Source organism: Choristoneura fumiferana, chromosome 12 (assembly GCF_025370935.1).
Source record: "Choristoneura fumiferana chromosome 12, NRCan_CFum_1, whole genome shotgun sequence".
Lineage (NCBI taxonomy): Eukaryota > Metazoa > Arthropoda > Insecta > Lepidoptera > Tortricidae > Choristoneura > Choristoneura fumiferana.
Genome location: NC_133483.1, coordinates 19,626,954 through 19,768,640, shown reverse-complemented (window position 1 = coordinate 19,768,640; position 141,687 = coordinate 19,626,954). Strand labels below are relative to the sequence as shown.

General features: G+C 38.7%; 9 protein-coding genes and 1 pseudogene across 13 annotated transcripts in view; 3 read left to right on the top strand and 7 right to left on the bottom strand.

Moving 5' to 3' along the window:
- Nucleotides 1-20,034: 20,034 nt before the first annotated feature.
- LOC141433576 (nucleoporin Nup35-like) lies at nt 20,035-26,861 on the top strand. The gene is made up of 4 exons (XM_074095681.1): nt 20,035-20,325; nt 21,243-21,677; nt 22,166-22,343; nt 23,151-26,861. Exons 1-4 carry the CDS (start codon nt 20,172-20,174, stop codon nt 23,260-23,262), a joined length of 879 nt encoding a protein of 292 aa, XP_073951782.1. The 5' UTR covers nt 20,035-20,171; the 3' UTR covers nt 23,263-26,861.
- Nucleotides 26,862-27,692: 831 nt separating this feature from the next.
- Nucleotides 27,693-35,153, bottom strand: LOC141433575 (glucose-induced degradation protein 8 homolog). The gene is made up of 4 exons (XM_074095680.1): nt 34,900-35,153; nt 33,566-33,762; nt 32,254-32,451; nt 27,693-29,617 (listed from the first exon to the last, which is right to left on the bottom strand). Exons 1-4 carry the CDS (start codon nt 35,036-35,038, stop codon nt 29,438-29,440), a joined length of 714 nt encoding a protein of 237 aa, XP_073951781.1. The 5' UTR covers nt 35,039-35,153; the 3' UTR covers nt 27,693-29,437.
- A 798-nt stretch (nt 35,154-35,951) lies between these two features.
- LOC141433574 (akirin-like) lies at nt 35,952-44,880 on the bottom strand. Of its 3 annotated transcripts, none has more exons than XM_074095676.1 (6): nt 44,776-44,880; nt 44,428-44,635; nt 41,496-41,677; nt 38,861-38,986; nt 38,318-38,402; nt 35,952-37,764 (listed from the first exon to the last, which is right to left on the bottom strand). In XM_074095676.1, the coding sequence occupies exons 2-6, from the start codon at nt 44,606-44,608 to the stop codon at nt 37,754-37,756; spliced, it is 585 nt and encodes a 194-aa protein (XP_073951777.1). In that variant the 5' UTR covers nt 44,609-44,635; nt 44,776-44,880; the 3' UTR covers nt 35,952-37,753. The 3 variants fall into 3 exon arrangements, with proteins under 3 accessions (XP_073951777.1, XP_073951779.1, XP_073951780.1); XM_074095678.1 differs by having other exon boundaries at nt 44,746-44,860; XM_074095679.1 differs by having other exon boundaries at nt 44,824-44,842.
- A 337-nt stretch (nt 44,881-45,217) lies between these two features.
- On the top strand, nt 45,218-50,972 carry Chmp1 (charged multivesicular body protein 1). Its single transcript, XM_074095675.1, has 4 exons — nt 45,218-45,431; nt 45,918-46,162; nt 47,396-47,616; nt 48,199-50,972. Exons 1-4 carry the CDS (start codon nt 45,398-45,400, stop codon nt 48,320-48,322), a joined length of 624 nt encoding a protein of 207 aa, XP_073951776.1. The 5' UTR covers nt 45,218-45,397; the 3' UTR covers nt 48,323-50,972.
- Nucleotides 50,973-50,974: 2 nt separating this feature from the next.
- On the bottom strand, nt 50,975-69,054 carry Sms (spermine synthase). Its single transcript, XM_074095673.1, has 7 exons — nt 68,640-69,054; nt 59,952-60,060; nt 57,364-57,486; nt 54,078-54,164; nt 53,312-53,469; nt 52,046-52,237; nt 50,975-51,365 (listed from the first exon to the last, which is right to left on the bottom strand). The coding sequence occupies exons 1-7, from the start codon at nt 68,919-68,921 to the stop codon at nt 51,201-51,203; spliced, it is 1,116 nt and encodes a 371-aa protein (XP_073951774.1). The 5' UTR covers nt 68,922-69,054; the 3' UTR covers nt 50,975-51,200.
- Nucleotides 69,055-69,314: 260 nt separating this feature from the next.
- LOC141433572 (eukaryotic translation initiation factor 4E-like) lies at nt 69,315-79,689 on the top strand. Its single transcript, XM_074095674.1, has 5 exons — nt 69,315-69,423; nt 69,720-69,898; nt 70,966-71,143; nt 76,952-77,039; nt 77,837-79,689. Exons 1-5 carry the CDS (start codon nt 69,394-69,396, stop codon nt 77,992-77,994), a joined length of 633 nt encoding a protein of 210 aa, XP_073951775.1. The 5' UTR covers nt 69,315-69,393; the 3' UTR covers nt 77,995-79,689.
- Nucleotides 79,690-80,434: 745 nt separating this feature from the next.
- Nucleotides 80,435-96,690, bottom strand: LOC141433569 (uncharacterized). Of its 2 annotated transcripts, XM_074095671.1 has the most exons (8): nt 96,619-96,690; nt 88,312-88,437; nt 87,399-87,554; nt 86,598-86,753; nt 85,600-85,752; nt 84,648-84,971; nt 80,718-81,851; nt 80,435-80,616 (listed from the first exon to the last, which is right to left on the bottom strand). In XM_074095671.1, the coding sequence occupies exons 1-8, from the start codon at nt 96,635-96,637 to the stop codon at nt 80,504-80,506; spliced, it is 2,181 nt and encodes a 726-aa protein (XP_073951772.1). In that variant the 5' UTR covers nt 96,638-96,690; the 3' UTR covers nt 80,435-80,503. The 2 variants fall into 2 exon arrangements, with proteins under 2 accessions (XP_073951772.1, XP_073951773.1); XM_074095672.1 differs by lacking the exons at nt 87,399-87,554; nt 88,312-88,437; nt 96,619-96,690 and adding an exon at nt 87,273-87,355.
- Nucleotides 96,691-103,697: 7,007 nt separating this feature from the next.
- Nucleotides 103,698-106,345, bottom strand: LOC141433844 (podocan-like protein 1). Its single transcript, XM_074095944.1, has 2 exons — nt 106,208-106,345; nt 103,698-105,227 (listed from the first exon to the last, which is right to left on the bottom strand). Exon 2 carries the CDS (start codon nt 105,223-105,225, stop codon nt 104,035-104,037), a length of 1,191 nt encoding a protein of 396 aa, XP_073952045.1. The 5' UTR covers nt 105,226-105,227; nt 106,208-106,345; the 3' UTR covers nt 103,698-104,034.
- Nucleotides 106,346-111,149: 4,804 nt separating this feature from the next.
- LOC141433568 (uncharacterized) overlaps nt 111,150-141,687 on the bottom strand; it is a 162,106-nt gene continuing 131,568 nt past the window's right edge. For both annotated transcript variants that reach the window (XM_074095669.1, XM_074095670.1), the window contains exons 4-7: nt 121,509-121,587; nt 120,652-120,820; nt 117,503-117,847; nt 111,150-115,288 (exon numbers count right to left, since the gene is read on the bottom strand). In XM_074095669.1, the coding sequence (XP_073951770.1) occupies nt 114,952-115,288; nt 117,503-117,847; nt 120,652-120,820; nt 121,509-121,587 (930 nt within the window). In that variant the 3' untranslated portion in view covers nt 111,150-114,951. The remainder of the gene's footprint in view (nt 115,289-117,502; nt 117,848-120,651; nt 120,821-121,508; nt 121,588-141,687) is intronic.
- LOC141433843 (uncharacterized) lies at nt 136,292-137,823 on the bottom strand (annotated as a pseudogene).

Below are 141,687 nucleotides of genomic sequence, written 5' to 3'. Positions count from 1 at the left end.
AGAAATATCAAATCAAATGTCTCTCCAAGGCAAGGTATTTTACCCTGCTGTGTGCAGAACCTTTTTGATACAAGCTTTACCATTTTTTGACTTATGATTTTGTTTATATGTGACTCGAACTTGAACAATAAAAAACTACAGAAGACTATCGAAGGATTTTGATTTATTAGATTGATTTAGATACAAAGTGGTCTTCGAACCGGATTAATTTGGACATGGATGAAGAACAATTCGACTCCGTAGCGGACGAATTGCCGGAGTCGGAACGAACAAAAATAAAACCGAGTTACGAAAATCGAATGCGGCTGTCACTAAAGAGCCATCTATGCGATCAGCACATTCATCCAGCGCGGCACGGTGCGGAGCACCGCCTCTCAGAAACGACTCCTGGAGGCGCGCGCGGCCCGGGAAAAAGCAGAGCTGGAAAAAGAAAAGGTTGGCTATTGAGACTAAATTAGAGCAACAACGATTGGACACAGAGCGCGAGTTGATCGAGGCACGATTATCGAACAACTAGCGCTCCTCGACGAGGACGGCAAGTCGTCGCGTGTTCCGCGGAGTCCAGGTGCAAGAATGGGTTGACGAGCATCGAGGTCAGTGCGCCCACCATGATATGAACCTGAGCGGGTTAAGCTGCGAGATCAGCCTGACAAAGACATCGCCTCGTTGGCTTTGCGATAACCGAGGCTGTCAAACAAGTAAGCCAGCCCGCACCTACCGCGACAAGCTCATCGGACGCCTCTCAGCTAGAGATTTGCCAACCTTCTCAGGTGACCCGCTTGACTGGCTTCGCTTTAAGAGCGCCTTTGAAACGACGACGGTGATCGGTATATACTGACGAAGAGAACGTGGCCCGCCTGCAACGATGCCTGACTGGAGAGGCTTGGGAAGCGGTGGCGGCCGATTAATCACCCGCTTCTTCCACAGCCGATATTTTGAAGACGTTGGAAATGCGATTTGGCCGTCCGACCTGGTGCTGCACAAGCTTATAGGAAGCATGAAAAGGCTGCGAAGCTCACTGGCGCGCGCTCCGACCTACTCGTCTTGGCGACAAGGTCGCAAACTGTGTAGCGGCAATAGAGGCGACAGAGCGGATGGAATACTTACACAGTCCAGACCTGGTTACCGAGGTGGTCGGTAAGCTGACGGAGTCTTTAGTATACGCTGGTTGGATTATTGGGCAGCGTCAGACAAAGTTGCACCCAGACTATCTGCGCTCGCACAGTACCTCATGTCAGAAGCTGAGAAGGTATGTAACGCTGGTGCAGTCGAATTACCCAGAAGCCCACAGCGAGATTTTAACCAATCGACACCAAACGACCTGTACTTACAATCACAGAGGAGGAGGATGAGTCGTCTGTCAACGCGTTCGCTGAAAACAAGGAAGATGCTCACATGTATTTATTGTGGTAAGACAGACCAACTCAATTTGATTGCTCTGATTAATAGAATATCTCTGATGTCAATAAGCGGCGATTATGGCATTGCGAGAAAAAAGCTAATGCTTGTGTGTCTCGAAGTCGATGACTCGAGCCGTGATCCCGCTGCCGTTCGAAAAAGACGACTGCACTGCAGCGCAAGCGTGGCCATCACTCGCTGCTGCATAGGACGACTGGCATAAAGGCGAGGACAAGAAAGAAGGTAAACCCGAATGTTCTTATACGACGGCAAAGTTTGGGACCAAGCGAGCGAAAGGTTTACCTGAAGGTCTTACCAGTCACCGTAGAGGGGCCAGCAGGAAGTATGTCGACTTTTGCTCTCCTAGATGAAGGGTCAACGGTTTCCTTAGTCGAGCGTCGTGTGGCTGAAATAGTTGGTGCCGAGGGTCCGGTAGCGGACCTCAAGCTTCATGGTGCTGTAGGGGACTGTTTGTGCACGCCAAGTCACCGCGTGTCATTGACACTTCGCACGTCAGAGGGCACGCACAAATTAGATAACGTTCGCACAGTTGACAACTTGACACTTCCCACGCAAAGCTTGGACTGCACCGACTTGGCATCGCTGCCACACCTGACGGATATTCCCATACAGACATTTACAGGTAAACCAACCATGATCATCGGCCAAGATTATTGGTATTTAATTGTGAGCAGACAGTTGAGAGAAGGCCGAAAGAACGAGCCCGTTGCCTCGCTTACCCGATTAGGTTGGGTCTTGCATGGATTTGCCGCCGGAAAACCAAACAGTGTTGATTATGGCTATCATTTGCATGATCACCAAGATGATAGACAGCACGATTGGGGCAAATTGACAGCATTGGGGTCAACGCGACGACAGTCACAGGAATTCGTCTGAAGAACGACGTGCACGAGATAACAGAGGGGAGGGGGACTTTTGTGGAGATCTGATGACGTGAACTCCCTGACAACAGACAAGCGCAGAATGCCGACTCAAGACTATTGAGAGAAACATGAACAACGATACCAGCTTTGCCACAGATTATGAAAAACAGGTTGTCAACGTGCTAGAAAAGGGCTATGCAAAGGAAGTTCGGCCAGTATTTGACGCCAAAGCTCAGACGAACAGGATTTCCTTGGATACGGAACTAAGGAGTGGACGGATCTCTTTAACTCACTGCTTGGATGGCAATGGCGTCCAGGGCATTGAACGTGGCTGATGGTGCGACCAGACCAGACCAGACCAAAGGTTACCCTCCTGTGCGCAACCGCCGACGAGCCCGCTGCCGCTACTGAAACTGCCAGCTGCTGCCAACAACAGATGCTGCTCTCGCAGCGAGGAGGAGATTGTTGCAGAACCTTTTTGATACAAGCCTTACCATTTTTGACTATGATTTTGGTTTATATGTGACACTCGAACTTGACAATAAAAAACTACAGAAGACTATCGAAGGATTTTGATTTATTAGATTGATTTAGATACAAAGGCGTGGTCTGAAATCGAGGCACCCGCGTGACCGCTGCCGTTCAAAGAAGAAGTGCGGCGACTGCAAGCGTGGCCATCAACTCGCTGCTGCATAGGGACGACTGGTATAAAGGCGAGGACAAGAAAGAAGGTAAACCCGAATGTTCTTATACGACGGCAAATGTTTGGGACCAAGCGAGCAAGAAGGTTTACCTGAAGGTCTTACCAGTTACCGTAGAGGGGCCAGCAGGAAGTATGTCGACTTTGGCTCTCCTAGATGAAGGGTCAACGGTTTCCTTAGTCGAGCGTCACGTTGCTGAAATAGTTGGTGTCGAGGGTCCGGTAGCGGATCTCAAGCTTCATGGTGCTGTAGGGGACTGTTTGTGCACGCCAAGTCATCGCGTGTCATTGACACTACGCACGTCCGAGGGCACGCACAAACTAGATAACGTCCGCACAGTTGACAACTTGACGCTTCCCACGCAAAGCTTGGACTGCACCGACTTGGCATCGCTGCCACACCTAACGGATATTCCAATACAGACATTCACAGGTAAACCAACCATGATTATCGGCCAAGATTATTGGTCTTTGATTGTGAGCAGGCAGTTGAGAGAAGGCCGAAAGAGTGAGCCCGTTGCCTCGCTTACCCGATTAGGTTGGGTTTTACATGGATTTGCCGCCGGAAAATCAAACAGTGTTGATTATGGCTGTCATTTACATGCTCACCAAAATGATAGTCTGCACGATTGGCGCACGACTGACAGCATTGGGGTCAAGCGCGATGACAGGCACAGGAATTCATCTGAAGAACGACGTGCACAAGATAACAGACGGGAGGCTGGACCTTTGTGGAGATCTGATGACGTGAAACTCCCTGACAACAGACGAAGCGCAGAATGCCGACTCAAGACTATTGAGAGAAGCATGAACAACGATACCAGCTTTGCTGCAGATTACGAAAAGCAGGTTATCAACATGCTAGAGAAAGGCTATGCAGAGGAAGTCACGGGTCCCTTGAACGGTAAGAGATTATGGTTTTTACCTCACTTGGTGTTCGCACCCCAACAAGCCTGGCAAACTTTGGCCAGTATTTGACGCCAAAGCTCAGACGAACAGGATTTCCTTGAATACGGAACTAAGGAGTGGACTGGATATCCTGAACTCACTGCTTGGATGGCAATGGCGTCCAGGGCAATTGAACGTGGCTGATGGTGCGACCAGACCAGACCAGACCAGAGGTTACTCTCCTGCGCGCCACCGCCGACGAGCCCGCTGCCGCTACTGAAACTGCCAGCTGCTGCCACCACAGATGCTGCTCTCGCAGCGAGGAGGAGATTGTTGCAGAACCTTTTTGAAGCTTTACCATTTTTTGACTTATGATTTTTGTTTATATGTGACACTCGAACTTGACAATAAAAAACTACAGAAGACTATCGAAGGATTTTGATTTACTAGATTGATTTAGATACACCTGCATTGGATCAAAGCTCACGCAGGACTGGAGGGCAATGAAAGAGCAGACCATCTAGCCAAGGAGGCCGCTGTGGGCTCCAAGAAGCGACCTGACTATGACCTCTGTCCGGTTTCACACGTCAGGCGAACCATTCGGATGGAGACGCTTGAGGTGTGGAACCATAGATATGCGACTGGTAGCACTGCATCTACCACAAAGATCTTTTTCCCCGACGCGGTGACAGCTTACCGGATGATCCGGAAAATTGTGCCCCGTGGCACAACAACACAGTTTATGACGGGGCATGGTGGGTTCTCCGAATACCTGACTCGATTCAGGTGCAAGGAGGACCCATCGTGCCAATGTGAACCAGGAGTTCCAGAAAACGTTGCGCACCTAATCTTACAATGCCCAATGTACAGCATAGATAGATTAAAATTTGAAAACGAAATAGGAACAGTACTAACATTAGAAAATATTAAAGATATTATGAGAGGGAAAAATAGAGAAAAATTCTTAGATTATTGCAACAAATTAACAAACAGTGTAATAAAAAGGAATAAAAATAGATAATAAAGTATGCTAATATGATATATTGGGTATATTACTAATTAGCATACACCAATACAAGTAAGATAATGTAAAATAGACAATAAGTTAATTATAAGAGATTGTTACTAAATAAAATAACAGAACTAGATTAATTATAATAGTTGTAAGCTCGTAGCCAGTGGCGAGCCGCTCGCCGCTTGCCGGTAGCCAATGGCGAGCCTGTCGCCAGTGACGAGCCACTCGCCCCTCTCCATTGCTCACCTTAGTACTAAGACTTAGTAATAAATTCGAAATAGAAAATGTATATGCTTACAGACAAGGTTAATAAAGCTTACCCAAAATCCCCTCCTGTAAATAGAATAAGACAAGAATAAAAGACGAGGCATGACACAGAGGACAGCTCAAAAGATGGAAGTATGAAAAAGAGACCGGAATGCAAGGAAATAATCATAAGTATGTATAAATAGATTTAAATAAAATAAGATAGAATAGTTTGAAGGGCAATGACCCGAAAGTAAGGAAGATGAAGAACAAAAGAAAGAAAAAGTATGTTGAATAAAAGTACGAGAAGTAGCAAATGATGGAACTGGAATGAAAGAAAACAGATAGAAATAGGCTCCGATCATGTTGGAGGTAGGTGAAAAAAAAAAAAAAAAAAAAAAAAAAAAAAAAAAAAACCTAACCTAACCTAACCTAACCTAACCTAACCTAACCTAACCTAACCTAACCTAACCTAACCTAACCTAACCTAACCTAACCTAACCTAACCTAACCTAACCTAACCTAACCTAACCTAACCTAACCTAACCTAACTAACCTAACCTAACCTAACCTAACTAACCTAACCTAACTAACCTAACCTAACCTAACCTAACCTAACCTAACCTAACCTAACCTAACCTAACCTAACCTAACCTAACCTAACCTAACCTAACCTAACCTAACCTAACCTAACCTAACCTAACTAACCTAACCTAACCTAACCTAACCTAACCTAACCTAACCTAACTAACCTAACCTAACCTAACCTAACCTAACTAACCTAACCTAACCTAACCTAACCTAACTAACCTAACCTAACCTAACCTAACCTAACTAACCTAACCTAACCTAACCTAACCTAACCTAACCTAACTAACTAACCTAACCTAACCTAACCTAACCTAACCTAACCTAACCTAACCTAACCTAACCTAACCTAACCTAACCTAACCTAACCTAACCTAACCTAACCTAACCTAACCTAACCTAACCTAAACTAACCTAACCTAACCTAACTAACTAACCTAACCTAACCTAACCTAACCTAACCTAACCTAACCCCACGAAAAATGTCGACCAAGAGGAACCCGCTACCAACACACCCCAACGACCACTCATCGACCAGGACCATCTGACAAAAGCTCTGGAGGACCACGCCAAATTAATTGCTGAAAACTCTCAAAGATGATAGAGCTGAAAGCGCAAATGGAGCAGCACCAAGAGGCGTTGAAAAATGCGCCTACGCCTACGTATGCCGAGGTCACTGCAAGCCACTCCGAAAAAACGTCTCAGGGGCGAGGAACCCTGCACTCTGTCTGTGTTACCTCGACAGACGAGACGGAGACCGGAGAGCAGGTCCTCAATAAGATTCGAGAGGCAGTGGACGCCAAAGAGGGGTGGATAAAGGTGGAGAGGGTAAGGAAGGCAAGGGACAGAAAGGTCATAATCGGATTGAAAACGAGAGAAGATAGGGACCGGATAAAGGAAAGGCTGAAGAGGGATGGAGTCGATCTTAGCGTTGAGGAGGTCGAAAACAAGGACCCGTTGCTGGTTCTCAGGGGTGTGCTCGCAGTCAACACTGACGAGGACATTATGAAAGCCCTGAGAAACCAGAATCGGAGTGTTTTTGGAGACCTCGACGCTGAGAACGATAGGATTAAGATTCGATACAGGAGGAGAACTCGGAATCCCCACACCAACCATGTAGTGGTAAGCGTCTCACCGATTATCTGGCGTAGGATGCTGGACAAGGGTTTTGCGCACATTGACCTTCAGCGTGTTCGGGTCGAGGACCAGACCCCGCTCATGCAGTGCACTCGCTGCTTGGGTTTTGGCCACGGTAAAAAATACTGCACTGAGCCTGTGGACTTATGCAGTCATTGCGGTGGCCCACACCTAAGAGGCGAGTGTGCTGACCATTTAGCTGATATACCCCCAAGCTGCAAGAACTGCACAAGGGGCGGATTGGTGCACGCGGCGCACAATGCATTTAGCCACGATTGCCCTACGAGGAGAAGGTGGGATGAGATTGCGAGGGCAACCGTGGCTTACTGCTAAGGGCAGCCAGGTGGTAAACAAGGCTTACAAAATGGCGCAAGCGAACCTCCGGCGGTCTAGACTGGCGACCGATGAGCTGATGATCGAGGCAGATAGGCGGAAAATTGCAGTCGCCCTAATCCAGGAGCCGTATGTGGGGTCGATCGGGGAGATGAGGGGTCGCAGGGGCGTGAGGATTTTTCAGAATACCAACGTGGGCGGGGGGACTGTAAAGGCTGCAATAGCGGTTTTTGATCAGGAGCTAGACGTGATACAGTACCCCCACCTTACCACAAATAACATCGTCGTGGTAAGGATCCAGACTGGTGCCTGGAGGATTACTCTAGTCTCGGCTTACTTCGAGTGTCCCCGACATGACCACCCCATAGGCGAGGACCTGGATCGCCTAGCCCACATAGACCAGCAAATCGGTTCATCGGGGTGGATAGTTGGAGGAGACGTAAACGCCAAAAGCATGTGGTGGGGTAGTCCAGTGACTGACTATAGGGGGGAAGAGCTCGCCGGCTGTTTGGATGAGTTGAAGCTGACCATACTTAACCGAGGGAACGTGCCCACCTTCGATACCATCAGAGGGGGAAAAAGGTACCAAAGCTTTGTTGACCTCACGGCCTGCTCCTCGGACATTCTGGGTCTTATAGATGATTGGAGAGTGGAGGAAAATCTCACGAGCTCGGACCATAACGGTATAGTATTCAACATCAACTTACAAAGATCTAAAGGCACATCCATACACAGAACTACACGAAAATACAATACAAAAAAGGCTAATTGGGATGAGTTTCATGAGAAACTCAACCAATTACTCGCCGAAAATAGAATCACACTCACAGACATAGAACAGATACACGACACAACACGATTAGAAACAGTTACACAAAAACTAACAGAGGCCATAACACAAGCATGCACACACTCAATGCCAATCAAAAAATCTAAAGAAACACTTACTGTACCGTGGTGGTCCGAAGAACTCGAGGAGATGAAGCGAGAAGTCACTCGTAGGAGGCGCAGGGTCCGATGGGCGGCCCCAATTCGAAGGTCCAAAGTCATTAATGAGTACCTGGAAATGAAGGCGAAGTACGAGTCAGAGACAGCTAAAGCGCAGATAGACAGCTGGAGGGAGTTCTGCGGGAAGCAGGACGGGGAGAGTGTCTGGGATGGCATTTATCGAGTCATAGGCCGAACGACGCGAAGGTGTGAGGATCTACCTTTAGTTAAGGATGGAGAGACCCTGGACGCTAAGGGATCCGTCAGACTACTGGCTGAGACGTTTTACCCGGAGGATCTTAAAGTCAGCGACAATCAGCAGCATCGTGATACCCGATTGAGAGCCGAAACGGTTAACTCCGGGGGTCAAGTTGGTGCTTGGGACCCGCCGTTCACCATGGAGGAGCTCATGACGGCGATCGAATCTTTCAGCCCGAAAAAGGCCCCGGGTGAGGACGGCTTCACTGCGGACATTTGCCTTCGTGTAGTGAAAGCCCATCCGGAGCTCCTGTTGCTGCTTTTCAACAAGTGCCTAGAATGCGAATATTTCCCTGTAGCTTGGAAAAGAGCGGTAGTTATAGTCCTCCGAAAGCCTGGCAAGAGCGACTACACAGTCCCAAAATCTCACAGACCTATTGGCCTCTTGTCGATTTTGGGCAAAACTTACGAGAAGCTGCTGGTGACTCGCCTCAAGTTTCACTTATTACCTAGGATGAGCCCCCGGCAGTATGGATTCATGCCACAGCGTAGCACTGAAGACTCCCTCTATAACCTTATGCAGTACATCCGCAATAAGTTAGATGAAAAGAAAATAGTTACTTTAATTTCATTGGATATAGAGGGAGCCTTTGATAGTGCATGGTGGCCAGCTATCAGAGTCCGGCTGGCGGAGGAAAATTGTCCACTGAACTTGAGGAGGGTCATCGACAGCTATCTCAGTGACAGGGAGGTCGTGGTTAGGTATGCGGGCGAACAACACACTAGATCCACAGGGAAAGGCTGTGTGCAGGGTTCCATAGGAGGCCCGATCCTATGGAACTTACTGTTGGACCCTCTCCTGAAGGATCTGGAAGACGGGGGTTGTTATTGCCAGGCTTTCGCTGACGACGTGGTTTTGGCGTTCGATGGTAGTACGTCTCAAGAGATTGAAAGGCAGGCAAACCACGCTCTCAAACGTGTCTGGGCGTGGGGAGTCAAAAGCAAGCTTAAGTTTGCTCCCCAAAAAACCAATGCATTGCTTATAACTAACAAACTTAAGTATGACACCCCGCGCCTAGTCATGGGGGGGATAGAGGTTTGTTTTGCAGAAGAAATAAAACTACTAGGGGTGACCATCGACAGGAAACTAACATTCAATAGTCACATTAGTAATGTTTGTCGGAAAGCTACGGGGATATATAAGCAGCTGGCGAGGGCGGCAAGGGTAAGCTGGGGACTTCATCCCGAGGTTGTAAGAACCATTTACGTGGCCACCATCGAGCCAGTGATTTTGTATGCGGCGAGCGTTTGGGCACCGGCTGCAAGTAAACTAATGTCTAGGAGGAAATTTGAGGTGCTGCAGCGCGGCATCGCGCAAAAACAGTGTGGTGCCTACCGCACCGTCTCCTTAAACGCTGCAATGTTGTTGACGGGGATGCTCCCTCTCGACCTCCGAGTTTGTGAGGTGGCCTCATTGTATGAGGCCAAGAAGGGTGTAAACTTGTTGCAACTAGCCGGCAGGGAGGTGGAGCGGAGGGCATCGGCGCTGGGTGCGCCCCATCCTGCAGAGCTCATGAACATCGGGTTCGGTATTCTTGGCGACCAGGAGGATCTGGATAATAACAAGAACTACCACACCCGAATTTATACCGACGGGAGCAGGATTGATGGCAGGGTCGGCGCCGCGTTGTCAGTATGGCAGGGCGATGCTGAGACTAAGGCCGTCAAGCTTGCTCTCGCCAACTACTGCACGGTGTACCAAGCCGAGCTCCTGGCGTTGCGCGAGGCCACGGGTGTCGCTCTGAAAAGTGGGGGGTCTTCTTTTGGGGTCTATAGTGACTCTAGGGCGGCTCTGCAGACTATATCGAACCATCGTTGCTTCCACCCGCTGGCCGTTACAGCAAGGGAGAACATAAAATCTATCTCCCTCCAGGGCAAGGAAATTTCCTTTTTCTGGATTAAGGCCCATGCGGGTTTGGATGGCAACGAGAGGGCCGACCAGCTAGCCAAAGAAGCCGCTGTAGCATCCAAGAAAAGACCAAACTATGATCTTTGTCCGGTATCACACATCAAGAGAATCCTTCGAAAGGATTCCCTTGATGTGTGGAACCGGAGGTATGTGGAAGGTACGACCGCGTCGACCACGAAGCTATTCTTCCCCAATGCGGTGGAAGCGTACGGAGTGGTCCGAAAGATGGTCCCGCGCGGCATTATTACCCAGGTAATGACCGGGCATGGTGGATTCTCCGAGTACTTAAATCGCTTTAAGTGCAAGGAGAATCCATCATGCTCCTGCGAACCAGGGGTGCCCGAGACGATTGCCCACCTGCTTCTTGAATGTCCCCAGTATGGAGTGCAGAGGTTTGACCTGGAAAATAAAATAGACATAAAACTAACTAAAGACAATATAAGAGACATAATGATGGGAAAAAATAGAGAAAGATTTATAAAATATTGTATAGAAGTAGCAAGCAAAACCATTGTTAAAAATAAAAATAGATAAGAAAAAGTATGTTTAAATGATATACTGAGTATATTAGTAATAAGCATGCAAAATATATAGAGTATAAATAAAATAGTACTAAATGTAAGAGAGTAAGAAAATTGTAAGCAAGTAAAATAAGTACCAAACAAAAATGTGTCCGACAAAAGTGTTTACAAATGTTGACACCCTAAAAACTGTAATACATTATAGATATAAGATAGTTAAGTTAAAATTGTAAGAATGTAGAATTGTTGGGAATTATAAATAAAGAACACCCGGGGACCCTCTCCCCTCCTATTGTTGAAAGAGCAAGAAAATAGTAAAGCATGGTAACAGAGGACAGCTAGAGAGATACGATAGTATGTAAAAGAGGAAGGAAAGGAATGTAAGATGAAATATAACAATAAGTTAAGTAAAAATTAGATAGATAGAATAGCTAATAATGATAGTAAGAATGAGGAAGAAAGATAGAAAGAAAAGGAATGCAGCATGAAAGTGCGAGAAGGATAAGTGATAGAACTGGAGTGAAACGGTATTGTAAACATAGGCTCCGATCATGTTGGAGGTAGTCAGAAAAAAAAAAAAAAAAAAAAAAAAAAAAAAAAAAAAAAAAAAAAAAAAAAAACCCAAACCTAACCTAACCTAACCTAACCTAACCTAACCTAACCTAACCTAACCTAACCTAACCTAACCTAACTTTAACCTAACCTTTTTTTTTTTTTTTTTTTTTTTTTTTACCTGGGGAAAATCCTTTACGGACTTCACCGGGGGAGACCGGTGGGCATGTGGGAATCCCGCCCCAGAAGGGGCGGTGTACCCACTAAAAACCCCAGGGTGTTCCTCTTCGCCTTTTGCAGCCGGGCTGTGGGAACTGTTAGCATCCATGGCCCGGAAGCGCGACAGTTGTCCATTCTTGGACCCCTCAGACTTAAAGTCCACCACACCACCGCTGTAGGCGCGCCGGAACACTTGGCGCGCCTACCAGCTCGGGGACCATAACGGCAGGGGACGGGCATCCCCGTGCCCGTCACCCGCAGTCCCCATTAGGGCGGGATTTGGCGGCGGTTATAACTAACCGCCTCCGCCCAACTCGCCTGCGGCGCAGGGCTGGGAGGACGGGTCCTCCTCTCGCTCCCGCTCCGCTCCTCTTTGATCGCCATCACCTCCTCGCAGAAGGAGGCCATGGCGATCCACGACCTCTCGCTGTCGGTCATGGATTTAACGACGGCCGGCAGCGAGAGGTCGTTACCTATAACTGCCTTGAGGATTTCTCGCACACCGTCAAAGGCGGGACACACTTGCAACGTATGCTGCGCGGTGTCTTCCGCCCCGCCGCAGTGGTGGCACATTGGTGTTGTCTCCCTCCTTGCGATCTTGCACAGGTACTTGCCGAAGCAGCCATGCCCCGACAGTACCTGCGCTAGATGAAAGGAGACAACACCCCATGTTCTGTCGACCCATCTGTCTAAGACGGGCCGGACTCCCGATATGGTCCAGTGGCCGGCGCTCGGCCGCTCCAGAGCCTCCAGCCATTTCCGGAAGAGAGTTTGGCGTGAGATGTCTCTCCACCGCCTTATCTCTTCCGGACAGGGCCGTTCTCCTCTGGCGCGCGCCTCGGCTACCCGCTGGTAAACGTCGGCTAGAACTTCGGCATCTAGCTCCCATGGTGGGGTACCCGCCAGTACGCAGGCCGCCTCGAACGAGGTGGTGCGGTACGCCCTCGATACCCTTACCGCCATGACCCTTTGCGGTTGCCGCAAGTGGGTCTTGTTCCGGGCGGAAAGGGCATTTACCCATATGGGTGCCCCGTACAGGGCCATCGACCGCACAACACCTGTGTACAGTCGGCGGCAGCCCGCCTTTGGCCCGCCCACGTTCGGGAGCAGCCGGCTCAGTGCCGATGCCGTGCCCACCAGCTTCGGAGCCAAGCGCCGGAAATGTTCTTCGAAGTCCCACCGGCTGTCGAGGACGAGTCCCAGGTACTTCATCGTCCTCCCGACGCCGATGGTGACTCCGCCCACCACTATGCTTGCATTTGCTGGAGGTGCCCTCCGGGGCCCATGAAAGCAAATAGCCTCAGACTTATGGAGGGCAACCTCCAACCCCAGCTTCCGGATTTTCTCCACAACGTGGGCCACGCCGGCAGTGGCCAGCAGGGCCGCGTCGCGAAAGGTGGCACCGCGGGCCGTAACGAGGGTATCGTCGGCGTAACACGTTACGTCGACCCCCCGTAAATTGGCACCACGGAGCACCCAGTCGTAGCCGATGTTCCACAGGAGCGGTCCTAAGACTGACCCCTGTGGGACACCGCACGACATTTCGCGTTCCACCCACTCTCCCTGCGTGGGGTACCGTATCGTCCTCTCGGAGAGATACGACTCCACTACCTTGCGCAGGTACTCCGGTACATTATGGAACCTGAGCGCCTCCTTGATCGTTTCCCAGGGAAGGGTGTTGAACGCGTTGGCTATGTCCAAAGACACCGCCAGCACCACTTCTCCCCGGGAAACTGCATCATCCGCCAAGGCCCTCACCCGCGCAATTGCGTCGATGGTGGATCTGCCCCGACGGAATCCGAACTGGTACGCACTCAGATCCGGCCCTTGCTCCTCCAGGTGGTTTGTAATGCGCGCCGCGACAACCCGCTCAAACAGTTTTGCTCCCTCGTCAAGAAGTACGATCGGCCTATATCCCGAGGGGGAGTCAGCCGGTCGCCCTTCTTACGAAGGAGCACTAACTTGCCGCATTTCCACATACGTGGTATGGTGCCTGTGAGGCGGGACGTAGGAGGAACAAGTAAACACCGTGATTGCCGACAAAAGACTAACTTTATTTAAAATAAACTTAATAATATATAGGCATTACAAGAAATAGCAAGTTTGCTTTTATACGCTAGTTAACTCCTTACATCTCCCACGGAAAAGAAAAAAAAAATGTTAACTCCTTACATTTTTTTTTATATAGGTAAATGATATAACTTAGTTCTATTCTTATGTACTAACATGGTTTTTCCATTAACATCTATTTCTACGTTAGGTGAAAGATCTTTCAATACTTTATATGGGCCCAAGTATATACTTTCTAACTTTTTACCTACTTCATTCTTAACTAATATTAAATCATTAGGGTTGTACACAATAGGATTCTTAACAATATCGTATTTTTCTTTTCTTTTTATTTTTGACTTTATTAAATTGTCTCTCGCTTCTTTTTGAGACATTTGAATTCTATACTTTAGCTCTTTAGGGTAATTTTCATGGTTGTACAAAGGCTCTACCATTTCACCTTGTAAGTTACTAGGAAGACAACATTTTCTACCATATACAAGTTCAAACGGCGTTAACTTAGTTTCAGTATGGACTGAGGTATTAAATGAAAAATTCCAAAATGGAAGCCAAGTGCTCCATGTCTCTGGGTGTTTTTCTGTTTGTATGCGTAGGAAAGCAGCCAAATGTTTGTGCGTATTTTCCAACGCACCTATACTCTGGTGGTGGTACGCGGTGGAGTTTAACTGGTCTATATTTAGAAGCTTACTTACCTCTTTGAAGGTTGTTGAGAGAAACTCTGTACCTCTGTCTGTAGCGATTCGTCTCGGGATGCCGTATCTGAGTATAAAGTTATTGACGAAGACTCGAGCTACTTCCTCGCTTTTCTTTGAAAACAATGGATAGGCTTCGACATATTTAGTTAATTCGCACTGCGTTGTAAGAATATAAGAATAATTATTGTCATCAATTTCTAAAGGTCCTACTAAATCTAAAAATACTTTCTCAAATGCGTAAGTAGCAGTGGTTGTGACAACCATTGGCTCCTTTATTGGAATTGAATACTTATGTTTTTGACATTTTTCACAACGCTTAACAAAGTTCCGAATTTCTTCCTCCATTCCTGGCCAAAAATAATATTTTTTCACATTATTATACATCCGTCTCATGCCTGCATGTCCACTAGTAGGCAAGAGATGAAAATCGTTTAATATGACCTTTCTTTGATCTTTATCATCTACTCTAATTATATCTTTTAAAATACATAATTTTAATTTCGCGTTACAGTGTGGTTTTTTAAATTCTTGCATTAATTTCTCTACAAATAAGTTGTTATTTTTATTTTTTGCAATGTATATTACATCAACTTTTATTTTTGTACAAAAATCATCTAGTTCTTTCACAAATTCGCCTGGCGATAGTTGCGATGAAGAATCTAAATATTTTACATATAAAGTACCTTTCTTAGGCTCGTAGAGAAATGTTTTATTTTCCACATATAATAAACGTTGCTTATATTTAATCGCTAATTCTCGATTGGTTATAAATTTTAACTCTACTGACTCTTTCGGTTTACTATGTGTTTCCAAGATTTTCGGTTGATCAGGCCGATCCTCTGTGGAACCAATAGTTTGCCTAGAAGTAGTAGTACTACAAGTTTTTTTAAATTGTGATCTTGTCACTACATTTATTTGTTCTGATATTTCTTTTAACTCTTTGCTTGTTACGAAAACTCTTGACAAAGCATCAGCTGGTGCGTTATCCGATCCCTTCACATATTCGACATTAAAATCATATTCTTCTAGCGCTAATCGGAATTTTAATAAACGGCTCGACGGATCGCGCATTCCAAATAAGTAAACTAAAGGTTTATGATCCGTCCGAATAACAAACGTACGTCCGTATAAATAAGGTCTGAAGTGTTTCGTAGCCCAAACGATCGCGAGAAGTTCCTTTTCTATCGTTGGGTAATTTTTCTCTGCTTTATTTAAAGTTCTACTCGCGTAAGCTACTGGTCTGTTATCACCATTACTTAGAACGGCGCCTAACGCGTAGCCTGATGCATCAGTTTGTAGTATAAATGAATTTTGTTCTGTTAAATTTGGATATTGTAAAACAGGGGGAGATGAAATTTTTTCTTTTAATTGTTCGAAAGATTTTTGACACTTGTCATCCCACACAAAAGGTATATTTTTCCGCGATAAATGGTTCAAGGGTACAGCTATTTCTGCAAAATTTCGTATGAACTTCCTGTAGTAATTGGCAAATGCCACAAATCTTTTAACTTCATCGGAATTATTTGGTGTTGGATAACTTGTAATTGCAGCTATCTTATCTGGATCGGGTAACACACCGTCGCTGGATACTACGTGCCCTAAATACAGTATTTCTTTTTTTAAAAATTCGCACTTATTCGGATTTAATTTCAAATTGACTTTGCGTAACCTTTTAAAAACTTCCATTAAATTTTTGTTGTGGTCGTCGAGATTTTTTCCAAAAACTATTAAATCATCTAAATAAATTAAGCACTTTTCATACGTTAATCCTGACATCGCTAAATTCATCATTCTCGAAAATGAATTTGGGCTAGTTTTTAGACCCATCGGCATGCGAGTCATTTGATACTGCCCCGATGCGAAAGCAGTATACTTCCTACTATTTAAGTCTAGGTCACACTGGTAATACCCGTTTGCTAAATCTAAGTGCGTGAAATATATGCAACCTGACAGAGAATCAATAATTTCGGTTATATTTGGGAGGGGAAATTTGTCATCTTGAATGCAGTTATTTAATTTTCGGTAGTCTATAACAACTCGCCATTTTTTTTCACTATTTTTAACCGATTTTTTGGGGACTATCAAAAGTGGACTCGACCATTCACTTGAACATTTTTCAATTATACCTTCTTGTAACATTTTTTCTAGTTCAGTTTTATTAAATTTGTCTGAGCGTGTGGCAATCTATAGGGTTTTATGTAAATTGGGTTGGTGTCATTTTTCAATGTTATTGTATGTTTGTAAATACCTGTGGTAGTTAACTTATCGCCTGGTAGAAAAAAAACATCTGAGAATTTCGCACATAAATTTTCAATTGCTATTTGTTCCTCTTTATTGAGGTTTTCTAAGTTTAAGTTTGAGAACAACGTTTTAATACGATCTGCGTTTACCGAATCACATTTTTCGAAAGCACAAATGTGGTAGTCACTCGCTTTATGAATAACCAGCCTTAAGTCATCCAGTTTTGCTTCTTTTTCGGTTGTATTTAATATTCTTATCGGCAGTTTACCATTAATTGGAGTAACAAGAGAGCTAGCTAAAAATATACCATCTTGTAATTCTGACGAACATACAACACAATCTTCTTGTAAGTTTGTTGTTATGAAGTGCAAGGATTCCGTTCTCGGCGGAAGCACAAAGTATCTTTTATTATCTTGTAAAGGTAAACGAATTGTCTCGTTGATACTAGACACTAATGTTAACTCCTTACTCTGTAAATTAATCAAAGCTTGATACTTTAATAGAAAATCTTGGCCTATCCCATCACATTGGCACGGTAAGTTATTAAAAATATAAAATTTATGTTTAAATATGTGATCGCGTTCTGTTAATTCTACGTAAGCATATCCAATTGCTTGTGTTTGTCCGCCTATACCGTTAATTGTTAATTCCTGCTTATAAATCGGTATATCTAATTTCAAAGCATTCGCCAACTTCAAAGCGCATATCGATGCACCGGTATCAAGTAACCATAATTGTTTTTTTCCATGTATATTAAAATAGATAGAGCATGTATTGTTGCTTGCGAATATGAATTCGTTATTCACGAAAAAACTGATTTGGTGAATTTGGTTCCTCTGCTTCATTCATAAAAATGCGTTCTCTGGCATATCCATTGTTTCCGCGAAAAGAATTGGACTTACCTCGGTTGGCTCGTCCTCGGCCGCTTGGCTGTCGGTAGGCTCCTCTGCTAGGGCCCCTAGCTGTATTGTTGTATGGGCGCTGCTGGTACTGGAACTGGTACCGAGGCGCTCTTGCAGCTTGAGAGTACTGTGGTAACCCTCTGTAAGAATTATGTCCTCTCGCGTAACTTCTGCTGAAACCGTAGTTTTTTCGGTCATGAAAAGAAAATATATCGTTAGATGTACCTGCAGAGACCGTCTCCTCGTCCTTTGCCCCTTGTATTGCGTCTTTCAAGGACTCATAATCGCGTGCTGCGATAATGGTGCTGATTCGACGATTGCGCAACCCATCAGCGAACCTCTTGATGGCCTGTTTTTCGTTAAGATTTTTCAAGATATTAAATGTGTCCGAATTGCCGTCTGATTGTGCGATCGTCAAATCTACAAACATACTTGATAACTGTTGACCAAAATTGTCTATTGAAGACTCGCCCTGCTTGAGAGCTTGCATTCTATTTTGGATAGCAGTGGCTGACTTCCTAGGCAACAACAGTTTTTTCATGTCCTGTACTAATTTTTGAGTAGTATCGTAGGACGCGCATAATTTTAATTTTCCTACTTCCGTGAGTCGATTCTTTAAAACAAAATTTATGAGGCTTTTCTTTGAGTCATCCTTTAACATAGTATCGTAATATTCTACGGAGTCGATTAATTGTTTTATTACGACTTCATCGTCTGTCATAGAAGGAATCAAGGAAAGAGCGATTTTTAAATCGAAGTCTGCCATTTTGGATTTTTTCGTCTCAATGTCGTCACCGATCTTTGAACCTGTATACGTTTTTTTACAAAACTCTTCTATTTGTCCATACAACACCTTTATGTGTTCACAATATGTTTTAAGATCTAATAAACTTTGACCTTTTATTTCCTTATTCTCTATTTCCTCTTTCAATAATGAACTAAACTGAAGATACTCTGTATACACTAAAGAAGCTTCCTCTAATTTTGCGTCAAGTATTTCTTTCTTTCTTCTTTCATAATTGAGTTTTATTAAATATTCCTTAATCGCTTTTAACTTTGAAAATATTTCTGGTACTTTACTGGACATTCCCAAGGAACTTATTATTTATTTTACTCATCGCAAAATTAGTACTTAGTTAGTAACGTCATACAGACATACATGTTAAACGTTATGCAATTATTATGTACTTATTTCTTTAAAATTATTAAAATATTAAATGTTATACTAAACGCCTGTCCTGTCCGTCTTAATCATATTACTCACTGTTCATTTTAACACTTTCCACGCGCGCGCCTATGTTAATCGCACTTAAACACTTTACACTTCGCACTTTTGTTCAATAACAGTTTACTCGCTTACTTGGGTGGCGAAGATCCCGATGTGCCGGCAGATCCACAGGCTCCACGGCTGTGGTTGTGGCTATAAGTCTCACGAAGGTCACGGTTGAAGGAGCGACGAAGGTTGTATCGCACGATCAAATTGGTTGTCCATTTGTTGTGGCACTTTTTATACAATTTATAGCAGGCATATATCAATGCGATCGCCAAAAGTGCACAAATTACCGTCATGACGATATTTATGGTCGAAAGGTGAAATTTCATCTCGTGCAGCATTGCATCGTTGCTTCCAACTGCATTTTGTGTAATGAAAACATCTTCTTTTTCCACTTTGGATTGGCACATATTGGTGATTTGACTACTAGAAAAACTCAGATAGCAACGAGTGGCGGTAAAAGTTGTGTCGGAACGATTGTCGGTAAAGTTCAAAGTTATTTGATACACACGTGCCGCGTGAGTGTCCGAACCCGACACTCGGCCTGGCGGGTCGCCATGTGAGGCGGGACGTAGGAGGAACAAGTAAACACCGTGATTGCCGACAAAAGACTAACTTTATTTAAAATAAACTTAATAATATATAGGCATTACAAGAAATAGCAAGTTTGCTTTTATACGCTAGTTAACTCCTTACAAAAGTATTTGTCTTGTCATAGAAAAAGCCTGAGGGATTATAACATATTCCTTTAATAACATCACCGACACCGTTGTCAATATGAGTGGTAGGTACTTTATAGTGAGTGTAAATAATGTTGCAATATAAAACGTAGAACTGCTGCCCTCGCGTCAGGTTTTTTATATTCCTGATCAGCCTTTATATTTTGACGGTTTCGTGAAAATAATGTAAAAACATAGTAAAAATTATGATGCAATAAAAATTATCTAATTTAAAGCACTATTTAAAACACTTTTGGCACATTAAGCACATGCTTTAAAAATCTGCAAACTGAAATAAAGCCTATGTTTGTGTTGATATACGATTCACGTTGGTGTTTTCGTCATAATGTTTGCTTAAAAAAATATCCCAACTGTTGACTACCACAAATAAAAGATGGTCCTACTAGGGTTACTGATAAGCGATTTTAAGAGTGCCAATAGTTACTGCAGAGGTGCTCTGTTTCTCATTATATTATTTTACTCTATCTATGGTTTTCGATCTGTCAAAATCGTATTGAACGATTATATTGTCACAGACCTCATTTTCTAGCAAAAAGCAAAAAGTGAATAAAAACTTATTAATTTTAATATTTTTTAGTGCTAATCAAAGTTTTGTGTTTTAGTAAATAATATAAAATGGAGCCCATGACACTTGGGAGTCCAACACATTCGCCTTCAGGGAGCCCGAATGTCGGGTACCTGCCGCCTTTTCTTTTAGGAGAAATAAATCCTCCTGCAACACCAAGGACCAATAGTTTGTCGCCTACGAAGGGCCGTAATCTGGCTTTCGGTAAGGAATGCAACATAGACTTAAGATCTTAGTGAGTTAGTTTGAAAAAAAAAATACCTGTCTATTAGAAAAACTTAGGCAATCTTGTGGAAATCAAGTTATTACAGCACCAGACCGATGCTACTAATTGTACTCTATTTCAACTAGTTAGGCTCCTTAGCTGCAAGAGCACCAGCAATATGTGGAGCTTTGCTATTATGCTGAGTTTTATTTTAAACCTGCACCTGATATAGCTCTCTTAAATGAACTCCTTTTTTAGTAACAAGTCTCACATGTGGTGTTCAGCTCTGCTTTGTCTCTATCCATTAACAATATAGTGACTTAACTATTATTGTCTATAAGTAGTATTAATGGATGTAATGACCAAGAAAAAAGTCCCAACATGATCTTATATATAATCTTACGTACAGAAATATAACCAGTGTTATAATAATCAACCTCAATATTTCTGTACGTTTGAACAGTTTACTGTATACCACAGGGATGGGGAAATAGATTTACAGATGGGCCATATACAATAATTACAAAATTTCCGCGGGCCAGGGAGCAGTTATTGAATAAATTTAGTTCTAATCAAATAACAACAAAAATAAGTCATGTAGGTATTTATAATAAATTTATTGTTTTGCTGTGTTGGGTCGTTGTGAAAGATAATGTTTTGACTGTTCATTAATTAAAGCATTGAAATTAGGCTCCAAGATACTTGAAGTAACCCGTAAAATACACTCGAGATGATGGTCAGACATCCTGTAAAATACTTGCTCACAGATATATGAAATATTTGAATAGGTATTGTTTTTGTTTATCGCGGGCCGATTTAACTTAGACTATTTCCCCATCCCTGGTATATCAGATGAGCTTTGTCCTATCTAATATTACTAACGTGTACTGAGATAGCATTGTTCATAAATTTACAGGATCACCCACACACCCTACAAGTCCAACACAAACATCCACCCCGGACCAGAAGCAGTACCGCCAGAACCTCTCGATGCACCAGCAAGCAATCTACAACCAGCAAAACATGTTTGCTAATATCCCAGCGTCACCAAACCTCTCGTACACCAGTAAGGCCACCGGGCCTCCCATTGAGGACTTGTTTGATACCATAAAAAGCAACGAACCATCCGTAAATAAATCTTTATTCCAAGAGTCGAGTTACTACAATAACTCTATGATGCAGAACTCTTATGTGAATAATGTAAATGGATCAGTAAATATGAACCAGTCGGTGGCAACGGCATGGGACGGGTGCCAGGAGCAGGAGGAGTACTGGGTCACTGTGTTTGGGTTTCCACCAAATGCTGCCAATACAGTGTTGGCACGCTTTAGCAACTGTGGAGCAATTTTAGGTAAGTTATGTGAATTCTATTGTAAAATTGTATCCTATATATCTATTGTCACAACCTTAACGCGGGACATAAAAGAAAAGAAAGTCCTAATTTTAGAGCCTTATCACACTGGTGACTTGCGAACTATTTGAAAGCGAGGCGAGGGCGCAAGAAATTTGTGCTGCTGACTGTACTGTACAGCATGGCGCCTTAGCCCTAGGCGCGACGAACTCGTTGCGCGCTTTCCTCGTTTTTAACTCGTCTGCAAATCGCCAGTGTGATAAGACTTTTAGGGACTGTTTCAGCACCCATTGATTAATTTTGTTTGACGTGATTCACGTGATGCCGTATCCGTCTATTTAAACAGAACAAAACTAACAAATTAATGGTGGGTCTCATTTGACTCAAATGATACCACACTTATAAATTAAAAAATATAGATATTTGAACACAAAAATACCGAAACTAGGTTTGTGGACTATCATTCTTAGTATGTACCATTGTTTCAGACAAGCAATACCCGACGCAAGGCAACTGGGCGCACGTGCGGTACGCGACACGCGCGGAGCGCGAGCGCGCACTGGCGCTGTCGGGGCGCCAGGTGCTGCCCGGGGTCATGGTGGGGGTGGGGGCGTGCCGCGAGCCGCCGCGCGCGGCCTGCGCCAGCCCCGGGCGGGCGGGGGCCAGGTGAGGGACACAGCGCGAGCGCTGCCGGGGTCATGGTGGGGGTGGGGGCGTGCCGCGAGCCGCCGCGCGCGGCCTGCGCCAGCCCCGGGGGGCGGGGGCCAGGTGAGGGACACAGCGCGAGCGCTGCCCGGGGTCATGGTGGGGTGGGGGCGTGCCGCGAGCCGCCGCGCGCGGCCTGCGCCAGCCCCGGCGCGGCGGGGGCCAGGTGAGGGACACAGCGCGAGCGCTGCCCGGGGTCATGGTGGGGTGGGGGCGTGCCGCGAGCCGCCGCGCGCGGCCTGCGCCAGCCCCGGGCGGGCGGGGGCCAGGTGAGGGACACAGCGCGAGCGCTGCCCGGGGTCATGGTGGGGGTGGGGGCGTGCCGCGAGCCGCCGCGCGCGGCCTGCGCCAGCCCGGGCGGGCGGGGGCCAGGTGAGGGACACAGCGCGAGCGCTGCCCGGGTCATGGTGGGGGTGGGGGCGTGCCGCGAGCCGCCGCGCGCGGCCTGCGCCAGCCCCGGGCGGGCGGGGGCCAGGTGAGGGACACAGCGCGAGCGCTGCCCGGGGTCATGGTGGGCGTGGGGGCGTGCCGTGATTGCAGTTACCGCGGGATAGCAATAAACGAATTATTGACTGACTTATCAAAATTTGGAATGAATGAAATTTAGAGTGTGCCTTGCTGGCATATATAAAGATTGAGTAACCCGGGCCTGATAATTTGAACACCCCATTAAGTGATGATAAAGAATCCAATTTAAGAAAACCTGCAATAGGTGACTCTGTGAGCTCTGTAAACTCTGTGATTAAGCTATAACTTTCTGATCGGCAGGCAAACGCAGGGTGCGCGTTCGCTGTGCCCGACGCCGGTGCCGTCGGCGCCGGTGCCGCAGCGCTCCACGGGGCTGATCTCCAAAGCCCTGGACTACGTGCTGGGCTGGTGACACGCGATACACCTCGCCGTCGCCCACCAGCTGTCGCTCATGGTGGAATATGAGGTGTGGACGCAGAACTAGCGATGAGAGATACAGATCTGTCAATTCAAGTCTCATCACCATCCTATACTATTTAAGGTGTCTTAAGCATGATTTCCACCAAACGGCTCGCATCTGAACAAATCGGAGAGAATTTTACAATCTTTAAACAATACTAAATCATGTCTACAGTATTTAAACTGTATATTACCAAGGCACACGCAGCAGGTTTACCGCGAGCGTCTGCCGCGACACGCGATCGTAGCCGAAAGTATGCTGTGACGCGCGATCGACTCCGTTCGCCTGTCGTCGTATTTGATCGGATTCTTTCGGCTGTCGTCGTGTGGGTTCGAAGCCGTAGCCGGGTGGCACTAAGCATTAGCGACGGGACGGGACGGAGCTGATCGTATGCGTCGACATCCTCTGACACTTATACTATTTAATACGAGAGCGAGAGGGACGGTACGACACGGACTTCGAGTTTCGTAGTAGCCCTGCAGACGCGTTCGGCTGTCGCCCCATCCGTTTGCATTCTTTCCGATCCGATCCGATTCGAGCCGTTTGGTGGAAATCATGCTTTAAACTTAATTCGGAATATTGCAGCAGATTTGACTGAATATCCTTGTTGTTTTACATAATATTTAAGGTTCCGCACATCAGAAGCAAAAAAAAGGAACCCAGTTTTTGAACATTTGGAAGTTTGAACGTCCTATGGGATTGCCGAGGGAGGTTCAAGAAAGTAGAGGCACTATAAGAGTAATCCGTTTGTTTACACGAATTGAGTGAATGTTAGTAATAAATAGTTAATTAAGCTATGTAAATAATGTAACAGTTGAACCAACTAGTGATGTAACCAATATTCGCATATTCGCAATATCTTATGTGAATATTTTACAAAAATTAATAAATCACAAAAAAAAATTGAAAATAATCTGAATTTTAATTATTAACTTCAGCTCGACAAAGTAAACGAAAACACGTTATTTTCTGTAGTTTCGTAAAAGAACTATCAAAATATAAGATAGTACTTTTGGCAATGACTAAAAAAGCGCATATTCATATACGCAGATGTAAAGCCGAGTTTAGACGTGCAAGAAAAATCGTGCAAGTTGCACTACATTGCGGCACTCGATTGACCACTACAAACTCGTTGGATTTAAGCCTTCACAGCCTCGCAATGTTGCATTCAACTTGCACGATTTTTCTTGCAAGTCTAAACTCTGCTTTAAAAATAGAACGTTTGTTACATCACCAGTAAGGAAGCAATCCGTCTTGAGAGGACCTTTTAAAAGTAAAGATATTAGAACTATTAAATCGTATACGTAGTTGAATTGACGACCTAACATTTGGCATATCATTAAACTTGTGTATATAGTTAAATTTCAATATCTTTAAAACCAGAGATGGTCACTCGTTATGTACACAGTCAAGTTCTTTCATACTTGGAACGAAAATTTTATCAAAAATATAGCGGAAATAACACTTTGTCGAACGACCGCAAAAGTGTGAAGGACACTGTAGTCGGCCGCATTCGGCGATCGAAAGCTGCCACCGCCTTAATATGGCTGCCGCAGTAGACGGACAGAATAATGTAAAGGCGACGGTCGTTCGGCGAAGTAGTTTGAAACAAGTTCGGCTACCGCATTATAGGCGAACAACAAAGTGTAATTTCCGTGTAAACACGACTATTGCTAACGGTATAGAAGCGTGTTCAGATATTTTTGCTTGAATTTTTGCTCAGAAGTATATCAACTCGACTGTACACATCAAAGTACAGAATAATATTTTTTTTAACAGAATAATTTTCGTTCCCTACTTTTAAAAAGGCTTGTACCATCAACCAAATAAGTGGTCTATCAATTTTTAAACAACTTCCTATCAAATGAATATGTCGTTAAAGTCGAACTTTCAAGTTGACAGACACGTCTATTGGCATTATTGTTTTATGACATGCAAACGATTATCATCTTTAGGGTGATAGACCACATATTTGGCTGATGGTACCTCAAAATCGATAATTTTTCTGGTGACCTTTTGAAAAATTTTTCAGAGGTAAATTTTTTTGACGTATTGATTTGAGGTACGCGCTTTTTCCCATGTATCTAGTGACGATTTGTGCTGGTCTCTTGGTTGTATAGTCAGCGGCAGATGAGTGCTTGTGGAACTCAAATTGATCAAAATTAGTGATTGATTTAGGCATTACTTTGTAGAGTGCTAATCAATGAAATGTAGCAGGAAAGGAAGAGGAAGTTATGAAAGCCAAAATAAAACTATAGTTTCATAATTGCTACTGAACTGATGTTGTAACAAAACTGAGAAAACTGTAGCCAAACTGAATCCTAGTGTTTCCAGTTTTGTTAAACCTTTATGTATTTTATGCACCATCAGCCAAATTATACGGTCTACCACCATGTCATAAAACAAATAAAGTCGATAACACGTGTCTGTCAGGTTGAAAGTTGACTGTAGCGACGTAGGTATTCATTTGATTAGATATTGTTTAAAGATTGATTGGCTGACCATACCATAAAGAAAGAGTTATATTTTATGACATCATTTTGAGATTCACAACTGCCCAATTGCCCATCCACTTTTACTGATAGATTGTGCTAAAAATAAATAGCCTTATTTTTTTTAATGACCAGATGACCGTGGTCTAAGATGATAGACTGCAAATTTGACACTGAACGAAAAACCATCTAAATTATACTGAAACTGGTTTATTGAAAAACAAAAGTGCAGTGGCGGACTAAGCCCGTCAGAGGCCCGGGGTGGCAAAGCTGAATGAGGCCCCCTAGCTTTAAAAAAATGTAGGTACTAATAACATAGGTACTAAGCACATTTTTAAAGTCTTGTTTAGGATTTGATCAGGGGAACGCGGAGGCATTAGGGGGCCCCCCAAGAACGGAAGCCCGGGGCGGGCCGCCCCTTCCGCCCCCCTGTTAGTCCGCCACTGCAAAAGTGTACTTTACGCTGGGAATAATTAAAATCTAGCATTTGCCTATGCAAACTACAATACTATTATTGTCTTATTAGATCATGCATGATACATAGTACACTAAGAAAATCGGGATAAAAAGTAGCCTTCGTATTATTCCAGATGTCCAGCTATCTATATATCAAATTTCATCCAAATCTGTCCAGCCGTTTTAGCGTGAAGGAGTAACAAACATGCATTCAAACTTTCGCATTTTTAATAGTAATAGGAAAAAAACATTTGTAACTATGTGTGTATATCTGAATTAGCACGCTTCAGTTTCAAAGGTCATAAAAATCATGTCAACGACCTTACTATTAAAAACAAGATAATGTGAATTGAATTATGGAAAATATAAGCACCAAGATTGGAATAAAACTTGTTACCATTATAAATTGAATATGTAAATTTCGTACTTCGTTGAGTTTTAGAAGTGGTTATTAAAACAAAACTATTTTCAATATTTCTGGTAATTTTTGTAAATAGTTTCAACTCTGTACTTAATGCTAGTTCAAATAGTTTTTTAACTGTAATTAAGAAAAGTAATCAATTGTTTAAAGTACATAAAATAAAACATGCATTTCTCAAAGTATTTATACTTTATTTCTAAATATTAAATACAAAACCTTATCAATAAATACATTTTAACCGGCGATTAATTATTAACAGATTTTCTTAATTTCTAATTAAATAGATTATTTTTTATTGCATTTTAAGAAGCATTTCATTTTAATCTTTATTTATTTTTTACAATAAAAACAGAAAATTTATAAGATAGCAAGAAAAACCGTTATAGTTTCTCTACATGCATTAAGTGAATTAAAATAAAATTTATTTTAATACAAAAAAGATCGAAACAAATAGTATATTACCTAGCAATGTTTAGTTTTGTAGTTTCTGACCTCTGGGAGTCTTCAAATGTTATATTTTTTACATCAATGATTTCGTAAGTTTGCTTCTTAAAATATTTGTTTGAAAAATACTTTATATTAATAGTTGGAACGAGTAATAACTAGATTAGCAATAAAAATTGTTTATTTTCTAATTAATCACATTTATTAATTCAAGATAACTTCTATCAAATATAATTTAAACTAATTACATTTTTATAAAGTATGACATATATTTTGCAAATGACATAAAATGTAAGGCGACAATATTTCTTATTACACGAGAAGATGGTGGAAGTGTCCCCCTTGCCATAAAAACTCAAAGAAGATTTTGAGTATGTCATAATATCTATTTTACTAAAATATGTTGTTACCATCAAATATATTATTAGTTGTATAGCCACTACGATGTATCTAAAGCCAGCTGTATATTCAAATTCAAAATCTTTATTGCTTTCACATAGTAATAACAGTAGAATGTCTCACAAGCTGTTAACTATTACATGGTGTTACAAAAATACCCCAAAAGCAAAGAGGGGGTTAAAGGGCCCCTTACAAAGAGTTCATTGATACTAGAAGACCATTAAAGTACTATTTTTATATAAAATACCCCGGCCAGAGTGACCAATGAAATAATCATAGCCCTTTCGAACCCAGCGGTTATGATTGTGCGGGCGACATTTGAATTTGAATTTGACATGGATTGTACATAAGGACTACTGTCATAACTCTTGCATTTGAATTTTGAACTTGACATGAATTTTACATAAAGTCCATTGTCGTAATTCTTTTCATACTTGGCTGGGTTCGAAAGGGATAGATACAACTAAATACCCTTCTGTTAAAATAGTCCATGCCAACAGATTTATTGACAAGACAGTCTCCTTAGGTTGACCATACTTTTTTTATGTTATTTATTTGGGTAGTTGTAACACTATACAGACCTACACTTGTACAGTCAAAGGCAGTGTCCCGTTTCACAGATAAAATCTGTATGTCTAAAATTGAGGTGTGGAGAGCATGCGATAAAATCGTGACGCTTACGGCACGTCACTTATTCCGTACCGTCTTCGTATTTTGAGCAGCGGTGTGGCCGCTCCTATAAGGAAGTTGCAGCTGTCGCTCGCCGAAGTACGACTGTTTTTGCACTGTTGCAGCTATCAACTAAATGTAATTACCACGTAACATTTGTAGCTCTCAAAATCAGAGTTTGGATCAAGGGTTATCCGCTATCATGTTTCCTCAAGGCATAGCGGCAATACTGGCTGACCCATTCAACAAACAAATTTACTGTCATTCATCATTACAACTAGTAGAATTATGACAATGTACAGTCAGCGTCATATAGTACGTAGCAGTCAAGATCACCAAATATTTGGAAACATACAAAATAGTCATTACCAGTGACTCAGTCAAAGCGGTCAAATTGTTCGAGACATCCATCGTGTACAAATATACCGGAGCACGCCCGTCGTCAAATACTTTATAACATTCAAGCCGACATTAGTACCGTAGCAGCCAAAGTATCCAAAAGTATGGGACACCACAGAAAATTTGACTTTATTACATACCGTATAAGGTCCAATGATCTAGTTAGCTAGTCATCTTTAATACAACGTGAACGATGTTCTATTTTCAGTCTCTTGGTGCAAAATGCACATGTCATTACCTTTTTAATTAAATAAAAACTCTTTTATATTGTAATTATACTGGCCAATTCAAGCCATATTTAAAAGGAAATCCGTTAATCCTAAATTCTGACAATGTAAATTAAAATGTGAAAAAAGGCGTCAGGCTTCAAATGAAAGAGACGGAACGATCACTGACAAGTTGGTACTCTTTTCGGTGATTGTCAAAAACGAAAAGTCGAATCTTATTACGTGTTACCTAATGTTTTTTCGCACTCAACTCGAGATTAAACCTTAAACCTTTTAAATAAAGCTCAGTTTTCTAGTGTGTCCCATACTTTTGGACATTATGGCTGCTACGCTACCAGTGGTGATGTGCGTGCTCCGATTTATTTGTACACGATGGATGTCCTGAGCAATTTGATCGCTTTGATTGGGTCAATGTTAATGACTATTTGGATGTTTCCAAGTATTTGGTGATCTTAACTGCTACGCACTATATGACGCTGACTGTAGTAGTTGTAACTGAAAACTGTTTCAATATAAGTAGATTAGTAGATTAAAATGCTCTTCATGTAGCTTCTATTTACAAAAATCCTCAATACTACTGTCATAGAATTGTTTTATTAATAAATTAACATACCGTCCAGTTACAACTTTGGCTGTTCTATAGTGGCATTAGCTAGGTCCGTCATCTTTGGGTATTTGATGTTGTGTTTGTCTAACTCATTTTGGGACCACAGGATCATTCGCAGGAGGCTGCAGAGTTTCGGGTTGGTGTACTCTTGGTTTTCCATTTTGAGTATGGCTGCGTTGAGTTCACTGGCGATCTGTAAGGAAAAACATGCATGTTGAATATTTGGGTCGGAGGTGGTTTACCTCTAGAGTTTGTCAGATTTTATAACCTTAACCCTTTAGAAGGCCCCATTTATTGGATTGGAGCATACTACCAAAGAATCAAAAGCAGCTATTGAATACATACCTGACAAAGAATATTTTAAAGCTAGTCGTATTTTCAATAATTACAATGGAAATTGTGACGTATTATGAAAGCAATAAAGTTCAGTTTCTAACTCAATGCAAGTGGTCGCTAAATCGCCTCTGCCTTATTAAGAGTTAAATACATAATTATGGTATTTGACAACTTCTGAATTATGAAAAAATAGATATATAGACATTGTTTAGCAAAGAGAAAACTTAAATCAGTTGATAGTTGGATTTATGACGATTTATTGAAAAATCTATATACCTGTTTCCAAAACGCTTCTCTCTATGCAGCAAGTGTGGCACTATTTGCGTGTGACGTCACATGCAAATGTCTTCCTCTGTCTAATCTTTTTTTTTTTTTAATCTTATATTTTAACGAGGCTTCAGTACACTAAAAGTGACTATGCCAGCCTCATGGGGGGCCTCAGATACATGTTACACTCTCTTGTGCAGAAACCTAGTCTCTGGATGCAGAGGCCCGTCTGATGAACTTGTAAATCCGCATCGCTTCTTCTGAAAGTGGATGACTCAGAATCACATTTACACTTCCATTCCACAGATCCATACCATCCAGATACCGGTTTCTGGTATCCTTATTCTGATCACATTCCAGAAGAAAATGAAGGAGGTCTTCAGTCTTATTACAACCTAAACACAAGGGTGATTGTACAACTCTCATCAAATTTAGGAAATAATTTAGTGGAATGTGACCAGATCGCACACGAAATGCAAGCACAAGTAATTCCCTGGGAAGGCTGGCACAATCAAACCAGGGTACCTTGTACACTTTGTTTTGAATAGTACTATACCAAATGCCCTTTGTTTCAGATACTTTGTTAAACACTATTTGCCATTGTTCATTACACTTTGCCTTGGCTAAATACATCAATTCTGTACCATAAGGTTTACATCCAATCTCAACCCCTCTTGAAACTGCTATGTTAGCTAAACTATCAGCTTGCTCATTACCAGCTAAACCCACATGAGATGGGATCCATTGCAACACGATTTGGACACAGTTGGAGTGCAACCTGTGTATGATTTTTAGGATATTGTAGGCTATCGGCATACCTCGGAAGCCCGAGACACACCGAGCCAGGTGTTGAAGTGCACTCCTGGAGTCAGTTAGGATAATTATTTTATTTCTTTCCAAATCTACAGCATAAGAAAGGGCTTCATGCAGGGCTACCAGTTCAGCTCTCATAATACAAATCTCGTTGTGCAATTTAATTAGTTTTGAATTATTTGACTGAGGATCAAAAAATGCAGCACCAACACCCTTGCCTTTGGACCCATCCGTATACAATTTATAAAATCCTTCATATTTTTCCTCCAACATTTTAATAACACTCTGCTTAAGCAAGTCACATGGTACATTTCTTTTTTGGTAAATTAATCTCATATACATCACACTTAATACAAGAATGAATGTCAATATACGATGTCCAAATGTCCACAGAAAACATGTCCAATATCGGGCTCTGGTGCAAATCCACATCCTTAAACAAATTGTGGACTGTGACTAATACTGGCTTAACTTTATTATTCCAATAACTCTGATCACATTGTACGGATAGCTGTTCCAGAAGGTCAGATACCTTATCATGTGATCTCGAACAAACTCCCAACCAGTACCTGGATGCCAGCCATTGCCTACGTATGGAGAGAGGCGGTAGGCAGAGTTCATTCTCCATCACATGAATGGGTGTACTACGGATAAAACTTCCACATATTCGGAGAGCTCGATTTTGTAAGAGGTTTAATTTTCTTAAATGAGTATTTGCACAAGAGCCAAATAAAAAACTACCATAATCTATTCTGCTTCTTATTAGTGAAATATAAAGACGCCTGAGGTGTATTGGATGGACACCCCAAGAGCCTCCTGATAGAATTTTTAATATATTTAATATTTATAAGCTTTCCCACAAATCTCCTTAATATGTAAGCCCCATCGAAGAGAGATATCCAAAAAAATTATTAAAAATTGATTCTCTATTCGATAACAGGCATTGTGAAGTTTTAATTTATAATACATAAAAAAAAAATCAAATACCGTATCGTATTGCTAGGTCTATAGGTATATTTTTAAAATTTTATATGAGGTGCTGAGGTGAGGAGATGAACGACTGAGAAGGGAGGGCGCCAACAGTGCCACTCTCACGGTTAAAAAACCTGGCTGCACATCCCCAACTTCCTGGAGCTTACTACGGGGAGGAGAGAGTAGGGGTTTCATATCTACCTGCAGTCTCGCTTCAGCCATTTGTTGGAAAACCAGACGACGAGCATGCATTCTCCTGTTACGCTCTGTGGGGAGCTTGAGTCAGTCTTGATCCACATTGGTTTCTTCCTAGACCGACCTAGCCCTTAAAACTAGCTGCATTTCAACGTGGGTGTGACTACTTTTGTGCCTGCTTTAGGCACGTGGTGCAAGGCATTTAGGTATCACCTTTTGACACGTGATGCAAGGAGTGAAGGTTACCTTTTGGCTGTGGCTGGGCAGCAGCAGGTCGGCGAAGGGCGAGGCGTGCGGGTCGGGGAAGGCGAGCAGCGCCAGCGAGCGCTCGAGCTCCGTGAGCGCCGTGCGGTCGGCTGCGCCCGCCTCCGCCAGCGCCGCGGACGCGAATGACAGCGCCTCCTCGGCGCGCCCGCCGCGGATCAGCTCTAGCAGTTGCAGTTGCTGCACGAACATGTAACTGCTATCAGCAGCAGCAGTGCCATGGCATTCACTCAATGGGGAATGGATCAAAACTTTAGAAACGCTTGAAACTTTTTTTTGATGGGATTTCTAATGAACAGAAAAAAATATCAGATTTTTTAAGTAGCATGAATTAATGTAAAAAAGTTATAGAGTTATCTTTACCGCCAAATTACGATAGTCTGGTCGGTTACGGGTTATTTGTTTTGTTCCATAGCCCAGAACAAAAAAACTTTTAAAAGAATTTATGTGTCTTTGACTCATTCGTTTTAATAGGTGGCACTCTTTACCAGCCCGGATAAAACTTCTGAGCATAAATTTGGTCAAAATTATGTGCACACGAACACAACTCTATTGTTAACGGCGTAGGAGCGTGTTCAGATATTTTTGATAAAATTTTTGGTCAGAACTTTACAAACTCGACTGTACACACCCATAGAAACTCATGTTCTTTTCTATGGGCGTGTAAATAAAAACAGGGTCGGTATTTCCATGTCGATATTATTATCCGGGCCAGTAAAGTGTCACCTGTCAAAAGGAATGAGTTGAAGACACATACTATTTTTTTTGTTCTGGGCTCTGTAACAACCCGTAATCGACCGGACTAACGTAATTTGGGGGTAAAGAACTCTTTAATGTTTTTTTCAATTAATTGATACTACTTAAAAATCTGATATTTTTTTGTTAATTAGAAAGGTTATTCCTATCGATAAAAAAAGTTTCAAGCAGTCGTAAATTTTTCATCCATTCCCCATTTTTCAGGGTAGGAAGCGCTGCTAGGTCGCGACGCGTTCTCTTGAGAGTTTAAAAAAATTGCGGAAATTTGCAGCAGAAACGGCTCCATCTTTTGATTGCATTGCGTTGGCTTAGAAGTTTGATTTTTTCACAGCTCCAAGGGACAGTAGACATCAGTATTTGATATAAATTTCAGCTTGATACCTCCACGCATTCCTGAGAAAAAGGGTCTTGACAGACAGACAGACAGATGGACAAAAAGTGATCCTATAAGGGTTCCGTTTTTTCCTTTTGCGGTGAAAAAAAAAAACAAAGTGTGGCAAAGTAACACTGACAACAAGCAATTTTAGCAAAAACAGACCTGCAAATGGAAGTACAAGTATCTATCATTGTCCAACAACTCGGGATGCAGTGCGTTGACCATGGCAATGGCGTCAGGTATGCGTCCGTTCTGCACAGCTTCGCGGATCATGATGCGCTCGTCCAGTGAGCTGCAGAGAGCTGGCTCCTGTAGCCCTGCCTCTTGTTGGAACTTCAGTGCGGCTTCTTTGAAGCCCTCTGTAAAAATTTATGTCAGTCAAAGGTCGGTAAAATATCTTTATTTGATTAAGACTATAAAAAAGCTTATTCCATTTTTCAACAGAGGAGGAAACCAACAATAAATATGAGGTATTTTTTAATTAAAAAAAAAATCCACAAAATTTTTCTTTGAACATTAAGTTGAGCCAGTGTTGTAACTAATAAGGCTAAACATTTAAATTTCGTCTTTTGTTTGTTTGTGAAGAATATGAAGAATAAAGATTTCATCTATCTATCTATGAAGTAAGATAACTATAACTTTAGCTAAAATTTGACCTGAGTTCAGGTCAGAAACATTAAGAGTTAGACAATACAATATGCTAACGTTTCTGACACTCGCAAGCACGATCAAACTACAGTTTTTGTATATGGAAACTACAGAAACATAGGTAATACATACAGCCACTGGTCTGAGATTCCATATCACTTGTCATTGAAAATATTGTAGTTATAATTTTGACTATTACATACTTCCTGTTTTCTTGAGTTTGACGTTATAGCAATTACAGTCAATGAACAGATGTTCTTGCAATATTTTCATACAAAGCCCAATACAAATTTTTATAACAAAGAAATTTGTATCACACACAAAACCACTACATGTTTTCAGCTACAAAAGAGTTAGCATATTTGTTCTCAATGCATGCTGCTTGCTAAATATGCTAAATTCTCTCCCATTGACACATTCTAACTGCATCTAATGTGTGTAAGTGTATTCATATTTTGTATGTCAGAAATAAAAAAAAACTGCATTCAAGTCTTGTTTGTTTCAAAGAATACAAATTCTGCAGATTAAAATAAAAATAGAAAAAGATAGCCTTATATATGGCACATTGTAACCAGCATTTTTCTTTGTTTCTCTACTCTTGTTAAAAAAAACTTTAACATCATTTTTAGTTATGATAGAACCTGTATGTTCTACAACACTAGAATAGGGCAAATACAAAAGCAATTGGAAATATGAGACATTAGTGAGGTCAATGCAAAAAATATTTTAAAGATTTTAGATTGACCTGCGGTTTTTTTTTACATTATGTTTTTTATTGGTATTCTACCCTCAAAATATTTTCGCAAATGTAACGAGAATATAAGTTACAGAAAATAGCTTACGCTTACCTGTAACTAAATAATTCATAATTAGCATGTTCATATCTGTCCTCGAAATCTGCAAGTCGTCGCCTTTGCTGCGATCTGGCAGCTTTCGATCAGACTTGTCGCTCGAGCTGTTACTGTTCGTGGAAGGTTCAAAACTCATCTTTGATTTATTATTTACACGATCGAAACAATGGATAAAGATAATTTACTGACTGAGAAAATATTTACTGTATTGACGAGTGAATGCAAAATTTACCTCGCATGACAGTGACAGTTATAAACCACAGAGTACAAATTTGCATACTTGGAAGAAAGCGTTTTATTTGAAGGCTAGAATAGCGTAGTTGCAGTGCTCAAACTTCTCGAATTCTCGATCGATATTAAAATTAAAAATGTTAATCGTGTAAGGTCAACGTACGAGTGCTCGACACTGTCCCAATAGTTGCCATCTTTAAGCTTATGTCATTAGCAATAGAGATGACAGCAGGGTGTCGTCTATTAGGCATTAGCGTGTTGAGCACTCGGACGTTTACCTTATATCTATTTATATAGAGGGGCTATTCGTATCTTGACTGTCCCGCTGACGCTTATATATATTATTTAATACGAGAAGTTGGGTCAGATATTGGTGCCGATCACTGTACAGGTCTCGACTTCACTGTTTTAGTTGGCTTGTGAAAGGCTTAATTTCGCACAACTCACTCTTGCTTGAGAGGCCATAGGTCAAACCAACTGTGATTGCGTTTAAAAAAAATGGCCTTGCGTGTCCTAGTAGGTGCCTGCCGTGCATCTGACATGTATCACGCGCGCAAATCAATCCCCGCTTTGTTTCTGAATTTCATTTTATCATTCTGCAATCTCGAAAATGATTCGTATTTGAATCCTAAGTAGTTTGGTTTACAGTATGGCCACTTTTTGTGAGGAATTTGTTCCGAGTTACGCTTCCTGGCTTATTTATTATATTAAATTCGTTGGTAGCGGTCTACCATTTTTTTAAATTGGAGTAATTTACTACTCTGATATTTGACATCGATCGAAAGAGGTACGGCATGGTTGAGACAAATAACAGACAATTACGGGTAATTAGCTAATTTATTTTCAGTTCTTAAACGCCGACTTACTAATAATGAGCTGATAATACAATTTAAAAAAAGACCTATCCTAGATTTTTATTGAATAATGCTTGGTAACAAATTATATCCTTTTTGTATTCAATAAAAAGTTACTAACTAAATAATAATATAAAACAAATTCCCAATAATGCTTACCTGCGTTCGTACTTCCGCACACGGAGGCCGGAGCTGCATTGGAGAACCGAGACATTCGCTACATTATTGAGAAATAACTTAAATGAATTTAAATAAAGCTAATTTATCATTTTAATGATAAGCCGTGTATGTATCAGCGAAGAGTTAATTTTGAGGAATAGTACTAGTACTATAGTTACACTTGACTAAATATCGTCACCATAAATACAAGTTTAGATCGCTAAATTAAATATATGCCAAAGTCTGGTACACGAGGCCTTCGCACTAATCAACCGGCGCGGGACGCCTTACCAAGTACAAAATTATAATTTAAACTACAACTATAATTCGACAAAAGTACAATAAAAAATACCAATCAAAATTATGGCTAACAAAACTGAGGACATAGATTTCTTAACAGGCACTCTGCGTGAATTTATTACTTGTGTTAGTACTAAGTTCCTATAGCCCGGAGCCCGCTCGGTATTGACACACTTCACTGCAGCCCATTTATTTATCCGCTGGATACCAACACCTTAAGCTTGCATGCCGTGCAAGCATATTGCTCACGCAAGTCTAGAATTACGAAATTGCTTAAACTTAAGTTTCAGTGTCAACGTCAAGCTATAATTCAGCTATGTTACAAGCTTTTATTTACTTGCTCTGTTGTTGGTGGGTCAAATCTTGTTAGTTCATAACCCACTCTCAGTGGTCGGATTGACTCGGAATTTGGTATAATGTAAATGTAAGTTGGACGACAACGTTACCTACCTGCACGAGTAAACAAAACGTGCAATCAGCAAAAAAAGCTTGTATTATTTTTTTTTTTTTCTATAGAAACTTTTGTTTGCTATAGCACGCCTAAAAAGTGTCTATTTCACATTTGTCAAAGTTACTAGGAGTTTGATAGTAGTATAAAGAGAAAAAAAAGAATAGATGTAGTTTCGATGACCACGCAATAATCAAGTATCGCCAACAAAAAGCAACATATTTCGTCAAAATCTTATTAATAAACAAGTCAATATTGACAAATCAGCCTTTGAGAAATGAGAACTGTGGTCAAACGGGCACAGAGGCTTGCTAGCAAGCAAAAGGAGTGTGCGCCCCAAGCTTTAGGCTAAAAACGTGTCTAACACGCCTGGGGCTGCAGTGAGTAACGTACAGGCCCGGAGAGTTGTTACACAATTAGAAAATATACAAAACACCGTCGGCTGTCGCCGAGCGCGAGCGGGCGGCCGCCCGCCCGGCTCCATCCTCAGTCTATGAACACAATTATCCAGCGAACCTTACCTAAAGCATTACAAGCTAATGTGTATGTGGCATGAACAAAGCCGTGGAATCAAACCCTGTCAATATTGTGAAACATATATATATTACAATTACGATCATTTCAAACGGAGGTGGGGCAGCGACTTTGTATTATATAATTCCTTAATACTGTATACCTATAGTTGGCCAGCAAAATGCATTTCACAATATCAATGGCAGTAAAATTCCACCAGCGATCACAATGTCTTGTTTAAATTAGGATATACTCCTTATTCTTGCATATAATTTTCACATATACCAAAATATGTTTGTCTTGATATATCTTGCAGCTTAACACCGCTCGGCCGACACCATCGTTATTAGGACAGATCTGAAAACAAAAAGGCATTTCAAAATAAGCAGGGTTATCTTATCTTACAATAAAGTTTTAATCTGGGGGCACGGTAGTGCCCCCGCCAAGTCGAGCGCGAAGCAAACACTGCCGTACCATCCTTTACTGGAACCATTTCGCCGCATTTTCAGGCCCCTATTTGAGAACCTCTGGATAAGACCAGAACGCAGAAATTTTCGTCATATCGTTCAAAACCAAAGTATTAGACATCGACATACAGACTTTACAAAAAATATTCAACTTGGTGGGCCGCTTTTTTATATTCAAATTAACTTTGATTTTTTTTTAAAGTATGGGATATCAATCAATATGACATTAGTAGCACAAAGGTGTCACCTGCATTAATATCTGCCACAGTGGAGTGTGCAAAAATATCTGACATGTCTTACCAGTCTGGAAATGCAGTAATAACAGATATTCTATAGAAGTTTAGTTGTGTCAGTTATTGGTGCTGGTGATTGTATGAGGTTTAGTTTCCACAACTGTATGTTATTGATGTTCTGGGCGTTATATGGTGTGTACTCATACTCACAGCTAGGCACTAAATCCTGATGCATGTGATGCTCAGCGTCCATTCCGTGAGGCATGCAAGTGGTCGGCGGGGGCCGGCGCTGGACCTGCGATCACATCATAAATAGAATCTTAAGAATATCATGGCACTTACTGTGAAATTTATTACTAAATCGTTGGTGAGTGGCGAAGCTAACTAAAAAAAAAACAACAAAAGATAAGAATGTATTGCTTCTGTTAACTGCTTGTAATAAAATGAATGCCTACATATAATATCTCAATCCCTCATTGTATGAGGACTTTTAGAGCATCTTTTGATTCTTATGGGTCAGTGTTAGCTGCAGTGAGGCTAGGCAACACAGTCAGTGACAGTGAGAGATGTGCGAGCTGGTCTATGTAAGTAAATCTATGAATATCCAGTGTGCAAATTATACGCAGTGTGGCGTGGGGTCATAAAAAAATCAAGATTTTCAGTTTTCAATTTCAGCTTGATACCTACCTCCACGCGCTCCTGAGAATAAAGGTAAGTGGGAATCGAGTTCTTATGGAGCTCTAAGGTACTGACCTGGTCCAAGTTGAAGCGCACGAACGCTTCATACTGCTCGGCCAGTTTGCTGCTCAGCGCTGTCTCGTACTCGGCGCGGAGAGCCGCCTCTTGTTCGCGCAGCATGCGCTCGCAGATCATGCGCACCTGCATAACGAAGCCTGATAAGTCAACGTAATTATGACTACTTTCCACTGCAAGCAGAGAAGACTGACTCAGTTTTCCTTATTTGGTGGAAGTACCATGCAGCCAATATGTAACGCCTCTAAACGTATGTTGATATAACGTCTCGTTCTAAACCTTGTCACGCATAATATAGTACAGTGGTAATCGCAATTATTTTGTGTCGCAATTTGCTAGATCTCCCCTCACCTCACCCCTAAATATGTGACGTAAATTGACGTAATTATTGGATTTTACCGCGAAATAAAGAATCATCACTCGATTATATGCTATCTAAAGCTGATAGATTCCGATGTTTACCAATGTTTTTATTGTTTCTGTTGTCGTTCGTCTCTCTTGCGGGAGCCCCACAAACACTTAGCGGTTATATAATCACTAATTCAGAATCATATTAGGGCCGAACGGCCCCAACGGCCATTAACGCTGTAGGTACGTATATCGCCACAACTACTAAATACTGATTGTGGTCAGTAAGATAGCACTATCAAGTTGGCAAAAGTCCCTTTTACATTCTTTTATTTGTTCATTAGCATGAATGTAGGATAACCATAGAAACTGTTAACGCTAACATGATTGTAGGCGTAAAATATTTCACTAACTAGATACCTGTCATCGAAAAATGTCAGATCCATACCTTGTAACAGGGACTTTTAAATAGACCTACATTTTTCCACTATTATGCTTTTTAAATCGCTAATATCTGCTTAAATATGACATCATGATTTAGCATCTTTGATGTACATTGTATAGAAAATCGCTGACAAGGTAATAAAGAAAACCTACTTAAATTTGCAACAAGTCACAATAATTAGGTATTGTATTGTGCAATCTGACAAGAATAGTAAATTGATAACCAAGGGTGGAAAGTGACCCATTTCATAGTTCGAGGGGAAATGGGTAATTTCACCAGAGTTAGACACTACTTTTCATTTAGACTGTGAGGAAAGTTAAATACTACAAAAAAATGAGAATAATAATAAATTGAATTTACTTATATCCAACCTCTAACAGTACCTTTTCGACTGGCCACTTACCACGGATGACTATAAAAAAAAAAACGAGTTGGTCACACACAACCAAGGAACTTATATACAAAACTGGAGGTTGAATGCCGAACAATGAAGTTTGTTACCTTTATTACTTATTTATATATTCCATCTCTTTCTTTCACATTTCAGGAATGACTTCCAGCTCGTTCTTAACCTAACTAAAGAAAGAGATGGAATATGTTTGTGACGTAATAAAGATCAAATTTGTTGTTTCAAACGGATGTTCGGCGTTCAACCTTCAGTGTTATTTAAAAGCTCCTTGGTCACCACGTGCATCTAACTGGCCATGCCGAAACGTGAAAAAAATTTGTCATTGACGTAACTCAATTATCTTCGACTCCGTGGCTAATCGAAAAAAAAAAATACTTTCTACCCTAGAGATGAAAACGCAATTTTCCACCTGGCTATCTACACATAAAAATTAAACTTTGATGAAAATGTCATTACATGTATATTTGTTTTCTTTTCTCAAGCAACTTGATGTATTTGAAACCCCATGTTTTCCCATCAAGTTCAGCAATAATGTAACAAGCATTGAACACCCAAAGAGGACCTATAGCTACCTCCAGGTACAATTCCCATCTACGAGGCTGGCATTGTTACAGTGAATTTAAGGCTCTCCATACACAAGGCTACACAACTCTTTGATATACGATACACTAAAGAAGAAAAGCTTTAGTTTCAGAAAAACAAAAGAACTAAAAAAATAACTTCTACAAGACTCAGGACAGACATTGGCATCAAACTTTGTGTGGGGGTTAAAATAGTGTTGTGAAAAACGCTCATTTCGAGGCTTAAAGACTCGAACCCTAAAGACTCGAGGCTTCACGACTCGAAAGGCCGCAAAGACGGTTTCTTGCGTCCATACGCATAAAATAAGCCAATTTAATTGTCAAATATAGTCGAGTCTTTAAGACTTTGGAGTCTTAAGGGTTCGAGTCTTTAAGCCTCGAAAATGAGCGTTATCCACAACTCTAGGTTAAAAGCAATGGTAGCTTACGGTTTGACGTATGACCTCTCAAGAAGCTCCGCTAATGAACTTTTCGAAGTTAGTGAAAATTTACATAATAATATTATGAGACACGACTATATTTCACTTCACGAGTACTTGCAATGACTCGAATCTAAACGATTACAGTATAGAAGAATATTTATTTGTATATCGTGTGAAATTCCCAATCGGCACTAGGGCCGCGTATGACCACACTACCACGGTCCAAGCAGGGATGGCTGGCTTAGGCCATTTAGAAATTAAAGAAAGTGAATATGTATTAAAATATTCCGTTTTTTTTGTATATCAGCCTTTCAGGGGCCTCATGGGCTGGGGGGCCCTGTGTGCTCTTATGGTAAAGACAGCATTGAGTCCAAGCCCTTTGCTAAAGTGTTGCTCAGCAAAGCGACATGAACAAGCTGATACGACTTACCTGTTTGAAGGTGAACAGCGCACGGTTATGCACTTTCTGTTGGTGTGTGTGCGAGGCTCGCGGCGGGGAGGCGTCGCCCTCCGAGCCGCTGGACGAGGACGCAGCCGCGCCGGTCGCCACGCGCAGCTGCCGGCGCCGCTGGAGGCGCTTGATCTCGTCGCAGATCTCCTGCGCCATGCGCTCTGGGTCAACAGACAGACAAATAAATGGTAATTCTACAAGTGTTTCAACCGCTATCAGTTTCCTGTCTCATACACTGAACAAATGAGTCCGGTAGAACGGAAGGATTTTATAAAACAATATGGTGTGCATGCGGTACAATTACAATTCATTAAAATTTCTTGCTTATGATCTCTCATTTCTTCAATATAATGGGACCGGAATTAAGATTGTCTTGCTTTGCGGCAAACTGAGATGGAGGTGGCGAGACTGGATGCATACAGAAGCAACTGGCAAAACATTTACTTTCGAAAAATTACTTTTGCCAAGTGTCTTGTGGTGCATTACTCTTTGTAATTCTTTTAAAAGAATTATACTTGTAAGGGCACTTCGTCACAAAACAGATAGGTATAGATTTTTATATTTCCATTCTTCCCGTTTCATTCTCAACAATAAATCAGATAACTAGATAGAGTGCCACTACCATGAAAGCTTTTTGTGCATAAGCTCCCTATCAGTCCCCTATTGCATTATTAAGACATATGCCACACATAATGGAAGGTTTTGTAAAGCGATACAGTGTGCTTGCATACAATTTCGACTTTTCTTGATTGATGATGATGGTTAAAACACTTCTATAACTACCCATATAACTATGGAATAACCTCTATTAAACAGTAAACAAAACCCTTAAAATCAAAGTCAAAATATCTTCATTCAATTTAGGCTGTAACAAGCACTTATGAATGTCAAAAAAATCTACCACCGATTAACGGTTAAACAGTTAATGTGTCGATGTAAGGTGTAAAGATGCAGTGCAAGCTTCCATTTTCAACAAAGCATTTAAAAAGTACCATTATCTACTTAACCCCTCATATGCAGGAGCCGTTTCAGAATTTGACACCTCGGTGCGGCAACTTTACGCCAGTAGAGGTTGCCCGCTTTGTATTATAGTATTTTGAATTTTTCTTTCTAAAGTTGTAATTTCAGCATAGTCGATTTGGAATGTATCCGTGCTTATGCAGTTCATGAACTGGCACAGATACGCGTCTAAGCATATGAGGGGTTAAAGTTTAAGTAGATGCTAGTTATTGATTAAATAGAAACAATACTATTTATCAAGCATGCCTATTAAATGCCACAATCTTAATTATGATTATTTTTATGATGATAGGCAGTATTTAACATATTAGCATTTCCTTTATCCTCCTGCGACCCACCATACAACAAAATATGACATTGAAATTTAAAACTTAATGATTCATAGATAAAGTTGAGTTTGTTTTTTTGTAAATTTGAATGATGCGGAGAAAATGACACTATTCCTTTTTCAAAAGATACAAGTTCTATTGCTAACAATATGTACTAGTATTATCACGTTGAACCCCAGGAGGTTATTGATCAACTCAACGTCATTGATTATCATTATATCCTTCAAAAATCACGAATTAAATATGGCAACAGGTACAAATTTCTTTTTGCAAAGAGTAGATAAGAGCTTGTGACAGTTTCTGTATGTATTATACTTGGTTTGGATAGGTATTTAAATAAATGTAAACCAACTTCAGTTGCCAGATTTGGTACATTACATCATACATTTTACTTATCTATCATTGTAATAAAAACTAGGGACACTACTACTTTTAAGCAATAAGACCGCCTATTGTCTACCCTGAATCTAAGTGTTTATATTATAAGTTTTTTGTACTGATTTGTGCAATAAAGAATATTTGTATTTGTAGACTAGTGTATTTCAACACAGCAATGTAAATGTTTAGATAGTTTAATGGGGGAATTTCAATATGTAAGACACCGATTTGAGTTGTTTTGTTTACATTTACTTAAACTTAAATACCTATCCAAACAAAGTATAGGTATTTCTTTCATATTGTGTGGTAGCTTGTTTGTCTTTTTTTGAGACAAAAACAATGCTATTCCTGGAATAATATTAGTGAAAAATTTACAGACTATGCACTTTTACTGGAGGCCACAATAAATAAAAAAAATCCTAGTCGCAATGACGATGTAATGTAAGGTTACAATGATGAGTTTAACAAACTTAATTGTACTAATTAGCATATTAGACATACCAATTGCAACCTTTGTTGAAACAAACGATAATTGCTTTAATGATAATAACAATAGAGGCATAGACAGGCCTTGTGATATTATCGACATTATTATCTCAAATTTCGATTTATGACACCCTAATCGCAATAACAAAATTTTGTTCGGAGCATTAGACGATCAATAAAAACTAACAAAAACTTAGATGTAAGAAAAAAACCCACGCGAAAGGCTCGGTTTACAAATCAAGCAGGTATGGGCAACAAAGACATTTTTTGTAATGCTATTTTTCGAGAGAGAGCGTGCAATTTGACTCCAAGATAACCAACCAGCCATTGCTACAAAACAAAAACTAAAGTAAAACGGCTTTTATAAATAGCTATACATTCACTGTTGAAATAAGGCTTACACGTAAAAATAAGTCATCATGTGGAATATTAGCCAGATTCATTTTGGCCACGAAAAAACAAAAGGATGTAATCCGCCCAACGGTTTTAACGCGTCCTCTGTCTCGCTCTAACACTATAAAAATATTCATGATAGCGCAAAAACAATGGCGATAAAAAATACAGCTGATTATATATTGTGCTTTGCAAGTATACATAACACACTATGTATGGTAAATGACACAATGTTTTACACCCGAAATTGTTGATTCATTACAAGAATGGAGACGAGAAAGGCCTTTTTATGATGCGGAACAAACCTGGGGTCAATTTTGCAGGTGCACTGACAGATTCTCCAAACGCGGAGAGTTTGTTTTCAGAAACTCTAATCCCAGGACTTGTGCTGGAACTTGTGGCAAATGGAGCACATCTTCTTCTCTTTGCTGGCAGTTGAGCCATGGACTCCCAATCCAAATTTCTTTTCAGTGTAGCACACGCCATTTTCTTTTTACGCCCAACGAATGTCCTCTACACAATACAACTGATTTAGGATTACAACCAATATCACAAAGCGATCAGAAAAACGAAATATAATATAAACTCAACGTAAATTAACACTATAATTTAAATTTAGTTACTTCTAATAAATAATCTTAAAGGATTTTTACGAATATTTAGGATTATGCGAAGCGTTCAGCTCAGTCGGTTCGTCTCACTTGCAATTCCGAAAATCTGGCAGCGGTACTTGATTCAATTTTGTTATTAAAATTTCCAGGAGTACCAACTGTTCGGAACAAACAACCATAGACTATACTATCTATAGCATAGACAAAGGTTCTTTATAGTCGAACTACTACCGTGCTAAGCATATCTTTCCCTATATATACTGTAGTCTTTGCATATCTTTGTTGATAGTGAAGCACGAAAGCAATGGTGAAAACACAAAGGTAAAAAATAAAAAGAATACAACTTCTTCTTTGGAAATAACAACTATGACCGAATACAAAAATAATAAAAAAATGATTAAAAAATTCTTGTTTGTTATGGTGAGTATTCGATCGCATAAAAGTGTCTAGTCTGTGGTGTTCAGTGACGTCAGACATCTTTGACATTATTGTGACACTTGACAGCTCTCTCTAAATTGTTGTGACTTCTTGTGAGTCATCCGTAAATCCTTTTTATAAGGAAATCATCTAAAAACTTAGTCATTTAGCTAATATTTCTAATTTAGTAAAATCATAAGGCACAGATCGCCTTTGCTATAAAGTTTTTTGGGATAGAAGTTTTATAATGGGTAACGAAATGTCTTCATCAGCAATGGAAAGTATCCTTTTTTAAAAAATGTTTTCGTCTAAGGTTGTATATATTTTTGATTTTTTATCATAAGACATCATAAGATATCATAAGATATTGATCTTTTTAACTTTAAGCTCTTTCCGTATTTATAACTGTTGTAAAGTATACATAAGTGTAGGTACTTAGGAAACAAAAGTGAAGCAATTTGGTGTTTAATTTGGCAATAGTTTCCTTTTACCATTTTGATGATCCAATTTACTACTTTGTCCAGCTACTTCATAACCTTTACTTTTATATTTTAAACAAAATAGCTTCTTTAAAGAAAATTATTATTAGGTTCTTATTAATGATGGTTATGATGTTATGAATGCCTTATTCAATCACACTCGTTTAGTAGTCTTACTACATAACTAGTTCTATTCAATTTTATTTATGAAATCCTTAGCTGTAAGAAAACCTCGAAATGAAATAACTGTGATTGAATTCAATTTGAATCCTTAATCCATTCCGTCAGAACACCTATTTAATCTTAAATTTGCTGTAAAAGAATTAGAAAGAAATTCAAAGAAATGCGAGAAGGAAGAGAAGTTGGAAAAAGAAAAGGCAAAGAAAGCAATCCAGAAGGGAAATATGGAGGGGGCCCGGATACATGCAGAGAATGCGATACGACAGAAAAACCAAGCATTGAACTATCTCAGGATGTCAGCACGAGTTGATGCAGTGTCTAGTAGAGTGCAGACTGCACTTACCACAAGAAAGGTGTGTTTAACTTGTTAAGAGTTCTTTCTTAGTCAAAATACCACAAACAGACAGACACATGCTAAAACACACAAGTAGTATTTACCTTGATGTTTTGACCAAATTAAACACATATACACATATTACATTATTATTTGTGATAAGTCTTGTTTGTGGTGTGGTCTTGACTATGAGTAAAAATCACGAAAGTTTAAATTGTTAAGAGTTATATTGTACTAGCTTTACCCTGCAATTTTACTCCCTTGAAATTGGCTAGCTTGCTGTCAGATGGTAATTTGAATAATCCCTTTTATGATTCTTATATTTCAACCCTCTAACTCCAGCGGTACAGGTTTTGTGTGCATTGTCTATGCATTGTCATTGTCACAGTATGTCAAATTACACGTTTATAGGTGTACATGAAAATGCAATAATATTTTCTATAAAAGTTTTTGCATATTCACTAAGCCAGCCGGTGAAATTACTGGCACTTGAGGTATCCCATCTTAGGCCTCTAGGTTAGCAACGCATCTGCAATACCTCTGGTGTTGCAGATGTTTATGGGCGGTGGTGATATCTTACCATCAGGAGACCCACTTGCTCGTTTGCCATCCAGACGAATAAAAAAAAAAATGTTTTAAAATTTTTCTCTTGGGTGGCAACATTTATATTTTTCCAACTAGTTTAGCTAATTTTGGTCCCGGGTGACTATTTACCGGCACGGATAATACCGACGTCATATTTCGTGTACACGCCCATACTAACTGGTGTCAAACTGACAAGAGTCTCAATGTCTGTGTATGGCCATTTTAGGTACACAACAAGCACTTCTCAGCACCCAATGTTTAGGAACTCAAAAAGTTCTAAAAACTGGTCAAACACAACATACACTTTTGCTGCTGTCAGGAGTCATTGGCAGTAGTAGTTGCTAACCTAAAGCGACCAGTTGCCAAAAACAAAAAAGTTGAAGTTGAGTTTCTATGGGCGTGTCACAAAATATCATGTTGGTATTGTACGTCCGGTTAATAGATTAAACCTTGCTTTGCTTGCTTTGAGGGCAACTGTTCTGGAACTCCCTATTTCATGGAGATTTTTGAAATTTTCTTGCTTATTCTTATTCTACACACAGATTCTGCGTCATGTCAGGAAAGAAATCTTTGGAATAATGCAGCCAAGATTTACTACTACACTCTAGGGTTTAGAACAAGCATTGAATAATACTTTCATAGTTATACCAACTTGTATTTGTTTCAGGTCACAAATTCCATGGCAGGAGTGGTAAAAGCCATGGATGCTGCCATGAAATCCATGAATCTGGAGAAGATATCCACTCTCATGGACAAGTTTGAGAGTCAATTCGAGGACTTGGATGTTCAGTCGTCATACATGGAGAATGCGATGTCACAAACCACTACCACTACAGTGCCGCAGGGTGATGTTGACAATCTGCTGCAACAGGTCGCTGATGAAGCAGGGTATGTTGTGCAACATAAGTTTTTGTTAAAAACAATTATAATTTCCACTTTTCATCAGGGCCGTCTTTTACCTATTAGAGGCCCTGGGCACAACATGCTGCATGCATTCGTAAGACTGATTTTCAGGCGAGAGTTGAGTAGCTATTGGTTATCGTTTGGTAAATGAGTAGGGACTAGGGGTAGGGGGCCCCAATCCATCGCGGGCCCTGGGCACGTGCCCAGTGTACCCAGTGGGGAAGAGGCTGCTTCTCATGCTCATATATAAAGTTAGTAATTACGCTGCGTGTGGCTGCATAAAATCGCACCTCTAATCCAACATTAACGTATATGAAAATGTATACCTTTTCAATTAGAGATAAATGCGAAAATCTTTTTTGATTGTCATTTTGTTGTATTAAAAGTGCTAAATCTCTTTTTATTTTATTTTCTAGTGCATAAAGTATAATATTCTTATCAGATCAAGGTGGACAGGTGGCAATTAAGCCACCAGCTGCTAGGTGGTGGTAGCCACAAACAATGGCACTATAAAGAAGAAAGTTTATTATTTTGTGTACATACATCAACATACACATTTCTTTACAGTTTGGAACTAAACATGGAGCTACCTTCTGGAGTCCCCAGCACGTCAGTTGGGACCGCGACGGTGGTATCCCAGGAACAAGACGAGCTCACGCAGAGATTGGCCAGACTTCGGCAAGCAGAGTAACAGAGTTGAGGTAGATGGCCCTTTAGCTAGCTAGTTTTATCGCTGATGTAACTTTTTTTTTTTTTTTTATAAAACGAGGGGGCGAACGAGCAGACGGGTCACCTGATGGAGAGCGATCACCGTCGCCCATGGACACCCGCAACACGAGGGGAATCACAGGTGCGTTGCCGACCCTTTAAGGAATTGGTACCCTCTAAGTTTAGGTCACAAATTAGCTGGACAGTGTTTTATAATATAACAGTGACAATAATATGAATACTTGACAAATTAACCAAATCATCATCATCCCAGCCTATATACGTCCCACTAAAGGGCACAGGCCTCCCCTCAGAATGAGAGGGCTTGGGCAATGAACCAAATATTTATGTCTAATCAATGAATCAACAACAAGTGTTCATGCTGTGGCAAGATAGGTACTATTTCTTTTACCCCCTCCCATGTAAAGTGCCGTAACGTTTTTCTGTACCCCCCTTCTCCCTATCTGAACTAAATGACCATTTTTGTTTCAAGTCTTTTAGCTTTTCTTTAGCCGTTTTCCAAATCAAGCAAGTCAGCATGAGAGCATTTATTTATAAGTACAGGCCAAGAACAACAACCTATGATGCGAATCTCCCACTTTTGAGGACATTATAATATGAACTTTTTATAAAAAAAACTGTGACGTAACGCGTTGTTCGAACCCCCCTCACGCCCCCGTAACGCATCGTAACATTTTACAAGCAACCCCTACCCCTTGAAAGGCCACAGGTTAAAAGCCCCAACTAAAGGGTTACAGCGTTATCACTAACTATCAATGAACATATGGTCAACATGTGCCTGTGGCAAAGCCGCAGCACATGTGCAAGTTGAAAGCTGTCATTTTGGGCATGTATAAGATTCGCACCTTTAAAATTAAACTGAAATAATTCGAAATTTTCTTATTTTAAAATTCAACCACGATCCAACGATGGGAGTCGTGGTGGCCGAGTGGTTTGACATATGGCCTCTCAAGCAGAGGGTCGTGGGTTCAAACCCCGGCTCGCACCTCTGAGTTTTTCGAAATTCATGTGCGGAATTACATTTTAAATTTACCACGAGCTTTACGGTGAAGGAAAACATCGTGAGGAAACCTGCACAAACCTGCGAAGCAATTCAATGGTAAAGTTCCCAATCCGCACTGGGCTCGCGTGGGAACTACTGCCCAAGCCCTCTCGTTCTGAGGGGAGGCCTGTGCCCTGCAGTGGGACGTATTTAGACTGGGATGATGATGATGAAAATTCAACCATATTGTGCTTTATTTAAAGTTTATTTTGGAAATGTGAATATTTCGAATTGTTTCAGTTTAATTTTAAAGGTGCATGTGTTTAAGCTTTCTGTAGCAAGGCCACCAAATACATTATATCTGTTATAAAACTAACTTGCTAAGGGTAGACTGTTTCCCGATACATAATATCAGGGAAGCTTTCCATGCTGTGAGTGTGTAGTTAAGCAATTTACTGTAAGTCCTGTATAAAGCTTATTGTACATGAAATGTATCTGTTAATTAAACAAAATATTTTGTTCTGAAAATTGGCTGATATAGCTTCGTTATTTTATACCAAATGATAAAATGTTCACTTCGTTTCGTTCGGCCAATGCAGTTCCTAAATGTAGTACCTAAACAAGTGTTGTGCGCCTCGACTCTCGCGTAATGTTCTGCAAATATGAAGCGAAGCACGAGTGGTAAGGTTCTCGAGTGGCGACCACGAACTGGAAGACGAAGCATTGGCCGGCCTCCCACTAGATGGACAGACATCGTGAAAGTTGCGGGCAACCGGTGGATACAAGTGGCGAAAATCATTTACATACACACTTCTTAAAACTTCCACTATGTCGTCCTATGGGGGAGGGCGAGGCATATTGCATACAAACTTAAAACAAATTGCTTCTTAGAATTGCATGTATTATTATTTCCTAAGTAATTTCTGTGATTGAAAATTGTTTTTTTTTTTACAAAAATAGTGAAATGTTTCCTTTATAAATATAAACATACGAACATAATATTATCTGTTGTAAATCTGTGTTATAATTAACCGACTTCAAAAAAGGAGGAGGTTATCAATTCGGTTGTCTTTTTTGTTCAATGCCGTTCTTTGCAGTGGTGCCAGTGGTAACAAATGTGTTGCCAGCAGAAAAATATTAGTTATCCACTTTTTTATAAACATTTTTTTCTACATTTGTGTGAATTCCGACAATACTATTATTATAAATTGTACTTTTTAGTTTGTAACAGTTATCTGATTTTAATATAATGTAAAGGTAAGATTAATAATGATTGTTTCTTTATTTTTTGTAATATAGCTTTTATAATATTATACTGTGATGAGGTAATAATTTGTTTTATTTTTACTTCATAAATCAAATTCAGAAGTAATACTTCCTAACGCATTCACTGCCAACTGACTTGATTAGACTGACCACAGGTGCCACCGACGCACATGTGCGTTGAAAATGTATGAATAGTTATGACATTAATTATCTCTGTGGGGAAGTTCCAAAAACGCATATATGCGTCGGTGGTAATGAATGCGCTAATAGTTGGTACTATGTAACTTGAGCCTGTGTTGCTACCTCGCCGACATGCGCATACGATTTTGGTGTCAAAATATAGGAATAAAAAATAAAAAAAGAATAGTGTTAAAATACTTTTATTTATCACAAAACAATCAAAACAAGCACTAATCAATACCAACAATGAATTCTCGCATCGCGACCGTTTACTCTTAAAAACTAAACAATTGAAAATGCAAAAACCGTCTAATACTGCACCAAATACTTTGATCCATTTATAATTAAGTGTACTACCTACAGTAACTAAATATATGGCATTAATGTGACTTAGGGAGGTGTCTTTGGTTTGTTAGGCGTCCCCATTCTTGGAGTTGAAGGCTATTTGGTAGAATATCCAGTCTTCGAGGAAGGAGGGCACGAAAGCCCGGCTCTTGGTGAAAGTGACCGCAGGTTTTAGCTTCGCTAGCTCCTGCTCGTACAGCTCGAGAGATTCTTGGCTTGTGGCACCGTTGCCCTGGAAGTTTCATCAAAGATTACTTGCTAGCACATCCTTATTCTGTATAAATACGACAATTTGTGAGTGTGTGCATGTGTGTCCGATACGTGTACGTTTTCACATTAAAATGTCTGGTCGAAATTTGGCATGTAGATAGACTTGATCTTGACAATAACGCAGGGTCGGTACGATATGGATTCAACCGTGTTATTTTGATTTTCCACGGTGAGTTAAAGTGAATATACAACTAAATATTCTAAGGGGCTGTTTCACCATCCATTGATTAGCGTTAACCGACGGTCAAATGTGATGCCGTCTCCGTCTATTCGAACAAAACAAATAGAGACGGCATCACACCTAACCGCCAGTTAACACTAATCAATGGATGGTGAAACAGCCCCTTAGAATATTTCAAGCGTCTACCTGTTGCCGTTATTAATATCGAGCAAAGAACGACAAAAAAAAAACACGTTTGTTGTATGGGAGCCCCCCTTAAATATCTATTTTACTGTTTTTAGTATTTGTTGTTATAGCGGGAACAGAAATACATAATCTGTGAAAATTTCAACTGTTTAGCTATCACGGTTCATGAGATACAGCCTGGTGACAGATGGACAGACAGCGGAGTCTTAGTAATAGGGTCCCATTTTTAAACCTCTCGGTACGGAACCCTAAAAAAGGTTGACGTGGTATCTTACATGTGTCATAAACTGGCCGTCAGGCTTGAGGATCTTGAACGAGGAGTTGAGGATCGTGATCATGAACTCCCAGAGCTCGCCGCAGGCCGACTCCGAGATGGGAATGTCGGTCAGGTCGCCGAATATGAAGTCCACTTTCTTGCCCTCCTTGATAAATTTGTTCACGGTCAGCATACAGTCTTCTACAATTATCTGAAAATACAAACAAAACGTAGGTTATAAATTGATAAACTTTTTTTAAAATATAAAACGGTTTGTTAGATTAATTTCACAGAATCGTTATTTCCTAGTAGCAAAATTTTCGTGCGCATTTTTTCTCGAATGCTTTTTTCGTACTATGCGGTTTATTACTAAAGCTTATTTTCACAGTAGCGTTTTATTTCCCAATCAAAATCGACACAGACAGTGTCGACGGAGCTCCGCCCAGGCGGAGCTCCTACTTTTGTATAGTTTTGGCCCTTCGGGCCGATGCAAACTTGACATAACCTAAACATACCTGTTTCTGTGTCGATTAAAACTGAAAAAAAAAACGCGCCTGTGAAAAAAAGATTCAGTAAAAAAGCATTTGGGAAAAAATGCGAATGGAATTTTGCTATTAGGAAATAACGATTCTGGGACATTGTTCTAACACTGTTAAAAAGGTTGCCCAATTGGTTTCTGCACCTGTTTTCTATATCGCTTACTATTGTGGTCTACAATAATAATTCTAGTTTGGCTAATGAAAGCTGAACCCAGCTATTATTTGAGTGGCAACATTATTCAAATGTCATGGGCAAACAGAAGGCCTACTCCGAAACTCGAAACTCGAAGTTCGTATCGTACCGTCCCTCTCGCTCTCGTATTAAATAGTATAAGTGTCAGAGGGACCGCACGACACGAAATTCGGGTTTCGTAGTAGCCCTGCGGACCAGAGTTTTTTTTTATTCGACTGGATGGCAAACGAGCAAGTGGATCTCCTGATGGTAAGAGATCACCACCGCCCATAAACATCTGCAACACCAGGGTTATTGCAGAGTAAAGTATAAGAAAAATACACTTGAGCTTGTACTATTATCTATTCTGTGACTTGTTGAGTTCAATTTACTGCTGAAACAGGGCGAAACAATCAAGTGGTGTGCCACAGATTATTTTAACCATGATAAGCAAATTCAAACAAAAACAAGCAGAGGGAAGCCTAGTTCAAACAGAAAAAAATAATGTTCTAGTATTGTATTGTATCTGGCGTATTTCACAGAAACTGCAACTTTTTTTTAATACTACACCCACTTCATAATTAGGCCCCTTTCTCCTCTCGAGCACGTCCCCGCAGATGGGCCGCAGATGCTTGTCGCAGGCTGTCATCACCACTTCGTCTATTTCCAGCATCCAAACGAACTTGGGCTTCTCTTTGAGAAGTTCGTAGAGGAGCGCCCCGTCACCGCCCCCTGTTGTATTATTTACGTAATTGTATTATTATGCGTACAGTTTAGTTTAGGAGATGGGCTCTGCTAACACTGGAGATGCATAGATACCTACCTACGAATTATTACGGAACTCTTAGTGTGCCGACTAGATTTTTTTTAAGTTTCTAAATTACAGTATGTATTCTAGTTATTTTTTATATATATAAATAGGCCAGCGTTTGACCACAATTACGCCTGATGGTATAAGCGATGGTATAAGTATATAGATAGTAGTATAGTATAAGTATATAAGTTTGTAGATGGTATAAGCGAAGATGTGGAGCAAGCTTGCTTGTTTTGCTTGATGGCAGCTTTTTAGAAAACTACTTCGCGCTTTTAACTCGCGTTATATTTCCATCTTATACTTAGGTTCTGTGCGTTTATCGCACATATTCTTCACTGACATACATATAAAATGTATATAGCATTGGTATTAAATTAAAACCTTGAAACGAATGCGTGATAGATGAGATTAATGGAGCATAGCACTCTCAATACTACACCTCAACGCACTTAATAAAATATCATAAGCACACTTTCACACTTTGGCACCCATTGGGTACGGAACCCTAAAAACGGCAAACTCTTACCTAAAATAACAATTTCTTTCCCTTCGTAATTGACTTTGCCTCGCTGCATTAAAGTTTCTGTGTATACAAGATCAGCCTCTGAAATATCTGTAACAAGCAAGAAAATATATAGGTGAGTATTTCTCGAAAAGTTGTCCCGTCATGAAATTGACAAGAAACCAGTTTTGTCAAGAAATTATTAACACTAAGAACGAGATCATAACGTACACATAAACTGCATAAAACATCCAAAAATTCTTGACGTCAGGAAAACGTCACGAAATCTTGTGAGGAAAAAATCGTATTTTTTATAACTACATCGAAATTGTCTATTGGATACAAAAACAAAGATTATCTCACTTTTTATCACCTTTACCACAAGGTTTTGTATATATTTAAGCACAAAATTACTTATTTTTTGTGTTGAAATAGCTTCAGGAAATATATATTTTTTTAAATAAGTAAGTGGATAACTGAAAATGGACAACTTTTTGAGAAATAGTCAGGTACCATCAGCCAAATATGTGGTCTACCACCTTAAAGTTGATAATCGTTTGCGTCATATAGGAACTTGTTTAAAAATTGATAGACCACTTATTTGGCTGATGGTACGTATTATATTCTCAATTTATGACGCTTTTTAAAGTCTAAAGTGTACCTACTAAAAGTGTTTTTGATTCACGTATATTCAGCAAAGATTAAAAAACCGGCCAAGAGCGTGTCGGACACGCCCGAAATAGGGTTCCGTAGCCATTACGAAAAGGCTACGGAACGAATTAAGGATTTCGTTTGAATGCACTTTACAGTTGAATATTTTGCAAACAAATCACGGAATCGAAAAATTGTTTTAGCAACCCCCTAATAGTTTTAAAAGACCTATCCAACGATACCCCACACTACAAGGTTGGATGAGAAAAAAAAATCACCCCCACTTTACGTCTATGGGTGGTACTTACTCTAAAAAAAAAATATTGTACCATTTTGTCGGCATAGTTTACATATATATTCGTGCACCAGACGTTCCCGACCACTACTAGTGTCCGCAACGCAACGACCAGCTGGGCTACTAAATCATGTCGAACGATATAAGTAATGGATATGACTATATTGTAGTCAAAATACACGCACAGGACTTATCACGCTAACACACACGAGTAATATTTACCTCGACATTTCGGCAACATTACAGGGGCCGTGGTCACGAGTAGACTCAATAAGTCCTGTGCGTAGTATTTTGACAATGAAAGAAAATCACGGAAGTTTAAGACATTATATGACTATATTGGTTTAAAAAGAAAACACAATTGAAAAATAGTTTATTGTGTATTGTAAATATGTAATAGTTTTTTTTATCTAAGTATATAACATATTTTCAGTGCATTCCCTTTATAGTTTACTATCTTCTTATCTAGGGAAAATGACCTCTCTACATCTACAGATGTAAGAGGTGCGTATTCGCAGTGATCATTCACCATTATTAGGAACATTATCAACAGCACTCAAATTTCTATACATTTTTATACAAAAAATATGAATCGAAGTTTGATAAAAGTCTTATCCATCTTATGCTTTCGTCACCATATTGCATCCATCATCCGCCCTTTACTTATAAGGCAACTTCTTGTTTTGCCCGATCTATTTCCACTACGGCTCATGCACACTTTGCCAGTGTAGTTATATTATAGCGCTTATATATAAATATTTCTGCCCTATTACTCTACCAGTATCCTATGGTTCACTACATATACCCGCGGTTATTTAGGACAGACAGCAGGCTTATAATAAGATTGACCCAGGTCACGAGGTCAAAAACCCTGCATCCACTTGACCGGTAAACAGAGGCTTTAGGGGGTGGCAAGCAGCAGCCCGCAAGCAGGGGCCCCGGGCAACAGCTAGGGTTGCCAGATGGTCGAGATTTGGAGGGATTTTTCAGATTTATTGTAAATCCTTCCGACTACAACAAAGTAAACATTGTCCCAAAAAACAACTTGATTTTATACTCGTAAAACAATAATTTTAAGTTACGAATTTACTTCGAGCGAAAAACGCTCCGACCGGCGGAGCGGCAGCGTCTTCGACTCATCTATGAGGAAAATTGTTTGAATTTTAAAGTTTTCTTTAAATAGTGAAAAAGGACAAAAATGGTTAAATCTAGGAAAAGTAGCTTGTGACAAGTTACAAAATAAATTACTTAATTAAATTTTATTGATTCGTCTTAAATAATAATATATGTAGGTAAAGAGAATACAATTTTCTGTTTTTCTGTTGTTAATATGTATGTTTACTATCGGCAGCAGACGATGTAACAATATTGGTAAATGTTTTTTTTTCGTAATAGGTACATTTAATTTAATTTGATTTTATTTTTGTTTCTCTTGACCGAAGTCCCAAAATACAGAAATTTTTATTTTTTTCCCGATGATAAAGTCAGTCGACCTGGCAACCCTAGCAACAGCCCAAATAGGTATATTTATAACTTTTTAATGCTTCGTTAACAGCAGAAAAATAACTGCATTGGATTCACATACTTTGCACAGAAACATGCACTACAATTATTACTTACAAATAATAATTCTTCGTAGAACCTAACCTAACCTAACCTGTGCTGCTTGGAAAAGAACGTTCTCTGCAAAGATCGGCTACGTCAGCCACTGTAGCCGAAAACAGTTAGGTATTATTATTATATTACTAGCTTTTGCCCGCGGCTGCGCCCGCGTGGAATTCGGTAATCGCGCTGTTCTTTCAGGAACTGCATTTTTCCAGGATAAAAAGTAGCCTATGTCACTCTCTGGCCCATAAACTATCTCTATGCCAAATGTAACCTAACCAAAAAAAAAACATTTTTACAAGTTTTTTTTGCTAACTGTACTTTTTGTTGACTGTACTTGCATTGTCACCCAAACTACATTTGCATGCCAAATTTAAGGTCGACGCTATTAACCGTTGAAGATTTCCGTCCTGCGGAGACGATCCTGGCTGGACCATCAGGATGTCACTACTAGATTATTGTATTGTCACGTGATTTACATAAGTATGCCAAATTTCAAGTCAATCCGACTACTGGAAGTTGGTCGAATTTAACTTGCAAGATTTGACAACGGGACAGGTGAAAGTAAATAAAAGCTTGTAAAAATCACGTCGATCCATCGCTCCGTTTCATATTTCGCGTACGTATTGATGATCGAAGCATTTCGCATTACATATTAGTATGGATTTTGCACACAGTACTAGGGCCTCGCAAAGATTATGCCGCGCGACTCCTAAGGCCGCTACTGCCGGCACAGCCTGCAACAGCCAAACCACTTACTCTGCAAGTCGTCTAGCACCAACATGTTCCCTAGGGACTTGGAGTGCACTATCTGCACCCGCTGGAATGGCGACTGTTCGTCGAACACCACATTGTCAATGTCATACTCTAGGAGACGTTCATCTGTGAATGGAAAAAGATAATATATATAACTCTATACTAGTAGTATTACACAATTGTTACATTCACGTAACTTGGCTAGGTTATCTGAAACTGTAACCAGCTAATTTTGGTACAATTCATACATTCAAATCTTTTTCTTTTGATTCGGGTAATTTAAAATAAAAATACAAAGTGGCTTGAAATTAATCCGAGAACGGTTTTTATCGGATTTTTGATTCCAGATGAGTTATTCCCTTGACCTACACTCGTACCAACTGAATCGTGACCCACTGTGGAAGCTTTTCGTAGAAAAAGTCATAGGGCATCGCATTTTATGATTTAAATTCGGGTTTTGTTCCGCGCACCTTGATTTAAGAGAAGCTCGATATTTCGGCACAGTTGCATGCCATGATCACGAGACGATCACGAAATGTTTCGTCATCAATTCATCCATGGCACATGCAAGTGTGCCGAGATATCGAGTTTCCCTAGAATCAAGGTGCGCGGAACAAAACCCGAATTTATCAAAAATTAGTAATGATAATGGCCGCGATAGTCTAAAACATTGTGTTGAGATCGCATAGCTTGACTGGGGAATTTATGATCTTACTGTGAGAACGTTCTACGGTGGGTCAGGAATCAAATGGTTCGACTGTACGCTTTGAATATCAACAAATGCATGGACCAGCTGTTATGTAATTCTTCTGGAAGCGCCAAAGTTCGCATAATCATTGCTAGTCATACCGTAATTTTTGTCCGAATTATCGTTTGTCATATTTTTACCCACTGAAACCTTACAGTTTTCTGTAATTTTTAAATGTTCATCATATAGAAAACTATAGGTTAGGTTAGGCTTGTTTTATAACAATTTCTGAAGAATTATTGGATTTAGAGAAAAAAGAGTTATGACAAACGATCGTTCTGACAAACATTACATTCGGACTTCCAATAAGTATGCGAGCCGATATGGACCCGGTTCCTCATAAAGATAAAGCATACATAAACTTTGAACTTACTGTACCTATCTCCGCTAATATCGGGCCAGAAAATCTATAGCTTGTCAACTAACCCAACAGTCCGATGGGTGCCCCTTATTTCACCTAACTGATTTGGCATAGCATAATTTTGTGCATAACATTGAACTGGCATAATAATTAAAAAACATAACACTTATTTAGCATAGTTATGAATCCTTATAATTGAAATATGCGTAGCATTTCTCCTTATGACTTTAATTGTCATAAGATGAATTCGCATAATTTTACCAAGTGAGCGAATTAGATGGGTCAAGGCAAAACCGACTCAGTTACGTTAGGTTGTTTCGATAAATATTTTTTGTAACACCGCGACAAAAGTCATTTCAGATACTAGTTCACTTTTCACTACTACTTGATCTAATTAAACTTTTTAATGCTTATGTAAAGTAACATGTTGTTTAAAATTATGCCAACTCATCGTTATGCCAATTTACATTGCACATGGGTTTAGTTAGGCGAAATAACGTTGTGCCAATTTTAATTAGGAATATTACGTAGATCCCAAACCGATATTTGGTCTCATTCGAACTGAAAACATGAATATGTGCAGTTTGGCGGTTGGCGCTTTCATCTGACAGTCTTTCATTGTAGCTTTGTACTGTACAGCGGGTTTAATAGTCTATGAGAACCTCCGTGGCAGCAGCGATAAATCGCCACAGTGGTATTGGTATTAGGCGCGCACGAGTGTGTTTTATCATGGTGATAGTCAGATCCGTCAGATATCTCTGTATTTCTCATTGTAAAGACAGAGAGATCCTACGATCACCGTGACAAAATGTCAGCCGTGAGCGCCTGGCTGTATACTCCGTTTATTTTAAGGTTTGAATTAACGGTTAAATTTGTTACACGTCAAGTGTTACACGTTTCTCGATATTTCGAAAATGGACTAAAAATACCTACATGTACTCGTACATTTATTATACAGCGTTATTTATTATGATTTTATTATAGATGTTCACACAGTTTCATTTAAAAAAGTGTGCAAATTTTACCGTTAAGTTTCAAATGGTAAAATAAATGGAGTATAGGTGAACAATATTGCGAAAAATTGCCTATTGAACAGAATTACAAAGTAAAATAGTCTCAAGCATATTTAGGGGCTGTTTCACCATCCATAGATTAATTTTAACTCACAGATAAATGTTATGCCGTCTCTGTTTGTTTTGTTCAAATAGACGGAGACGGCGTCACATTTATCCATCAGTTAAAATTAATCAAAGGGTGGTGCTAGTGAAACAGCCCTTTGTAGTAGCAATTTTTGCTGCGGCGGCATTGCTGTGATATGACTTCTGAGATTCACCTTTCTAAAGTTGTGATCAAAAATGTAGGTCAAAAAAAATTTACGTGATTTGGACCGATAAATGGTGCATAATACACATGAGTTAAGCCACTAAGCTTTCGAAAGGTGATACTCAAAAACCAATCTCTTTTTGAAGCCACCCCACTCACCTGAAGTCGGGTAATACCTGCTAAACAGGCCGCGCTTAATCGGCGCGTACGCTTGGGACTTTGTCACACTGATGTATTTCTTCACTTGGCTCTCCAGCACTCTTGCGGACTATTGAAAACAATAATAAGAAAAAGGAAACAAACAAAATATGAATGCGGGTTAACTAGCATGCAGTTTTGCATTATAAAATAATAAGGTTGAGCGTCCCTTTACTGGAAATTTGATCTGTTAATATCATTGGATCGTAAAATAGCGGGCAGGGATCAGAGGGGCTACTACGAAATTCAAAATCGAAGTTCGTATCGTACCGTCCCTCTCACTCTCGTATTAAATAATATAAGCGGCAGCGGGACGGCAAGATACGAAGTTCGAATTTTGCACTTCGTAGTATAAGGCCAGGGTTGCACGCGATAATCAATGATAATAATTTTTATAGCAGCGTGTGATAACTGTTATGGGTAAAGTCTATAATGTAGGTATGAACCTGAGCGCGGGTAATATACTGAGCGGCAAAAAATCTGCAGGGCTACTACGAAACTCGAAGTTCGGGTCGTGCGATCCCTCTCGCTCTCGTATTAAATAGTATAAGTGTCAGAGGGACCGCACGACACGAACTTCGAGTTTCGTAGTAACCCTGCTGGACCTCAAATGTATGCAGTAATAAGTAATTTTGTATGTAGTGGGCCAAATTTTGTGCCGGTGAGTATATTTTGCGTGACTTTTTTATAATTTCCAACCCTGATAAGGGTACGCTTTCATAAAAGCGGGGCGGTTATCAGGGAGTCTCCGACCAATGAGGGCTATCGCGTATGAATTCGCCGCTAGAGGCGCTAGTGTAGCGTGAGGTCTCCTGTATTTGTTGGGTGCCAACTGGTGAGCGTGAAAACGGTAGCCCTCCATTAGGTACGTTGTGCTAATCCTACTGGGGGGATGGCTACAATAGAGAGATCTCATTCCAGGCGGATGTTCTGTCTGGGGACCGAAATCCGAAGGAGCGTCGGACGTTGTGTTAAATTCGTCCGAGTTGAGAAACTTCGATGTCTTCGATGGCGCGATGTAGGATTTGGAGTTTCTATATGCTACTCACTAGATGGCGCTCATCATAATCAGAATAATCATTTATAGTGTGTGGAATTCAGGTTACAGTTAATTACAGATAGTAGTTGTTGCTAGGAGGGACTACACGACTAACATTATTATATGAAATATTGTGGGTGCGCACGTGTTTGTGTTTTTGTATTTTACGCTAATACGGCTGAATTGGATTTGGTAGGAGATTCGGTATACCGTCGCCAAGTCTAGACTAAAATTTGGCATGGATTCTTCATGCAATTTTATGAAGTATAGTATTTTTAGAAATTGTTATGGAAATTTTGCAAATCTCGGAATAAAAACAATAATATAATTATAAATTTGTTTGCTTCAAAAAGAAGCAAGATAAAACAAAAGAAATGTCTGGCGGACTCCGAGAGGCCTCATTGTCTAGCGCACTAGGATTAATTTCATTAATCGTTTTCAGTATTTCTTTCTGTCACACAGTGAAGGGTGAGGGCAGAAAGAGAAGGTGAATACGGCCTCCGGACTAAGCCTGTATCTTGAGGTCTTCCAATTCAAATGCCAGAAAGGATGTCATCCATAAAGTCACACATTTAGGGGAGGGTGGGCCATGCGTTTTGTAGCACAGGGACAAAATAATTGCAAATTTCATTGTAAAGGGAGGGGGGTGCTCAAAATTGGTGTGCTGGATGGCCCCTAATGGCTTACACAAATGAAGCCGCGGTTAGTCTAGTCTAGTGAGACATAAAGTGGATTTGAATTGAACCAACGTGATTGGTCGACGATTCTACACGTTGCTGCTCCGCTCCGCTTCTATTGAAACGCTTCCCAAAGGTAAATGCTAGCTCGAGCTTGTTTTAGGATGTAGCGATTTCGTACCAAAACCACGGCTTGAAATCGGTACCAAAAATACCGGTACTAAAGCAGTATACGCCGATATTTTACCGGGTTTTAAACTGGTACTAATAATAATTTAATCAGAATAATCGTATTTTTGGTACCAGTTTGAGGCACTTGACCCACCGCAGATGATATCCGATATGCGGTCCGAGGGTCACCAACGGTGCTGGCTGAAAATCAGCGCTGGTGTGTTTATTATTAACGCTTCAGCATTATGCTGAGCCAGTGTCCGATGCACAATCGCAATGACACATAGCTACGTGTACTTTCCTACGTGTTGTCTATTTGTACTTAATACTATTGTTGTGTCTTGTGTTGTGAATAAATGTATTTTCTTTCTTTCTTTCTATATACGAGCAGCGAGTAGAGCAACAGAATAAGTAATACTACTTACAAGTAGTAGAGCTACAAACTAGATGCGAGTTGGCGAGCAGCAAGGAATAAGAATAAGAATATTTTTTATTTATTTTAAAATGACCAGTATTATAATATACCAGATATTAAGGAGCGAGTGCGTTGTTCCGTTAGTTTTGTCGTTGGGCTATAAACGAGTATATGAGTGTGACTGGCTATTTCGCACTGTAGAGAAAAGGAGCGGCCACACCGCTGCTTAAAAAACGGTGACGGTGACAGTACGGAATCGCAGTGACGCACCGTTTTTATGGCATCCTCTCCACACTGCTGCTTAAAATACGGAATCGCAGTGACGCACCGTTTTTATCGCATCATCTTCAAACAGCTGCCTTAAATACGGAATCGCAGTGACGCTCCGTTTTTATCGCATCCTCTCCACACCGCTGCTTAAAATACGGAATCGCAGTGACGTGCCGTAAACGTCAGGACTTTACCGAACAAAACTCGTGACGTTTATGGCACGTCACTGCGATTCCGCATTGTTTGCGTATTTTAAGCATGCAAAAAAAAACGGTACGCCTACGATGCGTCACTGCGATTCCGTACCGTCACCGTTTTTAAAGCAGCGGTATGGCCGCTCCTTTAAACGACCGCTGTTTGTTCTCTCGGCGTATTTTGTTTGACTGCTGATGCTGACTGCTAAACGAGTATCGCTGAGCGAGTTTTGTTTTTGACAACTCTTGTCTTGTCGCTGCGACAAACTAGTGTAGTGTAGAGTTCTCGCCGGCAGTGTGACCAGCGATCAATTACGTAGCGTGGGTATTAAATAATGATTTCAGAAAACCATCGCGATTAATACATGAAATAACTACCTACCGAATAATAAGTTTAAGTTTGTAGTTGTATATCTATTGTAGTTGAAAATAATAATACTTAAATACACATACAGACACATTTCAAGTAGGTTTAAATAAATAAATAATATAAACGATTACATTTATTTAAGCGATTATATCTAAGCCATACCTACATATAAGTATCTTTAAATGTCATTGGTAGTACTTATAGCACTAGGGTTTTGCCATAGTCAGCCCTGTGTATCTTACGCACACATTGACGCGTGTACATACGTCTTCGTGCTTATGTAGATTGAAGAACGCGAATTTTGTTTGTACGCCGTGGCCGCCTTGTCCACCCACTAAGCTACGCCACTCTACTATGTGTAACTCTTTTACTGACACAGGATCTTATATCTGTTGTTCGTTTCATGAGCGGGAAAATATATAGCTAACTAATAGCTAATCGCTTTCTTGCCAGCAGTAGGACAAGTGCCTGAAGCTCTGGCCAAAACCGATAAAGACAGTTTCTGGTGCCTTGAAAACAATTAATACATACGTCTACTATATAAATAAATATAAAAAAATAATACTGTGACTAAGCACCTTCGATTCACTCCACCCTAGGGCTGCTTAATAAAGATATTATACATGCTGGTTCAAGATTACATGCTAGGTTTATATATGTGCAGTTCTAATCTAAAAACATTGTTAGACATAATAATATAGAATGCCTACAAAAAAAAACTATTTTATAAAAAAGGTAAAACAATGAAAAACTCATTGATTCACTGTCAGCCTGAAAAAATAATAAAATATAGTAATAAATTTAAATGGTAGAGATAAAAAAGCAGGCAGAAAAAAAAATAAGCCAGTTCAAAAATAGAATAAAAGTGTTAGAAAGATATTGGTGATAGCATTCTGAGGTAAAAGAAAATGGGGTAAATATCAAACTGGGTAGCCATCTAACCTGAGCTAGTAAGGTATACATCAAACTTATAGCCCCTTTTTATTGTTGGCAACAATTTAACTCTTTGGCTCTCCAATGACATTCTGACAGAACCTTCCAGTAGCTTAGTGTGCTAGAAACAAAACACGCTCAACCTTATCTTTACGGAGTTAATAAAATTACTTTGAAATCACATGACACAGTTCTCTTAGCAATCAGTTATGCATGCACTGGTTGTAAAACCGTAGTCTTAAGTGTTGGCATGTCGTAAAATATAAATGAGCTAGCCACCCTATTAAGGTTTACTTATCTTAATATGCAAACAAACAGGACCTGGTAACAAGATGTTTTAATCACACCAGGAAAACCTATTTAAGTAAATATACTGTTCTACAAAAGAAACTCACAGAGAGAAAATATTGAAATAGACCAGAGATGAGTTAATTACAAACAAATGAGATAGGCTAGGAAAACTAAATTCAAATCTTTCCGGTGGCGAATGCACTAGTCCCAAAACGCACTATTAGTCAATACACTCTAATTAATTTCGAAAGCCCCTCTTCTCATAAGAAACTAGGCCCAAAACACCATATTTCCAAAAAGGCTCATTCTCGATTTACACGAGAACCATTGAGAACTAGTCCCAAAATACACCTTTCCCAAAATACCCCAAATTGTGTTCACCTGTAGGTGGCGTAATACTTCATTCTCATAATGCATAGTTCTCAAAACACTCTAGTTCCAAAATACCCTAATTTTTTTTCTTTTATTTTCGAATGACTTTGAAATTGCTTTCAGCCGTAACCGTTACCCGTTTGACGCCAAGAGTATTTTTGCAAAAACAGTTTTTATTGAAATATTATTTTGAGCTATATACAGGTTGTAATCGTTAAGTGTAGCCAGGCGATAGTTCCGTAAATATATTAGGGTATTTTGAAAACTAGTGTTTTGAAAACTATGCAGTATGAGAATGAAGTATTACGCCACCTACAGGTGAGCACAATTTGGGGTATTTTGGGAAAGGTGTATTTTGGGACTAGTTCTCAATGGTTCTCGTGTAAATCGAGAATGAGCCTTTTTGGAAATATGGTGTTTTGGGCCTAGTTTCTTATGAGAAGAGGGGCTTTCGAAATTAATTAGAGTGTATTGACTAATAGTGCGTTTTGGGACTAGTGCATTCGCCACCGGAAAGATTTAAATGTATGGAAAATTTGGCAAAATTAATGCAAGACTTTTATCTATCAGGATATGTAGGTTATAGAGCAAAGTTAACTTTTATCCACTCCCCCCCCCCTCCGGAGCGAGCTTCACCCCCCGCGCCCACGAATATGTCCCGGACCGTGGTATTTTCTATTTTAAAAGAAAACCGTACTCGATACATATAAAGTGTGTAGGAACGAAATAATCCTAGATAAACTTACTATAAACCTTTCATACATACAAAAGCGATACCACTTACAGTTTCAGCCCAATCTGGCACCAAATACGAACATTTTTAATAATTTATCCAGCTTTTTTTGTTAATGGTTTAGTTTTTTTTTTCCAATTATTTCATACTTTACCGCCAAGATATGTATGACTAAAGTAAAGAATAGGATTTGCTCTTTATAAAAAGGTATAATTCATTTCTACACTCATTAATTTGACGCTGCTATGCAATTTTGAAAATTCACCATCATCAGCTGCTCTCGTCGATTAATTTGAACTTTGAAAGAGCCGGGCGATGGCCGCCGCCGCGCGGACAGTGCCCTAGTTCCCCACTGCCCCACCCCTACCCCGCCCGCTCTGCACAGCCATAGTAAAAGAGACCAAGTAGATTAACTACGAACAAAAGTACATCGCGCTGCTTAAATGTGTGCGCTTCGCGAGATGATACTTATGTATTTTTCGGGTTCCGTACCCAAAGAGTGCCAACAGAACCCTATTATTAACAGAAAATAGGTCCACACCTATAGATTACAGGAAAACACATGAGAATCTAATGGTATTTAAAGTAACACCGTTTAACCAGTATGAATATTTATATTTTGCTGAATGGCCAAATAAATTAAATTTAAGAAATAGCATAGCAACGGTAAATGAAAGAGTTTAGAAAGAAATTATACCTTTTTATAAAGAAAATGTTCTATTCTTTACTTCTGTCATACATATCTTGGCGGTAAAGGATGAAGTTTTTGATAAAACTAACCTTTTAGCAGAAAAAAACGATTAATTATAAAAAAAGTTAGTATTTGGTATCATATTGCGCTGAAACTATAAGTGATATCGCTTTTAAATGTATGAAAGGTTTATAGTAAATTTATCAAGGATTATTTCGTCCCTACACACTTTTTAACGGTGTACGGTTTGTGTACGGTTTTCTTTTATAATGGAAAATACCGCGTTCATAAAATTTAACTTTGCTCTATAACCTACATATCCTGATAGATAAAAGTCTTGCATTAATTTTGCCAAATTTTCAGCTAATTGTACTGAACTAAGACCCCTCTACTTTGTTATGTTTGTTTACATGATAAGACAAAATAAAATGAACCTTGAATAGGGGTTTTAAAAGTTAAAATTCCACTTACAGGGTAATAGTAACAGTAATTAAATTCCTGCTCCAAGCAGGAATATAACGCAAACCAGTATTAAGTGTATAATATTTGAAACTACCGTGAGACTCACTCATATTAAATGATATTATAACGGATAACTCACGTCTTAAACCGAGTTTAGCTCGACATTTTTCGGGCTATTTCATAGCCCTTCCTCTCAACAGCCGAGTCGCGTGCTCCTGTGAGTTATTATTATTATTATTGCAATAATACACTAGCAGCTCTTAGAGCTGATGCGTGTACGTCACTGCACTCGTGTTTTTAGTCTCTCTTCTTTAAGTATTTGGTCTAGTCTATTTTTAAAACTGTTCACTGAAGGTGCACTTATCACAAGTTCTGGGAGAGCATGCCACGAGTTAACAACACGATAGGGTAAGAAATGTTTCCTAGGGTTGCTTGCACTTGGCTGGCTTATCCGTCATAATATCATTTAATATTTGAAGGGTCCATGGAAAGAGCATTATGTCTAGTCACCTTTTTTAAAAATTGAGATTTTAATTATCTCAAAATATAGAACTCTCAAAGTAGACTTAGCATAGAATTAAATAATCTGAAAACAATATAAAATATATTTTTTTACTTTTAAAGAAATGGCAACCATAGTAATTGTTTGTGATGACTAACTTTCAAACTCCTTTAACTCAAAAAGTCCTTAGGTGACTATACATGTTCTTTCTGCAAATCCTTCATTTTATGTTAATTCTTACAGCCCGTGGCATATAAGTCTAGCACTGAATATTCATTTTTCTTGTCATGTGACAGTTGCACATCCTGCCCCATACATCATACAGTACTTTATTTTTTTTGCATATGTTCACTACTACATTAATGCATCCCAGTCACAGGCTGTAGCAAGAGTAAATATCTTTGGCAATTTTTTTTTTGGGTTTTGTGGCCTGCTTTCAGACCTTTAGGCGATGCTGCATGAATCTCAGGCTGAATGTTGCCCATACAAATAAAAAGATTCATGAGAGTAAGCCATTTCAACTTCACAAAAAAACCGGTCAAGAGCTTGTTGGACACGCCCAAAATGAAGTAATATTTTTCTAAGGATTTCGTATTTTATACGGAATCTTCCAAGCTTAGGTATATTTTATACCTTAGGCTGCAATTTACTCTTAAACTACTAATAATTCTCAAGCAAACTTAGCCGTTATAGTTTTCCTTGTAAGTTTGATATACTTACTACCATTCTGAATTTTTTCAAATTTTTCCACCCACCGGTTTAGATTTTAGAGGGGGGGGACACTCGATTTTAATGAAAATTTGCTCTTAAAGTTGAATATTTCGCAAAAAAATCACTGAATCGAAAAATTTACTTAGCAAACCCCCAATGGTTTTAAAATACCTATCCAAAAATACCCCACACTATAGGGCTGGATGAGAAAAAAAAACACTCCACTTTACATCTATGGAATGTACCCTAAAAAACTACTACTTCTGTGAAAGCCTCAACACTAAGAATCCAATCATTTCCTAAGTTTTCTGTTATTTTTTTTAATTTACCAATAGAAATTGCTCTGAAACCAAAGAAGACTGAATTATGAAAACAGGGTGTTCATTATATAAGATTTTGGCTGGATAAAAGTTCATTTTGGCTTTTTGAAAATATTAGTTCATATGTATTTTTTACAAACTATCATAAGTTGGCTTTATCAGATCATATTATTAATACAAATACATTTTTGGTTGTTTGTATGTAAACTTTTGGCAAGTATTTGAAGTTCTGTAATTGGCCTAAAGCCAAATTATATTAAATTATGACATAAGTAATAACTACAAATAAACAAAAATTTTGTACGGCTGCTACTGCTAATTGGAATGTCTTGACTATGTTCCTAGTAGTAGGAATTTTTAACTTGTTATGTTTTGTCAAATTAAATTTATAATTAAATTAACAATTCCAAATAGGCAAATATATTAATGAAATTGTCAGTTCATATGAAAGTGCTCCGCTGTAGGCTATAGAAGATATATATTTGCAATTTATCTTACCTTGAAACTTATTAAAGGCTCCTCAGATTCCTCCTTGTAGTATTCGATGTTCACGGTCACCAAACCGCGATCGAAAAGCCTGACCGACACGGTCGTGCCCTTCTTACCCGTTAATAGCTTCAAGGACCCACCATCCACCGCTACTTCAGCGGCTAAAATAAGATTCGGCACATAATCTTTCAAAACTGTCTCCAGCTGACTGAAGACCGCCTTTTGACCGCTCTCGTCTCCTAAACGGGCGGGGTCGATCGAGAAATCTAGCAGCAACGTTTGCACTGACATTATAGCGGTCCAACAGGAGTTCTACTAATAATAAATGGCGCGATACTTGGACGGGACCGGGATTAACGAGGAAGATGATTAAAGTGATACTGCTTGAATTTTTGATTGAAAAGGAAATTGACTTGACGTTTGATTGAAAGTGTTGCTACAGGTAATAAATATGTTGCTGTTCCGTCCAAAAATATTTATTATGAGAAAGTAACGAAAAAAACTGTGCTATTGGATACTGTTTAATTGTTCATTATTTGTATTATCATATACTATTTTAAACATAATTTGTAACTGGCTGTGTATTAGTTAGGTGATGTCAATCTATATAGTTATTACTTAGTTATTGTTTGGCAAAGGTTGGTGATACTGGCTTTGGTTTCAGGCAGAGTTATCTTGCAACTCCAACACGAGCTTGCACAAACAAATCTTTTTGTATCTGTGGGTCTTTTGGTAAAAATTGGGATCGAAAGATTCTTGTGATATGGCCGGAAATAATATTGAAGAAGTAGAGGTGGGTAGGATACGATCAATCCAATCGATATTTTTTATCCTTGTACCCGTAATTAGCGACAAAATAAATGCACTTCCCTCCTTTCTAGCGAGCTCTGGTGATGTGGCTGAAGTAACTTTCACTACGGCATTTGTTTCATGTTCATAAATTTGTAATAGCAGCCGGTCTTTCTGGAAGTTTTGAGCTGCTTTGAATAGTCAAGAACGCCTTAAACTTTAAATTTTGAATATTATTATAAGTGTTTTGAGGATACATTAGAGGTTAGGTTTATCGGGAGAATGACTTGTGTGTTCAAGGGGTCTGCGACGGCAGATGCGAAGACCAACAGTGCATCAGAAGTCCCGCCAGAGTTCCTCATCAAGCATCCTCTCCAGAACACTTGGAGTCTCTGGTTCTATGACAATGACAGGAACAAGACATGGGAGGAAAACCTGATCGAACTCACGACATTTGATACGGTCGAGGACTTTTGGAGGTAAGGGAAAGATAATAACGAACCGGTTTGCGCCGGTTTTATGTAATTGATACTAGCAAAGAAACTTGAGGAGTGAATCAGTTTTCAGGAATTTCAATTCTAACATATGTGTAAGAAATTGATTCTTATTCAATAAGGAAATAGGATAGTTCCTTATCCTGTGAGGTACCTACTAAGTACTAAAAATAATTAGTTCTTAACACTAGATATAACTACTCCTATCTCCTTTGCTCTTAATACATATAGAACATAATCTTCAGTGATCAATTGAACAAAATTCCTCCAAAGTCCAAACTGTTTCAACTAGCTCGGACTTACTAACTCGCAAGCTCAAACTGAATGAAATGGACTGGTGAATGATTTTTAAGTTCTCTTCCTCCATAGTTTATGCTCAGCGTTATCTATCACTCAGTCAATCATGTTATTCTTTTAGGTACACATTTTTCAAGTTGAATGAAAAAGAAAACAAAATAATATTACTAAATAGGATGCTGTTTTGCAATAGTGCGTGTTAACACTGATTAATTCTGCAATACAATGTTAACTCTTATGCTGCACTTATTGTTTCCCTTTTTTTTAATATACATTTTTTATTTATATAAAACTAAAAATCAATCAAAATAAATCACTAAAACTAAAAAAAATATAATTATATAGTAATGCATGAAAAATAAAATTTACATAGTGAGTGAAAAATTGTTTTCACTGTTGCTATTTAATTTCCTCGCCATTGAAGTGAAAAGCAGAGTGTAAAACTTGAGCATTAAATCCATTTTCCCCTCTATGTGTCTATACACCCTCGCCGTACCGGCTCGGGTGGCTATATAGATGTCTTGGGTAAAATGGCTCCTTTTATGCTCTTGTTGTACAATCTACTATTAACAGTTGACATTTTATTGCAAAATGACAGTGAGTTGACTCAGTATTGCAAAACAGCATCCTAATTTGTACTAAGTTTTATACATGGAACTATGATTATACTTTGTTGCAGAAAATTGGATACAAGGTTCCAATATGACTTTTTTTTTATAACTATGTTGTTAGTTATCTAAAGTACCTCTTTTTAGACTGTACCACCACATAAAGCTACCGTCTGAGCTGCGCCAAGGCCATGACTATGCAGTGTTCAAGCAGGGCATCCGTCCTATGTGGGAAGACGATGCAAACAAGATGGGAGGCCGGTGGCTCATTAGTCTTGAGAAGAAACAACGCAACTCTGATTTGGATCGGTTTTGGTTAGATGTGGTAAGTTTTTCAAATAATGCATGTATTCTTGGCATTTGTAGATTGTTATAATTTATGATTAAACATAATGGATATGACAATATATGGCAGTCATATTCAAATATTTTTTTTTGTATGTCCCAAAATGTATTGTAGTAATGGCGCAGCAGTCCAACATCTTCAAAAGTATTAGTCAATAAAGGCAATCGATAAAATATTTCTACGCAGGCCACAAAGCTTGTATTACCAATATTCAGATATCTGATGTAAACATCAAATAAGTCATAGTACAGTTTCATGGTGGAAACATTTGGAGGATGCATTATTGACACAAATTTGCCATAGGAATTTGTCCTGTCATGAAATTGACAAGAAATCAGTTTTGTCAAGAAATTATTAACCCTAAGGACGAGATCATAAAACATAAACTACATAAATCATCCAAAATTTCTTGACGTCAGGAAAACTTCACAAAATCTTGTGAGATAAAAAAAATCGTAATTTTGTAACTACATAAAAACTTTATTGGATCCAACAATAAAGATTATCTGACTTTTTATAACTTTTACCACAAGTTTTTGTATATATTTAAAAACAATATTACTTATTTTTTGTGGTGAAATAGCATCAGGATTTCTTTTTTTTTTTGAATAAGTGGACAACTGAAAAATTTAAAAATGGACAACTTTTTGAGAAATAGTCATTATTATTATTACAGCCTCTTTATTTCCATTTTGAATCAATCATCATCATTTATAATCATCCGTTGTATAGACCGGTCGTGTACTAACTGAATTACGAGTTTTTAAAATTTGCCTATAATCATTATCAACTTTATAAGTTTGAGTTAAAGTTTATTTTTGTCTGTAACTCATTTAAAATTTGTGAGCCGTGATTATTGCAACCGGGCGCTGCTGTTCGCTCCCCCCGCAAGTAAAAGGTACGCGAGTGTGTGTGTCGTAGCCGGCCGCTGCATCGTTAACAACCTAAGGAATTTATTTTGTTTTGCTGTCACCCGCAAACAGTTATTAATAATGAGTCTAAAATATCAATCACCTGTTAAAAGTGACTCCCAGCCGGACCTTGCTACCTATGTAGACCATGAAGCCCATCAAGTTGCCATGAGAAAGAGGAGGCAGCCCGAACAAGACAGTGATATTAGACACGAGCTTAAAGAATTTAGAAAGGATATAATGTCTCTTCTTACTGATTTCACTATAGCTCAAAATGAAAAGTTACTTGCTATGCGCGAGGATATTAGGTCTGAAATTCGGGATCAGCTACGTATAGTGACATCATTATCAGAGAGCGTCATGGAGGTACAGACACAGGTGAAGGCCAGTTTGTTAGAATTTGAGAGTAGGATTACCTCAGCTGAAAAAAAAATTACGTCTGTGACTACCATATCGAAAAGTCATGATGATGCCCAAGAAACTATAAAGCGGTTGGCTATGGAAAATAACTCTAACAAACAATTCTCCATGCTTAATAATTTGGAGATTTCTGGCATAACATATAATAAGGGAGAAAATCTAATGAACATCCTGCGCGACATATCTATCAAGGTCGGATTTTGTCTGGGTGATGGTGACGTCGATGTTATTCACCGGGTTCGCCGTTTCCCAAAGTGTCCAACAGAACATTAGACCGCCAGCGATTGTGGTCAGATTTACTCAGCGACGGCGAAAAAACGAACTACTAGCAGCAGTGCGTGCGCGCCGCGGCCTAACTACGTCCGACATCGGCCTGCCGGGGCCCGCTGCCGCCGTGTACGTCGGCGACCACCTGACCCCAGTCAACAAGCTGTTGCTCAAGCAGGCCAGACAGCTGAAGCTTGAGCATAACTATTCTTACCTATGGGTTCGCGATTGTAAAATCTTTATTCGAAAAACGAGCAAAGTAAAGTAATAACTATAAATAACGAATCAGATCTAAATAAGATTAAATGACTGCTTTGTTTTTTGTTAAAAAATTCAATTATAAATGGTTTTTTCATTATAATAAGTTCGATAATTGCTCACTTATCCTGTAAAACCTTTCAAATGGTATTTACACCAGCGCAATTTTACCATTTTTATCATTACCATGTTTATAGTTGCATAGCATCGGGCCATATACTTGTGATAGTTGTAGCTACCAATGCTACTATTACCATTGCATTTTACATTTGTTTATGTGAGTACTTTGCGGGCGCGCCTTTTGAAAGTATAATATACCAAATTAAGTGGAACACAGACTCGTTATTTTTTGCTGATGCTAACATTTTAAATTCGAAGGCAATATTTTCTACTTGTAAATTTATGACTAAAAATGTCTAATACTGTTTTTAATGGATATTACCAAAACGTGAGGGGTTTGCGAACAAAAGCTAGTGAGTTTTTTTTCTAACGTTGCACAGTCTGACTATGATTTTGTCTGCCTGACGGAAACTTGGCTGACTCCGGATTTTTATGACGGAGAATTTTTCGATCCGAGTTTAATTTATTCCGATGTGATCGGTCGCCGACGGCGAGCGGCGCGGGGCGCGGTGGTGGCGCTGCCGTCGCCGTGCGTGCGCGTTGCCAACCCTCGCGCCGCGACTGGCCGGTGCCACCGCGTGCTTATTGCGAATGTGTTTGGGTTTCTGTTCCACTACAGTCATTTGACCGAAACAGATCTCAGTACGATCACTTCCAAACACTATCGCAGCAATCCTTCTTAAATATTGCTTGCATTTATATTCCACAGGGTACCGGACATAAAGAATCTTTAATATCCTTCTTTGAAATAGCTAGTCAATTAGTTATTGAAAGGCCGAATGACTCATTTTTGCTTACGGGTGATTTTAACATACCCGAGGCAGAATGGGTGACTCGCTCTTCCCCAGGAATGCATTTAATGCCTAGTAACAATTATAAAACACAACTTATTCAAGATTTTTTATCATTTACTGAATTGAAACAATTTAATTGTGTTAATAACATTAACATGCGAATACTTGACTTAATACTATGCAGCAATGAATGTACAGTCGCTGCCTGTGACCAGCCACTCACGTCCGAAGACTCTCACCATAAAGCGCTTAATATAGATATTAACTTGAATTACGAGCCCAGTCTTAAACCGGTCTCAAACCTAATTTTTAATTTTCACTCTGGTGACTACAATAAAATTAATTTAGAATTATCTAAAATCGATTGGTATACGTTTTTCAATGATTGCAGTTTCACTGACAGTGTTTCAAAATTTTATAACCTACTAAATAAGTTAATCTGTAATCACATCCCTCGTCGCAAGGTAAATGTATCAGCGTCTGTACCAGTATGGTACACTAAACCATTGAAAAAGTTGCTTAATGAGAAGCGTAAATTTCATACGCTTTGGAAGAAATATAGTAACCCTTTAGACTACGAAACTTTTAAAATATTACGTAAGCGCGCGGTGAAAATGGAATCACAGTGTTATAATAACTATATATCTTACACGGTACAAAAAATAAAATCATGCCCAAATTATTTTTGGACTTATGTTAAGTCGAAATCATCTAAAAATAAATTGATGCAAACAATGAATTATAAAGGTCGTACTACTTCTGATGGTGTAGAAATATGTAATTGGTTTAATGATCACTTTCACTCAGTTTTTGAAAAATCGAGTGATAATCAGCACTTTGATTATAACAGTTTAACACCCCCCTGCGACCCTTTAATTGATATAAGTAGTATTGAGGTTAATCGTACCACCGTGCTTAAGTTATTAAATGCAATTAATGTTAATAAAGGTGCAGGTCCAGACGGTATTCATCCCATTTTCATTAAAAGGTGTTCCTCTAATTTAGCGTCCCCTCTTACAATTCTTTTTGGTAAATCCATCAAAAATGGCTGTGTCCCGGACATTTGGAAAAAGAGCCTTTGTCACCCCGATTCCTAAAGGCTTAGTTAGTCGGGATATTGAAAAGTACAGACCTATCTCGAAGTTATGTCAATTTAATAAAATCTTGGAAAAGATAGTCACAGACCAGGTTTCTCAAGTATTTAAAAATCACATTAGTCCAAATCAACATGGCTTCTTCAGAGGTCGATCGGTGGATAGTAACTTGTTGACTTTTAGTGACGAGATCCGAGTCGCGATGGATAAAGGTGCCTGTGTTGATGCCGTGTACACAGATTTTGCCAAGGCATTTGACAAAATCTGCCATATCACACTGCTACTTAAGCTTTGGCGCCTCGGCATACATGGCGATCTGTTCCGGTGGATCAAATCATATATCGAGAATCGAAGCCAGTGCGTAGTTCTATATGGTTATGCCTCAGAATATAAGCCGATCAGCTCCGGGGTACCCCAGGGGTCTCACCTAGGACCCTTATTATTTACACTTTTTATAAATGATATTGATAAATATATAAAAAATTCAAATGTGTTGTTATATGCAGATGATACGAAAATTTATAAAACCATCAACTCCTTAGAAGACTGTTGCATGCTGCAAGATGATTTAGTAAATTTTGAGTTGTTTTGTACACATAATAAATTATTTTTAAACTTAAATAAATGTTTCGTCATTACGTTTTCGAGGAAAAAAAATAACAACCTAACTTTTGGATACACATTATGCAATAGTCATCTGAGTAGAGTAACACAAATTCGTGACCTTGGTGTCATAATGGACTCCAAGCTTTCTTTTGAACCCCATTTAGATTCCATTATTAAAAAGGCATATAAGCAACTAGGTTTCATATTACGTGTAGGCAAACCATTTAAAAATAGTCTAACTTACATAATTCTTTATAATAGTTTCGTTCGCAGCAATCTCGAATTTGCCAGCGCCGTCTGGAAACCCTACTATAATGTACATATTGAAAGAATAGAGAAGCTGCAAAAGAAGTTTGTAAAAGCCCTTGACTTCAGAACTGGCTATACGAATACTAGCTATAAGGATTCACTTGCTCACCATAAACTCCAAACACTTAGTGACCGCCGAGACTGTGCAGACTCAGTTTTGCTGTATAAAATTTTAAATAATATTTTAAATTCCCCCTCACTTCTTCATCAAATCCATTTTAGAGTCCCCAATAGACGTCAGCGCCAATGTCGGAAAAAATGTTTGTTTTCGATTCCGCAATACAGAACACGTTATGCACAAAATACATTCTTGAGGCGTGCGTGTAAGCTATTTAATGACAATGAAAAACTTAAAAACATTGACCTTTCAATTGCAGTATTTCCGCTATAAAAAAAGTTTTCTGGTAGCCACTTTCACTTTTTCTACATTCATGTATAGTTTTTCCTCTTTTTGAAATATTGAAATATTAAATATTGTAATTTAATTTTATTTTGTTAGTATACTTACATACCGTATTATTGTACCTTAAGGAAACTCCAGGTCTAGTTTATAAGAAATATACATTAAGCCAATTTTTTGTAAATGACTGTTTGTTTCTTAAATAAATAAATAAAATAAATAAATTACATATTCAAATCAATCATTTCATTGTACCAATTATTACATATACATTAAAAAAATTACATAACATTTCATTTCATAATAAATAGCAATTAGTTAAAATAACAATTCAATATGGACCCCTCAACGGGTCAACGGAAATAGTCTTATACTATGTGTATATTTAGCTTCAATGATAAATTGAAAATAAATTTCAATGCAAAATGAAGCTTGACTAGTGTGTGTTCTACTTTGATTTAATTAGACAATGTTCCGGTCAGTTTCTTTTGACTGGTGACCTTCATGTCATTGTAGCATTCCTTCTCAAACAGTCTTTTTAAGTAATTTACCACTTGAAAAAAAAGAGACGCTTATTTTCACATATTATATTTATTTTCTATTTTCAGGTTCTCCTACTTATTGGTGAAAATTTCGAAAATCCTGATGAAATTTGCGGCGCTGTTGTCAATGTTAGGCCTAAACTTGATAAAATAGGTAAGCAAATTTCTATAGTCAACAATTCTACTGTATTATTGAGAGAGCAGACCAAGATGTTAGAGTAGGATACTTTCGATTCGACCTGGGACTTTTTGGCCAACCTCATGATGATAAGCAAGTTGTTTGGGCTATTTAATGAATGACCAATTTGTTCAAAGGTTTCTTCTAGGATCGGTGGATCTGTCCCTGTGGGATGGTACCCCATGTACAGTCGCCATCAGATATTTCGGAGAGGCCAAGGTAGTCAAAAATATCGGCATGCACTCTATTCTCAAGGCATTCATATTTCAATGTTTTTGACCACTTCGGCTGCTCCGAAATGTGGCCTATTGACAAGCCAAAAAAATTAACATTGTAAATAGACAAAAAATAAGCTACCATTGAAGGGGACATACACAACTGGATGGCCAAGTGGTTAGAAAAACTGACTACGAAGCTTTAGGCCCCAGGTTTGATTCCCGGCCGGGGCAGATATTTGTATGAATAATACAAATGTTTCTTCTCGGGTCTTGGGTGTTTAATATGTATTTAAGTATGAATTTATCTATATAAGTATGTTTATCCATAGTACAAGCTTTGCTTAGTTTGGGACTAGGTCAATTGGTGTCAAGTGTCCTGTAATATTTATTATTATTATTTATTTATTATACATAATGCCATACAAAAGACAACCGTCTGACAATTTCAGATAAATAAATATTAGTCATGGCATTAAATCAAATTATCATGTATTTGTTGGATTATTTCTAAAGTGACTGGTTTAATACTTCACAAAATCCTTTTTTTTATTGCAGGTATTTGGACAGCAGATGCCTCCAGGCAGCAAGCCACTGTAGAAATCGGCAGAAAACTGAAGGATCAGCTTGGTATCCACGGCAAGATTGGCTTTCAGGTCCACAGAGACACCATGGTCAAACATAGCTCCGCTACCAAGAATCTGTACACAGTTTAGTCTAAATTATTTGTACAACAGTGAGATAACTCGTTGACATGAGAACAATAATGTGTAGAAGCATCAAGGTCCGTTATAACAAGGGTTGTCGCGCACATCATAATAGCAGCTTTATGTCTCTACGTTATCGTTATCGTGTCTCCAGCCAAATGCGATGTCGCTTCACACTGTGTGTGAAGTGTTATATTTTTATGGAATTATCGGTCCAGTTGTGAAACTTATTGATTAAGCTACGATATTTGATATATCATTGTGACGATTGGACTGATTTTGTGTCTTTGATTTGTTAATATTGTAAATTGTTTGCATTTGGTGCATTTCTGTAATGGAGTGTTAGAGTTTTCTCATGTTATGTCCAAATAGTTTAACGTTTTATTTAACAGAAGTCGCGTTTTAGGTTGATGTTTGATCGTTTGTTTTGTATTCAGAGCTTTATAACCAACCATCTAGCAATATTACAAACCACCGCAATGGCCATTGATATTTTCACTATAAAAGGAACAGCCACACCAACATGAACAGTAAAAACCTTGATCCATTTGAAATTATATTATGATTTGTTTTAATGGAGAGGTTTTTTATACCTATTAGTGACACATCTGGGGGCAGCAGTAAAACATTCTACCTATTTATACCTGCCTCACTCAGAGTTGATTAAATGGCTGTGTGAGATGGTTTCAGCTCTCGGCTACCTACCTACTTGTGTGAAGTAAGCTGAAGGTATCAATCGATGTGATTGATTAGCAGCCTATATCCATCCCTGTACCACAAAAATAACAAGTGCTACAAAACGGCATAATTATTATAGTTGACTTTGTGATACAAAAAAGTGTCAATTGTGTAAAATTGTAGCACTTGTAACTTTTTGGTACAGGGGTCGGTTGTAACTGTACCGCACTTCATATATGGTTTGGGTTTAATTAATGTACCACCTGGAATGTATGGCCCGGGTGATCCATTTGCTTATTATATTAGGGTCCGATTTTTGAAACATGTTTGAAAATACAAATTTGAAGTGGTTAAGTTCAATTTGTACTACAAATAAAGAATTTGAAGATTGCAGCTCTAAATCTGTCTTTTTTTCGGAATAGATGACAGTTGCAATACATTAGACTGGCAAATTTGCGTCAACTCCTCTAGACGACGAGTTTTTGCCAACTATTGTAGGTATTAAGTTGTAGTTTAGCACTACTAATTTTAACCTCTTTCAAACGGTTTTCAACTGATCTTATTTAAAGTCCCTCGTACAATGTTCGGGCCGCATCGCACATTCCGAGTTGTAGATCAACTACACCCCTTGTTTTAACCTTTTAATTGTGAATTCGGCAAAGACCCACACCATCGTATAAAAGCTACCTACTTGCGTATGTAGAGGCTCTAGATTTGGGTTTACTTTGATGATTTTAGCGGTTGAAAGGTTAATGAGTCGACACTTTGCTGCTGAGATGCAAGTCTGATTTTTTATGAAATGCTCTAGTATGTTTGTTGATACGATCACTTAGCGTAATTTTGTATTTACTGGGTACTGAGACCGAACTTTAAAACTTTTATTTAAACAATTAACAAGCTTAGATCTTTAGTTAACTGGCACTGAGTTGATGTATTTCAAAATGGCTCTTATAATCTGCGCTGTTTAAATTTCATATTTGTAAGTAATATTTTGGCATACATATTTTAAATAAAGTATAAAGTAACTTTTTTTGGTTTTGTATTGGGGTTCCTTTTGAGGTCTCTACATACTACACCGTATCATGGCATGACCGTAATAGGAGCGTGTCAGGAACGGAATGTCAACGCGACGCGACGGCGACGGTTGGTTAGGAAACGTGCTAGTGGGCATAGTCTCATACTTTTCAATACAAAGACTATATTTTTGCCTGACGCTTTGCTATTACGGTCATGGTATGTACGGTGTAATGAGTCTACCTTAAAAAGAGTTTTTAGGGTTCAATCGCCGTGTTGTCTAACGATTGGGCGCTCGCAATCGCGTTCACTGTCTCTTTCCACCTTCATCCTATGACATGTGACAGAAACAAGCGGTGAAAACGATTGTGAGTCCAAGTGGGTCAAACAATAAGACCTCAGATGTTGGAAGTCGTAATGGAATGACTGCTCCGAAGCTCAATATACATCTAAATTGGTAATTATTCGGGCGTACATTAACCGCACCCATAGACCCACCCTACTCGTAAAACTTCTTGGTATATATATTTTTTTTATTATAGATATCCCCCTGCTTTTATTTTATGTTTTATTCGCATATGTAGACCCCTGAGGGTCGATATTATTATAGACAACTTTGGGTATCACTGGCTTAGCTATCTCGCACAGTTCTGGTGGAAATGGAGCCTAACAGTCACCGTAGTGTCCTTTTTTTGCTCAGTGTGGTCAAACCTTTAAACGTTTTTTTTAAGCTAGCCACACACCCAGCCGCAAAATCCCCTTTGAATAAATAGTAATAATAAAAACTTTATTAATAACAGCTAAACAATTAGAGACAAAAACGTGTTTATAATATAGTGCATGTTCTAGAGTTTGTCTGGTTTCTGATTTCCGTTTCGACGGTTTCTTCAACTTTGTGCACGCTCTCTTCTGCAGTGTCGAGGCCTTTGTGAATGTTTTCTGTAAGAAAAAAAACTAAATGTATATATGTGCAAATAGAAAGGTACTGCTTTTGCAGTTATTTTAGCTTATGATCTAATACTGTAATTTTTACTACGTACCTACAACATGTTCTTCAATAACTTTTCCTTTCCCCATGCAAGAGTTTTCTTTGTCTCGTATGTTCTGGAATATACGTGCAAATCTTCCTTTGTCATCCATTTTATTGACCACGACATCACTTTCCTCATTGTGTTCTTCATTGTCTATGTGATCCTCACTTCTAACGATCGGTAGGACTGCTTGTGTTTTAGCCACTTTTCCAGCTTGAGGACTAGATTTATCTGAACCACATGGTATTGTCTCGTTCTCAGATTGTCCATTCTCGCTTTTTTGCCCATCGTCGCTATGTTTACTCAAGTTAGGACTCATTTGTGTCAAGTCTGGAATGTGTAGCAACTCTTGTAGAATGGGAGACTTGGGTGGCGGCGAATTTGCCACTTCTGCAATCTTGTCGGGTATTTGTAGTACCTTTTTGACCTCGTCTATTCCTGGAGCTATTTTAGCTTCGGTTTTCTTAATGACATCTTCAACAACCTCGATTTTCTGGTGAGCTGTATCAGTAGCAGCTTCAAAAGCAGCGTTAGCAGCTTTTGTGATGTCAGCTGTTGTTTCTTTAACATGGCCCTCAATCTTCTCAGTTGCGTGGTCGACCATGGTGTCCATAGTTTCGATGACTTCCATTACTTCAGTTTTGAGGACAGGCGCGGTTGAATCTAGTTCGTCTTTTAAGTCTTCGACGCCGTGTGTGCTTCCATTGTCGTTCTCAAGGTCGTTTATGTTTACAATGTGCGAGCCGCTCACGTTGGCCTCTAGCGAATCGATCGATCCGGTTTCGTCAGCGTTGCCATTGATGTTGTCAACGTTAGCGTGTACATTAGAGTTGGTGATATCCTCCATAGTGTGTTCGTCTACTTTGACGGGTATTTTGAGCGGCGGAAGTTCAGTTAGCGAGATCTGTCTAGTTTCTTCGGTGACTAGATTAAAGTCGTTGTTGGTGAAGTCGGCGTTGGAGCCCTTAGTGGCTGTCAGTAGAGTGTGGCAGCCCCCGCAGGCCACATTGTCGACGATGAAGCCATTCATGGCTGTGACCCGCTTCGGCGAGTATTGATTGGTCTCGTTTGAATTGTCATCATTGTCTTCCAAACACAACTTGTTGTGCCGCGACTCGCCGCAAGTGTAGAGGAGGCCGTTGTCTGAAATGAAAGAGAGTGTAAACATTCGAATTTGATTCGAATTGCACTTGTTTTTTTAGGAAAAGTAGAAAATTTGCACTTTAAAGTTAAATATTTCGCAAACAGATCACTGAATCGAGAAACTGCGAGTCTTGGCAATCCGCCCCTGGTTTTAAAAGACCTATCCAACGATACCCCATACAATAGGGTTGGATGAGAAAAAAAATCATCCCCACTTTAGGTCTATAGGAGGAACCCTAAAAAAAACTTGAATTTTTTATTGTACCATTTTGTCGGCATAGTTTACATATATATCCGTGCAAAATTACAGCTTTCTAGCATTGATACTTGGGGGCATTATAACCAGAGGGGTTTGCTAAGACGATTTTTCGATTCAGTGATTTGTTTGCGATACATTCAACTTGAAAGTGCAAATTTTCATGAAAATCGAGTGTCCCCCCCTCTAAAATCTAAACTGGTGGGGGGGAAAATTTGAAAAAAATCGGGATGCTAGTAAGTATATCAAACTTTCAAGGAAAACTATAACGGCTAAGTTTCCTTGAGAACTATTAGTAGTTTAAGAGTAAATAGCAGCCTAAGGTATAAAATATACCTAAACTTTGAAGATTCCGAATAAAATACGAAATTCTTAGAAAAATATTACTTAATTTTTTCGTAATGGCTACGGAACCCTATTTTGGGCGTGTCCGACACGCTCTTTGCCGGTTTTTTAGGACACCTAGGGGCAGTGGCGGATTTATGTTTTTTAGGAGTGTAGGCCACTTTATATCCGCCGCCCTATGTAACTTTCTAAAATAATTTTCTCGTTGAAATCTGCCGCCCTAGGCTGCTGCGCTAGCACCGGCTATAGGCCTATTGACAAATTTAGGACACCTAGGGCTTTTCCCCACCCATTGATTAATTTTATTTGACGGATAAATGTGATGCCGTCTCCGTCTATTCGAACAAAACAAACAGAGACGGTCATCACATTTATCCGTCAAATAAAATAAATCAATGGGTGGGGAAACAGCCCAGCCTATCGTTAAATATCTACTTACAAAACCATCTTGTCCTACACGAAACCTTGGCGCATTACTCCCTAAAAAGTACCTACGCAATATTTCTTAGAGGGTTGTGAAAATGATGGAACCAAACTAGTGATAACAAAGTAAAAAAATAGTGTAGCCCTCGGCTAACAGGGAAACGTGTCATGACACGACCTACATTGAAACTAAACGCGTTAACCCCTTTAATACACAAACTAACGTGCCTTCGCTCGCACAAAAGCTTTACATTTAGGCCAAAATCATTAAACTACGTCATTCATTACCCACACAGACTCGAGATTAGATGTACGGCTTGCGGCTTAATACTTATACTAAACAACTAGCACTATATACCTAGCAATCGCTTTTTAAGTATCTAAAATTAGTAAATTGACTGAAATTCCCAGGTCAATTTGCTTTGAAAAACTTGCCACAAAAATATGTCCACTGTTCACAACGAAGCCGTCACTACTGCCAATCAATTTGTTATCCTTGACGCGTGTAATGGCCAGGGTATCATTTGATGGAATCGAACGCACGGAAATAGACGGAGGTGGGCCGATTTGAATGTAGCACTTTGATGGTGTGGAGTGCTTTGGTTTTCGATTGGAATGGACTTTGTGTAATAGCGGCGTGGCGATAACATTTTGCGTTAGGCAATTCGAAGAGAGAAGCGTGAGATCTTTGGCTACAGACTAAGACTTCGGGTACACGCTCATTTTGGCATCTGTTCAGCCCATCGTTCTGGGCAAAGTGAAGACAGAATTACCATGTAACTTAACGTTTTAAACTTTCGTGATTTTCACTCACGGAAGAATAAAAACAAGTGGAAGTGCTATGTAGGTGCAGCGTGCGTGCCACAAGTAAGCGGAGGTACGTTTACTCGATGCCAGTCGTGTTCAACATTGCGTAGAGTATGATCACTTTTAGTAGTGTCGCGACATTCCTTGTTTTACAGTAATTATGCCATATTGCTCAATTCTGTAGTTAGAAAAATTAGTCCTAACTTAATAAGTATTAATAATGCGAAATATTTCGCTCATCCAGTTGAATAATGACATATTTACAAGCAAACAAGTTTTAGATTTTAAATTTACGTTTTGATACAAAGCCGAACCAGAACTTCGCACAGCAAAACTCTGGAATGAACTAATATGACCTTGAAGCTTTCAAGAAAATAGCGTACTCCTGCCTAATAGCCCGACAACGCACTTGTGACTCTTCTGGTGTTGCAGGTGTCCATAGGCGACGGTAATCGCTTACCACCAGGCGATCCGTTTGCTCGTTTTCCCCCTATACCATAAAAAAACAATTGTGTCGATGTTCTGTTGGATGAGCGATTTGTCTGTGTGTGTGTTTTTTCCCTTTACGTTAAAACGGTTGGACGGTATGGGATAAAATGTTTGGAAACATAATTAGGCTATTTTAGCCCATTATTCCGATGTGTGTTCCATGTAAAATTCCAAAATTTTTAAGTTAATGAATCGCTGAAGCTAAGTTAAGAGATACATAATATGTATTAGGTATGAACTTTTGCACGGCAGTTCATTATACTCCTACAACGTACCTAAATAAAGACTGAAAGAACAAATTCTGAGAATTCTCATGGTAATTTAGTAAAATTCCGAAATTTCCATTCAGCTGCTAGATGCGCGTCTAAAATCTAGTACTGGAACACAATATAGGTAGCTTAACAAAGTCAAAGTATAACTTAGTAAAGATAACTTTTGCCTTAATCAACGTTATTCAACAAACTTGTCTAACTTACCTGTTACAAAGGCCGTGTGCATAGCGCCACAAGCGACCAACTTCAGCTGGTATCCATCAAACATCTTCTCCATATCGATTTCCATCGGTTGGGTCATATTCTCCACATCCTGGGGCAACCCCAACTGCCCCCGCTCGTTGGACCCAAACGCCAAGATCTTCGTCTCATCCATGGACAGCAGGAAAGTGTGGGCGGCGCCGCAGCACGCGCTCTTTATGGGTATGTCGAGAGGCAATACTTCGGGGACGTATATTGTGGTGGCGGTGCTGGGGATACCCAGTTTCTGGTTTTCGTTGTCGCCTGTTACGAAGACTGCGCCTTGAGCTAAAATGTAGAGGCATTAGTGAGTTAGCTAGTCTACCTCCAGACCTAAACTGCTTTATGTTATTTTTACAAACTTTTATTTAACTTGCCCTGTTCGTTTATTTATTTGGGTCAAACCTTGCAAGTTAAATTTGACCCACTTACAGTAGTCCAATCGACTTGAAATTTGGTAAACTTATGTAAATCTGGTGACAATACAATAATCTGATAGTGACATCCTGGTAGTCCGGGCAGGATCGTCTCCACTGGACAGAACTCTTCAACGGTTAATGGCATCGACTTGAAATTTGGTAGTCAAATGTAATTTGGATGACAATACAAGTACAGTCAACAAAAACTACAGTCAGCAAAGAAAGCTTGCATTAAAAATGAAATTTTTACCAAAAACTTATTATACTTTGAATTAAATAACTACGCTGTTCAAAACAAAGCTTATATACGGTCTCCCCATAACCTAGCTTTATGTCCACGCAGTAAGAGCGAAAAAGACGTTGATCGGCTCGGCCGACGCGAAACAACGTCTATCGACGGAAAAATGTCTCTTTCGCTTTTCTTGCGTGGACGTAAAGCGTTTTTTGATCGGCTGAAGCCTGTTCCGTTCGATAGGTGTGGGGAGACCCTTACTCACCGGTGATGAAAACGGTGTGGTAGTACCCACACTCTACGAAGGCGATTTTCTCCATGAACTTGAGTTCGGTGAAACTCGTGGACGCCCGGGTGTCCTCTCCGAGCCCCAGCTGGCCCTCGGTGTTGGAGCCGCACACGAACACCCGCCCTTCGTCTGTTCACATACATATAGCTCAATTTCAAGACATACTTGGTACACATAATATATACCTACTCGTATATGCGTTTTGTCACCTTTATCTATGCTCGATAACAAACGAAGGCTTCAGGGATTCCCGAATGGAATGGATGCTTACTCCCTTAAGAGCGAGTGAAAGAACCGAGTAGGTGAATTAACGCGCGCTATTCACTTGCTTAACAATACAATACAATACAATAACTCTTTATTGCACACCAATACAGCAAACAGTACAGAGAACACAAGGACATATACATAGAGATTACCTAACTAACTATAACTATTGATTAACTATGTTACGCCACTTATTATTTCTTTTAGGGGCTGTTGCACCATCCATTGATTAGTGTTAACTGACGGTTAAATGTGATGCCGTCTCCGTCTATTTAGAGACGGCATCACATTCAACCGTCACTTATCACTAATCAATGGATTGTGAAACAGCCCCTTAGTCTTGTAGTCTTACCCCCTGTTTCACCATCCATTGATTAAATTTATTTGATGGATAAACCTCCGTCTCTGTTTGTTTTGTTCGAATAAACGGAGACGGCATCACATTTAACCGTCAAATAAAATTAATCAATGGGTGGTGAAACAACCCCTTTGTGTTGTAAGTTAATGTTTGTTTACCATTGACCATTGATTGAATAAAGGAACCAAAACAGATAAAACAATGCTTATGCTTATTACTTGAAGGCCCCATAATAAGAATAGCGGCATAGTTTTAAATGTCAACTTTATAACTATGCCATCCTCTTTAGCTTCACCACTCAATGCCTCAGGCCGCTACAAGAGAGATAAAGACTCAACTATTGCCGTACCAGTAAGTAAAGCAGTGTGGTTGCTCCCAGCAGATACTTGTCGGATGTTAGGGTGCTCCTCCACTTCGACGTACTGCGGCACGGTGTGGTGCTCCATGTCTCCCGTGCCCAGTTGCCCCTCGTCGTTGCAGCCCACAGAGTATACCGAGTTGGAGTCTGTGGACGGAACGGTTTTTGAGTTTCCTGTCACAGTCAGGTAATGTGGAAATGTCTCAGTCACTATCGTGATATTTTTCTCCATGCAGTGTGACCCTTCGTGGCTTGATCACTTGACGCAGCTGGGCTGCATGACTTCATCTTACTGCCTAAGACTGAGATTGATTCAGTGGGGATTCTCACCCATGACACACACAGTGGGCGCACGGCCACAGACCACGAACACGGCCCGCGACTTGTAACAACTGGGCTGCGTTGCGTGACATCGTCCTAATGCTTGAGACTACCCATGACGAACACAGAGTGCGCGCGGCCACAGGCCACAAACATGGTGTGGCTTGAGCCACTTGACGCAGTAGGGCCGCATGACTTCATCCTGCTGCCTGAGACGGAGCCAGTGTGATACGCTTCCATGACGAATACCGTGCGCATGGCCACAGACCACGAACACGACCCGAGAATTGAAACAGTTGCGCCGCGTGACTTTATCCTAATTGTTGAGGTTGAGCCAGTACTCACCCGTGACGAACACAGTGTGCGCACGGCCACAGGCCACGAACATGGCCCGGTGCGGCTTGAGCCACTTCTATGCAGCTGAGCCACGCACGAGACTAATGCCTGAAACTGAGGCGGTGGCACACTCACCCGTGACGAACACAGTGTGTGCGCGACCACAGGCCACGAACATAGCCCGGTGCGGCTTGAGCCACTTGACGCAGCTGGGCCGAGTGACTTCATCTTTGTGCCCCAGCCCGAGTTGGCCCCACGCGTTTCCGCCGAAAACGAAGACTCGCCCATTTTCTGGTGATACAATTCGATATTCAAACCAATTTTACGTAGATTTATTAAGGGTTTAGTAAGGGTTAGTTTTCACCCTACGTTGAGTTGAGAAACAATAAGGTTTAATTAGAGCTCCACAAGTAACACTGGGATTAATGGGATCATTCTATATCACTGGGATCATCATCATTATCATCAGCCGCAATACTTTACGCTTAAATCATTATCATCAGCCTACAGCAGTCTACTGCTGGACATAGGCCTCCCCCAATGAGCGCCATTGCGCCCTGTCCTTGGCTAGACGCATCCAGCTTCTACCAGCATCGTTTCGCACATGGCTGGGGGGCGTTCAAGTAAAATGTAACGCAATTTTTGAGATTTTTGACCCACCTCTCACCATGTAACGCGCCGTAACATTTTTCTGTACCCCCCTCCCCCTTCCTAAACGTTACGTAACTCCCAAATGACCATTTTTATTTGATTTTTTTAGTTTTTCTTTAGCCGTTTTCCAAATTAAGATGTCATTTTTTGGCACAGTCACACTGGCAACTCAGCATGGGAGCATTTATAGGCCAATTTTAAGGCCAACAACTGATGATGCAAATTTCCCACTTTTCAGGACATATAGTATGTACTTACAAAAAAACTGTGACAAACACGTTGTTTGAACAACCCCTCCCGCCCCTGTAACGCATCGTAACATTTTACAAGACCCCCCTCCCCCAAATTGCGTTACGTAATACTTGAACGCACCCGGCCGGACACCGTAAAAACTTACGGCATATAACAGCGCTGTGCTCGTCCCCACAAGAGATGGCGACTATAGGGTCACTCTTGATAAAGAAGTGGCTCGGCTCGTTGTCGGCGAAGTGGGACTTGCCGAATGTGAACACGGCACCCGTTTCTGAAACAAAGTTTTTATAATGTCATTATATACGTAGACTAAACTTTTTATTTTTTTGATTTCCTTTACAAAGTTAGCTACAAAGCACTAGGTACAATAACAATAGCAATAGGCCCCACCTAATGAACTATACACAGGCCTAATTACTAGCCCTCACCTACAAGTCAAAAGCAAACATTCCTTCACCGTTTGATATACGATGTACATTAGTAATAGAAGAACTAACCAATAGAGGCGTAACCTTACAGGCCTCTCAAGTAGAGAACCATGGGATCGAACTTCGTCCGGCTAGCACTCTTGTTTTCATTTGCGAAATTAAACTTTTTTGTTTTATTCAATTACATATTTACTATGAACTTTTTACACATGCGAAACCAATGGTGTGCGTGAAGTTTCCAATCCACATTGGGATTTGTTGGGAACTATAGGCGAAGTCCTCTCAATCGGAGACCTCCAGACCTCCCCTCTAAATTTATGTCAAAATTTATGTATAGCCTATAATATGCTCTTGTTGTACCAGTCTTTTAATAATCTTATAATATATAAAATTCTCGGGTCAAAAATGTTTGTGACCGCAAACTCCTTCGAAACGGCTTGACCGATTTTTATATATTTTTCTGTGTATATTCGGTAGGTCTGAGAATAGGATGTACCTAAACTATTTTTCATACTTCTCCGCGGACGGAGTCGCGGACAACAGCTAGTAATAATTATAAGTTTATTTTTACATAAGCATGTTGCAGTTCATTATACACTTATTACAGTAATTAGTTTTGTACAAGAGAGTCATTAATTAAGTGATCGGATATTCTGTCCCCTAAACTGTATGAATACCTGTATCTTTTGGTTTGTTTCTCCATGGTTACATATCCGTAACAATTAAGACGGACGGGCGCTATTTCAGTCCGTGACCTAACCCTTCTGCTTTCCACTTTTCCTCGCCATTCTTTCAAGGTGGCCTTGTGTAAACATTGCAAGATGGTGTTTCGATGCTAAGCCTTTTTTAATTTTTGAAGCTTCCATTGCACTTTTTAAAAGTCGCTGAACTAATGTTGCTCAGTTTGAAGAGTACGAGTGTACGAGTGTTTTAATTATATGCTCGTATTACAGGCCACACCCGGTATATTCAAAATCCAAGAAATTTATTAACTGTAGCTACTGTAAACAGTATTAATCAGAGGCGTAGCTAGGTAACCAAAGGCCCTGGGGCAAAAAATAAAATAGGGCCCCAACAACTATTTAAAATCGTATGTTCCTTATTCGTCGTGTTCCGAATTCGACGTACCTACTCCAGATTTCTTTTATGGTTTGTAGGTGCGAGTCCGAGGGGCCCCCTGAGCTTGGGGGCCCCGGGGCACTGCCCCGTCTAGCCCTCCGGTAGCTCTCACTACCCGGATTGCCTCTTGATTTCGCCAGTTTTTAACCCCCGAAGCAAAAAGAGGGGTGCTATGTTTGAAGCCAATGTCTGCTGTCTGTGATGCCACAGATTTCAGCTCGCGCGAGCAGAGCGGTGGCGCGTAGTGTGCGTGTTGCGGCAGCCGCCGAGTCGCGTGATCCTAGAAGGGCTACGAAATAGCCCGAAACATGTCGAGCTAAACTCGGTTTAAGACGTGAGTTATCCGTTACAATATCGTTTAATATGATAGTATCACGTATATTCATGTTCGAAGCCAGTAGTTGTATGCCAGAATCGTAGCAAGTGGAAGGATGTATATAGTCTGCCTACCCCGTTGGGAAAGAGGCGTGATTTTATGTATGCAGGTATGTGTGTTTTAACGTGAAAGCGAGTTCCTTGCGGTGATTCCTTAGCTAGGAACCTAACAGTTTTTTTTCAAAGCAGTCAGTTTTTTTAACGGCTAACTTTTTAAAGTGACAAATGCCCTTAAAAAGGGGCTACCGATAATTCAGGATGATATGGATCTCATCAGATTAGCGCAAGGTCGCCGGAAATTATAGCTCACGAACAAAGCCTTAGTTTTCTTGGTAAAAGAATCCACTCACCCTTGACTTCATTTTGGGGGTGATGAATATGTTAAACAGGCAGTGCTGGAGTAATTTTAGAACGGCGTCGTATATAGCTAGGCTGTCTAAGTGGAATTTCGTAGCCGCTTGAAATAACATTGGGAAAAATGTGGTTATTTTTGTTGACAGAGGTACTAGTGTCATAAAAATTCTAATTAATTCATTAGATGATTAAGCCTTAGTTTTAGTATATTACAGTTGTTTTTTGTCATAATGGTTATTTTATTATTCTAATTGTCAATAAAAAAAATATTTTATATCAGAATATGTCGTGTTAAATTTGATGGATTGCAAATAAAATTAATCGATCAGTTAGATTGTCAAAAACTATTGGGTGCGAATTTTCTCTTTTTAACCCCTGATGCAAAAAGAGGGGTGTTATATAAGTTTGACCGCTATGTGTGTCTGTCTGTGTGTGTGTGTGTCTGTCTGTGTCTCCGTAGCTCTTAAACGGCTATATCGATTTGAATGCGTTTTTTATTGAAATCAGGTTTTCTAGCGATGGTTCTTTCTTCGACATGTTTCATCAAAATCGGTTCAGCCATTTTTGAGATATTGAACTTTAAAGTGAAAAAGTCGGGGGTTTTCTAACTTTTTGTTGCTTAGGTTAGGTTAGAAAATACAAACTGAGACATGGATGCACAGAAAAACCAGAAAAAGAGACCAGCGCTGGAAATCGAACCCAGGTCCTCAGCATTCTGTGGTGCGTGCCATAACCCTACCACTATAAGCAACCTGAGATATGTGTGCATGGGAGAAATTCGTGTCTGTACTCCTGTCCAGTGATAGTGTAGGGGTATGGCACGCAGCACGGAATGCTGAGGATCTGGGTTCGATTCCCAGCGCTGGTCTCTTTTCTGTTTTTTTTTGTGCATCCATGTCTCAGTTTGTATTTTTGATATGGTTTTACGGGATGACCGTAAAAGTAACAAATTTGGAGTTGAAATAAAAAATACAAAAATACTCCAAATAACCAATCATAGGTTAGGGTTAGGTTAGGTTAACATAACATAAGTTAGTAAACAAAAAATGATGAACTTTAGCCAGTTCAAGTTCCGTCACAGAATAGATAATAGTGCAAAAACAATATAACCTAACCAACAAATAGTTGGAAAACGCCACATTGTCACCCAAAGTCACTTCAAAGTTCAATATCTCAAAAACGGCTGAACCGATTTTGAAAAAAATGCCTAAGAACAATCGCTAGAAAACCTGCTTTCAATAAAAAAAACCGCATTCAAATCGGTACACCCGTTTAAGAGCTACGATGCCACAGACAGACACAGAGACACACATAGCGGTCAAGCTTATAACACCCCTCTTTTTGCGTCGGGGGTTAAAAATACGTGTACAATATTTTCTTATAGGTAGTTTATCTGATGGACTAAATAGAATATATTACACAAACGGAAACATACCTTTCAGATAAATATATAATATGTACTACCATCAACTCAATCATATCACTAGAAGTTGTTAAAAATTGCCGTGCAAGATTTGACCCACACAAACAAATATTGCAAAATGAAGCGCTTGTAAAATTGGATGGCAATCGGTTCACAAATTTGGAAACGGCGGTACCTACCATAGACAAACAGCAACAAGTGTCAGACATAAATAATACTTCTCTTTTTGCACAGAGGGTTAAAAATAAGCCAAAAGGCCTACCTGACTACCACATCAACTCGATCAATGGTGGACAATACCTTAAGCTTTACTTACCTAATTCGTTTGTTGACATTGGTCTGTCAAAATTTTGGATATTCATACTTTGTTGAAATTAAATTACGACCTCTAATATCCGGAAATGATTAGACTAATTTTAACAAATGATTTAAACGTTGACTAAGTTTGAAACACTAATTTTGTACTTATTACGTTCAAAATTTCATCGTATAACTCTTAGTGCCCTTAGAAAAGAGTTTACTGAGTCAATCCTATTCTGAAACCGGGCACGACAAGGCATTGTTCTTATTTAAAAAAAAAACTACAGCTGCATAATTTTACTATTGCAATTAACAATCCGTAACGAAAGTAATGTATAACGACACGAATGAAATTGCTGTTTTATGTCTAATTAAAATGCCATAAAACCTGCATTGGCAGCGAAACATACATTTGGAAGTGAGCCAAGTACGATTATTAAATGAAAAACCTTGTGGGGGGTTTGCCACAATAGAGAGATCGCTCTCCAGGGCCCAGTTTCTCGAAGCATAATAATAATATTAGTGTTTTGTCTAATTTTTTTATACAATCTATAAGACAAAACAATAATATTATTAGACTTATTAGTCTAATGTGCTTTTAGTCTAAAGTGCTTTGAGAAACAGGGTCCGGGCAGACGTTATGCCTGTGGACCGATCATGTCCGAGTTGAGAAACTTCAACGGCGCGATTCAGGATGTTGGAGTTTCTATATTTGCTTACTAGATGGCGCTAGGAGTCGCTACAATAAAATCATTTAAATTAAAATGCATGCAAATTTGGAGTCTGTCCCATAATGTACTTAGGCCCGCTTTCATAGCATGGTTAAATTAAAAAAATTAAATCATTAACATACATTTACTACTACCCTCCGAGTGTTACGGTTCCCTTCCAACAGAGACTTTGGCCTCATAGGAGGGGGGTGGGGGAGTGAGAGTAACTCTTGGGCCGGGGCATCCCGGGCAACAACGGTAAACTAATTTACTTTGAAGCTTTGAGAATAGAAGAGTTGTGGGGCGATTTTGAATGGGTCCCGACTGTTGAACTTTAAATCGCTTGATAGAGCTCTGGAGTACCTACTAGAGTTATTTGCTCCATTTTACTTTTTATCAAAAGTTTTTTAAGACTGTTGGGATTTTTAATTATTTTACCCATAGGTATGCATGTATGCATGGTTACTTTAGTTGAGTAATAAGGTAATAAGTATACACTGAAAATTTAATGTGTCTTACAATTTAAGATATATACAGCCCTGTGAAAGCTGGACGGAAGGACAGGATATAACAGGGTTCACTCGGTTCTTTTTGGATACGGAACCCTAAAAAGGAATCGATGTCTTCCTAACGACTGTACAAAGTCAAAGTGGCATTGCCAGGGGCGGGGCGGCGGCATGCGAATCAGACATTAGCATACGAGCGGTGTGAACTATTATATGCTAATAGAACAAGAATTCTAGTAATTTTTGTACTACATACCTACTGAAATGGAATAAAGCTAGCTGAATAAAGAATAAAATATAGTAAAAAACAGCCGTGGTGACCGAGTAGTTTGACCTATGGCCTCTCAAAGAGAGAATCGAGGTTCAAATACGATAACAGTTTTTTTTTGTATTAAAATGGTGGTTTAGAAGAGGATCGCTTTTAAATAATTTAATGAATCAGGCGTAACTTTGCGGAGGTCCATATCAATGAAATGAAACAATTACTTATGATTGCTACGTTTATGCAAAAAAATGTGTGTTCATGCAGTTGCACACTGTAAGAACACACACAAATCACACAAACCCATCTATCACCACCACCACAGAGCAATACAACCGTTCATCATGCTACCAGATGTGACATCTGTTCTCATAGATGGGTTTGTGTTATTTTGTGCGTGTTCTTACAGAGGTGGAGGAACTGCATGAACACACATTTCTTGCATAAACGTAGCTATCATAAGGTCGCGGGTGAGCAAAGAAATTGTGTCAGTTCAGTATCTATTAGTAGTGTCATCATCCCAGCCTATATACCTACGTCCCACTGCAGGGCACAGGCCTCCCCTCAGAATGAGAGAGGGCTTGGGCAGTAGTTCCCACGCGGGCCCAGTGCGGATTGAGAACTTCACACACACCATTGAATTGCTTCGCAGGTTTGTGCAGGTTTCCTCACGATGTTTTCCTTCACCGTAAAGCTCGTGGTAAATTTCAAATGTAATTCCGCACATGAATTTCGAAAAACTCAGAGGTGCGAGCCGGGGTTTGAACCCTTCCTCTGCTTGAGAGGCCATAGGTCAAACCACTCTGCCACCACGGCTTCAGTAGTGTCATGTGATGTCGTTTTAACGCGACACGTAACCCAGTAATTGTCACACCATTTTATGTCACATTCCATTAACTTGCTCATTTAAGTTAGAATTATTGATTAACCGTCTGTGTCTGTACATACTCTGCCATAGTGCACGGTGATTAAGATCTATAATATCTTCATCATCATCCCAGCCTATATACGTCCCACTGCAGGGCACAGGCCTCCCCTCAGAATGAGAGGGCTTGGGCCATAGTTCCCACGCGGGCCCAGTGCGGATTGGGAACTTCACACACACCATTGAATTGCTTCGCAGGTTCCTTCACCGCAAAGCTATAATATCTTATCTAAATTAATAAAATACTACGTTTTTATAAAAAAAAAACTCATTTTGAATACAAGCTTTATTGCTGATTGTGCTTTTTGTTGCTTTGTCATTCAAACTACATTTTCGTGTAAATTTTCGAGTCGAGCCATTAACCATTGAGGAGTTCCGTCCCGCGGAGACGATCCTGGCCGGCCCACCAGAATTACACTACCATATTAATTAGTATGTCAAATTTCAAGTCGATCAAACCACAACAAACAACATAAAAAGGTTAAAAACACAAACAAATAGGGTAAACTAAATAAAAGCTTGTAAACTTGTAAAAAAGACACACGTTGTGCTGTGTACTGTGTTTTTTTTTTAATTAAGTGAGCAGACGAGCTTGCGCTCCTTGCGGGCTACTCCGAAACTCGAAACTCGAAGTTCGTGTCGTGCGATCCCTCTCGCTCTCGTATCAAATAGTGTCAGAGGGACCGCACGACACGAACTTCGAGTTTCGGAGTAGCCCAGCTTGATGGTAAGTGGAAACTAAGGCCTATGGACATGAGCATGACATAAGACAACCAAACAAATGGCTGCGCTATCCGGCGGACTGAGATGGAATGCCTCTATGCCAATAATTTCCCTGGTTTACCCCTTAACCGGAACACAACAGTGCGAATAGTGTTATTTGCTTCTACTTATATATTTTGTGGACCAAGTGATAAATCGGTCATTTTTCATAATGCTTTTTTTATTTTTTTATTCGACTGGATGGCAAACGAGCATGTGGGCACGAGCTAAAACAGGTACTATGGAAGCGGTCCGCTCTTAAGGATAAATGTACTTAGTTTATAATGCGTTCTCTTTTCCACTGCGAGCATATTTAATTAATTCTATCCTACTATTACAATTATGACGCGAAATTTTTTATTCAATAGGATGGCAAACGAGCAAGTGGGCCTCCTGATGGTAAGAGATCACCACCGCCCATAAACATCTGCAACACCAGGGGTATTACAGACGCGTTGCCAACCTAGAGGCCTAAGATGGGATACCTCACGTGCCAGTAATTTCACCGGCTGTCTTACTCTCCACGCCGAAACACAACAGTGCAAGCACTGCTGCTTCATGGCAGGATTAGCGAGCAAGATGGTGGAAGCAAACCGGGCGGACCTTGCTTGCCTTGATGCCCGGGCATTATGAAAAGTTACAAATATGAGATAGTTATTTGATAAAAACTATTCAATTAATTACATTGCCCGGGTATTATGCATAATTTCTACCCCATACGGTCCGGAGTAGTCGTAGAACTATAAACATACTTAGTAGTTTACGTGCTACATCCGATTGTCGTCTTTTGAATTGTTTTATTTCAATTTTCGTCATACTCGGTGTGAAAAGTTGTATGAGTCACTCAGGAGCAAAATTATTTACATAATTATTTTCTTGGGCGGTAAACACTTGAATCCCTCATTACGCTCAGGATTGTATTGTAGAATCCTTCGCTACTTTTTCGATTCAATGTACCGCCCTAGCCGCAAACACATTATTTTGCTTCCTTGTGACACAAATAACTATATCTTGCTGTCTCAATCAGCTTCAGTAAACTTCGATAAGCTAGCTGAGAAAGCTAGAAAATTACGAACTTTTCCGGCAAAATACGATGACAAAACATTATTCACATCACAACATCTGTACACTTTATTAGCAAGGTAATATAAACTCATTGATATTGAACCTCCGAAAAGAAACGCCTTCAACAAAAAAAAAACAAATGACACTTTAATTTTTTAAATCCACTTCGAAGCATAGACTAATGAACGCGCGTTTTGTTTTTCGATTAAATAAAATGATTCACCTGGTATGTCATCCGTCATGGCGGCGTGTTTTTCAGCGTGTGTCCATGGCGGATCGACCGGCCGGCCGCGGGGTGGAGACTGACCGCTGGCCGGCACGCGCTACCCTTGGTTTAAAACACCGGTGTTGGCCACGGAGATATGTTTGCTAGATGGGCTGTACTGTAACCCACAGCCCTAGCCATCCTTACTGACTTACTTTGTTATAGTTGTGAGAGATAAAAAGATAGTTAAAAAAAATACGCGTAAAAGAGCCCTCTGCGGCCAAGGTACTTGCAGAATAAATGATTTGAATTTGAATACTTAATTGAATTTGGGAAACTTGAACTTGAGAAACATTTGTTTACACAATACAACGACTGTAACGACTGTTTAGACTGTATCTAAGTGAATTGTTCAGGGGCCATCAAGGTACCTACTACAATCGCATCGATGGCAAAATTAGGCGAATTACTTAGTTTCACAGATCAGTCCAAAGTACCAGACAGGCAGACAGAGTTGCTTTCGCATTATAGGCAATATTAATAAGGACAAGAATAGTAGTATGGATGAGGATTTGGTGTCCAATAAAAAAATATTAAAACGCCCAATTAAGTATTTCTGTTATGTAATTAATACCATTTCATAAACTCTATTTCTTTGGCAAATTGTTATTGTCGTGAAAACCATAGCCAAGTGAGCTCTACTCCCCTCATTTTCATCAATAAACTGGACTAAGAAGAGCCTTTACATACTTACCTGGGGTTCTTCTTAAAATGGCCGGTTGTAAGAAAATGATGTCGTGGGTGGAAATTAATAATTGTTTCACGTGGCTACAATGAAAATAATTGAAATTGCTGTTTGACTCTTGTTCGTAGACGATATCTTACTTAGGTTTGTTATTATTACTCTACTTACTTATAATAAAACAAATAAACACTCTAATTTTTAAATTGGAGTAAAAAAATTTTTGCTTTGTGTAGGTACACTTTTTGGAAAACACACAACCAAGTTCTGGCGTTATTTGACAACAAACAAATGAGTGTGCATCACATGATTATCCTGTTATAAGAAATGCTCGTGTTATATGTGCTCGTTTACAATATATTTGGAGGCCCCTGTATAAGAATAGCACTCACACAGTGACAAGTGACAGTACTTTCGTTCAATTCGTTCGTGCTGCCGTGCTGCTCTTGTAAATTGACATATAACTACTTACATGCACACACAAAAATAAGCAAATTTCTGCAAGACAAAACTTACTTAAACGGAAATATAACGGCAGGTTAGGCATTATATTAGATTATCGACAGTTTTTTTGTATGTCTTTTTATGTATTTAAATTTTACAGCACATTGGTTTTATTACTGTAATGCTGTAGTTTTTATTGATAAATAAATAAATAAGTAACTTGGTGAAACGCGCATCGGCATTCAAAAACAAAAGAACATAGAAGATACTCGTATCTTTTCAGTGGAAAATGGGCGGAAAAATGCCAATAATACTATTGACGTCCCCAACTCGACCTTGGTAAGGAAAATAGTTTCTACAACTTTTTGCAAACTGGGTCGTGATTATCAGCATGTTTATTTTCCCACTGTCAACTTTGTTATTATTGGAATATACCACGCGCCATATAAATCTGCCTAAAAGTTCAGTACTTAATACTCAGTTTTGACGCATTTTTGAGATCTATTTTTTATGCGACGTCTTTACGTTACTCCCGGATTGTGTTCGAATCGCTTAACGGTAAAGTGCCTATTCAATTATTGGAATTATACCTTTATAGTTTTTGTGGTACTAGCGTAGCAATGAACTTTTAGGCAAAGTTAGGCGGCGGAAGGTATAATTGTGTACAACCTGGCTTTGTAAATTAACTTTGATTAGCTTTCCGCACAAATAATGTAGAGCCAAGTGGGTCAATTTCGTGTATCTGTATTTCTATTTTTTTTTTAATTTTATGTGCGATGAAGAGTTTACATACATGCAATGCAGTTAAAAGAACGAAACATGCGTTGGTTTATTTTGTAAAACGGAATAGTTATTGAAATAAACACAATACTAAAATTGAGATAGTACAAACCACAATGCGTCGGCTTAGTAAACCTGGTAGGTAATCCATTCCAAGAATCGTTTCATTTGACATTTAATAAGTAACTTGTGTCCGTAAGTTTAAAATTGGATATCGGTAAAAAATATTTCAGCAGATTTACTCCCGACGAAGGTTTAAGCCATCTAATGTATGTTTAGTTAACGCTACAAGAATGAACTCAGCGAAAGACCTCCTTAATAAATAGATACAAGTTAAAATCTACAATTGTAAGTTTTTTTTATTAGTTTTATTTTAATGTAAATTATTTAAACCGTAAGGTTGGCTTACAAATTTTTATTTTGCAAAGAAGCTTAGCTAAATAATTAATTAACGTAATTTGGCTATTTTTTTGTGGAAATAGAAGACCTTCAATCATTTTCCAACCAGAAACAATAGCAGTACAGGTTCGTAAACCTTATCCCCAGTTCATTAGCATAGGTAAACGACACGAGTGGGTGTTTTCTTAATAAATTCGAGGCAAACGTCTCGGCACTAACCGCCACCATTTAATATTTAAGCACTGAATTGCGTGGAGAGCTCAAATGCCAACGAACTGGTATCGGAAAAGATTTTGTATAACACTATGAGCATTTTGAAACAGTAGTTCAACGAATAGTTGATAATGGAACATTTTTTAAGATTGGTTTTTTGGAATCTTTTTGTATTTTTTATTTCAATTCCAAATTTTTTTGTTACTTTTACGGTCATCCCGTAAAACCTACATCGAAAATACAAACTGAAATATAGATGCACAGAAAAACCAGAAAAATAAGACCAGCGCTGGGAATCGAACCCAGGTCCTCGGCATTCCGTGCCGTGTGCTATACCGCTACACCACCGCTGGACAACGATACAGACACGAATTTCTCCTATGCACCTCATATCTCAGCTTGTGTTGTTTCTTATTTAGCCACTTAACAATAATTGAACATTTTTTATTAATTTTCATTTGAACAGTATGACAGACCTACGAGTGGTAGCCGCAGCAGACGAAATGAAACCATCTATTGATTAAATTTATTTTACGGATAAATGTGATGCCGTCTTTGTTTGTTTTGTTTGAGTAGACGGAGATGTCATCACATTTATCCATCAAATAAAATTAATCAATGTGTGGTGAAACAGCCCCTAAGTATTTGAAAGTGGTGAAATATTGTGATGAATTCGAAATATGTAGGAGCAGAATAGTAGGTCAATACTCAGACACACACTGTTGTCAAACACTGCAGGGCTACTACGAAATTCGAAACTCGAAGTTCGTATCGTACCGTCCCTCTCGCTCTCGTATTTATAGTATAAGTCAGTAGGTCGGTAGTAGTTTTAGTAGTGTGAGTCAGAGGGGAGGGTGCTGGCTGGTAAAATTTCATTTGTGAATCGTATGATCATATAAAAATTATATAAGTAAATAATAATAATGTATATTTAGCCCATTTCTAATTCGATTAGGCTCCCTTACGTCCGTGATTCAAAATTCAAATTCAAAATTCAAATCATTTATTCAGTAAATAGGCCGCAATGGGCACTTCTACACGTCATTCTTTTAAGCTACCAGCGCTTTCGGATAGACCATCATTGCCAAGAAGAATGCGCCGCAAGAAACTTGGCAGAAAGTCATTGTGCAAAGTTGAAAGTGATAGTTCGTTAACATACTGTTCTTATCTTTACCCTGTGCGTAACTTGACATCGAATCATTTCATTTATGGATAGTGTTTCACGCCAGAAAGCTACAAGTTATAAATTAGTGGATGCTTATGTACAGAATCTTATTTCATAGAATATAATGTTTATTTACATAGAATAAGTAGGTCGGTATTCTTAGGTGGTATTTGACACTAACTATTTGTACTAAATAATACTAGCATGCAAGTATTTAGGTATTATTAAAACATATCTTGAGAGAAGAATAAGTACTTAAAATGCGAAAGCTTGTGAATATGAGCGTGTGTGTATGTTTTTTACTCTTTTGCGCTAAAATAGCTGAACGGATTTGGATGAAAGTTGGTATCGTTCATCATAACGATGTAATTTTTGGTGATTCCCGTAAGAATACAATAAACCCCGGAATTTAATTCCAACTGCTAGATGGTTTACGCGTGTAGTCGTGGATAAAGTCTAGTACATAAATAAAGCAAAAGCAGTTTCGCTCCTTCCTTTTATCACTCTAGGGTGCCTTTCCGGCAGATATGTGCTATGCAGCTACGCTAGGAAACTATGTGACCGTTTCCACTAATGCTAAGCTAGTAGCCGGTCGAGGAAGATGCGCAGACGCAAGGCAGCTGTGCGGGGAAGAGGCGCAGCTCCAGTCGACGCACGCATCTTTCCATATAAAAACATAGCTTAGTTGAACCCTTTTCCACCAGTGCTATGCTATGTATGAATGAATGAAAGATTTATTTGAAACACACACTGCAACTACATTTTTACAAAAAGTACTTAATCTAATAGTAAGTAGGTAATCAGCCAAATAAGTGGTCTATCAATTTTTAAACAAGTTCCTATCAAATTAATATGTCGCTAAAGTCGAACTTTCAAGTTGACAGACACGTCTATTGGCATTATTATTTTATAACATGCAAACGATTATCAACTTTAGGGTGGTAGACCATATATTTGGCTGATGGTACATATATGGGTTGGTATCAAAACGACTGAATCTACAAAATGACTTGTTCTGCATAATAGATCGCAAAACGACGAACAGATACAGATAGTCTATATATCAAAATGACAAGTTAGCAACACGACCACTGAGTAGAAGGAGAAGGCCTTAATCTCAGAACCGCTTAGTATTTAAAGGACTAGTTCACAAAACGATAACATATGTAAAAAGCCTACTTATATCTCGAAATAACTCCGTCGTAAACGTATGTTTATAGGTATTTTATAATTTTTATATTTGTCATGATATAATATGTATATTTATTTTTTCTTTTCCCGCAAGAATTACGCGTTCGGTTACGTGGGTGCACACCCACCGGGGTTCAGCTGACAACCAGCGCTGCAGCTCTGGTTACAGGGCTACGGCATATGCTGAGCTGAGTCCTTTTGGCATCACACTACAGCACAATGTCTCTTATTTTTCTCTCTTCTCCTATTTATGTTTATATTGTTTATTTGTTATTGTTTTGACGACCAGATGGCCTAGTGGTTAGAGAACCTGACTACGAAGCTTGAGGTCCCGGGTTCGATTCCCGTGTCGGGGCAGTTATTTGTATGAAAAATACGAATGTTTGTTCTCGGGTATTGGGTGTTTACTATGTATTTAAGTATGTATCTATCTATATAATTATATTTATCCGTTGCTTAGTACCCATAACACAAGCTTTGCTAAGCTTACTTTGGGACTAGGTCAATTGGTGTGAATTGTCCCGTGATATTTATTTTATTTATTTATTTATTGTGTTTTTGTTGTGATGTAATGTGTTTTTGTTGTCAATAAATGTTGTGAGTTTGTAAAATAATTATCGAGCAGATAATGCCTATTACAGTGTTGAGTGTGGTCTCAAAAAGGAGTCCACTCAGCATGTGTCACCGCAGATAGAACAACGACGCTAATTTTCAGTGAATCCATGACCAATGAATATGATTGGTGGATATCAAACACATCTATAGCAACGTAGCGTAGCATATCTCTGGTGGACAGGCACCCACTCATCTATATTAATATTATAAATGCGATAGTGTGTGTGTTTGTATATGTTTGTCCGTCTTTCACGTCGAAACCGAGAGACGGGTTGACGTGATTTTTGGCATAGATATAGTTTTTGGGCCAGAGAGTGACTGCTACTTTTTATCCCGGAAAATGCACAGTTCCCGAGGGAATAGCGCGCGATAACCGAATACCACGCGGACGAAGCCGCAGGCAAAAGCTAGTGAAGATATAATTTATACTTAATTAACTATACAAACGTAGCAAATAAATCCGTATCAATATTCAATTTTTCATAGGTTACCCATAAAGCATTAAAATGATTGGTAGAGTGATACCATCATATTTGCGTGACGTTGCCTGACGTTGCCTAGTCAGGATATTATTGTATCTTCGTACTAAGAGAACTAAAGTCAAATTCTATGTCACCCTGAAAATATTTCTGAAATCATTGTGGCAAAGCTCATTTTCTGTTGGCAGACGATATTGTCATTAGTCCTGTTGGTATTAAGTCACATTTGTAGCCGTCAAAAACACCAACGTAAGTATTCTGGTGGCCAAACTGAGAACTAGGTGTGTTTTTATTGAAATCAACTGATATTTCAAAGAAAGTGGCGCCCTCACAAAGCGCATGAGTTTGTGGTATTTTAAGGTGTGGTAGTTGTAATTTATCCGATACTACGTACCAGTGTGATTCATTGTTCTAAGGATTATATAGTTTATGACTAAATAAGTAATAGTGAAGTTTAAACATACTAAGTACTACGACCGTTGTAAATTGTAATACAGCCAGCACCAAAAGTAGCTATACACTTTCGTACTTTGCCGTTTTACAGCCACGTACCTACTAAACGCCATGCAAGATTGTCAATGTGTCAATGCGACAGAGTAAAAAGTGATCCGCTACTTTTGAAGCTGACTGTACGGCCGAGACGAAAAGTCGAGGTAATTTAATCAATTTTATTTTACACGCTTAAACTTAGTCTCCATCCATAATAAAACTATAAATGTGAAAGAAACTAACTACTTACAGTCAAAACCGTTTAAAGCGACACCAGTTATAACGACATATCGGATGTAACGACCAAGAAAAAAGTCACAACACGATCATGCATATTACACCAAAATAAAACTGATTATAACGACCAACCGTGTTTAACCACCAAACATTGTCCCTTCGATGTCATTATAAACTGTTTTGACTGTACCTATGTATTTGTGTCAGTCCATCAGTCTGTTGAAGTTTGTTAGTTTGGGAAGGATATCATCATCATCACATAGCAGACCTCCACTCTTCAACAAAGGCCGTGAACGACAACGGATTAACTACGAGTAGATTTAGGATATAGGAAAAACTTAGAAAAAAATGATTAATTTATTTCATATAAGAATTTACATTACATGCCAAATTACAATTCAAATAAAGAAAACAATACAAAATCAAATTAAATGAAATTAAATTAAACACACGAAAAAAAAACAAAAAATAAATAAAATAAAATCAACTTAAACCTATAACACAAAGTACAAACATAAAATAGTTTTTAATCTTGATAAATCGCATAGTTCCCGCTGGATAGCAATCTTTGAGTATTCAACCTCAACTACATTGCAATCATAATAGGTACAGCTAGCTTTTAGTAGATTTTCAAGCAATTCATAGTGATGGGGGGTTGGTGGGTATGATGACCAACGATTTTACTTTTTAACTAAGTTATTATACATTTCTAAATACTCATCGTTGATGTTCATCTGTCTTTTACATTGAAACTCTTTAGAAGTCACACAAACCGGCTCCTTCCCTTTAAACTTAATGCTGTTGTATTCAATACCAATATTCTTTACTTCCTTCAAAACCTCATTCAAGCAAGCACATTGCCACGGATTCTGGTTGAAAAAGAACTTCTGCAATCTCGCCCCAGAGTTCCGCAGTTCCAGACAAAAGTTATCTTGCAGATACGTAAATCTGTTACCCGCTAGATTCAAGTTTTTTACGCTGGTACGTCTAAAGGCGTTCACTGGCACATATTCTATCAAGTTGTTCGACAGATTTATATTTATTAGTTTATTTAAATCGGTGAACAAGTTCTCTGGGAGACGCGATATTTTGTTATGATGCAGTGATATTGCTCTAATGCTTTTCATGGGTTTAAAAATGTCCTCGTGTACGAAGTCGATGAGATTACCACCAAGTTCCAAATATTCTAACTTAACAAGTTCAGCAAACGTTTTCGGGTCATGAAGTCTGGTGATTTGGTTGAAAGACAACGCCAACTGAGTCATAGTGTTCAAATTTGATCGTGTAGCAAACCCAGGTACTGCTTGCAAGGAACATCGCCGCAGAATCAAGGTTTTTATCGTCTCCAATGCATGTAGTAAATGATCCGACGTGCCTGTCATGACATTGCCACCCAAATCCAAATATTCAATGCTTCGGCAATGGTCGAAAGTATGGGAGTCAAGATTCTTTCCCATAATTAAATTGTTTGATAAATCTAGGGAATTCAATTTGGTCAATCGATCGAACGCGTTCAGTTTGATTTGCTCTATAAAACTACCGCTCAAATTGAGTTTTTTTAAATTTGGACTTTGTCTAAAAACCCTGCTGAATTCTTTGATGTTGTTCTGGGATAAGTCTAGTTCTTCTAAAGAAGGTAGCGCATTGAAAGCATCTTTTTCAATTCTTGTGATACCGCAGTTTCTCAGTACGATGCCTGCTGTCTGATTGTTGTCGGACACTAGGCCTCTTCTTAGGACATAGTTAGGGCTTTCAGCTTCACATATGATGTTTAGACCGATAGTGATCATCTTCCGAGTGCACGTCGGGTCCGCGTAGAGCACATTAATAATCGCGAGGAGGATAAAGCCCTTCGCAGCAATTCCAGCCATGTCTGAAATAAGGCAATACGATATTTGACAACACCTGCGATACGCGAAGATATGCGCATACTATTTGCGATATCCTAAATTGTTATTATTAAGAAAATATAGCCAATGTTTAGCGAAGAAAAAAAAACGGTTAAGAATTGAATGTATACAGTGATTTTGTTTTAAATCTACAATCTAGACAGATATATCTAGAAAGAGACCTTTCTAAAACGCTTTTCTCTGCAGTAGGTACGGCGCTAGTTGCGTGTGACGTCACACGCTGGTATTTCCTTCCCTGTCTAAACTTGTATTGCAAACCTTTATCATTTTATACGTAAAGGTAGCTTAAAAATTGTTTTCCCCTTCGATAACACGCATCGTCTAGTTTAGATTTATAAAAATAAATAAAAAATTGGAACAGAAAAAAATAGAAACGCTATTAACAGAACCCTCGGTGAGCGAGCTCGACTCGATCTTGACCGGTTTTTTTAGAGTCGCTTGCGCCAAAAAATTAAATCTGGTTGAAGTCGTTCAATCTGGTTTTAGTTTGCCAGTTTTATACCGGGTGTGGCCTGTAATATGAGCAAATAATTAAAACATAGATCTAACTCCTCAAACTGAACAACATTAGTTCAGCGACTTTCAAAAATAATTCGTTTTTTAATTTTTATTACACTTTTAAGTTTATTCGAAGAAGCAATGTAAAGCAAAATGCTTGATGTTTGTAGCGTGACAGGCGACGTCATTGGACTCTAGGACGGCGTACATTGATAACACTATTTAATTTGCATGAAAAAGGAAATTCGAATGATGAACTAATATCGACCAGTCTGACGAGTACGATGTATGTTTTAATTATTTGCTCCTAATACCACTAATAAAACTACATATCTTTTGAGACAAGATGGTGTTAGAACTAGAGTTACTCCTGGTCTATATAATATTTACTTAAGTATGTTATTAAAATAAAAATACCTACCACATGTTACAAGTATTTACTTACCGATAAAAATGCACAGAAACCAAACTTATGTGAAAACTTCGAAGTTCTTGGCGTTGCTTAAAGCTTTACCTAGTAAAACTAACTATATAGTAGGTACTAAATAAGAATATCCGAGATACTCGTCTGGGTAATACGAGCTAAAACAGGTTACTATGGAAGCTACGCCGCTCCGTCCGCTCTTAAGGATAAATGTACTTAGTTTATAATGCGTTCTCTTTTCCACTGCGAGCATATTTAATTAATTCTATCCTACTATTATAACTATGACGCGAAATTGTTTTTTTTTTTATTCAACTGGATGGCAAACGAGCAAGTGGGTCTCCTGATGGTAAGAGATCACAACCGCCCATAGACACCTGCAACACCAGGGTGATTGCAGATGCGTTGCCAACCTAGAGGCCTAAGATGGGATACCTCAAGTGCCAGTAATTTCACCGGCTGTCTTACTCTCCACGCCAAAACGCAACAGTGCAAACACTGCTGCTTCACGGCAGGATTAGCGAGCACGATGGTGGTAGCAATCCGGGCGGACCTTGCACAAGGTCCTACCACCTGCTGCTTTTGTGTGTTTGTATTACACCTTCACGCTTAAACGGCTGGACGGATTTGGATGAAATTTGGTATGTAGATAGCTGGGCATCTAGAATAACACATAGGCTACTTTTTATCCAGATATTCCCACTGTATAAATAAAATCTTGAAATAACAACCGCTCGGCTTAGAGTCATGAAATTTGAGTTGATTGTTTTGAATGTAACGTCAATGAAAACCACCATTTAATTTTAGGGTATTCCCACGGGAATTTAATAACGCTCAAAATGAAATAGCTACTAATTGTTGTTTTAGGTAAGTAAACAAGTTTTAAGTGCACCGACACATTTTTGACCTGGAGACTGATTCTAGAAAATAATCTGCAAATACTATTGGAAAATAGTAAAATTTCATGAATTAATTTCGGGATACCCGTAAAAGTAACAAATTTGGAGTTGAAATAAAAAATACAAAAAGACTCCAAAAAAAACAATCATAATTTGATTGCTTAGTAGCGACATCTCTTGTCTGGGTGAGCGGTTGGTTCCGAAAGAGTGTGACGTCTCTCGATGAGAGCGGAACATAGATGTCGCTAGTGCTGCTGCATAAGTAGCGTAGTAGAAATAGGCAACCTGAGATATGTATGCATAGGAAAAATTCGTGTCTAAATTCCTGTCCAGCGGTGGTGTAGGGGTTATAGCACGCAGCACGGATTGCTGAGGACCTGGGTTCGATTCTCAGCGCTGGTCTCTTTTTCTGGTTTTTCTGTGCATCCATGTCTCAGTTTGTATTTTCGATATGGTTTCACGGGATACCCGTAAAAGTAACAAATTTGGAGTTGAATTAAAAAATACAAAAAGACTCCAAAAAAAACCAATCAAAATTCGTGAATTAAATTAGATTCTGTTAGTAAAATTATTATGAGCTATAATTCTCTCTACTTCACTGTTATTTTACTTTCAACACAATTTTTTACCACTTTATAACTAATTATAACCGACTTCAAACTTCAAAAAAAGGAGGAGGTAAGTAATCAAAGTCGTATTTTTTATGGGTATTCATTTCAAAAATCAGTCCTCAGTATCAGGCTGAAAAAGTCTTTAGTTTCAGACATTATTTGGAGATATCTTGATTCGTCTTTAGATAATTATATTAAGTAGGTATAGCAAACTCCATAGCCAATTTTCATTTGTTTTAGACGCTGTACTTGGAATGAGGAAGGAGGATAGAGAAATATTACCTATTAATTTAAATACGTATAAGTTGTACGGGATCAATGACCTCCGTTAAAAATATTGCCAACATGCGAGGTGAGATGTGGCGATAGCGTTGCTATGGTTATCATGGACAAACAACGCCATAGCAAAATTATTGTGCTTAGGAAAGTAGGTATCTAAAACCATAAAGAAATGTGATCTTAAAAACAGTCATTAGTCGTTTTAAAATTATTTAACGTTATTCAATCAGAGTTTTCTTCAGTTCATTTTGACAAAAGAGTCCCTATTTCGACGATATTTTTGTCCTGATTTTTGATAACAATACCAAGTTTAGAGCATCTCTATCTTCTTCAAATGCTTATCTTAGGCGAGTATTTTAATGAATGGTTGCCTCATATCAGAAAAGTCTGTATCAGTTTTCGATTCTATTACATGAATAACTGCCAGCTTTTAGAATTTTACGTTTTTTCCTCTTTTGCGGAATTCATAATTAACAATTCGTGTTTGACAAAAATTACAAAAACACTTTAATAAGTATCAATATTTTAAACAAAGTTGATTTGAAATTTCGGGAATATACAAAATTCCCGTGGGAATTACAGCGTGGTTTTTATTGACTTTGCATTAGTAACAACCATGCCAGATTTCATGACTCTAAGCCCAGCGGTTGTTATTTCGAGATTTTATCCCTATCTCGTGGGAATATCGGGATAAAAAGTAGCCTATGTGTTATTCCAGATGTTTAGCTATCTATATACCAGATTTCATTCAAATCTGTCCAGCTGTTTTAGCGTGAACGAGTACACAGACACACACACATACAAACTTTCGCATTTTTTAGCGGAATAATAATAAATATAATAAAACACAAATAATTTGTGCATGTGTGTTGTGTGTGTGTGTGTGGTGTGTGTGTAATATTGACGTGAAAAACGTGTGTGTGCGCGTGTTATTATTACCGAAAGACAAGTCACAAGAATTTTAATCACGCTAAATTCAGCATCGGCATTGTCTTACATTTTCATAAAAAAACAACCCTAAGCATTAGCTCTTTTAATAACACCTGTAAAGACACTAATGAAGAAAAAAAAAAACGCTGCAAAAACGCTGAATATTCGCCCGGCGACGTCTAATCCTGCTTTGTATGGCAAAAAGCTTCATAGTAGAAAAGAAAAAAAATAGTAATTTGTCGTTATTTAATGTGAAAATAATCGTACTGTACGTGTAGTTTTAGAGGTGATGGTTTTATTTTATTTAACTTTACGTAAGTATATTTTTTTATTTCAACGAATTTGGAGTAAATATTGGATATTGGCTAAATTTATTAGATACACAGAATTATACGATGTTAGTTGTACGCGGCTTTGTACAGTCAAGTGTGAAATATGTACTTATTCAAAGTTTCAAAAATATGTACCACAGACGGGTACGTATTATAATGTATAAATTTAAAATACATATCGGTTGAAATACATACAGTTAAAATACCGAAAATTATAAAATATAACGGTTAAAATAAATAGTAATAAAAAATCATAAAGTTCGTTTTTCATATTGGTCGAAATACTTACAATTAAAATGACTAAGTGCACAATGTACATGTTCAGATTGTATACAATCAGAATATATAATAGTTGAAAGAAATAATAATTAAAATTCTTATAGTAGGTACGTATTTCATAATGGTCAAAATACATACGATAAAATGCCCATGTTCATAATCATCTCTACTCTATTTACGTTGTATTTGCATGTTAATTTCTAAAAAATTAAGGACTATATAACAATGTCGACGGAGCTCCGCCTCGCGGAGCTCCTATTCAGCGTAGTTAAGGCGCGAAGCGCCTGGACAAAGCTCTAACTTAACCTAACCTATAGGATACCGACTGATCGAAGGTCGTATTGTCTAACAAGCGGGCGCTTGCCATCGCTTTCGCCATTTTATACCACAGAAAGAAATACCTAGTCAATGTAATAGCAAGCGACCGCACGTTGGACAATACGGCCTCTTGCCCTGATTTTTTGTTTAAATAAAATAAAAATCACTTGGTAGTTAGTACCTTGCATTTTAAACTAAAGTCTGATCATTAATTGAATAGAACCTTTAGGCAGCGGCCGGCAGAATTGTATTCTATGCATTTTCCTTTGTGTAATTTCAGTGTCGATTATGTATTTCAACCGTTATAGAAAACATACTGTATTGATTTATTTTTTGTAATTTTATGTATTTTGAACGTATATATTATCAACATATGCATTTTGTGCCATATGACTAGGAAACATTATGCATTGTAACTATTATATATTTTGACCACTATGCATTTCAAGCTTATGCGTTTAGAACTTATGTCAAATAACATTATATATTTTGATGCATTATATTTAAAAAAATCGGTATTTCAACTGTATGTATTTGAACTGATATGTATTTTAAATTCATAAATTATAATACGTACCCACCACAGACTCTTATTCCGACGCAATAAGGCGTAGTAACATGTTTTTGAGTGGTTCGAATACATACTTATTTTTGCACTTGACTGTACTATCCCAACGGTAAAATTTATTTTTAGCCAGTGCATACCATGTCACTTACGTCGCAATTGACGACTCCTAGTAAAATTAAATGTCTGGAGGTAGAAATTCACGTTATCACAATGGAGACTTGTTTCGAGATAGAAATTCGTGGTTCAATATTTTATCTAAAGTATATGTATAAATGTAGCTGACGTAATTTAGAATATTTATTACACTAGTTTTTTTATTTGTAACTAGATGGAGCTAGGAGTAACTAGAGCATCATAATTATTTTATTTTTATTAAGTTTAAAACTATTATCTTTAGGTGTACAGTCTGTTGCATGATTAAATACCTGCACTTTCTTGTGCTTGTGCCGTCAACGTTAGTTTCATCAGAGTGTTGAAGGTGATAAGATATTAAACCCTTGGTACGCTTAAGACGCGGATCCGTGTCAATTTTAAGGCTATCTTTTTTTAACTCAACAGAATATGTGAGAGGTATTTCCGCATTATAACGTGTAATCGTAAGAATATCGTAATCGTACCTAATAATAAAAGTTACAAAGAATCTGAAGTGTCAAAGGAAATAAAACAATTCAAATTTGCGCATAAAACCCTCGAGATATGATGAGGATATGAGATAATATTTGTTTGATGTCTAAATGAAACATAAAGTTTTACTCAGATTCCTTTATTACCTAAAACATACGATAAAGATAGGTACTCACTTAAACTTAATGTGCTAGCTCACAGGATTGTTAAATATAAAATGTTTTTATAATAAATATATTTCAAAATGTCCCTAATTATTTAAGTAGGTACTTTACAAAAGTGTGGACTGAGAATTAAAAAAAATCGATATCATCATATCTAAGGATAGTAGTAATTTGAGTTTAGAGTTAATTAAATAATATTTTAAGGTCTTCAATGCAGTTAGAACCTTTAATTCTTGTCTTGCGTCGCGAAATACCTAACCTTATCAAAAATACAAATAGATGCTTAATATGTTATTTACAGAAAAAAAATTGTGGGACGTTATTTACATAAAAGCTGTTTAGCAAAAGTTAAATAATTATATATATTATAATAAAATTTGTGGTAACATGAAGTAGCTATATGAAATTGGTTGAAACTGAGTACCTACAGGGTTATATACTTACAAAATTCTTAAACTAATATTCAAATTACTTAAATAGAAAAATGTAATGACGTAATGCTGCGTTTAATGTTATATTTTTTATTATGTAGGTATATTTTCTATAAAAAGATAAATATCGGTTTGTGTATCAGAAATAACTATGTGCAAACATCGCTTAAAAACTTACGCAATTTAATAATACAGGTATGACTGTTACACAATCTAAATACAATCTTACAAACTACTAATTCAGATATTTAGTACATAAATAAAGCAACCTAAAACAAAAATGTATATTAGTTCAAATACAAAAAGACTGAACAAGTAATAATAGATATGGCTTTTTGTAAAACTACTTTAAGAAATAAAGGAATTTTAGATGATAATTATAGTCGCTTAATATTTACTCACACTGTTTGTTTCAAAGCACTTTCTGAATTTACCGAAGTAGTTACTTCAGTAAAATTTTAATGTTTTTAAATGCGATGACTTAAGCTATTGGCAGTAGTACTAATACAGAGACCTGCTTGTAACGTAACGACTTTGTCCCCAGTTTATTCACTGGTGTGGTCAAACCTTAATGGGTGTTGCCATAAGAATTCAAGTTTAGTAAATATTAAAGCATGATGTAGTTCTTAGTTAGGAAAAAATATACGAAGTTTAATTATTGTATACTTTATTCTTATGACAATACCCGATTGTGATACGCTATAAAGATTGTTAGAAAACTTATATAAATTACTGTTTTTTTTTATTATCCTTATTTCGATATATCGTAATTACTGTGAAAAATGTAGATGAAAATATCTATCATTTATTAATTTTACATAATCTAAAAGAACTTAAAAATGCCAATATGTAGTACGACAATCAAATTGTTAAATTAATACAAAAAGGTAATGTTTTAATACTTTTACATGTTATATTTTTAGAAATAAACTTACTGACTAGTTTTTTTATGGATATAAAAATATATTTCACTACAATTATAGTTCTTATAAAAATAAAAAGCACATCGTTTATTCTCTGATTCAGGTTTGCTTTTATTATTTCATAAAATGCTTGAGAATAATATTTACTCTGATGATTAAAGCTTGTGATTTTCTTTAATTATTTCGATGATCTTAAATTTCATATTACTGCGATATATGCGATGATGTAAATAAAATGCCAGTCCCACTTAAGAATGTTGAGTGTAGTGTCATAAGAATGACACTACACTCCACAGTTTAGGATGCAGGGGATTTGCAAACATGAACTTGCATATTTATCTAATATTAACATAACGACTTCCATTTCTAGAATGTACTCACGTTATGAAAAATACTGTTCAAATAACCTCGACGTTTTTGACACATCACAGTGGCAGTGGTCGAGGCCAGATTCCACTGTAACAACGCTGCGATTTGATCCCTAACAGCCCCTAGTGTCATCTAGTCCAGTGTTTCTCAAACTTTTTGTGTTCAAGGTACACCATAAATGAAAAATGCGTGATTTACATCTGTGTAGTATTTTTCTTCAGTCCGTCTATAGCTTTAAGAGATAACCTTATTTTTCCGAGGCACACCAACTATGACCACGGTACACCAGTGGCCGCGGCACTCACTTTGCGGAACACTGATCTAGTTTTCACGTAAAACAACTGCATCGTCCTGCATCACGCCATCAAAGTTTCTCAACTACATCTTCCGATGCTCTTCGGACCTTGCTCCCCGGGCATAATCACTTTAATCACTAATCAGGTATCTGAGAGTATCTCTTTTTGCAGACTCTCCTCTCAAGAGTATTTTTCATTACACGTCATCGAGTCTCTGGGGTGAAAGTAGTTATGTTAAGTTTAAAATAATATTCACATTATATGAGGCGATTGGTGAATTTCCATAAACGTATTTAAAAAATATCTTAAAACTAAATTGAAATAACATGAAAGTTAGCGTTACTAATTAATACTCGAAATGAGATAGACTTACAGAAAATTGGAAAACTACTTAGGTACTTAATATTTGACGGAAGATCGGCTGGTATGAAACCGCCAGCGATAGAGCATGGGTTATTTAACCACCATTCTGTTAAATCCTGATATTGTTATGTGATAGATATGCATGATACTGTTTCTGTTTATCTTGTTTGATTAAACAAAGACAGCGTCATAGATATTTTTCACATTACGAAACAGGAGTTTAAAAGTTTAGAACAGAATGTTGAAACTACTAAAATGTTCGGAGAAAAAACAAGTGGGTACCTGGTCGCTTTGATTTCGAATATTAATCGTCACGTTCTGGCCACTCTAAAAGGAAAGAGAAGAAGAACACTAGAGTAAAACTAAGCTTGTCTATGACTGCGCGATCAGAAAGCAAACCGCAAATAAATAAGCTAACAATCTCTGCTTATTACGAACTTACTGAGTAGGTACTTACATAGCAGATCCGATCACGGACTCCAAAGCGAAGGTAAGGAGAGACTTAGAAGGAACTAAAATTACTAGATTAAGGGGCTGTTTCACGATTCTCTGATGAGTTACCAGTACCTATTCATGACAGATACTTGCGAAGCCATCTCTATCATATTCTGTAAAAATGAATGTTCGGATGAAGAATTTAGTCACAGATACCATAAACTTTTTCGGGACAAATCATTGTACCCTGTTTTTATCTCTTTTGAGTACAGTCAAATAATTTCTGTTGTAATTTTTTTTTTACCTAAGTATATACCAACTTTATTATTTTAATTTTTACTGCAGGTACCTTGTACTCCGCTGTTTTTGTATTTATTTTTAAGACATGCTTCACGTTTTGTGAATTTCCATTATTAAATTATCATTGTGTATTTTTGCTGTTGAATATTATTTTTATTATTTAAATTTGACATTGTAACGTTAATTTAATTTTTTAGCTGACATTTAGTGATGACTTGATATTTTTCTGTCATGTGTTTATAATGTATTTTTACAAAGGTTAATAAATATAACAAGCATGTTTGAACAAATTAAACAGAGACAGCATTAAAGTTATTAGGAACTTATCAGATATTGGTGAAACAAGCCCCGAAAAAATAGTTTTGAATTAGCTTACAAATGGTCTATTCACTTGCAACATACAGAGGGACTTCTCAAGTATCAAAACCCGTTCAAGCTTAGAACTAGATCCAACGAAATGAGTCTTACTTACTAAGTACTGGTTAGGTATTTACGATTCGTGTGAGATGAGATGCAATATATCCATGTTTGAAATCTGGTGGGACAATAAAATTCAGCGTGCAAGGACAGACCAAATCACACTATTCCAAAACAAAAACAAAACTATTTGAAAAAAAAAACTATTCAAATGGTTTAAAATGGAATTATCCCGCCCCTCGTACTGGCCGCACAACAGCGATCGGTGGAGGAGGTGGCATCATGTCAAACTCCTCTACGATTGTCTTTGGATGAAGCGCGCTTATGTTGTTATCAACGGTGTACGTCCTCGCGTGTGTTTGTACCATGGTCTTCGGTTTGTTGACGAGCCACTCGCTTCTGTTGCGGATCCGCTTGTTTCTGGCTATCTGCCTGTCTCGAACGTGTTGGAGTCTGGCGAGCAGGCCTTTGACCTTCTGCGGGCTTAAACCAGTGCGGCCTGATTGGAGCAAGTTGGCGTTGAGGCGGAACGAGCCTTCGGGGTCACGGCGGTTCCATTGGTAACTGGAAGGAAACATAGGAGTTTAATAATATTAAGGTGAATTTTGCATACTTATTGCATGGACTTGCTGTTGCCTACGACTTCTTTGAAGACAATGCAATTATCTGGGATAAGATATGTTTACTTGTATAAATTTGTTAGAGGGCATAAAGGTGCCTAGATATCTTTGACCAAATAAGAATACTGTAAATAAAAGTAAGAGTAAAAGTAAAAGTAAAAGTAAGTAAGTAAGAGTAAAAATAAGTACTGTAAATAAACTGATTGTACGTAGATGTAGGTATCTAAATGTCAATTGTATAATAACTACGCCCCAACAGGCATTATTTATTGTAAAAGTTGTTGCAAATAAATAAATATAACATACCGAAGAACCACTAAACCACTTTCAAATTTCCTTGCAAGTTCAAAACTACCTAATTCTTAGCAAACATCTAAGTACTAACCTTTTATTGGACATTAAAGACCAAGTTTCCCGAAACCGTACCACATTACACGCAGTTAACGGGTTATTCGGTTTATCCACTTGGTAACTGAGCTCATTACATTTTTATTACTCTGTCTAGCTGAATTTTATGGGCATTATGTCTGTGGGATTGGATTGTTTTTCGATTTACGGAATTTCGTTACACTTCACTTTTTTATTGTCTGCGCAAAATGTAAACACGAATGTGGCATTTGTGTAGGAATGGAATAGGTACTATTCCAAACTAATTATGATGCATGACTTTGTTCATGATCCTGAGCGATGATTAGTTTAGAAATAGCCGTAGCAGAGTATGCAGAGCAGGCCTCTCTTTCCTACTGGGCTCTATATATGCGAGTCCAAGACCTCGCGAATAATGGACCTTGAGACTATAAAAAATGACAATTGAATACCTAAGTATAGTCTTTAGAGCCCCATCATTCTAAAGTCCCTACAGCCTCCAATAGGTAGTTTAACTTGTATGGCGCGATGTGATCAACCTGTCATAAACATACATCGGGTTTTTCGGAGAAAGAGTAGAAATAAACAGATAGACTAGTCTACTATGCTTAATGAATAACTACGTCTGTGCGAATTGTATTTTAATTCATGTACCTTAGCTTTACTACCAAGCCTAATGAGATAATAAAAAATATAACTTTAATTAATTAGATGCAGTAAATTTAGTAGTTGACACGATTTTCAAGATAAATTATTAATATTTTTTTTATATTTCTAACAGTTAATCTACGGCGTCTTGCTGTAAATTTCAACGAACTGAACGGTCTTTCCACGTCGGCAGTTGTAATAGTGCATATTAAATTTTTTTGAAGGAATCAATTGTCGCACGAAAGTAAAAAAAATACGTCAGAAATACATTTCAGTTGATTTATGTTGTGCCTATTGCTTACCTTAGAAAATCTATATGTATATACTTGTGTTCTCTGTACTGTTTACTGTATTGGTGTGCAATAAAGAGTTATTGTATTGTATTGTATTGTATAAATAAATAAATATCACGGGATAATTCACACCAATTGACCTAGTCCCAAAGTAAGCTTAGCAAAGCTTGTGTTATGGGTACTAAGCAACGGATAAATATAATTATATGGATAGATACATACTTAAATACATATTAAACACCCAAGACCCAAGAACAAACATTCTTATTTTTCATACAAATATCTGCCCCGACGCGGGAATCGAACCCGGGACCTCAAGCTTCGTAGTCAGGTTCTCTAACCACTAGGCCATCTGGTCGTCTAAATCCGGTCGTGTAATATATTAAATATTTATTATTTTGGCAAAAAAAGTTATCTTACTTGCAAAAATTTTTAAAAATGCAATTGCATAAGTATTAGTATTTTATCTATTATTAGGTTATCACACGGTATGACAATAAGTGAGTAATCTAATGTCAATCTTGACGTCCGATATCTATGAACTATTTGCTTATAAATGAGTAGGGACTTAACTGAAGAGGTCGATAGTGACTGACCATTATTCATATGTATTTATGTATGATTTTTCAAGTTTTAGTTAAATAGAAACCTGCAAGAGCAAAATCTGTTTTTGTCAATACCTACTCTTTGGCTAATGCTAATCATTCCCGTACCGAAAATCCCGATGTATGGTCCTAAAGAGAGCATCTTTTGCTGACCACAAAGATCAAGAGTAAAGAGCTGAAATGCTATTCCAGCGAGCGTACAAGGAAAATTGATGTCAAAAGTACATAGAGATATGAGAAAATTACCCTGGGAATAGCCTAGTAAGCCTCCTCGCCGGTCGCGGCCAGGATCTCTTGCGCAGCTCGTTCGGCCTCTGTGCGTGAGGGTTCGGCTTCCCTCGGGCCGCGGGGCGCAGTCGGAGCGGGCTCGGGCGCACATCGTAAGACTTCGGATTAAGCACAGGATTGGCAGTCACATCGTTTATTCGCGGATCGTTTTCTTCACGACTAACACTGGGAGCAGTGATTTCGTTAGGCTTGCCCATCCTCATCCAACGCTTGTGTAGGTCTTTCGTCTTCGACTTGGGTACCTTTCGCAGTTTGGTCTGGCACACGTATCGGTGAGGCTCGTAGCAGCTGCGAGGTGACCATCTGGAAATTAAGAAGGAGCTTGATTTACTCACTATATTTATCTAAAATGAGATGGCTGGAACTCGATCTATATTAACGAGAAATGAGGAAAAGTGCCTTGTTTCTCCAGAAATTTAGCAACAAGTCATTTGACTTGTCTGATAGATTACATTAACAGATAATTAAAGAGGAGACAATACAAATAGAGACAGTTGACGCAGAAGTTCTACGAGTAGTCATTTTAATTTTTAAAATCCTGATTGATAAATTAGCTTGTATAGACAAAAATGTGAAACTAAGGCATATGTATAAATAAACGCCATAAATTGGACCGATTCTAATAACCGTTGAGTCATTGATAGCTTTGTAATAATCATTAAAGCTTTGTGTGCCACAGAGCGGCATCTGCGAATATGAGGGGCATTATACAGCACAAAGGGTGTCGCAACATGCTCGTAAACCTTTTATAGCTTTTCGCGGTATCGATCGATTCGACCGGAGTCGCAGACGCAGCGATATCGAAGTCAGCTTTGATTTATTTCTAGTATTATTAATTACTAGATGATGTATCCAACTTAATCTGCGAAGAATTAATTTATCGCTATCACGAGAGAACTTTGAAAAATTCTGGGATAAAAACTATCCTAAGTCCTTTCCAGGGTTTCACTGTACTGAATTTCATCTAATTCAGTGCAGAGGTAACAAACAGATTTACTTTTACGTTTATATTAATATGATAGAGGACGGGTGGACAACCTAGAGAAAATAATAGAAACATGATTGGAATTTATTCTGCAACACAGATTTAACGAAAACTAAACAAAAGATGAACTGCTCGGACGGAATGTATTATGATCTCTGGTGTATTCTCTATAACAGGTCATTTAAACCAAATAGTGGTGAAAATGGCCTGAAAGTAATGGCTTTAAAGTACTTTCAATAATGCAATAACCATTTGAGACCTTCTGCAAGATAGACCTTGAAGAAGCTATAAATAAACTTAACATTAATAACGTGGAATAGCCTGCAAAAACATTGGTACAGACGAAGAAAGCGGGTTTTGTGAATCTCATTAATAATGTGTGTGTTTACGGCTTAAATCGAAAGCTGTAAAAGCTCTATGTGAATAGACTGGGCGTAGTAAAGACTCGGGCTCCTTTAAATATTTTATTACCGGGTTTCTAGGCAATTCATCTCACTATAGATTTTATGTGCTTGAACTTATTTAGCTTTCAATTCTGTAAATGGGTGACTATTTTGACCCATCTATTGTTAGTAATATACGACAAGTGAAGTTGGTGTGCCACAAGGGAATGTTTTGGGTCCTCTACTCTTTACTCTAAGCTTAATCTGAATCTGATTAGAAAACAATACAATGATGGTCTTTCCGAAAGCGCTGGTAAATTGCAAAAATAGGCACGAGAACCCTCTATGGCGTATTTGCAAAACAAACATTTGATTTTGATTTTTAGACATCCTTACGAGACGACCAACTGTTTCTCACAATTGTTTAGTCTGCATGTCGTTCATACAACCAATAAGTTACACTCTTTATGACGCTGTTTCGCAAAAGACGGGGCAAGAGAAAATAGTTTGTTTTCGCCAGGCGAGGGTTGAGAGAGTATGTTATTTTATTGCATGGCGGTTGAAATATTTCTAATCAGTGTTAATGCTTACTAAGTGATGGGTCTGTGGGTGGGGTTTGATGTAGCAAATTCACTCTAGCACTGTTTTAGGAATTTTACTGTTTTATCTGTTGTTTAGGCATTTGAATTTTTAAATAAAGAAGAAAGAAATAATAATAGCCCTTACAGCATTATCAGGACCTATCGGTAGATCCATATCATATCAAGTTCAAATTAATAATAATAACTAAAACCTGTCTTGAAGCAATAACAAATTAAGCGTCTAAATTCAGGCCTGAAGCTCGCTAACTCGTTGAAGTGGCAATGGTAGGCCACATAGAACGGAGAATAGATTGCCGTTGGGATCGAAAAGATCTCGAATGGAAACTGCGGATGGGCAAGCGCAGCGTAGGACGTCCACCAATGCGATGGATGAATGACCGGATTAAAGCTGCGGGTTCACTGTGAATGCAGGCCACTTCTGGAAGCAACTGGAGGTCTATGAGGGAGGTCTTTGTCCAACAGTGGAAGTCCTACGACTGATAAGATGACTGTTGACATAGATTTATGACATTTGGTAAGTAAGGCCTCATAGAACAGGTTCAGAGGAAAGAGTAGTAATATTAGCAAGATTGTATCATCATTATCATCAGCCGGAAGACGTCCACTGCTGAACAAAGGTCTCCCCCTTAGAACACCACAATGAACGATAACTCGCCTATTGCATCCACCGGTTCTCTATCGTTTGCCCGAATTTCATATATAATGTCTTAAGCTTTCGTGATTTTCACTCATAGTCAAAATACCACGTACAGGCAGGACTTATCACGCTAACACACACGAGTAATATTTACCTCGACGTTTCGGCAACATTACAGTCTGAATTTCATATGCCCGAATGTATCATTTAGGATTTTCATTTGCCATAAAGTAATTTATTTCTGAAATAGTAATTTCTTCAGAGTTGATATTAAACTAACCTAACCAAACCTACTGCATTCTATATGATGACATATAAAACATCCTATATATGTATATTTTATGGCAAACTTGGTATGGCAAGTGAAATTCGGGCAAGTAAAGGTAAACGGCATCCACCGGTTGCCCGCAATTCTCAAGATGTCGTCAGTCCACCTAGTGGGAGGCCTGCCAACTCTTCATCTTCGTCGCTTCGCGATTGTATATTTGATTCGTAATCACCTAAACAGCAGATCAGGCATCATGGCGATGCAGTGGAACTGCAGCTCCTTGGGCGTCATACGCTTCATCTTGGAGAAGGACTGGTAGCGCATGGCGCGCAGCTCGCCGCCCCACTTCCATGCGCGCGCGCCGTAGTCGTAGATGCCGCCGATCCAGCGGGACACGTGATCTGGAACGCGTCACGGAATTACTCAGATGGACCAATGATGATTGTAGGTCATTATTCCAGCATTTATTCCGTATGATTTTCGTGGGCACATTTTTGTTAACATGGTAGAAGATTCTGTTACTGTTTCTGTGTTATCTTGTAGAAGTACAGGGCGTCTAAAAAACATCATCAAATACTACATAAAAAAATGCGACCATGAAAATGAGGCGGTTTAAATGACCCTTTAAATGTAAAACCTTTATTCTACAAAAATAAAGGAAGAAACGCAATGGTCAAACGTGAGATACATGTAAAGTCGAAATCAAAGATTTATTTATCTACAATACAATTGAGAATTGTAAAGTATCTTAACAGTAGCTCCTGCCCGCGACTCCGTCCCCGTAGAATTTGTTTATTGCTATCCCGCGGCAAAAATTTCCGGGATAAAAAGTGTCCTATGTCCTTCCCCGGGACTCAAAACTATCTGCATAGCGGTTTAGACGTGATAAGATAACAAACAGACTTACAAACTTTTGCATTTACTTATACCTAATATTAGTGAGATTTAAATAATTTTACTCATAGTAAGACAAATACTTGTTTACACTACAATGTAGTACTTTACAGAATATATAATTGTTTCCTATCAATGTAGAAATCTACTAAAGCTCACACAGCGAAGATATTTAGGTATATTGTAGATAGTTACCAATGCCGGGCTTGGTGAGGTAGTTCCGTAGATTTCTGTCCTCCCAGCGCGCTGGCACTGTCAGGTTGCTGTCACGATCCTGTAAAATAGAAACAGCTTGTTGAATGATACAGGTAACTGAAGCCTTAGGTTCGGTTGGGTCGTCTGTAGTGCCTTGATTGATGCCGTATTATTTAACTATACAGGCCCACTACGAAGTGCAAAATTCCCGCCCCGCTGACGCTAATTTATTTAATACGATAGTGAGAAGGACGGTACGATACGAACTTCGAATTTCGTAGTAGACCCCAAGGGCCATTTGGGAGACGTGAGCAGGACTTACCCTACCGGACTACCATGTCGTATTCAGTATTAGTGAGATTAAAGTTATTTATATTTAATTATTGCATACGTACAAAACCGGCGAAGAGCGTTTAGGACACGCCCAGGATAGGGTTCCGTAGCTGTTACAAAAAAACCAAGTAGTATTTTTCTAAAGATTTTGTATTGGCACGGAATTTACCAAGTACCTATATTTTATCCCAAAATTCTGTCCACGGAACGTCATTTTTACTCAAGAATGGTACGTGAAGCAGTTGAAATAAAAAAGCATAAGAATTTCAACCGGGACGATGGTATAATCCATCTATCGTGGAATCCTGTTATTAATAAGTGTCGGCGTCGGGATGAATGTTCGGAGGGACGATCGGACGTTGTTAGTGTTGTGTGTCGGTGTGATAGGGTGACTAATAAAAGTGACCAAGTGCGGGTAGTTCGTGATACGAGTGCCGGCACTATTAGTGATCAAGTGCGGGTAGTTCGAAGAACTCGCGCTGCTAGGCAGAATTGACACCCCACACTTCAGTTTATTCGTGACCACGGCAACTGTAACGTTGCCGAAACGTCGAGGTAAATATTACTTGTGTAATAATAGCGTAATAAGTCCCGTTTGTGGTATTTTGACTATATTTTATAAGTTAGGCTGCTATTTACCATTAACATAATTCTCCATAAACTTAACCGTAATACTCGTAGTTTTCCTTGTTGATTTGATAAAGCTAATAGAGTCCGCTCGATTTCAATGAAACATTTGGGCGTCGTAGACTTTAAACCTTTAAACTATAATAAAAGTGAAAAAAGAAAACTACGACTACGGGATGACCGTAAAAGTAAAAATTTGGAATTGAAATAAAAATAAAAAAAGATTCCAAAAAAAACAATCTTAAAAAGAAAACTCTTTTTAATTCACTGTTCTATCGTTTCCAACTGCAAACATCATAAACGCCATTCATTTGTTTGCGCGCTAGCATCTTGTGACACATCTATTTGTTTTCACGGCAAGCACCAACTGCCCAGTTCCACAATAAATTACATTCCTAATCACAAGTTCCGTTCAGAAATCCTTGAGATGACAAAACGTTAATAAACGTTACCATACGTTTTGACTTCAGCTGACGAATGCGGGCGGCTTGTGTTATTTCTGAACGCAATAAATCAGATATTTTTGTCACAAAGCTTCTCATGTATTGAACATTGTATTTAACGATTGCTTGAAAATACTCGAGGAATAGTTATGAGGTTGGTCACTGGTACAAAATATAATTGCAAATCAAATTAACCCTTTTCCAGGCGCCGCGAATTTAGATGTGCCACCACAAAATAAATCATATTTTTATGTTGTTAACCTATACCTACCTATACCAAATGATTTTGTACCATATTGTATATTGTAAGATCGAGTATTTGTGTACATTTGTGCGTATTATCTATTGCTTATTTGCTTAACGAAGTCAAAGATCTTTGAAAAACAATAATTTTTCGAGTGCGCTGGTCGAGTTTTGATTTTGAACCAGCGTCTTAAGTAAAATCATTTGGACTTAGTAACTATGTTAATTTGACTCCTTATATGAATCTCCAATCCAATATAAACATTTTTTAATTGGCTCAGGCTACAAAACGGTTCAAACGTCTTTAATTCTAATTCTAAATTGCTTTTCTGAGAACCCAATTCCCATTTCGATGTAGGTACATTTTTTTACTTTGTGGCATGTCATGATAAGGCTTAGTTTCGCTTGAAGTTTGTAATAATTCGTTTGTTTGCATGTGTTCTTTGTCTTAACTTTTTTCACACGAGACCATTTGCTGTTTGCTAGGAAGTTGTCGTGTATACAAGGAGAGTTTTTGGCAAATCAACAATCAGTATGTAGCTAACATTAAGTGCAGTACCCCTGTACCACCATCATGCTAATGTTAAGTTTCATTCGTAATGTTACAATTTTGACAATTGTAGCACTTGTAACTTTTGTGGTAGAGAGCGCAGGTCTAATAGTACACTAGAAATCTCTAAAATCGTAAACTACGTACGTAAACGTTTCAATTTTTGCAAAAAATATAGCTGCATTGAAACTATCGATGATTCCGCCAATGTCGAGGTTGAAAAAGACACTATCGGTTGGCCGCTGTACGGTAGATACGTAAACGTAATACGTGTAAGTACGTAAACGAACAATTCGTTTATCGCTATCCCACGGTTATTGTACAATGTTCCGAAATAAAAACTAACCTCGGTCCTTTTCAATCCAATCTTTGTACCTCTTAGGTATTATTAGTTCCTTGGGCTTGACCCACGTTTTTGACTGTGTAACCCTTCTTTATCCAGAATACGGTGTAGTTACATAAGTCATGAAATATGTACTGGTTGTTAATTATGTCAAGTTTGGGAACCCCGGAGTTAATCCGCGTTTTAAAAACACATGTCTCACATATTTGCGATATCCCAGAGCTCACGGGTCGTACCAACCGTACGGCTTCTCAAGGGCCTCCTAACATAATCGATGTAATACTAATAACTGTAATATATACCTGAGATGGTTAGCCACCCGAGCTTTAGCGAGGGTGCCTATTTATCCGAGGGTTTATATTGACTTTTAGTCTCGTGGTGAAAACTCTATTTTTCACTTCGATTGCGAGAAAAAAATTGACAGTCAAAAAATAAAAATAAATCTTTCTACATTTTGGCGGCAAAATATTATTAATTATGTCCTTTGCTCTTTGCTCGACATTAGAATTTTCACTATCACTTGACGACATTGTGAGAACAATCAATTTATTTTAATCGTTTACTGTACGCTCTACAACAATTTCAAAGTTTTCGCGGTAAGTATTTTTTTCCAATAGAATGGCGCCACCTTCTATGCGGAAAAAGCATAGAACTAAGACCACGTAGACTAAGAACGTAACATTTTCGTCATGAAAATGGTCCACACACAATCTTATTTTTTGCAAGTAACTGGCTGTTTGAGTTTATCTAAGTCACTCGAAGTAAATTAAAAAAATAATTACTTTTACTCCCTAGGGACTAAAGTATTCACTTTACTCCCGCCTCGTAAGGCTATATTGACTTACTTTTAGAGCATGAGAAGTAAAATAATAAAAAATAGCATCAATCGATGTCGGACACGGTCGGGTTATATCAAAGGCGATGTATCGATTATGCGCACTGACAGTCGATTCGCGAGGATCTAAAATTGGATGATTGGATTAGCGAAGAATTTCGCGCGTGATCTATTAAGTAGTTGCGGGGTATAGTAAACTAATAATTTTACGAGTGTTTGCGAAGGTCCATATAAAATAAATGAATTAATCAACGCAAATAATTATTTTATTTTTTATTACAATAATCCCTATTTTGTAAGAAGTTACGATCATTTCTTAATGCACTTTTATGACCTTAAAGAAACCCAAGTCTGCCAATTTTCAAGTATCTGCTCTAGTGGTTTAGACTGTCCTATCATTCAGTCAGTTAGCCCTTCAGTAACGTTTCTCTTTTTAGCTGACTTAAAAAAGGAGGAGGTTATGAATTCAGTTGTATTTTTTATACGTACACATAGATGGCCGCGCGCGCAATGTATCGAAAACCCATACGATATTTAATAGAGCTTAAGAAGCTAGTTAATAGGGTGATAGACACCGTTTGGGTAAAGATCAACGTTCTTATTGCTTTATAATTACGGTGGAAATACATAAACGTAAGTTATGTGCTACACGCAGGGTTGCCAGATCAAATGACCTTATTATTGGGAGGAAAAAAGCAATATTTGGGATTTGGGACTGGTTGGGAGAAACAAAAATAAAATAAAATTAAAGTGATTATAATACAAACAACATTTAACATTATTATGTAGATGTAATGTCTACATAAATAAATACTTATCTCTATGCAACAAAATTTAATCAGGTAAGGTAAACGTCCGAGTGACCGAGTACTCGACACACTAACGCCCAATAGACGACACCCTGCTGTCATCTCTATTGCTAATGACATATGATTAAAAAGATGACAACTATTGGGACAGTGACGAGCACTCGTAGGTTTATCTTAATTTATTTTTAGCTTGCTACCGATATTTTGTGTTACTGTTCACTTGCCGTTTTCATATTAATATTTATTTATTCATTCAAATTCATGCTTCTTACATCACTAAATTGAATAAAGATATTTTGACTTTGACTTTGACTATGAATAATCTATAATTCAAATAATTTTCCTCAAAATTGTGTCAAAAGTGTTACCGCTCCGACGTCGTTTGACTAAAATTCGAAACTTAAAATTATTGTTCTATAAAATTAAGATGTTTTTCGGGAGATTTTTACTTTATCGGGAATCGGGACCGAAAAATTCGGGAGAATTCCGACCATCTGGCAACCTTAGCTATACGAGAGATAAATATCTTGCCAAGTAAATATTTTCTTTTGTGGCTAACCAAACGGGTAATTGAGCGGATAATGAAGGAATGTTATTTATTTAACGCACTATGGGGTCTTTGAGATTAGTATATGAGTTATTGCTTTGACAAAAATATGTTGTAGACATAGAGTGATGGTACTGATGGTGATCTTGAAGGTTTTAAAATATACAACGTGTCTCAGCTGTCTGTATATATGTAGGCGGCCGATCGTAAAATCCGCCAAATCACGAAATTCCTTGGCATATCGTGAAATGGCACCATTTCATGAATTGGCTAAGGGACATCCGCCATATCGTTCAAAACTCACCGTTTAACGATTTGCCTAGTGACGTTTAGGCAGATCATGAAATTCCTAGGCATATCATGAAACGCCGCCATTTCATGATTTGGCTAGTTTAGGCAGATCATGAAATTCCTAGGCATATCATGAAACGCCGCCATATGGGTTCTGGCACTTCGCTGGCCGCTGCCGCGGCACGCTCGCTTCGCTCGCTCGGCTCGCCGTGGTGCAAAATGTTCGTATGGCCATATTAACAAAATCTCGTATTATACGTAGGTATTTGTACGAGGTTGATAGTGTCCTCGTACCTCGTACGCAGGGCCACAAATCTCGTATCCTACGGTTGGCAACCCTGGACCTTAAGTCGTTCACGTGACTCAGTGATGACATGTATGACAAAGCCTGTGTACACTAGCTGCGAGGTGTTACAGCCAAAGACTATAGGTAGAGTCTTCACGATGACGCGTGCCGCAAAATCACGCGTCTTCGTGGATGGCACTAGGTATAACCATTTCTCTCACTCACCGGGTTGCCTATTGAAAAAAATCACTTCACTATACTAATATTTCCCATGAAAAATGTTGTGAGATGACTTTATGATCACGCAAGGCCCTAGATGCGGCTATATGATCAAGCAGATGGCTTAAGACTGAGATGTTCTTAATTTAAACTTACATTGACTTTGCATTAACGCCCTTTCACAGTTCGGTACTGATAGCATTTCTCCACGATGGAAACCCAATTAATACGATATCGTGTTTTCTATCTAATGACAAAACCCGTATCCCTTATCGGTCCCTCGTCCCACGTCGCCACAGTGCCGTAAATCTTGGGTGAAATTCTGCGCCGTGGCAACGAGTGGGCACTTGAGGCTATTAGGTCTTATCAGTTGGTAAAACGGCTACGTATATTTATGAGTAAAATATATTGACCTTAGGCACAGAATGAGTAATTACGGCATAGAATGGCGACAAAGCCGTGAATTATGGATTCGATGTGGACTCACACCTCTGAGTTTTGCCAGGGCCGTCTTTCACCTATTAGAGTCCCTGGGCACATTAGGATCATAATAATAAAGCACTATTTAGGTATCGGTTATCGTTTGGTAATGGAGTAGAGACTAGGGGACCCGAATCCATCGCGGGGCCCTGGGCACGTGCCCAGTGGGAAAGAGGGGCCTGAATTTTGCAGAAATTACATTTCAAATTTAACATGAAGTTTGAAGAAAGAAAATCATCGGTATCCTGCACAGATCAGCGTTGAAATTCAATGGTGTGTCTGAAGTTTCCAATCCGCACTGGGCACGCGTGGGAATGCAGTCCAAGCCCAATTCTGAGAGGAGGCCTGTGCCCTGCAGTAGGACGTATTATAGGCTAAGATGAACTGGCATAGCAAAATTTGTGAGAGTAAAGAAACTATCATTATAGGAGTAATGCTTTACTTAAGTGATTCAACGTAACTTAACGTTATGGCATGCAACATGGTGATGTATAATAATGTATATTGCTTACTTAGCTACAAGTTGTTTAAAATTTATGTAGCTCAAGTAATCTCTTGATCTTATTGTACATATCGTTTGGTTCTTACCAATATACGTTCCTCAGCCTATGGTTTTCATTTAACATTAATCTTCAAGAAATCTCCGTCGACATATTTTATCATGCTCTGCGCTCTGCGTTAGCCATTCAAAAACGAGATTGTTCTTACAGCTATAGAAAAAAAGCAGACCACAGAGTAATCTTATTTCCAGCCAGCATTCCAGTGCCCTGCAAAAATAAACCGCACCGCAGACTGTGTTGGCAACAGGTGGCTACAATCATATCGAAGCGCTACTTATAATCTAGTTCGTTCGGTGGCCTAAGGATAGAATGAATAACTAGATACATTAAGTTACTCGTATTCATAAACGCTTCATAAGCTTCTATGAAGTTTTTTTTAAATAAATGGCTTCTGTGAACTCTTTCGTCTTTATTTGTCACTATGACATCCGCCTTTGCGTGTTATAATTTTGTAGGTACATCCTTTAAATTTTATTTATAAGATATCTGTTAGCTGTTATCTGGACTACATTTTTGTGTAATACGTTTATTGCCACCTCGTGTTTTTTTTTAATATTCATCAATATTGGATTATCGATTTTGCCGTAAAGTGGCTACACATAAACAGATAGGTATATGCTGATGCTCATTCATTATAATCCCAGTATACATCCGTGTAAGCCGTGGTGGCCTAGTGGTTTGACCTATCGCCTCTCAAGCAGAGGGTCGTGGGTTCGAACCCCGGCTCGCACCTCTGAGTTTTTCGAAATTCATGTGCGGAATTACATTTGAAATTTACCACGAGCTTTGCGGTGAAGGAAAACATCGTGAGGAAACCTGCACAAACCTGCGAAGCGATTCAATGGTGCGTGCGAAGTTCCCAATCCGCACTGGGCCCGCGTGGGAACTATGGTCCAAGCCCTCTTGTTCTGAGAGGAGGCCTGTGCCTGGGTACTGCCCACACTGCTGCTGCTGCTGATGCTGGGTCACTGCTGGCAGTGGGACGTATATAGGCTGGGATGATGATGATACATCCGTGTATGACCTCAGAATGACAGAGCTTGGACCGTCGTTCCCACGCGGGCCCAGAGCGGATTGGGTGGGGCTCATTATCACATCCAAACCAATAGAACGAACCGTGATGAGACAACGTACAGAACACCTAAACCACTGGCGCTAGAAATCTGAAATTGGGTAGTTAATACCTTCAGTTGACATTGACTAGCGCAACGTGCACCTAAAGAAATATATAACACGATGGGATTTTCATTCTTATATGAGGGCCATACACCTAGCTTAAGCTGTAAATTTTTTGTCCAATGTACTTTGTTTGTAGTAGGAACATGCTCCCTTTCTACAACTTGTTTTAATCTAAGAATTAGTTGCGAAGCGCGTTGTTTTAGCATGGTTTGCACGCGGTTACTCTATTCTTGCTGCGCCCTTGACTTTCGCGATAGATCAGTTGAAATAGAACACAAACAAGACAATATGGGCTCTGGATTCCAACCTACTTTTATTTGGAATAAATAATTGTCGGTAATAAGTTGTGTGGGCGTTACGCTGAGATATCGCGAACGCACTTTGAGGTTACGTTCCTAAAGATGTTTGAGACATTAATCGAGCCATGATAATTGAAGGTTTTCATTTTGAGTGTACCTTTTACTTCTATTTCAGAATTCTGTAATTCTGGGTTCTTGGATTCTGGGATCTTGAGTAAGAAGAACTCGGTTAAACCTAATTCTGAAAATAAATAAAGAAAGGGCACACTTAAATAGAAAACCCCAATTGGTCTTATGAAGCCCACAATAACTACGATTTTTTTAAAACAAAAAAGTTGTAATTTTTAATAAAACATATGAAAGTATGTGTATTACGGCCTTTTCTAGCTAGGTAACCTTAAAGATTTCGGGTATAACATAAATACACGCTGTACGAGTATTATGCCTATTGCTTACCTTAGGAAATATCTATGTATATACCTGTGCTTTCTGTACTACTTACTGTGTTGGTGTGCAATAAAGAGTTATTGTATTGTATTGTAACTAAGTCAATCACTTCAGAACGGCTGCAAATATATGAGGCTATAATTCTTATTAGATTGCGTTTATACTACATTTTAGATTGAAAGAGTGAGTCTGACAGCAAATTTTCTTCATTAGTACCTACATCCGTGTGAAGCCCCGTCTATCCCACTAGTCCCATTGAGTTGTCCCATTGATGGGACAACTGAGACGTTACTCCCAGTAGTCCCATGGGACAAGTGGCACTAATATTTTTATCATATTATTGTCCCAAAAGTCCCATTACCGTCATGCTCAAATGGAACTCAATGGGTGCGATCACAGTAGTGCGGGCACAACTAGTCTACTATATTTATATTATGCCACGCAGTAATAACAGTCCATCAAAGTTCGTAGCGACATTATTTACGGGTTTCAAAGCTTCGCGGGATTTTCTTTAATCAGTCCTGTTGTTTATAACTAAAGCTTGTTAATTATGATGATAATATATAAAAAGTTAAACATTGCGGTGGTATAAATCAGGTTTGTTTGAAAGTTATGGAGCTGTTTCGCACGATTCAGAATGTTAAAAGTGTTTTGAATGAATAGATTTGTTTTAACAGTATGTTTTTTAGTGTAGTATGATTGATAATGAGTTTTATATGGGTACACTACATAACTACGAAAAACTAAATTCCGAAAGTCGGAATCACGAATTTCAAAATACCGATTTTTATAATTCCGAATGTTTTAAAACTCCTAATATGACTTTTCCGATTCTTCATAAATCCGATTTTTATAAATCAATTAATACACCGAACAATAAGAAGTCGGATTCAATAATAATCCGAAATGTCAAAAATACGAATTCCGATTACTAAAATACCGATTTCCAAAATTCCGAATATCATTACACCGATCAATAAATCCTGAATTATTAAGTAAGTTATGTAGGTTAGATTGGCCTAAATCAGTAGTACTGTTATTCATTTTCAGCAATGTGACACAAGGTCGACGGAGCTCCGCGAAGCGGAGCTTCTATTTCGCGGAGTTAACGCGCCTTGACGCAATTGATATTAATTCGAGATTCAAAGTTCAAGATTCCTATTATTAATACCACGAAGTTTATTTTGCCGAATGTCATATTTCTCGTTTTTCGTGTTTTTAAGTAATCGGAATTATATGTCTAAGGAATTGTGAAACTCGGAGTTTTGAAAATCGGAATTAGTAAATTCGGAATAAAATATTTCGGCGTATTTGGGTGTTCCCGTTTTATAATATGTGTATTTATTTAGAAATATATATATTTTCTCTTTTTTTTGCTGAGTTGTAATTAAAGAGTTGAGGATAAGCCGTGGTAGTAGACTAGTGGTTTGACCTATGGCCTATTATACAGTCGGTCGTGGATTCGAGCCCGGACTCGCACAACTGACTTTTTAGAATTTCATGTGTAAATTTACATTTTAAATTTACTATGTAGCTTTACGGTGAAGGAAAACATCGTGAGGAAACCTGCACAAACCTGCGAAGCAATTCAATGGTGCGTGTGAAGTTCCCAATCCGCGCTGGGCCCACGTGGGAACTATGGCCCAAGCCCTCTTGTTCTGAGAGGAGGCCTGTGCCCAGCAGTGGGACGTATATAGGCTGGGGTGGATGGATATCATTTTTACCCGACTGTTTTCTTAAGACATTAGCCTATCGATTTCAAAGACCGTAAAATTGTGTCGTCACAAGTCTAATAGGGTTGTGGGCATGCCCACCGTGCCCATCCGCCCTTGACTCTACTCTAGGTACTCTACGTATCTCATCATACGTGATCATAATGACAGTGAAGAATTCCACCACAATTCTCTCTCGATGTCAAGGTTTAAGAAAGCGGATTTAGTCGCGTACGGCCGATTGAACGTTAACAAAGTGATTAATGCAAGCGAGTGAGCCTGGCAGCTTTCCAGGCTCTGATCTGGCCAACTTCAAATTAATTTGCGAGTATTTGCGGAGTACCTACGTGTTCTAGTGCGCTCGGAGTAGCAACAGTCGATTTATTTTACACAAACTGCTTTTCCACTAGAGTTGCGCGGGATGTACAAGCGTTCATAAATGGGTACCTTAAGATTTCTAGGATGGTCCATATTATATTGCCTTGGTCTGTTTGATTAAAAAAAAAGGGGTCGGACTGACAGCTCTCAGCTGTCAAAAATGTCGCCATACTTAAGTACGTGTGTGTAGGTGTGTGTGTGCGTATGAGTCGTTTTTTTTTTTTTTTTTTTTTTTAATTCGTCCGTTCGGACATGCCTAAAGTCAGGACCATATCGCCTCGTCATCAGTTAATACTTATAATTTATTTCAATTCTTAATATATATTATTTCCATGTCAATTTAATAAAATTTCTTCAATATTTTTCTTTCCCAACGTTGTCATAGCCAATTAAAACTTCTTCAGTATTTCTTTCAATGTTGTCAATCCAATTAAATTCTTTAGTATTCTTTCTATATGTCTTATCCAGTTAAACTCTCAGTGTTTGCTTTCTATGTTGTCACATCCAATAAAACTTCTTCAGTTATAGTCAAGTCCGGTGTATAAATATTCAATCCAGAAAATACAAGATAATTATTTAAAACTCTATGTAACCTACATAGATGATTCCTTAAAATCCTTAAGGAAATAGTCTGACAGCCTTGATTTGACGCCTGTCAAGTTGTTTACCAATTACTTAAAACTAACCTACACTCACTGAAACGATAGAAAATTAGGAATTATACAAGAATGAAGCAATATATAACTTTGTACATTAATGAAACAAATTATATTTCTTTACTGTTGAATACAATGAAGTTGTACAGTGGTTCATATGTAGAATGATTCTTTAACAGCTCTTGAACAAGAGCGGGACCAGATGTGGTTCTCCGTAAATGCGGATTAATTCGTCCATCAGCACAAGGCGCTGAATGCCGAAAGACAACAATGATAGACTTATGATCTATGGTTTGATCCTCATTTGACTTGACACAATTCACAACGAGATCACTTATAATTTTCATACGATGCAAATGAGGTTGAGGCGAAAATGACCTAACCTAAGACGACAGATTGTGCTGTAAAAGCTTATATTACGATAGATATTACCTTTTACGTAACCAAGATACAGATTGTAAGTTTACATTTAAGCAGCAATACCAAGAACCCTTGTTTCTACTTGCACAACATGATCCCATGTGTTTTCCACTGAACATACATCTTTGTTTCAGTATTGGAATAGCATCAGATTATGGGAGTAGGACATCAAAACGATAACATCAAAGATAAAGTGAGAGGCATAGTTGACTGAGCCAAGGAACTGAGCAAACTACATTTTCGTTACCAGATACCCTATATTGTGAAGGAGTCCACATGAATTCGATAAAGAGTTGTTTTTTAAGTGAAGCTCAGACCAAGATCTTTATTATAGGAAAATTTAAAGATTATTATAAGATTTTAAATTTTACTTTATTTTTTTATAGCTTTAAATACACTCATACTATCACTGACAATTACCCATTTACATGCCTCTTTTTGCCTGATATGTGCTTCAGTGCACAAAGAATAGCGAATGCCTCAGCTGTGAAAATACTAGCATGTTGTCTATTTTGAAACCAAGACCCATTTTGTTTTCGGAGTTGTATATAGCTGAAGATACACTAGACTCATTTTTAGATCCATCTGTATAAATGAATTTAAAACCATTCCATGAAGCTAATTTCTCATATACTTGTTCCTTTCTGGAGAAGACCATTATCATCACAACATTTATAGGACTAAATTTACTTTCATAAGGCCCATCGAAACAAGGTAAGTGGTTATTGCTTTATGTATACTAATTGATTAAAAAACTGCTAAATTTCAGATAGGCCCTGCAAAACATAAAAGATTTTTGGAAAGGCAATAGATTAATATCAAGAGTTCTTTAAAAGGTGGTTGTCATATTCAGCATGTAGTTTTACAATAAATCTTCCTTCAAATATGCAAGTCTTATTGTTACTGGAGGAGATACACTCTACTTGTAATGAAACAATAGGAGTGGTTTAAATGCTCCAGTCACACGCGCATGCATTATTTGGATTTTTTCTAAACTCTCTATAATTTATGGTCTGAAGCAAAACACATAAACCCATATTCAAAATGACTGCGAACTAAAGATTTATAAAGCATAATAAATTTTTGGGGTCAGCCCCCCATTTTGTACCACGCAATGACTTAAGGATATTAAAAGCTTTATTGGCTTTGACTTCTAAATGCTCAGCATATTTTTTCCAGGATAAATTGTGACAAAAATATGACACCCAAAAACTTGGTATCTGTGACTATTGGCAGAGGGTATATTATACAATAAAAGAGGGCAAGTAGCTTTAGATTTTAGACCAAAAAGAACAAACTTAGACTTAGATGGATTAACTGCGAGATTTTAATAAGAGAGTAATATGGAGTTTTGTTAATGCTAAGTTTAAGTATTTATTATTGTGTTAGAATTATTTCCAGATAAATATACAACAAGGTCATCGGCAAATTGTAAATTTTTGATATTAGGACCCATTACCAAATTTAAGCGACGTAAATACAGAATGAAGATCAGAGGGATAAAATTCCCACCCTGACAAACTCCTATGGAAGATAGTCGAGGACCAAACAATTCACCATCATACTTCACAAACACTTTTCTACAAGATAGAAATTTTTGAATCCACTGTACAACTTTAAGTGGAATACATATATTTAACAGTTCTGTACATAAAATATCAATATTTACATTGTTAAAAGCACCAGTAATATCAAAAAACACTGAAATAAGTTTGTGTTATTTTTGATGCTTTTCAGTATATCTAAATGAAACAAAGATATGCTTTCACGTGCTGAACGATTGTTTGGAAGCAATCCATTATGTTCTACATAATATTCAAGACGCTGCTTAAGTAATTGTTCAAAGACTTTCCTGCGCATGATGTCAATGTTATAGGACGATAAGAGTCTGGATTAAACCTAGTTTGTCAGATTTTAATATAGGAATGATGCAATCAGTTGTCCATTCAGGTGGTATGTCGTTTTTTGTCCAAAGTGCATTGTAAATATTTAGTAAAATAATCAGACAACTCTCTGGCAGTTTCTTGAACATCATATATGGAATTCCATCTAAACCAAACGAAGTATCCTGCGTGAATATATTGCAGATTTCAATTCTTCAAGGGTAAATAAGTTTATGATATAATCATTGTGCGGGCTGGAAGGGGATTCAAGAGACAAACTACTTACATTTTCCACACTATCAGGAGTATATTTTTGCAAGAAATCTAGAATCCATTCATGATTACTATTAGAGTGTCGAGGAACATAAGTTTTATTGAATTTGCGCATGAAGCGCCAAATTACTGACAATGGAGTAAACCGATTAAAAGAAGTGCAAAGATCAGCCCAAGAATTTTGTCTTTCTGTTTTAATAACAAGTTTTTTCTTAGCTTGGAGTTTCTTAAATTCTAGGTAATTTTCTAAAGTAAATTTTTGTTTAAAATTGATGTACGCCTGTTTGGAGTTTTGAACAGCTGTGGAACATTTATCATTCCACCATGGAAGATTAGATTTTTTCTTAGATTTTCTAACAGTACAAAAACGATTAGGACTATTTGTCATGGGACTGGGACCTTTATGATTCGGTATGGACTCTGTGACAGCACACATTAGGATATTCGTGAACAAATTGTAGGCCTCAAGAGGCGTGTAAGAGTCGAACTGAAAGTTATTTAACTTACACTCCACATTCTCGGCATACATTTGCCAATTCACCATTTTAAAATTGGGGTGAGTGGGCAAATGTACTCCATTTACGTTATTATTTACAAAATTATTTACATTGTTATTTAGAACCAAATTGATTATTCCAGGTAGATGATAACTACCCAGAGGATCGTCGTGGACTGACCAAGTACAAAGAGGAGCCAACGATGGAGAAACTATGGCTAGATCCAACGCATTAGGACGCCAAGTCATAGAGCCCACAGTAGTGGGTGTACCATCATTTAAAAGTACCAGAAAATTATCATCAACAACATCTAACACAGTACGACCACGTGATGAAGTAGAACAACAACCCAAGACGTGTGATGAGCATTAAAGTCTCCTGCGATTATCATGGTTCGGGTATAGATTTAATGAAATTTTCAAATTTTGTTTTTTCAAAAACTGGGTTGCAATTTGTAGGGCTATAAAGCTTACTATACTAATTTGTTTACTATTAACAGATATTTGTATACAAATATTTTGAAGAGAGTCATCAAAAAATGTGTTAATTTTGTTATATGCAATACTATTATGTATCAGAATACATACACCATTATGTTTGTTACCACAATCATTGCGCTCTATGTTAAACCCAGGGACCTTTAGCCTCAGATGAGGCTTTAACCAGGTTTCGCAAATGATCGCAATATCTATATATTCTTGATATAAAAAGTTTGTAAATTCGTGCCTATTGTGGAGTATACTCTGAGCGTTCCAATGTACGATTTTGAGGGCGTTCATTATGCTTTAGATTGAGCGTTCCCTCTTATCGTACCTTGGAACGCTGCACGTATTGTTTCTGTATTTATAGGCGATTCGTTTTTATTAGCTACTAGCTTTATGATCACTTGCGTGATCATATTTAAAAATGATTGAGATTTAAGCATATTCTCTAAGTAGGTTTCAGCTGTCCTAGCAGCTAGTTGGGGAAAGACTTTTCATTAAATAGATCGGCATAGGCTGCAGTTCGGGATTTGATTTTGTTTTCTTCTATTTTGTTTTTTTAATAGGACAAGACGCGGAAATTGCAATATGTTTACCTTGCAGTTGGCGCAAACTGGATTTTGTTTGTCGGCGCCACAGGCCTTATAATTGTGATTTTCGGAACAGATAGAACAAACCTCATTATTTTTGCAAAATTTAGCAATATGTCCAAACTGTTGGCACTTTAAGCATTGCTTAACTGGAGGGACATATTGCGTCACCTCGTGTCTCCATGAGTCCAGGTACACGTACTCAGGCAGCTGGTAGAGGCAAACGTTACTGCGACAGTCTGCGTGGGAATATACGCGACCTCGCCCCCATCTGCCCTCACCTGCGCATGAATCGCCGCACCTGGATGACGTTTCGTGAGCTGCCGATCATTGCGAATATATTTTTATTCGATAAACCAACTGGGACAGATTTTACAACTCCAGTAACTTCTGTGTCTGCTGCGGGAATTGAGGCGTTAAGCCCAATTCGTCTAGGAATTTATTGTGACCTAAAAACGTGTTGGCATTGTTTGACAAATCGAATGTTATAGCCACTTTATATTTATTCATAGGCCTCAGATGTAGCACTCCCGATATGGCGTATTTTCTTATGGCCTGGGACAAGTTTACTTTATCGCCATCCGAAAACGGCTTGTCGGCGCATTGGTGTGTGAGGAACACAACGAAGTCTCGCCTCTGTGAATTTTCTGGATATTTACGAGAATAATTTGTTACCTTGTACGGCCTGTACTTATCTGCATCGTTTTCATAATCGGAGTCCTCGGCGGAGGACCCTCTGTCTTCAGCACCTTCTTTTTTTTTTCGTTTTTTAGATTTCTCCCGTCCCATTATAGCTTATGTAATATTTACACACTTATCCGTAAGTATGTACAGATATTTACACCTAAAAATATACAATATATACAGAATTATTAATAATTATAAATATTTCTTTTAGAAATTCGCGCCTTTCCCTCTCAAAGGTTCCCGCCTTTTTTCCGTATGAGTCGTTGTAGGTCGACATTTGACAAGTGACAAGTGTCAATACGACCTCTTTTTTTAAATCAAACAGATCAAGGCATAAAACCTATTAATCCCACGAAACATGTAGTTTGCCGAAAAAAGTTTCAATTTATTTTTACAAAAAAACGGCAAGTAAAAAGCTAGCTAGTTTAGCACATCTGTAATGACAAAGACAAAGCCATTTTAGGCATACGAAAGAAAAAGAAACCAATGAAGCGTTACCCCGCACGTAGCGCCTGGATAAACAAAAGTTTCACGGGCAAAGAAGATACAGAATGTTTGTACGTACAGTGCAGGCGTCCACATTTATTTTATTTCTGGATCAACCTAAGGTAAACGCACGAGTGCTCGTCACTGTCCTAACAGCCGCCATCTTTAATTTAATGTCTATAGCAATAGAGGTGACAGCACGTGTGGGTCGCCGGGGGGACGCGAAGCCCCTGTCAGTTGCTGGGAAAAATGTTAACTAATAATATTTGTCACAAATTAAAATACATGGAAAAAAAGCAACAGGTAGGCCTACCTGGTAGGGGGTCGCAAAATTTTTCTTCATTCTGAAGGGGTCGTGCCATGAAAAAGGTTGAAAAATACTGCCTTATATTATATCTGAAGGGAGACGAGACGCCGGTATAGACCAATACTCGTAGTAAACAACATAGATTACTAACTATTAATTCTATTGAATAATTATTCTAATGATTGCTAACTATCAAGGATAATGGTGGTGGTGGTGGTGTTAAAGTATGGGTTCGGAAACTGCAGTGACGCACGCACGGTCAAAATGGTCTTAGGAGTCATTCTTTAGTTCAATTTAGCTTTAAAACGTGTATCTAGTTGTTTAAACTGTAATCGACCTTGCAAGGCCAGCCATATTTCCGAAATTTCTCTTGTTAGGTTCGCAACAAAAATTCGCTTTTAACCTACTTGGCAAACTCGAGCATGCCGTTATATTACGCGATATTCCCACGCGCGTGTGCGCATATAAATATGCGAATTGTTCTTACAGCCGTGCACTACATGCTTTTATAACTTTGGACTGTTAGCCATCGAAATAGTCTAGACTTCGTCTGTCTGGAATTAAACGCTTCATTGAACACGAATCGCCAACCGCAAATGATCTAAGCAAAATTATACGGGATTGGTATAAGCCTAAGAAATTTAAAAAGGAGTTTATATTCAGCAAATGTTCACAAATTAGAATACGGTATTTATTATTATTATTATTCCAAGAAGGAGGGGAGGGCGGCGCGGAGCTGGCGCTGCCAAGAGCGCAGTCAGCGGTATCGGCAATTTTTGAAAAAATATTAGTTTTTCTTTTACAATTTTACTCGCAAATGTGATGAAAAACATTGTATGTCGCACGGGCGGTACTAGAATTACGAACATCGACTCATTAAAGCCCTCAGTCTTCGACTTCGAGCTTCTAATAGACTCTCGTTCGTAATTCCTTATTTACCTTAAGACACAATGTACTATATCGAAAGGAAAAACAATATTCAAATATAAGGTAAACGTTCGAGTGCCCGCCACGCTAACGCCCAATATTCTATTCTGCACTTGGGTAATGTATTTCAGGTACTTTTCTGCAGCTAAGTTACTCTGTAAATGGTTTCTAAGTCGCTGTAATATCACTTGTGATATAACCGGCACGAATGAAGCTAATCTGTGATATATGTTAAGAACGTACCACAGCTGATATACGTCTAATTTATCGTGTAATAGCATCGCTTAACGCCAGCAACACAAACAAAAATCTTTTGACTATGTATATGACTGCAAGCGACATGATTATGTTATTTAGGATTAAGTATATCAGAACGCTAATCCAACCTATGGATTTGACAGCTCTAGCAACATGAGAGGGCATTCCAACCATACCTCGCAGCGGGCATGACAGATTCATGTGTCCCGTTTGATGTCAACCATTCAGCATTAGCTGTTCTCAGAACCCATCTGTTAACAGGCTACCTGATTATTTACAACAAGAATTAAATAAGTTCGTTGAAAATAATACAGAATGCTGGAAATTAAATAAAATAGTGCTTGGATCTGTTATATTTAAATTGTTTACTAGAACTTAGCTCTCGGCAACGCCTATATCTATATCTAAACAATAAGATATAGATAAGATAAGATAATTTATTCAATAATTTGCAGTACAAAATAACAATAAATAAAATGTTTTACAAAATTCTATGTAACACGTTTGCCTGCACTAGAGTTACTAGAAAACTCTGTATCGCAGGCTGAAAGCGCTAGCATAAAATACAATTATAAATAATTGCAATAATATGGCATTTCAATTGAAATTCCGGAATTTTATTATTTTCCTGGGAATTTTCATAAATTATGTCGTGGTCTTCATTTATGTCGTATTACGAACACCGTGCAAAATGTCAGGTCTCTAATCTACTTAGACTTAGCGGTCATGATTTTGGGATTTTACATGGAATATCTGGATAAAAAGTTCATCCTGCCATTTCAACCTGAAACAGTAGCAAACACGCGCGCACGTAATAATAGTAGTTTTAAGTAGGATTCCGTAGCGCATACATACCGAAGAGCGTTCAGTCAAACTGTCCCATACGTCATAAAATATTCTGAAAGACTTTAAAGACATCCTGTACATACAATTTACTTTGCAAAATTTATTATGCAACACTTCAGTGAATCAAAGAACCTTGGACTTCTCTGCTAGGCAACGACTCTACGAACAGAATGAAGATTTATTTCGATCGCATGAAGTCAGACTTAATTTTTTCAATTGGTTGGGAATCTCCATAGGGTCTCACCTTCGCATACATCATATTAACGTCTCGGGGAGCAATTACATTCATAGTCGGGGCCACACCAACCGGGCTAATGTACTTGGTTCTTGAGTCGCCACTTGTAACTTGTAAACTTTGGGTAGTTAGGTACGGTCAAGGACTTTTAATTCCTGACTCACCACGGAACCTTTTCAAAGGGAAAAGTCATTATGATTTTCCTTGTTAATTAATGTGATGTCACTATGACTTTTAATGTCAAATGGTTCCGTTGTAGGTCAGGGATTAAAGTCCTTGACCGTACAACTTGTCATGTAATTCAAATACATATTTTATGCTTGATAGTAGCGAATTTTTACGAACAATTTGGGAAAATTCTGTAGTCTTTCTATTGTTTCAGTATATTCATCATCATCATCCAGCCTATATACGTCCACTGCTGGGCACAGGCTCCTCTCAGAACAAGAGGCTTGGGCCATAGTTCCCACGCGGCCCAGTGCGGATTGGGAACTTCACACACACCATTGAATTGCTTCGCAGGTTTGTGCAGGTTTGTCTGAAATTCGGCGTACGTATGTAAGTTCTTTGACAACACTATTTTGGTGGTCTGGCCCGGATTGTCACTATAGGAGTGAACTCTTCAAGGTTGGCATGGCATAGACTTGTAACTTGGTAGGTATGTATTGTAGTTCGGACGATAATGCAAGTGCAGTTAACAAAAGTAGGAACAAAGGTCACAGCTCATTACAGCCATCCGGCACCCGACCAGCACCGCCTCATCTCGAGCGGTTAGTATTCTTCATATGAATTTGTATGGACTTGCGCTCACTACTTCAACTATGTAGCGTCACCGGATCGCCTTACTCGCGAGGTTGCCACGCGCGGACGACCCCCCTTCATCCCCCTTACTCGGAAATTCATGGACCGCGCGTGGACCACCTGCCGACAACGAGTGGACGCCGAAAGTCGAGACGGTGCTAGTCAGGTGCCGGGTGGCTCTAATGTGCTGCTAACCTTAACACAAGTTAACTGATTGAAAGAAACAAAACTTTTTAATATTGATTTTGTT

Bases quoted from the DNA above. Each gene is read 5' to 3' on its own strand.
- LOC141433576 (XM_074095681.1), top strand. From the start codon at position 20,172: ATGGAGCCCATGACACTTGGGAGTCCAACACATTCGCCTTCAGGGAGC. The intron at 20,326-21,242 runs GTAAGGAATGCA...ATAAATTTACAG, and splicing joins GGGCCGTAATCTGGCTTTCG to GATCACCCACACACCCTACA. The intron at 22,344-23,150 runs GTGAGGGACACA...TCTGATCGGCAG, and splicing joins CCCGGGCGGGCGGGGGCCAG to GCAAACGCAGGGTGCGCGTT.
- LOC141433575 (XM_074095680.1), bottom strand. From the start codon at position 35,038: ATGAGTTTTGAACCTTCCACGAACAGTAACAGCTCGAGCGACAAGTCT. The intron at 33,763-34,899 runs GTAAGCGTAAGC...AAATTTTTACAG, and splicing joins TATGAATTATTTAGTTACAG to AGGGCTTCAAAGAAGCCGCA. The intron at 29,618-32,253 runs GTAACCTTCACT...TTTTCCTTACAG, and splicing joins TGCCCAGCCACAGCCAAAAG to ATCGCCAGTGAACTCAACGC.
- LOC141433574 (XM_074095676.1), bottom strand. From the start codon at position 44,608: ATGGCGTGTGCTACACTGAAAAGAAATTTGGATTGGGAGTCCATGGCT. The intron at 38,987-41,495 runs GTAAGTCGTATC...TTCGTTATGCAG, and splicing joins CGCTGTTCACCTTCAAACAG to GTGCGCATGATCTGCGAGCG. The intron at 38,403-38,860 runs GTCAGTACCTTA...ATGTGATCGCAG, and splicing joins TGCGCTTCAACTTGGACCAG to GTCCAGCGCCGGCCCCCGCC.
- Chmp1 (XM_074095675.1), top strand. From the start codon at position 45,398: ATGGGTAACGAAATGTCTTCATCAGCAATGGAAA. The intron at 46,163-47,395 runs GTGTGTTTAACT...TATTTGTTTCAG, and splicing joins CTGCACTTACCACAAGAAAG to GTCACAAATTCCATGGCAGG. The intron at 47,617-48,198 runs GTATGTTGTGCA...ATTTCTTTACAG, and splicing joins CAGGTCGCTGATGAAGCAGG to TTTGGAACTAAACATGGAGC.
- Sms (XM_074095673.1), bottom strand. From the start codon at position 68,921: ATGTCAGTGCAAACGTTGCTGCTAGATTTCTCGATCGACCCCGCCCGT. The intron at 60,061-68,639 runs GTAAGATAAATT...TGTTTTCAATAG, and splicing joins AGCCTTTAATAAGTTTCAAG to TCCGCAAGAGTGCTGGAGAG. The intron at 57,487-59,951 runs GTGAGTGGGGTG...TTCCATTCACAG, and splicing joins CAGGTATTACCCGACTTCAG to ATGAACGTCTCCTAGAGTAT.
- LOC141433572 (XM_074095674.1), top strand. From the start codon at position 69,394: ATGGCCGGAAATAATATTGAAGAAGTAGAG. The intron at 71,144-76,951 runs GTAAGTTTTTCA...TTCTATTTTCAG, and splicing joins ATCGGTTTTGGTTAGATGTG to GTTCTCCTACTTATTGGTGA. The intron at 77,040-77,836 runs GTAAGCAAATTT...TTTTTATTGCAG, and splicing joins GCCTAAACTTGATAAAATAG to GTATTTGGACAGCAGATGCC.
- LOC141433569 (XM_074095671.1), bottom strand. The intron at 81,852-84,647 runs GTAAGTTAGACA...CTTTCATTTCAG, and splicing joins GCACACGGCCTTTGTAACAG to ACAACGGCCTCCTCTACACT. The intron at 80,617-80,717 runs GTACGTAGTAAA...TTTTTCTTACAG, and splicing joins TATTGAAGAACATGTTGTAG to AAAACATTCACAAAGGCCTC.
- LOC141433844 (XM_074095944.1), bottom strand. From the start codon at position 105,225: ATGGCTGGAATTGCTGCGAAGGGCTTTATCCTCCTCGCGATTATTAAT.